The sequence below is a fragment of the Schistocerca americana genome, chromosome 11 (genome assembly GCF_021461395.2).
Source record: "Schistocerca americana isolate TAMUIC-IGC-003095 chromosome 11, iqSchAmer2.1, whole genome shotgun sequence".
NCBI classification, from domain to species: domain Eukaryota; kingdom Metazoa; phylum Arthropoda; class Insecta; order Orthoptera; family Acrididae; genus Schistocerca; species Schistocerca americana.
Genome location: NC_060129.1, coordinates 37,786,952 through 37,931,130, shown reverse-complemented (window position 1 = coordinate 37,931,130; position 144,179 = coordinate 37,786,952). Strand labels below are relative to the sequence as shown.

The following is a 144,179-nucleotide window of genomic DNA, read 5'->3' as shown; positions in this document are numbered from 1 at the left end:
AGATCTGTCACCATAAGAGTTGTTAGCCTAATATGAAGGTGCAACATAGTGCCTTTCTCGGTTTTCTTCACCTCGCCCTAAAGCATTCGTTCCATTCATATTTAAAAGCTGGCTGGTTTTAGCATCAAAAATTTGTATTTCTCATAATAATGAAGCAGTCTTCAATTGTAACTTGTAATATAGTTACTGTTTCATCCACTGACATCAGAGATCTCAATATTTTTGTGTAACAAACTGTACCAACAATGAGACAGTTTGGTGAGATCTGTAAAGTGGAGCATCAGTTAAATTGGATTTTATTGCAGGACACAAACACAACATGAATTATAGCACATAGCACTTTAGCTAGCACGTAAATCAAATTTGCACCCAATTGGTCAGGTTCTCACCACCGTACACAGCAGTGAACAGAGGGTGTCATGCTAACTGAAAGTAAGAAGATTGCCCGGAAAATAATGTACCACATTTTTTCTCAATCAGCAAAAATTGTATGAATGTGAGAGTTAAGATATACATTATTTGAAGTTTCCAAATTGCACACACAAATTTCCCATTTATTCTCACAGGTAGCATACCTGTAGCAATGTTTTGAAATGGTGTCTCTATATGATGTAAGCTACAAGCAGCGTGTCGTCATTGAACTTCTCACAGTAAACAATAGAACCTTCGAGAATATTCCCAATTGTTTGCATCCTGTTTATGGAGCATCTGCAATAGACAGAAGTTCTGTTAGTCACTGGGCAAAGAGAGTGAGGCCATTACGAGACACTGGTTCGGCAGAGCTCCAAGATTTGCTTCATTCAGGGAGGCCATTCGTGGCTTTCAAACTTGACCAGGCACAGCTTGCTGATGTGCTCATTCACAAAGACCAATGCAGAACAACTTGGCACTTGGCAATGAAGTTGTCACTCAGGAAGGATGCTGATGTGCTCATTCACAAAGACCAATGCAGAACAACTTGGCACTTGGCAATGAAGTTGTCACTCAGGAAGGAAAGTGTGGATGCAATTGTCCATAGTCTTAATTACTCAGAAGTTTGTGCACAATGGATTACGCACTATCTCATGAGGAAACTAAATCTTCTCACTCTTTGATGTGACGCCAAAACACAGTACCAATATTTCTGAAGCAGATGTGAACACATTAACCAAACCCAAAAAGGGCTTCCAATGATTTTGTCACCATAATAACCCAGATGATTGACTGATTCTATATGATAACACAAGTTTGAGGACTTCAGAACCATCATTAAACAGGGTTGGACAGTATTATCTCATCCATCCTACAGCCCTGACCTAGCGCACCTCCAACTTCCATTTGCTTGTCTCATTAAAGCATCACATTTGTAGATGACATGTTGAGGATGACAAAGTTGTGATTCTTACAGTGGAGAAATGGCTTCAATACCAGAAAAAGGTGTGGCACTGACAGGGTACACACACCCTTGTGTCTCGATGGAGGAAGGGCATAGAACAGGGCAGCAATTGTGTGGAAGTATAGGGAATGTAGAATAAACAACATTCTTCCTTTTGTGTATTTATCATTGTGTTCAATAAATAATTACTGAAGGAAAAAAAATGTAGTGCCTCACTTTTTGGGTAACCCTCACATTTATTTTAATAGTTATTCCATATTATTTTTACTACTTTGTGAATGAAGCTTGTGGCCCAAGCACAAATTGTTGGTAGTGAAATTTAACAGTGAAAAAGAGAGGGATGGCTGTACTGAGCTGAGAAGACACATTACATTTCAATGATCTGTCGCCCTGATGCTACTCATAAACATTTACCTCAAGTCAGTTACCTTCTTCAGCGACCTTCAGATTATGAACCCGAGCGCTTACCGCTGCGCCACGATGCTGTAGAAAATTACTAATCGTCGAGAGTATTTCACCGCAACGGTTTCTTTTAATTGTCGATTTTCTCAACAACGGCTGAGAAATGCATCTTGGTGCTTTGCCACATTACACCTCTGGCCATGAGCTTTTATTATGCGCAGTATGAATCGAATCTAAATTTCACAATTGGCGGCCTCCCCTTGTAAGATAGGCTATACAACTCACAAAGGAGGTGCAACAATTCGTCTAACCATCCACCGGGATAAAGCCCACTTGATGCGCGTTTGTTGCCAAAGTGTGCTGCACTCGTTGCAAATGACAAAAAGTTACACGGCTCCTTAGTGTTTGGCACCAGCATGTGCTTGTTTTAGAAAAATCAGACAAGGGGAGAGAAAACTGTCCATCTCTACAGCATTGGTCAGCTAACCAAGTAGGTCAACGAGGTGCTCGAAGGAATGTGAATACACGAAATGTAAATGGGAGCAGTTCTGCCACTGCTCCTTGCTCCCCTTCTGCAAAGCCAGTCCGGTAAGATAGGAACTGCTCAAGTGATAAACGTAAGTTTGCAAGATAAATGAACAGCAGAACTTCTACCTTCCTCATCAATACAGGCATGCAAATAAATGTTTTGTTTGTTAGATATACTCACTGTCAACTGTACCCCATTCTAGCTGACTTTGCAACTTCATCTGAAGAAAAGAAACAACTTCTGTCAAACTTCTTAATGTACCACAAGATTCCTACATATGATACCAAGCCAATAGTCTGGAAACCATATTGCATATCCTATCACTTGCAGCCTGCAGTAGACAAAAATGCCTCAGATTTACTATAAGCTGGAGTAATTAAACCTTCTTTCAGTTCCTGGTTGTCACATACAGGGTGTACATAAAGTCCGGGAATACTTTCAATCATTATTTATTGCAAAAGAACTAAACATTGTACAGGTGTCATACATATTGCACTTTGAAGAGAGACTGTGAAAGTTTTTGTTTTTTACAAACATTTGATATGCGAACCATGAGAGACCCAGCACATGTCAGTATGGTAACTGATACCTTGCCGTACCCATCCTAGCATGGCATCGTCGACTGTGGCAGTTGCTTCCCGTATTCTCTCCCGGACCTCTGCTGTATCACGTGGTAGAGGTGGTACATACACCAGATCTTTAATGTCTCCCGACAGAAAAGACTAACATGGAGTGAGGTCTGGTGATCAGGAAGGCTATTTCCTGAAACAGCTGTCCCCTTTTGTAGCACGGCCAATCCACCAATGCAGCAGCTCCGTGTTCAGGTACCCACAAACTTCAAGATGGAAATGGGGTGGAGCCCCATTCTGCTGAAACATGTCCAAGTAGGAATACCCAGTGACAGTGCTTTCGACAAAGAAGAATGGCCTTGTCACAAAAAATATTTACCTTTGGGGAATCACACTCAAATTCAATGAATTTGTGTGGATGCTTTGTATCCCATATTCGACATTTATGCCTGCTCACTTTCCCATTTGTCAAACTACAACATACCTCAACTCACCATGCTTGTGACTAGCACCGACTATCGGCAAATTACCAAAATACGCTGTGGCAGTTGTAATGCTATTGTAAATATAATACTGACATTAATCTGTATATTTAAAATTTTTTGTTCCGTGATAATTTTGAAAAATTAAGCAAATACTATAACGAGAGTAAGCTTTTGTTAAGTGTAGTTTATCTGTTAAAAATAACCTCTTTGATGTAGGTGCAATAAATGTATTAAAACATATTTTGTAAATAATTATGTAATATTTCAAGTACAACTGTAATTAATTATGTCAATTTTGTATGTATGTGCTGTCATGCAATTGTAGATGGTTCATACTTAGGGTTTTTGTAAGCAGAAGTGTAAAATGAAAATGTGTAGGGATCATAGGTAGAACGGAACTCCGTTCTGTGGTGGAATGGGAAAGGTGGTGGGGCATGCGAGTGAGAATTGGTGCGCAAGTGACACACACAGTCGGTAGCTGCCCTGCAAGTGGTGAACGTGCTCAGACGTGTTCTACATGATTGGCGCAGTACAGCAATAAATTAATAGCTCAGAAATTTGCCATTTTATCGTCGCCAACAAGAGGAAGATAGAGCTATGTACATCAAGAGCCGTACCTGTGCAATGTTACTACGCAGCACCGCCTCACGCCACCTTCGACATCAGTAACAGGCAAAGTACTTTACTTAGAAGTGTATCACAGTATGAACCATCCTTCTTCAATCAGTGGAATATAAGTGTTAAATGTACCTTTGTGTTTAACCATAATTTTCCAGTTTCATTTACCTCAGTGGGGTCCTTACCTAAATGAATTTATTCCGAGTATTCTGATGTTTATTGAAGCTTGAATAATAGTAAATTACTGGCAATAGTATTGTTTTGGTAGTATATTCTGAAAATCATTGTTAAATACTAAAGTTTGCACATATCGGTTTAAGAACCACCGCTTTGCGTGACCATGAGGATAAGTTCTCAATAGCATTTTTGAAAGTAAGATAACATAATTGTTTAACTGCAACAATCTTAACAGTATTTGTTCGTGTTGCTTCTCCATGTCAGAGAAAGCCAGACAAATATTGGTGTTAGTTAAATGTTAACAAATAAAAGTCCTAAAGAAATGAAATTTAGTCGTGTTAAATAATAGTTTTGGTCATATGAACAATAGCTATAAGTTTAATATTTTTTTATATCCTTGTTGAAACATGTGTGTGTCTTCTTTAAATAATTACTGAAGTATAGTGATAAATTCCATAAGTAACAGAAAGTGGGATTAATAGTACTTACTGCCAAGTTACCCAAGTAAATGGAAATTAAGTGGTTGTGTTTCAGTTACATAGTAAGTGAAAGTAGTTATTTATTCAGTGTCGAAAATTGACTTCATCTTTTTGTGTGGACACTGTGCCCGATTTGGGCTGGCGGCCGTTTTATTAAGCGAGACAGTTTATTGTTATAACAGGATTTGTCTGATAAAAGGTTTCCAAAAGTAATTATTCTCACTCCTTTTCCCACAAACTGTATGATTCGCAGAAAAGTAGTTCGATAATTTACCATTAGGTTGAACACGGTTAAAATCACTCTCCGAGAGTCGATGGTTTGGAGTGTGCCTGTCACTACTTACTACACAGTTCTGACATTCCTAATCACGGATCTTCCATCTTTACAGTGGTAGAACTTAAACGTTCTGGTACCGTATTGACGAGAACGCGAAAGAACCGTTGCACGGTACACATGAAAAAAGAACTTTCAGGGTTTCTCTTCAAAATGACACACATATGATATCTGTACAATGTTTTGTTCTTGTGCAATAAATGACTGAAAGTGTTCCTGCACTTTTATCAGGGTGTATACGCGGACAAGGAAAAAAATTCCCAGATTTTTCATGGATAAAAATACACTTTCTCCCAGGTGAAAACAAGCTTTCTCCGTGTTAAGTGACAGTATATTTTCCCTTATCAACCCTTTGAATGGTTATGGTTTTATACATGGGCATAGAATATCCTGGCACTTAGAAAACGAAACTCAGGGAAAAAGACAAGATTTAAAAATATCTTTCATGTGTAGCAACACGCATGCTGCGTATTTTCGTATTACAAAAGTATACATTGGAATTCCACCAAACACCACATGTTACTTTCCAAATCATTGAAATCGAGATTGCGATGCGCTTTTGTAAGCCAGTCATAGCTCATGTCACGTGATCTCGCCAGCCGATGACAGCCGATATTCAGAGCATAGGACACGTGATGTAGTGAGCCAGCAGCAACATCACTGTTAAGTAGCACAAACACACAAACAAGGAAAGTTAATAGTTTAAAGTAATATATATGGTGTTGCTACAAGAAAAGCAAAGCTGTCACATATAATATTGGTCTCTAAGGTTAATATGCTGCAAGAGAAGCTATGCTTTCGCATATAATTTTGATCTTTTTTGTGTGTGTTGCACTTCGAGATACATCACACAAATGTGCCAGTAAAATTTTCAATAATGAGATAAATGTCTGATCTTCAGGGTACAAAATTCTTCTAAATGACTCATCATCAAAGAGTTGATTTTAAATGAGTCAAACACTCTTTAATTTAATAAATTCATGGCACAGTCTTGCACATAGTTCAACTTACGTAGAAGGACATTTACTTTGAAAGTAATGCTTTTCAAACCACTAGTCACAATATTTTCCCGCGACCTGTCAGAAATAGGTTTGTTTCAGCAGTTGCCAGACAGCGCAAATAACAGGCGACACAGCTATCGTAACATAGGAAGCCCGTATGTGCGTACATGTTAAACACTGAAAGATCATACATTATGTCATAAAAGATACAAGACATTAGAAGATACTCCATGAGCATCGGAATTTCGTGAACCATATTAAAATATGCACATTTAAAGTTCACACTCTTATGTCCAGATTCCCAATGAAGTAGACCTCAACTTGATATTAAGCTTTTCAGTGTGGTTTTCGCGATGTAAATTTTCTTGGAGCACCAGTATTGTATTATATCATATTTGGTTCTTGATTATGGCATAATGCCATATGTGCTAGGGGGAAAAAAAAAGCCATGCATGTGAAATGCAGTGAACAGTTGAAACTGGCCAGCAATGTGGAATTAAACATTTCGTTTCAAATACATTGACTGCCACTGCAGAAAAGGTTAATAAAAGCCACATTTCTTTAGCAAAAAGACAAAAATAACTTCATTGTTCCACAAGGCAATTAATGCTTGACTGTCATAAAGGTAGAAATAAAATAAAATCTGAAGCTAACGCCATATTTTAGCCTTCCATAATTATGTGAATGTATTTTAATTCACTTGATAGCTCCCGGCCACAGACATCCATTTTGTTTTGATTTGACGTGAGATTACATGAAGGGGAAACAGCAAAATCACTAAATGTAGACACGGATCACGTGGAGACTACCCACTACAACTCTACTCTGACTGCTCTGCGCATCAGCCCCAGATCTACGACATATGCGGACCGGATCAATACTAAAAAAAATCAAATTTTCAAAAATATGTTCATCTTGTAGCACACATCTTTCTGAAAAGTCTGAAACATAAAACGTGTGTTTGAGGAAATGTAAGACATATTATTTGGTCTTAAGTACGCCAAAGTGCAGTGCCACGCCTCTTGATAAATCATTCTTCTAATGCATATTACTGTATTTCGCTCTGTGGAATTGAAACGTGTATATTTTGTAATGGATGCCATGAAACTATATTCAGGACAGTGGAAATTGAAATGTCCTGTGGGGCCTCGCCTGTTCCCAGTCAACCAGTTTGACAGCCTGCCCCTTTTCAAAAAACAAATTCTCACAATTAATAGCAGATGGGATTTTTTGTAATCAGAACAAGAACTCTTCAGAAAATCTGAACTCTTTATTGCCTATTGGCTAATAACTTGCCATTTTGTGTGACATAAAATTAAATATAGGATACATAAAATCAATAAAGACAAGAGATAATCAAGAAATTATGCATTTCTTCAATCCTTAGCTCCTAGCATTTTTTTTCTCTCTAATCTCACTACAGCTTTACATGGTGTGCTTTCCTTTCTGGGAAAGGATCTATGGTATTACCTCATCAAAGTTCGTGAAACGTTTTGCTACATGAAAAATAAAAATGTCATTATCTAATACTGAAAAACCTGTTAACAGAAATAATACCCAAGACTGGCATGGTTTCTCGATCTGATTACATCTATTTTGTCCCTGTCTGCTAGATAAAACAAAATAGGCCTTTCTAATATGTCAGCAGTTTTGTAACACACACCAAATAAACAAGACTGTTTTGGCACCAATGGCCATTTTTATAACACTACAGAATATAATTCATGAAGTACCAATATCAAATGCCTATTAGGCCTACCACAAACAAAAAAACTTAATGTTAGGAAATAGTTTCACTTTCATTCATATGCACCAGTTTCTCAAGCATGAGACCAAAAAGTAGTATTACGAATTTTTTATATAAATTTGGATCGTTTTATTCTCCCATAATTTGTCCCCGTTTCTTCTCCTTCCTCGTTCCACAAACAATCTTGCCACCACCAATTCTGTAGCTATTCGTGCCATTGTCAAAATTTGTTCGCTGATTAACTTCACTAACCCTGCCAGAATCACAGGTTAGGTTATCCTGCAATTATTTTACGGTTAGGCATTTTACGTTTTTGTGCAACACGTTTTCCATGTTACTTCCAGAATAGAACTTAAGCGGCTGCTAGACGAGAACTGTACTACTGGTCCTTACTAGTGTAGCGATATGGCCCAAAATTTTCTGTCAAAATTTCATTTCCTTGGATACACAGAGAAGATAATACATAATCTTTCTCACCTGTTATTCCTGACAGTTGTTTATTTGCACTCTGGTAGTCTGAATCTATGGATTTCGCTAGTAATTATAACAACACTGATCATTCACAAACCCAATCAACCACATAATCAGACAGCAATTGGCATTCATCCATTTGGCTTTAGTCCACTCAGCTCGTATAGCCCTGTCCCATCCACGGGAAGTTTATTTCTAGATGTGATGAGACATCACATACAATATGCATTCATTCAAAAATCAACTTATGATTCAGTCAGAAATCAACTTAAAATGTGTACAAAAATGTTCAAAATCCAATAGGGATGCATTTCAAAATCATATGAATAATCAATAGACAAACATGCGCTGCATGCTAGGCACTTTGTGATACAAGTTTTTTTCCTCAAGAATATGAATTTGGCGCCCCCTTTTCCCAGTAACATCTAGCTGCTTGATGCGACTGCTTGCACAGCCAATCCACATTCCTGTAGCCAGAATCAGGAGAATCTACTACTCAAAAGCAACTCAACTGCGCATACGCATGAGCCGGCTCGTAACTGCTAAAATGAATCTAATGTAAACAGTTGTGACTTCACGCTCATCGGAGGCAATTTGTTGCTATGAAGCATTGCATAGTCTTCCTAAAGCCTTTGACACATTTTGCATTTGGCAGACACTTGCACGAGCACTGTGTGTTGTCGTCGTATATGGCGCATTTCCTTTGCAATTTAAGTAATTTTCGTTCTTTTTCTCTCGTTTATCTTTTATTGTTGAAGTATTATTCTGCAGTAGTGGGGTACAGTAATATCTTTTGTTAGAGTATCGGTTCTTACCAGTCAAAATTACAAAAAATTAACTGAAAACAATGAAAAATACCTGGAATTCTAAAAAAACCCGGTTGTCCCGCGTTGTATACACCTTGTTTATGTACACTCGTTACAGTGGTAGTCCCCAACAAAACCAGTTACAGAGGAAAAGCTTGCAGCATTTTTTGCAAGGATTGATGGTATTTTCAATCATCTTGTCAAATGGAAATTCTTCACCATGCTCCAGCTCCTATCAGATTCATGTAGCTATTAAAGATGGAGAAAAAGACAGCTTTAGTTGTACCCTGTGGGCATTATGAATATCAAAGAAAGCCCTTCCCCCCCCCCCCCCCCCCAAACACCCGCCTCTCCCCCTCCACAACATTTTAACATTTTGCTGATTTACTTTTAGGAGGTTTAACGCCAACCATGTGACTAGTATACCTGGATAACACAGTTGTCTTTTCAAATTCAGTGAGAGAACATGCAAAGTAACTATAAAACATACTAACCAATGTTAGTGATGCTAATCTAAATTTGAAATTAAAAAACTGCGATTTTGCACTATCATGATTGCACTATCAGGGCCATATAATTTTAGCAGATGGTTAAGACCAGAACCACAATTAAAAAATGCAGTGAATGATTTTCCAGCATCGAGGAACATTAAAGAATTGCAACTGATTTCTCAGGTTAATAAACCACTATCGCCGTTTTGTGGAGAACTATCCGGTCACCACAAAATGGCTTGCAAAATTACTAACGAAGGGAGTTGCTCCTGTCTGGACAATGTTAAAACTGAAAGACATTCTTAACAAGTGCACCTGTCTTGGGTTATTGGCATTTTGCTCTACCTTTAATCTTGTTGTGTGATGCTAGCAATGTCTCAGCTGGTCGTATTTTGAGTCAGATACAAAATGGTGAAGAAAAACCAATTGGTTATACTTCACGTCAGCTGTAGCAGCTGTGCAAAATTACACCACCACACAAAATGAACTTCTGATTCTTGTTTTTGGCACCCATTACTGTCAGTGTTACCTATAGGCATGACAGTTCACAGTAATTGCAGATCGTGTTGCTTTACAGTGTCTTATGAGTTTAAAGGATCCCAGCAGTGGACTTGTTAGATTGGCCTTAAAACTCTGTGAATATGACTACATAACCAGACTTAAGCCTGGAAAGTTAAGTCAGAATCCAGGTGCCTTGAGTACAAAAATTAAGATCCTGCAAGTAGATGATGTGCTTACTGAGGAATTAAAGAAGGCACAAGAATCCCGAGACTACTGGTAAGTATATACTGCGACAAAGTCATGAGTGTATACAGACACATCGTAATGGGGAAAGTGCCACGCAGGTACACAGGGCAGGCCATTATTGGTGGTCAAAATAAAACGAAAATAAATAAATAAATAAATTAGGATATTAAGTTCAAAATTGTCTTTTTGCAGAGAGTGCAAGAACAAAAACCAAATGTACCTCTTCAAACTATATTTGAGGTAGCTGGACCTTTCAAAGTCTTAGCACTCTATATTGCAGGACCATTTGCCTTAACAGTAAAAACATAAATTTTATCTGACGGTGACCATTTCTCTCACCATCTTATTGTGTGACCCACTGGAGACATGGCCGCTGAGATGGTTGTGAGAGCACTGGTAATTTATTTTGCACTACAATCTAGAAGTCCAGAGGCCATTATAGCAGACTGAGGGACAAACGTTATGGCCAATCTTATCATACAGTTATCTTGACTATTTAAAATAAAGAAGTACAGATCTACATCATTTCATTCTAAGAGTAATGGTAGGGTTGAACACATTCATAAAACAGTACCTAGAATCTTATCTTATAACATGATTAGCTTCCCCTCAGACTGGCATTGTCTATTACCATATGTGATTTCGTCATACAACACCAGAATACGTGAAACCACAGTGTCGATTCCCTTTGAGGTTGTTTATCACCACAAAATCCATTCATGTTTCAAGACTTATAAGCTGTTACCTGAAATGAATTTCAGCAAAGTGAAGTACCTGGCTAAAAGATTAACATTTATTTTGAAGAGAATTCAGCAGAACAATGCAGCTGAACATGGAGACAGCTCCATAGTTGAAAGGATGCTAGGATGCTGATATACCCATTAGGAGATCATGGGATGTTATGACAAACTGCCATGAAATTGGGCAGAACTAAGAAATTTACATGACCTTGCACTAGACCATTACAGATATTGTATTTTACATTGCCTGTCAACATTGAATTACAGATCAGAAAATTATAGCTCAGTTTGATCGGTTGACCAAGTATAAAGATATATAGCATCTACTGTAGTGGATCCAGAAAATCTCAGAAATGTTTAGAACAGATTTTGTTATAATTTACTTTCTGTTACCCCATCAATTTACAGTCTAGGGATTAAAAACAATTTTTATCTTAAGTGGGAGACTGATGATTCTGCTCTGTGTTTTCGCCTCGTGGCCTCTTCAGCCCCGTTTCACTCTTATTTATTCTTCTATATTTCATTACCTGCATCTGCAACTAAATGGTTTTGTCACATGTTTGCATTATTTCACTACAAAGAAACATTGTCACTACATAATTGTCTAGGTTGTCTGGTGTGGCAAAGTTACATTAAAATTTATGAAATTAGGAAATCTGCATTACCACACAAGTGCAGATTGTAAAAGCCAGTATCATGGATAAGACTAACGTGTTGTTAGGAAAGGTCTGCAGAAATAACATCCCCCCTCTGTGAACCAAAACACCTATTGTTAAACCACAGCCCAAGAAGCACAATCCAGCACTGCTCCACACACCTGGCCTCCAAGTAGACATTGATGATACAGTGTAGTTTTACACTTGAGTGGCACAATTCAGCACCTTATGTAGATTCCATTTCTTCTTGGAACATACTGAAGACAGTTTGTCTCTTACACAACAAACTTGAATGGTCCCAGATTGATAGTTGAATTAACCAAACGTTGGTTCCACTTCATAAGAATCAACTAGATATATGCCAACCCCTATGTCGTTTTGGTTTCACTTGTGTTTTCTAATCGGAATTTCACTCTCCACAAGTACCAAGTAACACTGAATAGTAGTAGACTTCTATTCAAAGCATCCTGTTTCAATACTCTGGGACATGAATTTCTGTTCTCAGCACAAATGAAAGAAATTTGAAATGTCGCTATCGAACCATTCCTGTCATCCATTCCAAAAATTAGCTTATCTCTCAGTACACATCCTGTCTCATCACTTTTTCCAGATACTAGCAACAATGAACTGTTCTAGTCCTTAAAATAGTTGACGACACAGGAGCAGCAACAAGTCACTAGATAGAGCTGCCACATGTATTATGGATTCCAACAGCCCAATATTTTATTTAACATAACAGGCCCAGTAGTGACTTCCACACTGCTTGCTATTGTGATACTCAGCATGACCTTATACTGCTGTTTCACACCCGAAGTTATGTAGCAGAACACACACAGCCACTCCAGCTTATCATGTTTCATGGCAATTTCCAACACATTGTGTGAGGCTGAGTGGAAAAGTTGAGATATAACACATCATTTTAGGGAAAATGATGAGTTACACTCTCTGTCCTAATATATGAAATATGATTGAGATATTTCATTTAAAAAAATACTTAAGTTTCACACAGTGAATTGTGGGAGAAGTGGTTTATTAATATTTGCAGGTAATACGGGGTATATGGGTGCAGCATATCTGCAAGATGGGATGACAAGCTCAGTGTCTCCACCTGGTGTGGGCCATTAGTTCTTAGAAGTCAAACTTTGAGATGCGTTGCAACCATTAAAGAATGGTGCTCACAATAACCATAGAGACAATATATGAGCAAAAACAAATGTGTGTTTAAACTGTCATTCTGATATTATTTCTCAATCTGACATTTTGCTTTGTCAAAATGTATTTTTGTTGTGCAGTCTAATGAGACAAGACATCTATAACTCAAACAATTGTAATATGATTGTGTTAAATATATCTTAGGGGAGCTATCTTCAATGTATAAAGGAGCTTTAATTTTCTTGGTCACAGATTCCATCTCTCTCTCACCTTCTAGCACTTAAGACACTGCAAAGGAAATGAAGTCCACTAAGAAGGGCAGAAGCACATTTATTCGGATCTGATCAGCAGGTCCAAATTACAATTACTTCACATCATAGGCGACCATAAAAACAATAATATCTACCATTTACTGATCAAGTCAATATGTGGATAAACAATACCTCAAAGTTAATAAGATTTATTTTTCTGCTGCCACAAACTGTCATCTTGTAATTTCAAAATTGCTCTGAGCACTATGGGATTTAACTTCTGAGGTCATCAGTCCCCTAGAATTTAGAACTACTTAAACCTAACTAACCTAAGGACATCTCAAACATCCATGCCCAAGGCAGGATTTGAACCTGCGACCATAGCGGTCACGTAGTTCCAGACTGTAGCGCCTTGAACCGCTCGAGCAGCCATCTTGTAATTTCACCTAGGATTGTTTTCTTTAATTAAACTACATGGTGTACATAAAGCCTGCAAACACTTTCAATTATTTATAGCATTAGAACCAAACATTGTACAGATATCATACACATGTTACTTTGAAGAAAAACCCAGACTTCTTTTTTCTTTTTTTTTCCATGTATACGGCCACAGCATAGTTTGGTAATTTTGCTGATAGTCAGTGCTAGTCGCAAACATGGCCAGTTCAGGTGCAGAGCGAGCTTTCTGTCTGTCGGAGTTCGATGAAAACAGGTGGGCTACCGCTGTTCAAAGATCTTTAGAACCAAGTACAGTAAGAAGCTACCAACAAGGAAGGCTATTTACCACTGGCACAATAAATTCCACCCCATTTTCACCGTGAAGTTCATGGGTACCTGAGCGCGGAGCTGCCGCATCAATGGATTCGCTGTGCTACAGAAGAGGACAGCTATTTTATGAAATGGCCTCCCCAATCACCAGATCTCGGTCCGTGTGATATTTTTCTGTGAGTACACATCTGGTTTATGTACCGCCTCTACCATGTGATGTAGCAAAGCACCAGGAGAGAATACGAGAAGTGACTGCCACAGTCGACGATGTCATGCTGGGACAGGTATGGCAAGAATTTGATTACCATATTGACTTCTGCCGGGTCACTCATGGTTCACATATCAAATGTTTATAAAAGGAAAACTTTCAATTATGAAAGTGTTACCAGACTTTATGTACACCCTGTATTATTATTTGGTATCTGTCTTGTAAACTGTTTATTTGTGTTACTGTTTCAAACAACAGTCTTTTATTATTGTGCTTATTTGTTCATTTGATATTGTTTTAAGTTATTTTTAGAATTTGTTCATTAAATTTAACTGAACTTGATTACCTTGCTGTTGTTGTCATACAATCAGAGGGATCACCCTTTGTTGTTTATTGTAAATGATTTATTATTTGTGCATTAGGTCACAGAAGCATCAGGTTTCCCAGTTGTCTTTTTATACTTATGTTAGTTACGTCATTTTGCATTATGTTACTACAAAATCACAGATTTCATGTTATGTTTTTGTTTCATTGTTGACACGCAATTTTCCTGTCTCTATCAATACATAATTTTCAAACATTTATCAAACAATGGAAAATCCAGGATGGAATGTAACAATATCATGAAAAGGAACTTTGCTGCAGTCTCTGGCAACTGATTTTGAAAATTTTAGATTGTTTAATAAGTACTTTATTTTAAGATAATTTGCAATGAGTTTTTTCTAGTTAAATAATGTTATTGTTGAATCTGAAATTTCACTCTGCAGAGGCATGTAACAAGGATGAGGAACCACTACACATGTTTTGTATTTTTGTTTTTTTATTATTCATTACATTTCACAAATATTTTGCTTCAAAGTACAACAAAATGACAAATTTTAATTTTATGATTACACACGAGAAGAACTCTTTGTGCTTGCCAGCACCACTATGTTTTTATCCCCTAGGTACACAAAGACCTTAAGTTTAAATGTTCATACTTTTCACTAGAACGTGTTGCTCATTTTACAGTGTGTTCACTACTAAGTGATTACTGACCATCCTTGTAAAAGCTAGCATCCAGTCATATAAATTGTTTTACGGATAAGATAGATGACTCCATACCTATGTATGACATGTTAATCCAAATCTTGATTAAGAATGATGTATAAATTGGAATGGACAGTTACAGAAAGTAGTCAGCTCACAACCTGTGACTTCCATGTATTTTTCATAGTCCATAATAGCAATTATACAACCTCAAAATTAAGTAAAAATTGGTGCATGACTTTACACCACACCCATTAACAATTTGATAAACCTGCAATACGATGCACAAGGCAAATAAAAATCATGGATTAAGAAGATCCTTATATTTTCCTTTTACTGGGTTCAGTGGTCCATGAGCAAAGAGGCCAACACACACAATTTATGTTAAACTCTAATAAAATGTTAGAGTACTTGCTAATGACCTAATCAGATAGTCTAGAGACAGCATTTGATGCTAAGTGTATACTGATACAAATATTTGCTACAAGTTACTAAAGAGTGCAGACCTGAACCAGAATCATGTTTTGTAAACAGTGCATTTCCAATTCAGGCATTTGTTGGAAATGAATGGATAGGTCTTTGTAGTAAGCTGACATTTTGAATCAATCCTAAGGCCCTACTTATATGGTACAATTGGAGAAGATCTGTCCATACCAGACAGGTACCTGGAATGAACTCCTAGTCCAGACCAATGTTTTCACTTGTTTGAGAAAAGTTTCATGTTACCCTTTTAATTATAAACTGCACACCTAAATCAGATCTTGCAATGTAGTTCACTATGCACCAAGGATGAATAATACCGCCAAACTTTACAAGGATTAACAACTACATCATTGTTCAATACCATATGCACAAATGTCCTAGCAGTACTTGTAGAATGTTGAAAATAATTCACAAATAAAGAAGGTGTAGTAGCAAAATATGTAACAACCTTCTCTTCTGAGCAATGCTACTGACATTAATGTCTGGCCACTATGCAGAAATACAGAAATTATTTTTTCTAAATCACAAAATAAAGCTATATACAAAAGCACTTACCTCGTTGGCAGTATTTAAATACTCAAGCCACATAGTTTCACCAAACTTCTTTACAGAACTGTGTAATTCAGAAGAACCATGCAGACCTCTTGAGTCATTGTATAAAATACTGTTACATAACACTTTCGTATAAACTTGCAGCATAGCTATAGTTACTGCATTTAGACTGTTGTGAAGAAAGTGATGTTGATGGGGAAGCAGATGCTACAGAAGACTTGAGTCTTGCATTGTAGTGTGTATCTTGTTGGCTAACCTTCAAGTTTTCCTTAGTGGAAACCATTCTGGCTTTTTCAAGGTGGCAATCGTTCATCAGGATAAGGTACTGAAATGAATGAATAAGCATACAGTGCATTGTGTGATACAAGAGTTACTTCTAATTACACAGCCAGTATTAAATAAATTGTAATAAATTACATACCAGCATTCCTTTCTAATGCTGAAAATATAATTAATCACAAAACAATGCCCTGAGCAAGAGTGAAGTTTACATGTTTTACTGGCCCATTTTCATTAATGTTTTACACGGGATCCCGGGTTTGATTCCCGGTCGGGTAGGGGATTTTTCTCTTCCCGGGGACTGGGTGTTTGTGGTATCGATATCATCATCATCATCATCATCATCATTTGTGTCAGTGGCTACAATGGACTGTGTAAAAAACTGGACTGTGTAAAAATTGGGACTTTGTACGGGCACTGATGACCGCGCAGTTGAACGCCCAACAAACCAAACATCATCATCATTAATCTTTTACAGAATCAAAGTAGTACTCAATTTGTTAACATGCATTCTCTTGCAGTGCACAATTCTCAGAACATCGGAGTAGAATTTATCTCAAAAGAAAAAACCACAAAAAGTGAAAATTTCAATAAAGGTTTTAAGAATTGTCTACTAGAAAAATAGGGATAATTCAGAACAACTGATATGAATAATAAACTAATTTTATGGATACATAGAAAATGTACTAAACAAGATTTGGAGCCTTAAGAATCATTACTTAATTAAAGAACTGTTGCGCACAAATCATCTGCACTAACAATTGTGAAAATGCAACCCCAAAAAAGTCACATGTGCTTGCATTTTCTACCACCATTTATGTACGCTACTATACACAAATGATTACAATCACAGCACCGATTATTATCTCTGGCTTTGAGGATTGTGAAGACCCTGCACACTGAAATCAGAAAATACAAGTGCTGCGGAACACAATCAAGGAGACACTGGACATGTTGTGCCGACTCCCTCTCCACACAGTTTCTATGAGAGTCTACAAATAGTCTACAGTGTTCAATCAAGTATCCATAACAAACAAGTTGCTAACCAAAACATATCCAGGACACATTTTCCGGTTAACGTGTCATGTGAAAGTGCAGTCAAGTACACTGTGTACATGACATTACTCAAAGAGGTTTTCTGCATTCCTTGTCACACGTGGCTGGGCATAATCCTACTGAAGTACGCTGGGCGGTGTTGTCAGGAGGAAAAGATGTATGTGGGACTCAAAAATATATTGATGCAGGAGTTGCTGTTCACATTTTCAAAACATTTACAATATAAGCCAATATGTCATGCTGTATTGAAGGACCGTCAAATCATTGAACTCTTAGTCTGCTACATCACTCCACAACAAAATCAGCTGGACATGGATGGTTCAGTATGAAAGATTTCTCAGAGATGTATAAATAACCCACGCAAATTCAATTCCACATCTAGATAGACGGGATGTTCAAATCTATTAAATGCTACTCGTAGATGAAGGTAAATGTGCCATGGCACTCTGACATTCAGTTTCAAGACAGAAGCATAGACGGGTACATGGGCAGCAACTGAAGTCTGAAGTACACGAACACTTTTATGTTTAACACTAACATTCCCAGCTACAATTTGTAGTGTATCAGAATGATTTAGCAAGTATCCTGGTCGACTATGAAGAATCAGCTGAGCAAAAGATGATCACAATAGATGAAATAGGCACAAATAATGTGTAATGCAAAATTACAGACTCTCTGCACTGCTCTGTTTTGGCACAGACATTGGCAGTGAACACACAGCACCTATCAGCTGGGCACACATGTTATGATGCCTCCAGTTGAAGTTGTCACAGACTACCTGGAACACATGCCTTACCGAAAACACAAGTTTCATCAGTATGCCAAATGAATTAGTTTTTACTGTACCACTGATTGTCTGTACAGCCTTTTTAAGTCTGCAGTGTTCTAATGACTGATGTCTGTTAGCACATAGCCTATTTGAGCGGCTGTTAATAAGAAGTAATGCACTTTAAACTATAGAAGAGTTGAAATGAGAGTTCATTTTAAGTCATTTTGTGGCTCAGAGCAGAGATTGCTATCTTCCACTTAGTGTTCCCTGCAAGATGGAACAAAGTCTAAAAGAATTGGATGTTTGAGCATGGCCATGGCCTGAAGGATCCAGACCGCTAGAATGAGTTAGCAATACAATAATTCATCAAGAAGAGACGTATGAGGTAACAGACAACAATCTAAAATGGTGTTCAAGGAATACTCAAGCTATGTAATGCGTACCCACAGCTTTTACCACAGCCATTTCTCAGATTTTACACTTTACTTGGTAACCATGAGGGGAGATGAAACTGTTATGCTGGAAATATTCCAATTTTCGCAAGAAAGTATACCAATTTTCAAGAAATATTGAGAAGATAACATTTGTTGCCTGTGGCAACTGAGAATTAACAAAGTTACATTACTTGACGCATTACACTGGCTAAATATTTTGACAATTAATGAAGGATACTGAGGAAATATTATTGAAAAGTTCACAATAACATCATTCGTGAACAAAATACTTCAATAGAGGGTAGAAAACTAGCAGCCACGAATAACAACAGCACGGATGCATTACAGATATGCAACACAGATATAACACAACTATGATTTAGAAGAAAATTTGGTGAGTGTGACAGAGAAGACAGCCTGACTTATTTACTGCTGATGGACAAAACATCTACCATCTCAGCACATCCGTCGACTATGAGACTACATGTCGAACATGCCCAGTGCAATATTCATTGCACCGGTAGCCACCGAGCAGATGTTGGCACTATGGTTGCTAGTTATCGTCAACACATCTGACACAACATAACTTCTCACCTTAATCCTGTGAGAAGTGACCAATTACTTCTCCTATTTGTTGTGTTGCACATGATTACACATCTGTGACTGAGGTAACAGGAGGAATGTCATAAATTACAGGAGTAATAATAAAAAAGAATAAGTACAAAATTTCAAAAAGTTACTAGATGATAACAGTGAAGTATTAGAAGACAAGATCCTTAAAAACTGGGAGACAAAATTAAATCTAACTTTGTGTCTAAATTGTCAAAACAAAATAACAGAATGATTACTTAGAATATAAAGTTAATGTACTAGAGGAGAACTTGCCATCATGAGTGCACAATATTGCTTGTAATGAGTTTTGTCATTATTTCACAGATGGAAATACACATTTTCATACAGTACAAACTGATATTTCAAATATGAAAGAGCACGTAGAGTCTTGCAACATGAAAGAGTCGAGTCCTCAGTTTACCTTAACCAGCTTAGAGGAAAGATTGCAAATGTTTGTTGAATGTGAGGTGTAATCCACTAGAGCAAAACCACTTTTGTGGAAAGCAGTACTGATCACAAAAATGAATCTGAAAAGATTTGGGATGTGTTAGAGGAAACTAAATGAGCTCTAGAAATTAGATAATTTCTAGAAAGTCTGGCAGTACTGAAAGAATTTTTTGAAGATTTACAGCTAGGAAATAGTATGAATTTGTGGAAACATATTTCCCAAATTTAAACCGCAAACTGGGGGCGATGGTCGGAGGAGGGGGCTTTGTTCAACTAATGTATTTCTTAGGTGTATTCTGATGTTCACCACCTAATAAGGGGAATGACTCGAAAAAGGTAGACTTCACACTAGATAACTTAGTTGGAAATTCAGCAGAAGGGGTAACACCCATTCAGAGGACTAAGTCATGGAATGATTTTCAGGAGAGTATTAAATCTAAGTACTGGTCTCCAAGCACTCAAGAGAAATTGATACTAAAATTATTAGACCCAAAACAATACAATAATTCTTGGGGCATGAACAAAAAGGTTTACTGAATGGCACCTTACGGGGTCATTCTATACCAAGCGGTCTAGGAAAAAAATAACTGGTTGCTCGAACATCTCAAAAATTTGATATTTACTGTGTGAGTTCCCTAATGTTCAGTCGGCTCAAAAAAAATTTAATTTCTTTTTATTTTTTATCAATTGGAAACTGTGGCCATTTTTTTTTCACACTGTAAGTGGCTTCTTGCATTAACATGCGTTATAGGATTTTTAAAATTATTTTGTAATGAGTTGCCCCAGACCTTTCAAACAAGAAGCATTTAATTAAACACACACTGGACTATAAATTAAAACTGTGATCACCTAGCATAATGTATTCCTTAATTTTTAATATCTCAAAGCTACTGGTCACAAATGAAAAACCTCAATTTTTTTAACAGTATTCCTCTAAACGAGGAATTTATCAGCATTAATATTTTTTTGCTATTACATTACACATTACTGTTACTTTTTATAGAGCATCAATGGTGAGAAGCTTACACACAAAACATACACTATTACAAAAAAGGATTTTGAATTTTTTCATTCTTTGGCCAGCAATATCTTTGTTACGGGACCAGATAAAAATCTGTAAATTACACACTTGATAGATCTTCATGATATCAAACTTCAGTACAAACTTCAACTTTGAGATTGAATGGAAACTTACAGAATGGGAAAAAAATTGAACATGAAGAGTCAAAAATATGTTTCTTAAGATCTGCAATATCAGAACTAATGGAAGAAAATAGATCAATTACATAATTTACACACAAGAATAACACATAAAATTAAAATAAATGATTACTTGTTGAATTAATCCTCTGCAGACAGTTTCACCCAATCCTCTGCAGACAGTTTCACCAGGCTAGGTGACAGCATCTGAAAGTCTGTACAAGCTCACAGATGAGCCTGTACAAGTCTGTGCATTGTCTTCCCCTTCGACCATCATCTGATTACTCAACTTAGTTAACAATGAGCTCTTGAAGTGTGGCATTTACCAGTGGAGTCTCAGTGTTCTATTGGTGTTCTTATTAATCAAGCTTGGCATAAAGGTGTGTATGGATTGTTTCCTAAAGACATTACATTAATTGAAGATTATAGTGATGAAGAAAAAGTGTTGCTTTACTTACGAATTGGCTCAGAGGTTAACTCAACCTGCAAGTACCATGAAATTAAATACTTACATAAATCACCTTTTTGACCACTCTTTCTTGGACCCTTTTAAGAATCATAACAAAAGGTCTGAGAGAAATAACATCTGATAATTATTTTTTTTTAAATCTGTTTTATCAATATAATACCAGGGAAGTCATTATGTCCAACATGTTATTCTAAGATATTTGTTATTAACAAAGAAAGGGATGGTGAAGGTCCAGATAAAGAATTTTGTGACTTATCAGAGACTACAAAAAAGGATCGAGATTGTGAAATCCTATACGTATTTCTTGCTAGTAAAATTAGAAAAAAGACCTTTCGTTTTGAATGCAAAAACTGAGAATGTGGCAATTACTGTCACAAAGAATTTGGAAGTTTGATTTCAAAAGAAAAGTTGCACTAAACCAGATTGAAGTTCTAAGAATTTTCTGATCAAATATGATGATTTGACAGAAAAGCTAAAAACTAAGAATTGTATTTCAGACAAAGAGGATATAGTTAAGATTATCAGTTCACTACAAAATTCTTGGAGTCGAGCAAAAGTTAGTAATGAATTTAATGTGTCAAAATAATTGGTTAAATTAACATGGCAGTTAATAAAAGAACACAGAATTTTACCTGCATTACAAAATAAAAATGTATCTAATTCCATAGATGAAAACACGACTGAAAACGCTATTACATTTTATGAATGAAGCAACAACAACTGTTTGATGGATGGCAAAAAAGGTTGTTTCTGTGAAAGAAAATGGTACTAAGGTTCAGATATAAAAAAAGGTTGATATTGTGTAATTTAAATTAACTATTCACTGAACTCAAAAAAGAACATCCTGAACTTAAAATTGGAAGGTCGAAATATTGAGTTGAGATTAAAATGATGTATTGTTCGAGGGGCATCTGGCACCCATTGTTGGGAACATTCATATTTTACTCTTTGATGTGTTATATGTATGGTAGTTTATGTTTTCTCCTTGATCTTAGTTATGTAAAATGTTGAATAAATGGTCTCTAAAAATGTGTGTTCCTGGCAATATGTTGTATTGCGTATTTGATTAAAACGTCAACTTTATAATCTCACAGAGGAATAATTAGAGTCAATATCTAATAGGTTATGGGCCTAGGAGAGATTAGTGAACTTTTCGTACCAAAGGAATAAACTGATAAATCAAGGTTGCTATCGTATTTTTTTGCTTAGAAACTTTCAAGATTTATTTGTTTAACTATCTGAATGTATTCAAGATGGCTTTGGGTGGACAATCACTGTTTAATTTTGAAAAGTTGACCAGTATGACAAACTACAACGACTGGAAATTCACGTTGGAAATATACCTGAAACATGAGGGATTATGGGAAACAATTGCTGGCACTGAGGATGATGAGAAGAATGTACAGAAAGTATTATCAAAATTATGTTTATCTGTAAATTCATCTGTGTATCCAAAACTTCGTGGAGCAACGACTGCTAAAGAAGCATGGCAAAATTTACAATTTGCATTTGAAAATAGGAGTTTATTTAGTTATATTGGGCTATTACAATGCTCAATGAATGTACGATTAGCTTCTGAGAAAAATATGGATGCGTATTTGTCGAAAATTATGTCACTTTCTCAACAAATTCGAAGCATTGATATTTGGTAAGAAAATGGACGATGATTTCGTAGCTGCAATTACGCTAAGTGGACTCCCAGCAGATTTCCAACCCTTGATTATGGCAATTGAGAATTCGGGTGTCAAGATTACTAGTGATTTAGTAAGTCAGCGATTAATTCAAGAATCGACGAAACGTGAAATTTCATCCACAAATGAGACCACAGATTCGGCGCTGGTAGCTAGTAAGCAGAACAGTAAACACCAGAAGACGAATATCGAACGTGATGTTCGAAATATCAAGCCTTTTAAGTGTTATTGTCAGAAACCTGGCCACAAGGCGAATGGGTGTAGAACAAAGAAGAAACCAAATAAATTTTCAAATTCTGCGAATGCAGTGAGTACTGAAAACGAAACTGTGTTAATGGCTCTAACTGCATCTTTGTATCATAGTAATGGCTGGTATGTGGATTCGGGTATTCACGACACATGATGGATCAAAGAAATTCGTTCAACACTTTCCAATCGATCACAGCTGCTAAAGTGACAGTAGCAGATAATAGCAATCTTCAGGCTATTGGAGAAGGCGATGTTCATTTTCGAGTTACTTGTGACGACAAGAATAAACAGAGGACTGTTAATGATGTTGCGTATGTTCCAAGCCTTGCATACAACCTACTGTCGGTTAGTCAGATGACAAGACGTGTATTGTGTGTATTGTTTGACAATGCACAGTGCGGTGTATACAATATAAATGATGTAATTGTTTCTCGAGCACCAGTAGCAACAGCAACTCAAATAAATGGTATGAAGTGCACCATTACGCAAATGTTGTAGAAATTGACAGTTATTTAGATACGTATATTCCCTGCATAAAAGGTAACAACCTTTTCCTAAAGCATCAGGTAGAAGAGTAAAAGATCTACTTGACATTGTGCATTCTGATGTTTGTGAACCAATGAGCATGGCATAGTGGGGAGGGGATCACGATATCTTCTCACTTTTACGGATGATCTGTCAAAACAATCTTTTGGTTATATGTTAAAATCAACAACAGTGACACATTCATCGAATTCAAAGCACGAGTAGAAAATGAAACTGGTCGAAAAATCAAAATACATCGAACAGACAATGAAAAAGAGTTTGTCAAGCGGCGCACGAAGTTATTTTTAAAGACGAATGGAATTCAACATGAAACAACAACTCCTTTCACGCCAGAACAGGGGCAATGGTGTTGCAGAACGCTTAAATCGGACAATAATTGAAAAAGCAAGATCAATGTTAACAGATGCCAGTCCAAGCAGACAATTTTGGGCTGAACCTGTAAACATAGCAATTTATTTGAAGAATCGATCTCCAACAAAAGCTGTTAAGAATGTCACTCCTGAGGAATTATGGAGTGTTGTCGTCGGATAAATTTGAGTCATTTACGAATCTTTGGACGTCGAGCATTTGTATATATACTAAAAGAAAAAAAGGACGAAATTAGAAGACAAATCTAAGGAACTTATCTCTGTCGGATATTGCAAAGATTCTAAAGCCTATCGTCTGACTGATCCAAATTCACCAAAGACAATTGTGAAAGACTGTGATGTGCAATTCATCGAAAACTCAAATTGCAGTTGTGGAAACAGTAATCCAAACAGTAACCCAATTGACGTTAATCGTACAGACAGTCATCAACTAGCGCCAGCAACTAACATCACTGAAGGGGCAACTGAACTGACACAATCGTTGACAGAAATGCAGTTTATCTTGAATTAACACAAAGTGACACTGAGAAAACAGTAAATAGCAAAGTACATAGTCGCACGGAAGTTGCATAGCCAGAAATGCAACCAGAAATTAGAAAATCATCACGTGAAAGAAAACCAAATACTAAATATTTTAATGATGATTTTGCTTGTCTTCCTTGTATTTCTGAACCAAATTCGTATGAAGAAGCAATAAATTGTGGTGACTGTGAAAAATGGAAGGAAGCCTTAGATAATGAATATAAATCTTTACTTGAAAATGAAACATGGACTTTGACTGATTTACCACCAGGCAGGAAGGAAATTAATTCGAAATGGGTGTTCAAGGTGAAATAAACTTCAAAAGGCGAATTTGAACGTTATAAGGCTCGTTTTGAAGCGAAAGGTTATTCCCAAATACAAGGAATAGACTTTGATGAAACGTTCTCGCCTGTTGTTCGTCATTCTTCACTTCGCATCCTGTTAGCTTTATCAGCTGAATTTGATCTTGACATTGAACATATGGATGCTCAAACTGCGTTCCCATATGGTGATCTCGATGAACAAGTTCACATTCGTCAACCTGAAGGCTACGTGAAGAACGGCGAGGAGATGAAGGTTTGCAAGCTGACGAAGGCAATTTATGGTCTAAAACAGGCGTCACGAGTTTGGAATATGAAATTAGATGTGACATTACATAAAATGAACCTAAAGAAGTCAGAATACAATTCTTGCATTTACTTCAGAATTGAGAAACAAAATATACTCATTATAGCTGTTTATGTGAACGACTTATCATTTTCTCCAATAGAAATAATAGGTGGAAGAAAGACCTGAAGAAAGGACTAATGAATCAGTTTAAGATGAGAGATCTTGGTGAACTTAGTTGGTGTCTTGGCATGAGAATAAAATGTAACAGGAAACACGGGACGATTAGTATTGATCAAAGCAAATACGCAGCAAATTTGGTATGGAACATTGTAATCCGGTTGCATATCCATTTGAACCTGGCTCAAAGCTGCAAAAATGTGAAACTAAATTGACAGATGAGGAAAACCTTGTGTTACATCGCATTCCTTATCAGCAAGCCATAGTATCACTACTGTATTTAGATCAAAGCACAAGACTGGACATTGCGTATGCTGTGGGGGTTCTAAGTAGATTCAATTCTAATTATCGGAAAATCCACTGGGAAGCGGTCAAACAAATTATGCGATACATTAAAGGCACAGTCAATGTAGGAATAGCTTTCCGAAAAAGTGGAACAACTGAAACTGAAGGTTTCTGTGATGCTGATTATGCATCAGACCTCCATCAGCGGCTATCAACGACTGGCTATATCTTCAAGTTAGCTGGGCCAGCAGTTTCCTGGACTTCAAAACGACAACAAACTGTCGCTCTATCAACTACAGAAGCTGAGTATATGGCTCTATCAGCAGCAGCGCAAGAATTGGTATACCTCCAAGGATTGCTTCGTGAATTGTGTGTTTCACATAGTGAAAAACCAGGTAAGTGTATGCTGTGACAATAGAGGTGCCATTGCACTGAGTCACAATGGTGTGCATCACGCGCGAACAAAACACATTGACGTGAGGCACCACTATATTCATCATTTAATTAAAACAGGAAAATTCAGTGTGAAACCTGTAAGTACCGATAAGCAGAAAGCTGATTTTTTGACAAAGGTAAATTTTCAGAGTTCATGAATTGACATCTCGAGAACTTGTGGGGGTGTTGGAAACAATCAATTTTACTCTTTGATGTGTTATATGTATGGTAGTTTATGTTTTCTCCTTGATCTTCGTTATGTACATCGTTGAATCAATGGTCTCTAAAAATGTGTGTTCCTGGCAATATGGTGTATTGTGTATTTGATTAAAAGGTCAACTTTATGATCTCACAGAGGACTAATTAGAGTCAATATCTAATACCCATAATGTTTGAATTTGTTTGTATCATCAGAATGCAAAGTTCATGATGGATGGCACAAATCTTAAGGAGTTGACTATAAAGACTTTTTGGAAGTTCTCGTTTGCAATATTAACTGTTACAATTGTATGATCATGGGAAAATGTCAAGACTGTCCAGGCAAACAAGCTTTCCTTGACGTGTTTGAAGCATCAGAAGATGATTTGATACCTGAAAATATACAATACAAACAATGGGTGATAAAGACAGAATGGAAATGGCGACAATTACAAAACTACACAAAGAGTTTTTTGGAGTGTTAACCAGCAAACCTTGAAAACCTGAATTACACTATTTTATTGCCAAAGTTCAGGACAAATTTCTGATAGACAAAAAGCAAACCGTGGCAGCTGAGTGGTTAGTTCTTGCCGACTTTTCAGAAAACAATTCCTTTATTGTTCAAGATGAAGTACAAGAGTACAACTGGATAAACAAAGAACCCACAATTCATCCATTTGTGTTCTATTATAAAGATCAACATAAAATCACAGTTTTTGTGTCATAAGTGACTACCCTGAGCACAATGCTACAGCAGTGCATGCTTTTCAACTGCAATTAACAAACTAGATAAAACAGGACAGAACTTCCATAAACAAACTGATCTACTTCTCTGATGGTGCTGAAGTCAATATAAAAACAAAACAAAAGAATTATTAACATCTCCTTTGCAGGAGAAGGACATGGATTTGATGCAGAATGGCACATTTTTGCATTATGCTTCAGGAAAAATGCATGTGATTGAGTCGGGGGTGCAACAAAACAAGCTGTCACAAAATCTAGTCTTCAGTAGACCTAAGAGAACCAAATCTTGACACCTCAAGAAATGTTTAAATTATGTAAAGCAGAGGTAAAAGATTTACCAATGTTTTTAAAATGTGAGGAAATACAAGAACTCTACACCAATATCTTGGAGGAAAGATTCAAAACTTGTCAGAAGATTAAAGGCACCTGATCTTTTCATTGTTTCATACTTCAGTCAAACAACTTGCTGAAGTGTAAGATCACATCAACATTCCCTGATAGTGAACTTCCCCAGTGTGGAAAAGATGTACCACTGACACTTAAAAATAAGGACATAGTGGCAAGGTTTTATGGTGAACAATGATGGATTGGTGAAGTTGTTAATACTGATTGTAAAAACCAATATGTGCATGTTTCATTTTACACCTACCAGGACAAAGGACTGACCGAACTTTTAACCTAATGCCAAAACTGAGTGAGGAAACTTATCTGTTGTTCAATGAACAATGTAGTAAAAAAAAATAAGGTGAGAACAAGATCAATGTAATTAGCTGGCTCATTTTTTTAAAAAAAAGTGATCATAGATATGCTTAAATTATGTAACTGATATACTTTATCTATTAGTCCAGATACTGCCGACAATAAGCAAAGTCTTTCCAAGTCATACCGGTAATGTTTTTTAGTAGCTTCCCATTGAGTCCCAAGGTTGAAATTTATACTGAAGTTCTAAATCATAAAGGTCTATTAAGTGGGTAATTTTCAGATTTTTAAATGGTCCCCCAACAAAGATACTGCTGGCCAGAGAATGAACAAATTCTTTTTTTTTTTTAGATAGTGAACTTTTTTAAGTGTAAGCTTCTCACAATTGACACTCCATTAAAAGTACACTATGTAGTATAGCATCAAAAATATTAAGACCAACAAATTACTCCTTCTTTGGAGAAATGCTGTTCAAAAATTTAGTTTTTTTTAAATTTGCAACCAATAAATCTGACCCATTAAAAATATATTAAGAAATACATTTAGTTAGATGACCATGGTTTTAATTCATAATCCAGTGTATGTTGAATTACATGCTTATTTGAAAGGTCTGGTGCAACTGCTTACTGTATAATTTTTTTAAAAACATGATGCTTCTAAATGCAAAAGAATGGTTGCAGCCCGAAACAAAATGAATGCTCTTTCTACATGATAACAAATTTAAAAAAAAAATTAGAGTCCACCAAAAATGAGAGAATTCACCAACTGAATATCAGTTTCTTCTGAGATGGTCAAGCTACCAACACTGGACCACTTGATATGGATTGACCCAAGAATTAATATCTTTAAGTACAGAGAAAGATTTTTTCCCAATACTACCATTAACTGGAGTATATATTATCAGAGAGAAAGGTATAAAGAGTAAATTAATTAAAAGGGAAACAAGAGCAACTATCAAAATTGGACCATTTACATTTCCATGAATTTTATTAGTGGACTTAATATAAATATTCAGGTGTTATATGGAGCAGATTGATTGAAGAAGTACAAAGCGAATTTAGATTTCCATGCATCATCAATGAAGTGCAATGTGGACAATCACCACGACGAAATACAATTTACATCACCACCTTAGCAAGTACTAAATATGTGAGGCTAAATCACATCCGTTTAGTAAATAATACAAAAGTAGTGGAGAAAGAAAATGTTAATCAGCTACAATAAACGTCACTTACATTCATAAAAATTGTATATGAGTCTGATTTATTAACTAATATGTAAAAGGAAGCATTGTACCATGTTTTATGTACCCATGAGAAAATGTTTCCAACAAACTAGGGGTCATAGGCAATCATACATGTAATTTTAAATTTAAGAATAAAGGACTATTTTTCTGCAAATCCTAACCAGTACTGATACATTTAAAACCTTAAGCACAAGAAGATATTAATAAGATGACAGATAATGATATAGAATGTAGCATAAGTGCCTTCAACAATCCTTTACTGATAGTACGAAAGGTTACAGACAGGGTTCACCTCATGCTACATGCATGTACTTTCCATAGACATATAGAGACTGAGGGAGATACATCAGTGTATATCAATGAACTGTTAGTACATTTTGAGGAAGTGAAGTACTTTAGTTTGGTGGATTTGGCAATTGGCAGATGAGATTAAATGACAATTCAAAACCATACTCAGCATTTTTATATGATGGAATAAACTTTCAGTTTAAAGTATTACCATTTGGGCTAAAGATATTTGTTTCAGTATTTATACAAGCCTTAGGTCAAGCTCTTAGCAGTCAGTTACTGGAAGAACTTTCAATCTACGTCGATCTTTCAGCCGGTCGGTGATGACATAATCGAGGCACATGCCCTGCAATGTTTTTAAATGATTTTACAGAAACTATTTGCTAAAAAAATCATTTTTGCTTTACTTGCAGCTTTATATGTCAGGTTCATTATGAGGTGCCCAACATTTCATTACTGGTCATAATTGTTGTGATATTTACTTGGAAGTAAGACACAGCACGAAATTCGAAAAAGTTTGCAATGAAAAATTGGTGTCACTATGACTTTGTGATCGGTGCATGTTACATAATACATTGCTGTGCATTGAAATTTAGCTAACATATTGAATTTTTCTTTAAACTTGGTGGAGGTCTGTAATTGTCACCAATCTCGAGAAAATTGATCTGATGTAGCATACTCATTTGTGGTCACACAGTGCCAGCAATAATGCTAAGGTGATATATCCAGAACATTCCTCATATTTCATAAATGGTTTGAGATACCAAAACGAGAGTTTGACAAACGACAGCACACAAACAGGAGAGTATTTTGCCATACGGTTATTATGTAATTCTTCATTATCTACCATATTGTTCCACTAACTACAGACATTTCCAGTGAAGGAATGTTATTTTTAAGAGCCATCAACAGCTGGTGAAGCAAGAAATGGTATGGGGTTTGGAACAACATAAATGAACTCATTACATGTTTATTTCATACTGAGGATGTGCTTTTTTCATAAAATGCTCACCTTAGTTTTCACCAGTTCCTCTCTTGATAAATTTAATGAACCACTGTGTACGGATTCTCTCACAACTGTGTCTGCACAACACGTTAGTGAGGTTAGACTGTGTAAACTCTGATGAGTTTTGGCAAAAGAAGCACATTTTAACATGGCAACAAGAAAATGTGTAGGTTTTCCTCAAAATTCCCCATTTATGACACTTCTCTGAAAGTTACAAATGGTTAACAAACAAGGAGAAAATTAATCGTTGTATTTTTGGTGGAATTCTTTTTGGATACTAACCACAGAAGAGGTGACAAATCTTTTTGAATAGGCACCATGCAAATGTGGGCATGAGGGGCGTCTCTTAATATTTACAAAACATGTGAGTGTAGGATTCAGTTTAGAATAGCACTTACCCTCCAGCACTCAGTATTTACCCTACAGTGCCTGCCCAGAGCCCCACCACCACTGATCTCCCCCATTGTCTGCGCATCTACCAGCTATGGTACTCTGCCTGCACCAGCCAAAACACAGTTCTTGGGTCACAACTGGCAGAATTTCAATAGTCCTATCTCCAGTCCTGGGTTTCTCATCTTTGAATGCCTGATACAGTTAATGCAGGTTTCCCAACACAAGTCATTTTTGTGTATGAACCCTGAAACCCTGCTCATTAACAGAAGCAAAATCCTTCTTCCCAGGCAAATAGTGGCTTGTTATGTCTGTTGTAGAATATGACACCATTCACAATTGTTCACTTAAGACACATGTAGGTCTTGGCTTGGGATTCTCTAAGATACCACATTTGTTTTGCTTTTCTCACTAAATAATTAGAGGATCCACATTCATTTTCAATCCTTCGAAAGCTCCAACTTTTCAGAAGAAGTGTCAGCATCTGCATCTTCTCACTGTCTGCGGTGCTGGTGCTGAATATCTCTTTCAATTGCTTTACCATTTCAGATTCAACATTTGTTTCATAATCTGCATTTTTTCCACACTAGGTATGTATTTACTTTGCAATAACTCAGAACTTGCTCAATGTTTTTCTGCACATATGTTTTCTTTTCCAGTCTGTTCTTTATCACTGGGGATTTGCCAAGAGATAACAAACTATCATTTAATGCATCTACAGCAACTTTTGGGGCTGCAGATGTGTGACTCATCTGAAGAGCAATACACGTTCGTGGTTTCCACGTGTTTCAATGTAGCTGAGTCGGCCACCCACCCTTGTCCCTGAGTTAATTTTTTTCTACATTTACCACATATTTTGTAATCTGTCATTATGCCACTAATCATCTGCATTTGCACTTTACATAGATTTTTCTTACATCTGCTGTGTCCATCTTTCCTGAATGGGTTACAGCAATACATGATGATCTCAAACTTCATCTCCAAGAGGATTTGTATAATTTCAACATACAAGACCTATTGCAGCAACTATCTGTGTACACGTTGCAGACACGCTACCATCCAATATTTGTTAGGTTGTTAACGCCCCGCCTACATCGTTACCTTCCAGTGCATTGTTAGACCACCACTTTTTTTTGACAATAAACATGTTTTTCAGTGCTTTGTGTCATATTGTCAGACTCTGAACACAATTTATTTTGCATGAACAACACATTCCTGTATGTATTAATTAATACCTCATAAACCCATTATCACCCCAACTTGACTTTTTACTGTTGTACAGTGTAACATGAAGAAGAAAATATATTATTTCATCAGTTTCATAGCTGGAATGTTTCTCAATATTCAAGGTCAAAGGTCAAGGTCACTGACGTTAATTGTGTACATTCTTCAACTATGGCAATCTCACATATCATTGAAAAGCTTGTTTCAAGAACTTTCCAAAATTACCTGATTCACTCTTGTGTCTTTATTAGAATGGAAATTTCAGCTGTTTTTGTCAGCAGTACTTGTCGAATTATCAGCACATTTTTAGAGCTTCAAGTAGCCATTACTCCTGTCTTACTTGTGCTAAAATTCTGTAATTTGTTATTTTTCATTCTCTTGTCATAAGCAATGAACACACCAAATTTCATGAATATTGAAATAGATCAGGTTGAAAATTGTACTTTTCTGTGTTTATCTGACATGGAATGACTCGTTTTTATCTTTTTTCCTTTTAATCCTTTCCTTTTCACCTTTTGTATGAAGCAGAAAACTATCACCATAATCATGATACTAAGACCTTATAATAGGAGAGCAGGTTATACAGGGTGTTACAAAAAGGTATGGCCAAACTTTCAGGAAACAATCCTCACACACACATAAAGAAAAGATGTTATGTGGACATGTGTCCGGAAACACTTAATTTCCATGTTAGAGCTCATTTTAGTTTCGTCAGTATGTACTGTACTTCCTCAATTCACCGCCATGATTTCATATGGGACACTCTACCTGTGCTGCTAGAACATGTGCCTTTACAAGTACGACACAACATGTGGTTCATGCACGATGGAGCTCCTGCACATTTCAGTCGAAGTGTTCGTATGCTTCTTAACAACAGATTCGGTGATCGATGCATTGGTAGAGGTGGACCAATTCCATGGCCTCCACGCTCTCCTGACCTCAACCCTCTTGACTCTCATTTATGTGGGCATTTGAAAGGTCTTGTCTACGCAACCCCGGTACCAAATGTAGAGACTCTTCGTGCTTGTATTGTGGATGGCTGTGATGGAATACGCCATTCTCCAGGGCTGCATCAGCGCATCAGGGATTCCATGTGACGGAGGATGGATGCATGTATCCTTGCTAATGGAGGACATTTTGAACATTTCCTGTAACAAAGTGTTTGAAATCATGCTGGTACGTTCTGTTGCTGTGTGTTTCCATTCCATGATTAATGTGATTTGAAGAGAAGTAATACAATGAGCTCTAACATGGAAATTAAGCGTTTCTGGACACATGTCCACATAACATATTTTCTTCCTTTGTGTGTGAGGAATATTTCCTGAAAGTTCGGCCGTACCTTTTTGTAACACCCTGTATAATAACCATTTTGATTTTTCCAGCATAATTATTCATAGTTTTCTTATCAGGTTGCCTACTAGACTGAAAAACCATCATGACAATGTATCTAATTGACTGCCATTTCATATGAGATGCTATTTCTCAATAATGACATGCCTCGCTACTTCATTTTCATCACTGGCACCACAGCACGCACACAATGCATTAGGAACAGCATTGATGTGCCTGGTACATATGTCACTCCATATTTTGATCTACATAATATTGCTATCTCCAAAAACAGTATCAATCAATAGCTCACAGAGTAAATTTTATACATGAGATATTTCATCTACCTTTTTTCAATTACTGTAGAAGTAACATGGGGTCAAATTTCTGACACTACTCTGTTTGTTTTAGTGTAACTCAAACCATGTACACAAAATATGAATCATTCTGTATAGAAAGTGAACATTTCAGAAGTAATTTTCTGTTAATCAGTAATGTAACAAAACAAATCTGTAAGCATGCAAAACTCTGAAACCCTTAACATGGGATTATAAAAGAAAGAAGTTATTTTGAAATAACAAATGAATGGAGAGGTGAAACAATTAGTAATAGGGTAAAAGGAACTATTACTATCAATAAGTAAGATATTATGTAACAGACTACTGCACACAATGAAGTAGAGGAGTATATATGTAAAATAAGTTACAAATGTAAGACAGGACACAAGATAAGATAAAAAATACAACATTATAGCAAGGTTTATGATACATTAATAAATAATATAGAGAAAATTTATAACTGGTAGAAAATAAACTTTTTCTCGCTTGCATTGAAATTTCAATACAAAACTTTCCAAGAAGAGACTTAACTCTGTCAAAATTTTAGGTCTGGTACTAATTTTATATTAACCACAACAGAGCAGAAAGTAAAAAAGAAGTCCATAAATGGAAAAAAAGTCGTTAAGATTTGAGCGTGATGCTATGTCATCACTAAAAGCATGCACAGTATAAGTGCTATCTTACGTCAATTTCGCCTCAACTTTCCAAAGTATCTAAAGAATCAAGAGTTGTACTCTTATACAGAATGGGTAATGCTGAATATATAAACTTGTACTTAGGAAACTTGGGCAATAGCCTCAGACCACAGGGCACATACAGCTACTTCTGCATTTGATCACTTGGGCCTTAGAAACACAAATGTCTCTACAACTTCTTAAACAGTGACAACAAACTGCAGAACTCTGGAATCATGATCTAGGTTAGTGGCGTTGCAAAAGGAGTTAATTAAGACCAAATAATATGTAGAAAGGTTATCAGAAGCGTTGAAAAAATCCAGACCAAATGGAATTAAAATCATGCCTATGTTTTATTACAGATGAAAAGAGTGGAAGTAAATACAAGTGTAGCCTTTGTAGCAAATAAGAAAATTAAAAATACTACAGGTATTAAAGGAAACACAAATATTATATTAAAACTGGTTTTAAAAATAAGAAAGAGATATACTGTGGCAATCACTTGAACCTATGGACCAACACTCAGATGCTGTTGAGGTATAACACCTCTACAAATATTTACAGTTATTTCAAGCAGAATGACCTCCTCCAAACCAACAAGCACGAATTCTGAAAACCTCCATCACACAACACCCCCTACACTTTTTTGTATTTATTTATTTGTTTTACTCCACATACCATCGTCAAAGACAAAGATTGAGGGAATAAGGTAGATGGAATATTTCCTGATTTATAAAAACAATTCGACTTAATACTGTACCAATGTTTATTATCAAAAGTATGGTGATATGGGTATCAGACAACATTTGTGGCTGGGTTGATGTTTTCTATGTAAACAGGGTACAGCATGTTTTATCTTAGATTGAGACTCTTCAACAAAAGTACTTTCTGGTGCACACAACACAACAGCAACACCAGAAATCCTGGAGCAGGTACATAAATACCACAGCCAACTGTTTTCCTATAGATCTTGCATGTCATTCTGACGGACAAAGACAAATTGAACCTGGAAAGAAGTATGGAAAAAGATGATGTCCATACCACCGTTAAGTCCAGCACAGCTGGAAAATCGCCAGGATACATGGGATTCCCATTTAATTCTACCATATGTACTGGGATATCATCAGGGACATCTTCACCAGTCATAAATGATGTGATTGGTGGTCAGAAAATACCAGAAGATTTCAAAAAGTAACACACTATCTTAATGCTGAAGAAAGCAGCATTGTGAAAAATGGAGGATTACAGACATATCACACTGACTACAATACAGCAGCACAATGCACGGCAGACAAATTAAAAGTGCTGATGAAGAAAATGATACACCCTCACCAGACATGTGCCATGCCCAGAAGGGCCACCTATGAGGCTTTAGCCGAATATAGAGAAGTCATAGGCATTACAGCAGTAAACAAATTCGACGCTGCGATTGTGCTGATGGACTTTGATAAGGCCTTCACTAGAGTGAACCACGGCTATCTTTACAAGATTCTAGAAAAACTATGCCTGGATACTCTTTCATCTGAATAATAACGAATATACTTAAGAGCACCACCTCCAGGCCATAAATAAACGGCCGTAACACAAAACTGATGGAAGTTCAGAGGTTGGTGAGACAAGGCTGCCCACTCTCAGTGGCATTATTTGCAATGGCCCTGGATCCCCTGCAGCGGAAAACCAACACCATCACTGGAATCAAGTTGCCCGGCACTACAGTGAAATGTAAAGCTTACACTGACAACATAGGATCCTTCATAAAGACAAGACAGACTTTCCAAGAATACAACAACCCACCAAAATGTTGAAAAAGTGGCAAGGCCCAAAATAAATCCACACAAAACTTCACTCGTATTTATCGGAAACCACAAACTTAACAAAGGGAGCACATGGTACTTGAGACACACAAATGCCAGTGAAAATGGCAGCCAAAAGCTGGCAATCAGCTCTACACAAAATAAGAGAAATTGCAAGATCTACATCTACATCTATACTCCGCGAGCCACCTTACGGTGTGTGGCGGAGGGTACTTATTGTACCACTATCTGATCCCCCCTTCCCTGTTCCAGTCACGAATTGTGCGTGGGAAGAACGACTGCTTGTAAGTCTCCGTATTTGCTCTAATTTCTCGGATCTTTTCGTTGTGATCATTATGCGAGATATATGTGGGCGGTAGTAATATGTTGCCCATCTCTTCCCGGAATGTGCTCTCTCGTAATTTAGATAATAAACCTCTCCGTATTGCGTAACGCCTTTCTTGAAGTGTCCGCCACTGGAGCTTGTTCAGCATCTCCGTAACGCTCTCGCGCTGACTAAATGTCCCCATGACGAATCGCGCTGCTTTTCGCTGGATCACGTCTATCTCTTCTATTAATCCAACCTGGTAGGGGTCCCATACTGATGAGCAATACTCAAGAATCGGACGAACAAGCGTTTTGTAAGCTACTTCTTTCGTCGATGAGTCACATTTTCTTAGAATTCTTCCTATGAATCTCAACCTGGCGCCTGCTTTTCCCACTATTTGTTTTATGTGATCATTCCACTTCATATCGCTCCGGATAGTAACTCCTAAGTATTTTACGGTCGTTACCGCTTCCAATGATTTACCACCTATGGCATAATCGTACTGGAATGGATTTCTGACCCTATGTATGCGCATTATATTACATTTATCTACGTTTAGGGAAAGCTGCCAGCTGTCGCACCATGCATTAATCCTCTGCAGGTCCTCCTGGAGTACGTACGAGTCTTCTGATGTTGCTACTTTCTTGTAGACAACCGTGTCATCTGCAAATAGCCTCACGGAGCTACCGATGTTGTCAACTAAGTCATTTATGTATATTGTAAACAATAAAGGTCCTATCACGCTTCCCTGCGGTACTCCCGAAATTACCTCTACATCTGCAGATTTTGAACCGTTAAGAATGACATGTTGTGTTCTTTCTTCTAGGAAATCCTGAATCCAATCACAAACCTGGTCCGATATTCCGTAAGCTCGTATTTTTTTCACTAAACGTAAGTGCGGAACCATATCAAATGCCTTCCTGAAGTCCAGGAATACGGCATCAATCTGATCGCCAGTGTCTACGGCACTGTGAATTTCTTGGGCAAATAGGGCGAGCTGAGTTTCACATGATCTGTGTTTGCGGAATCCATGTTGGTTATGATGAAGGAGATTTGTATTATCTAAGAACGTCATAATACGAGAACACAAAAGATGTTCCATTATTCTACAACAGATTGACGTAAGCGAAATAGGCCTATAATTATTCGCATCTGATTTATGACCCTTCTTGAAAATGGGAACGACCTGCGCTTTCTTCCAGTCGCTAGGTACTTTACGTTCTTCCAGCGATCTACGATAAATTGCTGATAGAAAGGGGGCAAGTTATTTAGCATAATTACTGTAGAATCTTAAGGGTATCTCGTCTGGTCCGGATGCTTTTCCGCTACTAAGTGATAGCAGTTGTTTTTCAATTCCGATATCGTTTATTTCAATATTTTCCATTTTGGCGTCCGTGCGACGGCTGAAGTCAGGGACCGTGTTACGATTTTCCGCAGTGAAACAGTTTTGGAACACTGAATTCAGTATTTCTGCCTTTCTTCGGTGGTCCTCTGTTTCGGTGCCATCGTGGTCAACGAGTGACTGAATAGGGGATTTCGATCCGCTTACCGATTTTACATATGACCAAAACTTTTTAGGGTTCTTGTTTAGATTGTTTGCCAATGTTTTATGTTCGAGTTCGTTGAATGCTTCTCTCATTGCTCTCTTTACGCTCTTTTTCGCTTCGTTCAGCTTTTCCTTATCAGCTATGATTTGACTACTCTTAAACCTATGATGAAGCTTTCTTTGTTTCCGTAGTACCTTTCGTACATGATTGTTATACCACGGTGGATCCTTCCCCTCGCTTTGGACCTTAGTCGGTACGAACTTATCTAAGGCGTACTGGACGATGTTCCTGAATTTTTTCCATTTTTGTTCCACATCATCTTCCTCAGAAATGAACGTTTGATGGTGGTCACTCAGATATTCTGCGATTTGTGCCCTATCACTCTTGTTAAGCAAATATATTTTCCTTCCTTTCTTGGCATTTCTTATTACACTTGTAGTCATTGATGCAACCACTGACTTATGATCACTGATACCCTCTTCTACATTCACGGAGTCGAAAAGTTCCGGTCTATTTGTTGCTATGAGGTCTAAAACGTTAGCTTCACGAGTTGGTTCTCTAACTATCTGCTCGAAGTAATTCTCGGACAAGGCAGTCAGGATAATGTGACAAGAGTCTCTGTCCCTGGCTCCAGTTCTGATTGTGTGACTATCCCATTCTATACCTGGTAGATTGAAGTCTCCCCCTATTACAATAGTATGATCACGAAACTTCTTCACGACGTTCTGCAGGTTCTCTCTGAGGCGCTCAACTACTACAGTTGCTGATGCAGGTGGTCTATAGAAGCATCCGACTATCATATCTGACCCAACTTTGATACTTAACTTAACCCAGATTATTTCACATTCGCATTCGCTAATAACTTCACTGGATATTATTGAATTCTTTACTGCTATAAATACTCCTCCACCAATGGCGTTTATCCTATCCTTGCGGTATATATTCCATTCTGTGTCTAGGATTTCGTTACTGTTCACTTCCGGTTTTAACCAACTTTCCGTTCCTAATACTATACGCGCACTATTTCCTTCAATAAGAGATACTAATTCAGGAACCTTGCCCTGGATACTCCTGCAGTTTACCAATATTACGTTGACTTTTCCTGTTTTTGGTCTCTGAGGACGGACGTTCTTTATCAACGATGATAATGTCCTCTCTGGTAAGCCGTCAGGTATTTTATCGTTTCGCCCAAGGGGGGGTCCCTCTAACCTAAAAAACCCCCGTGTGCATGCCACACGTACTCTGCTACCCTAGTAGCTGCTTCCGGTGTGTAGTGCACACCTGACCTGTCTAGGGGGGCCCTACAGTTCTCCACCCAATAACGGAGGTCGATGAATTTGCAACTATTATAGTCGCAGAGTCGTCTGAGCCTCTGGTTTAGACCCTCCACACGGCTCCAAACCAGAGGACCGCGATCGACTCTGGGCACTATGCTGCAGATATTAAGCACAGCTTGCACTCCGCGTGCGATGCTGGTTGTCTTCACCAAATCAGCCAGCCGCCGGAAGGAACCAAGGATGGCCTCAGAACCCAAGTGGCAGGCGTCATTCGTTCCGACATGTGCTACTATCTGCAGCCGGTCACACCCAGTGTGTTCAATAGCTGCCGGAAGGGCCTCCTCCACATTACGGATGAGACCCCCCGGCAAGCACACCGAGTGCACACTGGCATTCTTCCCCGACCTACCCGCTATTTTCCTAAGGGGCTCCATAACCCGCCTAACGTTGGAGCTCCCTATAACTAATAGGCCCACCCTCTGTGACTGTCGGGACCTTGCCGGAGAATCGGCCACTGGCCCAACAGGCGAGGCATCCTGTGCTGGCTCGGAAACGATGTCATCACCACTAGGAAGCACCCCGTACCTGTTGGAAAGGGGTAAGGCAGCTGCCACGCGGCCAGATCCCACCTTCGCCTTTCGGCCAGGCACGCGCGAGCCCACCACTGTCCGCCATTCACCCTGGAGTGATGGCTGACCGGTAAGATGCTCACTGCCGGAAGACGCAGCGACATCAGGGGTTCCATGTGATTCCAAGGCCACCGAAGTAGGCATAGGTCTCACCACAGTTGCCCCAACGCCACTACGAGCAGACGCCTGCGCCTCGAGCTCGATGAGCCTAACAGACAAAGCCTCCACCTGCCCCCGAAGAGTGGCCAATTCTCCTTGCGTCCGCTCACAACAACCACAGTCCCTACACATGACTATGTTTACCCTACTCTATACGGTGACAAATTCCCAAGATAATCTTCTGATGAGCTACTCTGATAATCAAGAAACACTCACTGAAATACGAGACGCGAAAACTACGCTAGGTTTTCCCAGAAAAACTATTTAAAAGCTAAGCGCAGCAAATAAGTACAAAAACGCTTTATACAAACAGTACTCGCTGCTGCTGGTGCTCTCGCTCTGGCTGTCACAAGACAACTGCTGATTCAAGTGACTAGTGGCTAACGGCCGCGAAACAAACAAAAGACGGTTTTAGGGCGCTTTCTGTTCTAAACGATCAAGAAAACACTAAGAAATCTAACACGAAAACTACGTAAAGTTTTATCAAGAACTGTTAGTTACTATGCAGAGCAGATAAACACAAATAGAATCCCTTCCTTAGTGGAAGGTCGTAAACAAAATGCAAAATAAACGCTTTATACAAACAGTACTCGCTGCTGCTGGTGCTCTCGCTCTGGCTGTCAAACGGAAACAGACTGATGAACGTATTCCTGAACACAAGTCTCATCAGCGAACAACTACTCTCAAAAGTGTGGTTTCTGGCTGTCAAACTTCCTACTGCTACCGATTGGCACTTCCAAGATCAGCAAAACTGTAATGTCCTTCTTCTATGCCAAGGCAGAATTCTTCACTACGTGAAAGCGAGGCGACACAGAACTGTCTGATATAGCAGTCAATATTTGTTGATAATGTCCGCTCTTGGCACTTATGTGCGTCTGTATTTGGGGTTACAAAATTAAGTCACTTTAGCAAGCAAGCTTAGATTCAAATTATTACTATCAGCTAGTTGCATTGTTCAGTGGTTGCCACCAAAGTCGCTCATTAACAGATACTAGGTGGTCAATTCACATTTCAAAATGAATTGATATCATTGATTGGCATAGCACATGTACAATGAATTAATTAATTCCTTCGAATGACACAGGCTTCAGTTAACGCAGCATGATGTTTTGTCTGTTGAAAATTATTTCCTTTAATATTAATGTGGAATACTACATCATTATCATCATCTTTATTGTTATTCTTATTGTCCAGGGATAAGCCATACTTGGTTCACTTCTTGTGATGCTCGGTTCGAAAACGTAGGACACTACAGTTTTTCCTTAACTTGGTTTTTATTAACACAGTTTTTTTTAATATGATTCACTACTATGAATGGACACATTTGTTTTTGGGCATGATGCAGTATGAAACTGACCAACTGAGCTATATACAAAATGACAATTTCAGGGCCTACCCTCCAAATAAATTTCTTGGCCAGCCACTGTCTCATCTGTCCTTAGTCCTTTAACTGTTGTTGTTGAGTGCTGTCTTCATGTTCTGCCGGTCACCAGGTACTTTTGACGAGTTTAAGCACAGCTTGTGGGTTTTCCTTGAGCGCTATTGATGAGTTAACTTATGCCATCCTGCTGCCCCCTGACCACTAATGACGAGTATAAATGTGCAACTTCGCAGGCAGCTGTGTACTGTTCATGTATTTAAGTGCACAATAGAGCTTTGAACCTATTTTTTAGCAGTTTCTCACAGTTCTGGCTACTAAGTTGGTAGTAGTACTGTGTCTACTACGATATTATTTCGCTGCATTCAATTTTACTTCATCTTACTGTTCATCAAGATTAGAATAAAAATGTTTGGGATTACGGAAATGTCCGATTCCACCCGTATGCTTTGACCAATGACGTCACCAATATGGCGCCTATGAGGTCATTATGTAAACACGATTACAAAATCCATAAATATAATCAAACTAACGGGACCAGCGCGGGAAATTGGGGTTTTTTTGGGTGGGGACAATCTAAACACACACACACAAATAAAAATTTCCCCAATTCCACTACATTCACAATATTCACAGGAATCTGCCACTTCCCTTCATCTACATAGCTCAACCACAATTGCCGATACCACTAAAGAACAATTGACATCTAGAAAAATTCGAACACTGCGACTACACATACCATCAAAAATGGGAATCGGACCTATATAGGTCAACAGCAGCTCACAATACCAAAACACGTAGCTACGATGAGTCATTGGAATCGGACACTTCCCTTGACCTATGTAACTCAAATACAACTGACAATACCAAAAAAATTGAAATAAAGTACTTCCCCTAAGATACATAAATCAACCACAAGTGCTGATAACAAAACACCAACCACCAACACATGCAGTAAATAACACTGACCCAACAACACACAAATACCCCACCAATCATCATAACATGCAAACAATAGATCCAAAAAAATGGCTACTTACCACAAAAAAGTTCCAGCGCTACATACTAGGTCAGCAACCCCAATCCCCCCACCTCCGCCAAACAAACAAACAAAAACACATCCAAAACAAACCAGCCCCCCCCTCTCCCTCAACCTTGACCCAATTAAACTTGGAAAACATATCCATACCAAACAAAAGAAGCCACAAATTAAATTAAATGACTTACCACTCGACAAACAGCAAATGACACCACAATAACATAAACACAACACAAACTTAATTCTTAACTCACTGAAACCAATTTCTGTTCTTCTATAACAGTCATGACCAATAAATGCACACTTCAAGTAGTGATAACCAAATGAACCCACTACACCACATAATACGCGGACCATACACACGCCACTTGAGGACACCTCCAACTGCAACAAGACGACAGCTACAAACACAACACACTCATAAACTAAACTCCGCACCGTCATGACGTCACACACCACAACATCCTTACGTCACAGATCAAGGCCGACGGGTGGGATCGGACGCCTCTGTTGCTCCAAATGTTTTTATCTTCAGCCCTTCTATTGAATATGTTGTTGTTGTTGTTGTTCCATTCCATTGCGGAAGACATTATGAAGATATGAAGCATGACAGTGGGGATGAATTAGTCGATGTTGATACAAGTGGTAGCTCCTCCACAGATTCTGACCATGACAGTCTTGAAGTCATGTACCTCAACAAGTGTAACATGTAGTCTTGTGTCTACAAGATGTAATTGATAGTCTGTCTGAGGAAGAAAGGGTGGTGACAAATTTGACTAGAAAAAAAATCATTTTAGTCAACTTAATCATGCATTTGAAGACTTGTCCTGAGGACACAGCAATCAGCCAGGGAATGATCCAAGCTCTCTGTCATTCTTCATGTTATTTTTCAGGAAGATACTGTACTGACTAATACACAAACAGGAGGTTTGGAGTCCCTTGATGTCTGTTTCACACGTGTGAAGTGCACAGGAGTGAAAGTACCGCATACACTGCATCAGACAGACAAAAATTATAAATGATCCTCTGTTTATGGTATTGAAATATTCATAAATCAATAAAGATATTTCATACACTTGGATTTACATTTCTTTGAAGATTTTATTGCACAATTGGGCATAAAACAGATCATTTTCTTTCATTTCATGAACTGATGGTTTTAAAGTTTCCTTGAGGTGTATGAGTCTCAGCTTTATCTTTAATAATGATAGAAGCTGAAGAAATTAATTAAAATTTGTATCACAGCCATGACTTGAACCTTTTTTCAACTTTATTCAAGTGACTGTATACATACAAATAGAGCACATTAATAAGAAATGACACATTATATTTAGTTTCAGATTTTCTTTTTAAAAATTTATCCTTTATTACATTTTTGTTGACTATCTTTTCAGTGTTGGGAGTTCATTTTGGTTTTACATTTAGGATATTTTTCCATGTGTGTGCTTTCAGTCTTTTTATGAAGTTTTTGAGTTAGGTTTGTTGACTTCTTTCCTCATTGATGATTAATGGCAGCAAATAAACAGTTTTATGTTACTAGTGTAGGTCGGCTCAGTGACAGAGAGCTGTGACATCTCTCCCCCGCCCCCTCCCCGCACATCTAGTACAGCAAAGGCTGCCCCAGGCACCCCATCCCCACCGCACCTCAAGGTGGCACTCTGGAGCCAGTTGACTGTCGCCAACAAACCTTTCAGCTGCATTTGGACTGTGGCTAACTCCTCCTGCATCCGCACACAACAGACACAGTCCCTATCCATCTAGCTAATATGTGATTTACTATAAGAAACTTAAGGAAACCTACTGCCACACGAGGTTAACAACTACACTCTAGGTGGCAGAAAGGACACTCAACAATGAAAAACAATAAAAATTTATGGTAGAAGCTAGATGTGGTGCTTATTTTGGTGCTAGGGGCTATCGGGTGGATACTACAGGAAAAAACAGTGCCCTACAGTATACTGCTAGAGGCTATATTGTGAATGTTAGTTATAAATGTTAAACAGTAACCAGCGGTAAACTACACCTACTGGTTATCCCTCGCATTTACAGTGTAATCAAACGTTTACGTACACGCGAAAATGACCTAATAAAACTGTAAAAACGGCTACATTAAATACTACGGCTACATTAAATACTGAGTATTGTACACTGACAGATGCAGGTACAAAACAAAACCTTTAGCTAACAATAAGAGTTCAGAATGAAAAGCACAAATACGAGCTCTACTTTATAGGAACCCATAGGCTCACAGTACACGATCACTAATGCCCACAACAAACTAAGGAAAATAAGCAGACGGCGAGGAGAGTATTAGCTTTCTGCTAACTAAACCGTATGTAAGAAGGGCTCAGAAGTTTTAGTGTAACATTGATTTACTCAGACATTTTAGTGTAACACTAATTTACCACGTATTTTACGTCTACTTAACCGTTAACGCTCGCAGGTTGCGCTAGTCAAACGTATGCAAGTGGCGTTAGAGTTCACCGTCAGTATCACTTTTCCTAATAAAACGTATAAAAACTGCTACCTTCAATGTAACGAGCCTAAATGACACTAATATGCGTGAATACTGAGCATCCAACACTAACTTAAACTGATTAACCCTCGTATTTAGAATGTAAACAAACGTTCACGTACACGCGAAAAATGACCTAATAAAATGTATAAAAACTGCTATCTTCAACGTATCGAGTCTAAATGACACTAATAAACGTAAATACTGAGTATTGTGCACTACTTAATTGATGATCCCGCGCATTTAACAATGTAATTTAAGAATGTAAACAAACGTTTGCGTACACGCGAAGCTGTCCTTCGCTTTTCCTATTCAAACGCAAATAAAAACTGAAACCTTCAATTTATCAAGTCTATTTCACACTAATACACGCAAATACTATAGAAAATACAGAAAAAACTGTTAATTACATATCTCGTAACACTCACTGAAAAAGACGTAAAATTTTGCTGTTGGCCACACGAGCGACAAGATTCACACTGGTTTTGAATGCATCTGCTGGTTCTGCGATACTGTCACCCTTCGTGTACTGTGTTGTCAGCAGTAACCTCGTGGTGTCGTGGAAATTTGTGTGTGACATTCTCCAGGTAATTTATAAGCGTTTATAAACTGCAAACAAGAATAAGTGAAGAAATGTGTTTCGGAAGTAAATTAACATGGTACTTAATTTCTATCACAGTAACAGTTGAGTTTGATGAGCGTAATAGTTCGCGAATATCTTGTGATGACTCTGCTGTTTGAGGCTGCTGTCTTTTTTATGTTTTAATTTTTAATGGGTACATAAGGATGAGATTTTATTCTGTATTTAATTGTGATCACATCACCTATAGTGTCCTTGGTGACGGTGTGTGAACGTTGTAATTTTTCAGGTTATGTTCATAACAACTAAATACCTGAGTTGTTTGTGCTTGTTTTTGGCCTGACCGGTAAAATCGCTACGTGTATCTAAGTAAAAGAAACGGCTGAGTGTGTGACGTGCTGTCAGGAGCAGTTTGTCTACGAAGTAATCTCCTCATATACTTCGTGGCTAACGAGAAAAGGCCGACAGTGAAATTCAAAGGTTGTCCATGTTAGTACGGTTATTTTGACTTACTTAGCAGTAATAATGATTGTGATGATAATTTTCTGTGATGTGATGTAGACATATAGCGGCTCCAGATTTTAGGGCTAACGTAAGCATTTTTTAAAGTGCCCACAGTCACTACATCATTTCATGGTTTGAGGATGTTCGCATGAAAGGAAATGCTGCAATTCTGTTGCATTTTGTTAGTTTTCACTGTGCTTTGATTATTCGTGTCGTTAGTATTCGTGTAATCATATGTAAATACCAGTTTGTTGTAGTGTGTGGGTTTTAATGGAGTTCTGTGTAAGAGTACTGTAACATCATTTACGAACTGGCGAGATACAAGGTACAGATTAACTATAATCTGTCTAACATAAAGCATTACATGTCATCAGCACTCAATAGATCATTCATCATGTTTACAGTTAGTATGAAGTCGTTTAAGTAAATCAGTTTCGTTAGAAAATGCTAACCAATGTTTAATCTTGATGGTAATCAAGAATGAGAACTTCCGCATTGCAATGTGCAGTCTACAGTGCAGGTATTGGTTTCCTTTACTAGCAGGTAAAGATTCTAAAATGATGACGCTTCCTCTAAATTGAGCATACATCCGTGAATGAATACAGATGAAGTAAGTTTCAAGGTAATGCCTATGTTGAAAATGCATATTCACTGATAAACAATCCGTATGTCCGAATTTTCTTCATGTCCCTATCATACTGAAATTAACACAATGAACCAAGTATAGAATGAAATATTTGATGTTATTAAGTAATATCGCTGCAATCAATTGCCTGCTGTGATTGTTTGTAATGCTGAAGTTAATGCATGCACACAAAATTACACATCTTCTGTAATTGTCACAACAGGATGGTATCCATGAGCCAGTGTTACAAAGAAGCAGTAGCAACTTTAAATGCTCAGTTTCCATTGCATGTTATTTTATGATTGTTCTCACTCTTCATGACCTGCAAAATGTGAATGAGTTTATATCACTGAACACACTTTTCCTCAGCCACTTTGAATTTGTTTCCTGTGTAATCACCAGTTTACTGCACGCAATATATGAGTGAAAATACTGCTTTTGAGCTATACCTCATGGTAAAAACGGAAACTGAGTGGGCCAAAAACTTTTCTTATCTGATTGCTTTTTCTTTTCAGACTGTAGAACTGAAGCGATGGACCAGGAGCCAACTAAGTGGATAAAAAAAGATGAAACTCATGAAGTACAAACTGAGTTACACTTCATAGTAAGTGGCTTACTTGTATTTCTTAACAGGGTTTCATTAATTTCTGTGTGCAGTGTGATGCGTGAATACATACAATTGATGTCATATAGCTGGAAACATGAATAATTCGGTTTACTAAACTGATGAACTTACTGTCTTAAACATGACATTTTGCACAGTGCGTTGAAATAAGCCTTGTATTAAACCTCACATAGAATTGGGCAAGAGTTTCAATTTAATGTTTAGTAAACATGGAAAACTTTTTTAATGCACAACCCAATTATACTGATAAACTGGTTGCCATAAAGTGGGTGTATTCTGCTCTGATACACCTCTTTTGAATGACAAAATTTTGAAGTGACATTCGGATGGTCATTGATCTGAGAAGTACATTTTATTTACTTTGAATATGTGAACCCTATGTAAGTAGAACTCTCAGCAGTAAAGTTAAATTTCTGACAAATATCACATGGAAGCATAAATTGTTACACAGCAGAATGAATTTGTATGTTGGCAGCAAAGTTTTGATGAAGCCATGGGGCTACACATCAAATATTGACAGGTTTGTTCATAACCACTTTCTGAATTTGCTGCACATTGTTATGCATATTGTTTGTGAAACTGCCACAATGTTACAGTTACTGATGTAAATAATCTTACATATACATGTCACTTGAAATCTGATGTAGTGCAACCGGTTGTAGGGTATTCACCTATCAGCAGCAAACAAATTCACTTGGTGCCACTAGTATTTTTATCCTGCAAATGAGAATCGAGCACACTGACACAATCACGCAAACTACTTGTGAACTATCTGTGCTGAAAAAATCTGTTTCAACATCCATCTTGAGTGCAACTGCAGAAGTACTGGGATAGCATTAATGCAGCATTTGCATTTGAATATATGTGAGTACTTCATTATAGATTATACAGACTATGTGAACAGCTTGCAATTCATTTGACAAGCATTATCACAACAGTAATCCTAAACAATCACTGTAAGGAAATGATAGGAAAATATATATACTAAATTTTATTAAATACAGTAAAAGAGCGGTTAGACCCGACACAGTTCAGGCTTTGGCTTTGACCCCTGATGTAATGATGGTTTGGCATTCAGGATGATATGTATGCACAACACACATCATGTAAATGAAAAGCAGTTTGAAGATCCATTGACTTTGGACCTAAACTGGAGAACTATTCAAAGGCTACAAGGTTAAAATGTGGTTCTAGACCCACTCCCCCCCCCCCCCTTGTAACATTAGTTGTAGTGGCAGTCTGATTCATAGTGCATCTCAAGGCTTAGCCTATGTTCAAAAGTGGCAGTGTGGCTGTGAGCTGACAAAGTCTAGAAATGTGAAAGCCAAGTAAAGGATATGGCAACAAATTGATCAGTAGCACAGCCTAATGTTAACCAAAACATCCAAATGGTGCCCATAACGTAACTTTTTACGTACAAGAAGTCTTCTCATACTCTGTGTGCTGTGTTAGTTGATGAACTGAACTTCCCTATGACCTTAACATTTTATCAGTTGAAAGCCACCTTCTTTGCCAAATTAATTAAATGTTAATTTTTAATTGGTGTATATTTTGGGCATGAGCACATGCTGGAAACTAATGACACAAAATTTCTATTCGGAAATTATTGAAGCATTTTAACTAAAACAAAATTAATATTTAACATATTTATTCTTCGTGTTTGTATATTTATTTCAAACATAGTCACCGTGGCACTGAACACCTTTCTCCCAGTGAGACACCAGGTTGTTGGTGTCGTCACTGTAGAATGCTTGATTTCGTTGGCAGACCCACAGCCTCACCTACGCTCGCACTAATTCATCACTATCAAAGTTGAGTACCTGAAAGTGTTCTTTAAGTTTTGCAAACAGTTGAAAATTCATTGGCTCAAACCTGGTCAGTATTGAGGCTGATCAATAATAATGAATCAAAGGCATCAGACTGTTGCCGGTGCAAAAAAAAAGTTGTGTATGGTCTGGCATTGTCATGCTGAAGGAGAGGGTGTTCCACATGTGGATGAACTATTTGAATTGATGCTCTGTTGTCTGACGGTTTTCTCACGTGCTGACACAGTTAAATCTCTCTCTCTCTCTCTCTCTCTCTCTCTCTCTCTCTCTCACACACACACACACACACACACACACACACACACACACACACACACACACACATCCCCTGCAGTTCAGAACTGTTCATCAGGAGGGTGCTGCATACTGTGTCAGCAAAGTGGTAACATCAACAGTGTCATATGCATGACAACTGATATTAAGAACAGAATCAAAATTTTGGAGGCATTATTTTCTGGCACACTCTTGTAATAAATTGATGCATTTTACAATTGCCTCAAATGTTGCAGAATGGTTCCCTTGGCATTGCCCAGCATCCACTTGGAAGTCATAATACTAAATCCATATACACAGCAGCCAAAGCATTATGATCACTGATCTACTATCACTATAAACTCATCCAGGCAATAGCATCTCACCTTGTCTTCTCGTCAGACACACACACGTTGCATGGAGTATCAGTGAGCATCTTGTCTTGTTGTAAAATAGGAAATGCGCACAATCTGAGTTTGACCAAGAGCAGATTTTGATGGCCTGAAGGCTTGGTATGAGCGTTTTGGAAGCTGCACAGCTTGCCAGGTGTTGAAGTAGTACTGTGGCAGTTGTCTTCAACACATGGTAAAACAAAGGTGAGACCATGGCCAGACATTATGGGGTTGGGCAAGTACTCCTCATCACAGACGGTAGACATCATAGGCTGGGCAGACTGGTAAAACAAGACAGGCAACAAACTGTGGTGTAACTAACATCAGACATTAATGCTGGGCAGAGTACAGTTGTGTCTGAATGCACAATGCTCCAAACACTCCTAATGATGAGTCTGTGCCGCTGATGACCCACGCCATGAATTCGACAACAACTGAAATAGGTATGTAACTATTGGCGCTGGATGTTGGCACAATGGCCGAGCACTGCATGGTCTGATGAATCCTGATACCTTCATCGTGCCTTTGGGAGGGTTCATTTCCATCACCCACAAGGGGAACAGCCTCTTGACTCCTGTACTGTTGGGGCCTCCATTATACTCTGGGAAACAACCACGTGGGCACCCATGGGTCCAGTGGAGCTCGTGTGAGGCACCGTGTCACAAAAGAAGTATTGTAAACTGGTTGCAAAGCACATCCACTCCTTCTGTTGTTGTTGTGCTCTTCAGTGGGAAGACTGGATTGATGCAGCTCTCCATGCTACTCTATCCTGTGCAAGCTTCTTCATCCCCGAGTAACTACTGCAACCCACATCCTCCTGAATCTGTTTAGTGTATTCATGTCTTGTTCTCCCTCTGATTTTCACCCTCCACCCTTCCCTCCAATACTAAATCGATGATCCCTTGATGGCTCAGAACCTGTCCTACCAACCAGTCCCTTCTTCTATAGGGTGGCACACAAAATGTGCTACCATTTGGTTTTTGAATATAAACTTTATTGTCAATACAATCTGAAAGGAACATACACTATAATGAAGAGCCGTCCATGGAGATTTGTTCTAACTCAGTACATGCTCAATATGCCCATCATTTCGTTTCCTAACTTTCTTCAAAGGAACGCTGAAGTTAGTGAGTACCCTACAGCACATGTCTTCCCTAATTTCACTGAAAGCTTAAAGAATAAGTCTTCTGAGCTCCAGTAAATCACGTGGACATTTCAGGAAATTTTTTTCCTTTAGGTACCTCCAAAGAAAAGAGTCACATGGATTGAGGTCTGGACTATTGGGGGGCCAATTTTGTCCATCATTGAAGCAACCTGGAAACCTGAGTGAAATGATCCGCATGTCGAAATGCTCGTGCAGTATGTGGCCTTGCTCCATCTTGCATGAATCACTGTGTGTTGAAGGGAAGGCAGTAGCAAGAAGCTGTGGAATGAATCTATTGCGAAGCATGCTCAAATAATGTTCGCTGTTCAGTTTCTTCAAAGAAAAAGGGTCCAGTAAGTCCGTGACTGGAAATTGCTGCCCACGCTGTAATCCTCGGAGCATATTGTCGTTCATGAAGCACTTGTGGGTTATCAGTGGCCCAAAAGTGTACATTTTGTTTGTTAACCGCACCATCTAAATGAAAATGTGCCTCATCTGAAAAGCGAACGTTGTTGAGTGATTCTTCTCTATCCTCCACCCACTGAGCAAACAGTAGTCTCTGCTGCTTGTGTTCTTCAGTGAGCTTCTGTGCACAGGTCATCTTGTATGGGTGCATGTGGAGGCCACTTTTAAGAATGCATTGAATGGAGCGACTGGATATTCCCAGTTGCACTGCTGCCTTTCTACACAATTTCCCGGGACTTCTCTGTACAGCAACTCGTACTGCTTAAATATTTTCCGGCGAACAAACAGGCTTAGGCCGAGGTCGCTTCGGATCCAATACTGTTCCTTCCTGTACAAATTTATCGTACAACCTGTGAATGGTCTTCTTGCAAGGGACCCATCGTGTGTTAAACTGTTGTCGAAAACACCTCTGAGTCACAACAAGGCTTTTCGTTTCATGAAAAAGTAACACAATTGCCGATCGTCGCTGTGTTGTCAGTCTTCCATTGTCAGCCATTGCTGGATACTAGTCTCCTAGTGACAGTATCGTGAATTACATGTCATTTTGTAACTCATTTGTTTTTCCAAGCTCTGCTGGTACTGCTGTAGAGATCCCACCGGAGTATCTAATGTGTGGTGTAAATTGTAAAAGAAACAATTGGTAACACATTTTGTACGCCACCCTATAGTTAAGTTGTGCCACAAATTCCTCTTCTCCCCAATTGTATTCAGTATCTTCTCATTAGTCACACAATCTACCCATCTAATCTTCAGCATTCTTCTGTAGCACCAAATTTCGAAAGCTTCTGTTCTCTTCTTATCTAAACTATTTATCGTCCATGTTTCACTTCCGTACATGGATACACTCAATGCAAATACTTTCTGAAAAGACTTCCTGACACTTAAATGTATGCTCAATGTGAACAAATTTCTCTTCTTCCGAAATGCTGTCCTTGGCACTGCCAGACTACATTTTATATTCTCTCTACTTCAACCTTCCTCAATTATTTTGCTCCCCAAATAGCAAAACTTATCTATTACCTTAATTGTCTTATTTCATAATGTAATTCTGTCATCACCCAATTTAATTCGACTACATTCCATTATCCTCGTTTTGCTTTTGTTGATGTTCGTCTTGTATCCCTCTTTGAATGCGCTGTCCATTCTGTTCAACTGATCTTCCAGGCCCTTTACTGTCTCTGACAGAATTACAATGTCATTGGCTAACCTCAAAGTTTTTATTTCTCCTCCCTGGATTTTAACTCCTACTCAAAATTTTTCATTTGTTCCCTATATTGCTTGCTCAATATGCAGACTGAGCGACACCAGGGATAGGCTAAAACCCTGTCTCACTCCCTTCCCAACCACTGCTTCCCTTTCGCTCCTCCATTTTTATAACTGCCATCTGGTTTCTGTACAAATTGCAAATAGCCTTTCACTCTCTGCATTTGACGACTGCCACCTTCAGAATCGAAAGAGAGTATGCCAGTCAACATTGTCGAAAGCGTCTTTAAGTTTACAAATACTAGAAATGTAGGTTTGCCTTTCCTTCATCAATCATCTAAGATAAATCATAAGGTCGGTATTGCCTCACGTGGTCCAACGTTTCTACGGAATCGAAACTAATCTTCCCTGAGGTCAGCACCTACCAGTTTCTCCATTCGACTGTAAAGAATTCATGTTAGTATTCTACAGCCATGACTTATTAAACTGATAGATCGGTAATTTTCACGCCTGTCAACATTTGCTTTCTTTGGGATTGCAATTATTATATTCTTCTTGAAGTCTGGGGGTATTTTGCCTGTCTCATACATTTTTCTGACCAGATGGCAGAGTTTTTTCAAGGCTGGCTGTCCCAAGGCTATCAGTAGTTTTAATGGATGTTGTCTCCTCCCAGGGCCTTGTTTCAACTTATGTCTTTCAGCACTGTCAAATTCTTCACGCAGTATCGTATCTCCCATTTCATCCTCATCTACGTTCTCTTCCATTTTCAAAATATTGCCCGCAAGTGCATTGCTCTTGTATAGACCCTCATAGGTCTCTTCAGTATTCCAGTAGGCAGTGTCTGTCTTACCCCTGGTCATATATGCCTCTACATCCTTAAATTTGCCCTGTTACCATCCCTGCTGAGCCATTTTGCACTTCCTGTCGATCTCATTTTTGAGACGTTTGTATTCCTTTCAGCCTGCTTCATTTACTGCATTTTTATATTTTCACCATTCATCTATTAAATTCAGTATCTCCTCTGTTACCCAAGGATATCTACTAGCCTTGTCTTTTTACCTACTTGATCCTCTGCTACTTTCACTAGTAATCTCTCAAAGCTACCCTTCCTCTTCTGCTGTATCTCTTACCCATGTCCTTCGCAATGGTTCCCTAGTGCTTTCTGAAATACTCTACAATCTCTGACCCTTTCACTTTATCCAGATCCCATCTCTTACAATTCCTACCTTTTTGCAGTTCTTTCAGGTCTGGATAGATATCTGCCTATTACACATTACAACCTTCTCCAAATGTCGGCGGTATCTTTCAGTCAGCAGACAAGATTGGCCTGTATGCTTTTGTGCTGCATATGTCCCTTCATGCTTCCACTTCACTATCTCATCAGAAACAGTGGACGAAGGAATGTTCAGGAGTGTGGAAAGCTTGCATACAGACATGTGACACCAATGAAACCCTCTCACCTGACCACATTCAAAGTCAATGAGCTCCGCGGAGCGCCCCATTTTGCTCTCTCATGATGTATAATGACTACTGAGGTCTCTGATATGGAGTAGGTGGCAGCACAATGCACCAAATATGAAAACGTAAGTTTTTGGGGGTGGCCTGATGCTTTTCAGCACATAGTGTATGATGAAGTTGTGCTCTGTGCAAACTTCTACCAGACGGCTTCCTCTTTCAGTCCTTACCCACATTCCATATTCACCTCCTACTTTTCCTTCTCTTCCTTTTCCTACTATTGAATTCCAATCCCCTATGTCTATTAAATTTTCATCTCCCTTCGTTATCTGAATAATTTCTTTTATCTCATCATACATTTCTTTAATCTCTTCATCATCTGGGGACCTAGTTGGCATATGAACTTGTACTACTGTGGTAAGTGTGGGCTTTGTGTCTATCTTGGCTACAATACTGCATTCACTATGCTGTTCATAGTAGCTTACCTGCAATCCTGTTTTTTATTCATTTTTAAACCTACTCCTCCATTACCCCTATATGATTTATAATCCTGTATTCATCTGACCAGAAGTCTTATTCCTCATGCCATCAAACTTAACCAATTCCCACCATATTTATCTTTACCCTATCCGTTTCCCTTTTTAAATTTTCTAACCTGCCTGCCTGATTAAAGGGTCTGACATTCCATGTTCCAATTTGTAGAACATAATTTTTCTGACTCCTGATAACGATGTCATCCTGGAGATCTGAATGGGGACTATTTGACTTCCGGAATATTTTACCCAAGAGGACACCATCATCATTTAATGAACAGTAAAGTTGCATCCCCTCGTGAAAAATTACAGCTATAGTTTTTTCTTGCTTTCATTCGTTTACAGTACCAGTACAGGAAGGCTGTTTCGGTTAATGTTACAAGACCAGATCGTCATTCATCCTGACTGTCGCCCCTGAAACTACTGAAAAGACTGCTGCCCCTCTTAAGGGACCACATGTTTGTCTGGCCCCATAACAGATACCCCTCCGTTGGGGTTGCACCTACAGAACGACTATCTGTACCGCTGAGGCACGCAAGCCTCGCTACCAGTGCCACGGTCCATGGTTCATGTTAGGTCCACTCCTTCGTGACGATCATGTTTCCCATTGAGTATACATTTAAGTGTCAGGAAGTCTTTTCTGAAAGTATTTGCATTGAGTGTGGCATTTTTCATGAAAACAATGCACCATTTCACAAGGCCATGAGTGTGATCGAGTGGTTTCAGGAACACAGTGGTGAGTTCCAATTGATGTGTTGGCAACCCAACTCGCCAGCCCTGAACCTGGTTGAACAGATCTGGGATGTGATTTAACATAACATCAGAGATCATCCCCCCTTCCAGAATTTACGGCAATGAGGTGGCCTGATTGTATAAATATGGTTCCAACTTCCTCCAGTGATCTATGAAGGCCTCATTGCTTCCGTGCCACTATGTCTCCCTACTGTTGTCTGTGCCAGAGGTGTACATACCAGCTTTTAGATGAGTGATGATAATCTTGGGCTGATCAGCCTATGGCAGTTACCATTATTGAAAGAAGATTGTTTTATTGTAATGATTGTGATGGTATAATGATACTGCCACATAAAGTTCGGCTAAACAGTACATGCTGCCCACGAGCCCTGCATGGTTCACCCTCCAGTCCAGCTTCAAGACACCGACTGCCCGTGAGATCCACTGCTGTTCCTCTACACCCATTGTTGCTCCACAATGCCCACTGGTGCCACGAGCTCTGAGCTGTGAGAAGTGACATCTGCCAGGCACATGGGGCTCGAATTCGAAGAGGGAGCCCACCGTGGTTCAGCCTCCTCCACCAAACCAAAATCCCCCTTCCCCACCATTAAGGAGCCCTTTACATATGCCTCTCCTTGATATGAATAATGTGCATGTGTGAGGCTTTACTCATCTATAAATTCAGAACCAGGAGGTTTGCTGAGCTGACCACCCTGACAATCTAACAGGGTCCCAACAACTGAGGAGCTATCTTGCTATCGAACCCTGACCACCCCTTTTCAGCAATATTAGGGTTTCGGACTAACACTGTGTCCCCAGCCTTTCCAATGTTCTTGAAGCAAATCATTGATTGCCTACAGGTTGACAAGAGGAAAATTGACTGGATGTGCTAACATAAGGGATACTGGAGCAGCCTCCAGGGACTTGGGTTGTGCAGTGTTAAAGATAAAATTGAGCCACATTGTCTGAGCCTTGTTGTGAAAGGTAAGCACAGCCTTCAACTTGCAGTTCACTTGGTCAGCAAAGTATGCTGGTAAAAGGATTTGTGGTCACATCTTTAATTCCATTGTCAAAGCAGAACCTCACAAATAGCTGGGAAACAGAAGCTATCAAGCATCCTCGGTGGCCTGGAAACAGAAAAAATTCATAACAAATGCTGGCCAGCTGCCAGGATGGTCATTTCTCTGCTCGGAATGTGTCAAAAAACGAGAAAAGTCATCCATGATAACTAGTAGGTGCCTAACACACACACACTTGATGAAGTGGACCTATATAATCCATACAAAGTTAATCCATCAGGCATTCCTAACAGGTAGACTCTAAAAGCCACTTGAGGGAATTCAAGTTGGGATCAGCTCCCTTATGGCTCTCACACTCCTCCACCAACCTCTGGACAGCCTTATTCAGGGAGGACCAGGTGACATGTTGAGTGATGTTGACCCCACCAACCTCCAGGCTTGCTTATACAGGGAGTACCAGGTGATGTGTCATCTGATCTTGACAACAGTTTTATAAATGCCTAAGAGGGTAGTATGGAAATAATGAGCCAAAACCTAACTAAGAGCTTGATTGTCAGTCTCTAAACAAAATTCCTTGTGTTCAAAATAAAATCTGAATTTCTTAAGGGCAAGCAGAACCGCCAAGGCTTCCCATTCATACATAGAATATTTCATCTCCACAGGTGAAAGTTCCCAAGGTGCATTGCTATAGGACATCAACATGCAACGCCTCCCCTGCCATTCTGTTCCTCCAGAAGAATTAGGTGTCCATCTGCAAGAAGAACACGAGCTCAAAATTGGGTATGGCTAATACTAGTGGGTTACTAAGTACCACCCTAATGGCTTCAGAAGATTCTGGATGACTTTCATCCCATATGAAATTTCTTAAATCGTTAAGGCACCCCACTAATTTAATAAAATTCGGCACAGACTTTCGAAAAAAAATTGTCATGCCTATGAACTGCGCCACAGCTTTCTTATTTCTAGGAGCTGGAAATTTTCGCAAATCACTAGTATGCTCCTGGTCAATTTCAATCCAATCAGTGAAACTAAGATGTCCTAAGGATGAAACCTATGTGCCAGTGTCATTTTAGATGGTTTTACAGTAAGTCCCACCTCCCTCTGGTAAACCAGAACTGCCTCAAGATGTTGCAGGTTTTCAGACAGACTAGAACTGTAAACAATCATGCCATCTAGGTAATTAGAGACACACTTGAATGTGAAATCACCAAAAACACAATCTAGAAGGCAAGACATAATGGTAACTCCCGTTGAAAAACCAAAGGACACCCTGTTAAAATTGTGGAGGTTCCAATCTGTACAGCAGGCAGTAATATACTTGGAATCCTCTTTTAACATGATCTGATAATATGCGAGATTGAGATCCAGGACAGCAAAATACTGAGCCTGACTGAACCAAGTAAAAGAAATATGCAGATTGGGAAGTGGCACAGATTCCAAAACTATGTTCTCATTAACTGCACAATTACCCACAACAGGATGAAACACCCCACTGCTGCCCATAGATACTGAGAATATGGTAGAAGCATAGGCTGAAGTTGAGGGCCTGATGACGGCATTGAACAACACATTATTAATCAAAGTACATATACATATCATCCTTGATGGAGAAAACCTCTCTGGAATGTCATTTGTAAGGCAAATCTTGTACTGGATTTTATCGGTGATGTCCAATCTGTTAGTTAAGATCTGTGGTAACCGATCAAAAACTTCCAGTACCAGCATCACCTCTACTGGATGAAGGTGACTGAGCTGAAATGGCAAACATTGCGGTAACACACTATGAATTCCTGTGGCAACCTGACAGGAGCACAATGTGAATGTTTCAGCTGGGTTAAATTTAAAATAAACAACCCTGCATTGACAAACTAGCACAAACCCACTACCACTTACAAAAACACACTGCAAAATTAAGTTCACTGAAAGATTTTTAGTTACTATCCACTTCACAGACCAAGAAAATTTTCCAATACTCAGTCTTGCCAACCAGAGGCAACATGTGCCCAGTGAGAGCTCAACATTGGAAGGACGGATGCAAACAAGGCAGTTCACAGGTATGGTGGAACGTCAAATGCCACAGATAATCTAAATGAGAAACTTAACTACCAGAGTTGAGGAGGGCACACATTCGTTCCTGGTTAAGTTGTACCCAAAAATAAGGCAGGGGTTCCCATACCTCGGACTTGGCACAGATCCAGCCCTTAGGCAGTAGAACACTACCGTGCCTCTTCCATTCTGTGTGATGTCGGCTGTTTGATTCTCCTTCCATGTCACCAGACATCGCCATACAAAATGCCACTCTTTGTTACACTGGAAACACATCCTACACTTTTTCCTTATGGGTGGTCCCCTTTTAAATTGCTTGGAATCTCAATCCCCATCCTGATAATGACACTTAAACCCCCATCACTGCTGGTCTGTGAAACTCGGACTTCAATAGCGGACACCAAAGCCTCTAATTCAGTAAAAGATGTGCATTTATTAGTGAAGGTAATCCAAGAACAGTCCTGTGGCTGCATTTTCTGTAATATATTATTGAGTATTTGTATCTCTGTGACATGCAATTCCAGGGATGGAATGGTCATATGCATTCATCTATGAACCTAGGAAAAAGTTCATGACGAAACTGCAATAGCCAAAAATGTTTATGCCTGAGTAGCCTCTTAATACGAGGTGACAATTTCAGGCCAATAATTAATAACTCCCTTGATGTTGCACTTTCATGTAAAATTTGATTGAAAACATGGCTTAACACAGGGGGTACAGCGTCTGAATGACAACATTGTCAGTGATGACCAAAGTGTCAGCATGAAACATAAATTTGACCATGATCCATATGATGGATTTTACCTGTCTTTAAATTCTACATTGAAAGTTCCATTATAGCTTGCAGCAGTAACATTATTTGGTATGGTAATTTCCCAAATGAATTCTCCTGAGGTCCTTAAAGGTGTACGTAGCATTCCTACTACTTCCAGCAGTTATATGTCAGTGGGAGAATCTTGTTCACCACCTATTGCTCCTAATTTGTCTAAATAAAGGCAGCTGTCCCTGTAACTGCAGAGCTAATGTACTCTGCTCAGAATAGAGATTACATTGTGCAATACCCCACAAGTGATTATCCCAATGGATCAATTGTGCCTGAATTATATGTATTTGCTTATGATGGGGCTGACTACTTTCTAAACACACTACATTCTGACACAAGATTGTCATGGCCAGAGCTCAGGCAGCTAGTGCAACATATACCTCCACGGTGCAGTTGGTACTAATCACCAAGGGGTCGTCCACAAGTTGGGCACACCGCCCTTACATGGAAGCTGACAAACTTTTAATTCATAGATAAACTGTTGATTTTTCAATGAGGACAAACTGGGACAGTTGTGAGACCCCATGTTCCACAGTGGATACCTGCAAACACACACCTCGTGGTGAGTGACAGTATGACACCTTTCCCCGTTACTTCCAGAAAAATAACCATACTCTGTTACCAACCAAACGTCCAGCAGGAAAAGGGGAAATTAAGTGGAAGGACTGGATGGATTGGGGCTCACATGGGTCTCCATTGTTTATTAAAATGTTTTTATTTAAGAAAAATAACTAAAGTCAGATACATTAGCAGGATTACAAACACCACTCTGAACTTTCAAATTTAAGACATTACACACCTTAGTTTAGTGACAATTTAAATAAGGCAATAGTTAATGACTAAAGCTGTGTCTGACACCAGGTCTTAGATTTTAGATTCAAAATTTCCATCTTCACAAACCGCAAATGAGAAAATGCTTCAACAAATGAACAAATAATTATCTGGAAACAGATGGCACTTTAAGACAACACAGAAGCATAACTCATCTCACAGATTAAAACTGAATAGCTATACTGGAAGACAGAGCAATTTATAGCTGCCTCGGGACCCCTAGAAAAAGGAAATTCTTAAAATGCACCTCCAAGTGCATCTAGATAATTTAATAAAGTAAACAGGTGCACTGATTTCTAGAGCTACCTTCAGGCAGGCAGACAGAGCAAGTCTCTTGAAATCTTGCACCAGTGAGCAGTTAAGTAATTAACAAGAGAATGAGTGTGCACAGATCAATATAACTGGCTTCAGACACAGTGAAAATACTATTAAGGCATACTGAAGAAAATCCGTAAGTGATTCAGTATGTGAATGTGCATGCATAGCAGCTCAAGAACACCCTTTAAAAAGGAAAACGAGTAATTAGTAGTCAGAACCTACTTGTAGCAGTAAATAAATAACAGGTGAGAAAAGCTCACTTCGTGACAACTTTAAAATAACAAACACTTGAAGAATTAAATCTGGTAAGCAGTAACTCGCCCTGAGACGGAATAAATTTCTTTCACTCTCCACCTCACAAATGGCCATTGAACGAACACTAAAAACATTCAGAGCTCAGTAACAGGCTATGTTTTCACAAGTCTGGATGACATCTGAATGTGACGTGTGATTCACATAGAGATGATCAGCATGTGACCATTCTAACAGTGCTTGACAGTATGTACAGCAAAGGCACTCGACCCAACAAACCCCCAAAAATCAAAATGTACAAAATTTTAGTACAATTTTCGAATAGTGATTTACATAACTTGAGTGAAGGCAGCCTATCGGTAGCTGGCAGTGGTGAATTCCCTGAGGCTGATATACAGAGGCAATGTTAACAGCCACAGCATGATAAGCATGCCCTGAGTCCAAGTCCAAAACAATCAAAGTGTGCCACAACAGTAGAAAACTGGAGCAGACTAAGGAGCATCTAAATTCCACTGTCATTCTCACTTAATACAACTGCACGGCCACGATAGTTGGATAGATCAATGGACTCGTCAGATGATTCTCATCAAAAACTCGGTCTAAGGCTAAACATGGTCACACTTAAAACAGTATTCAGGATTACCAAATCATCGAATACACTGCTGAACATGGGGAATTGAATAACAATAACAAGCTTGTCTAGTTACTAGACACTACCCTAACCCCTTCCAAGGCAATGCCACAAGGTATTAAGTCATGCAACACAACTGAAATCGGGCAGTTTTTCAGATGAGAAAGCTTGTTGCATAATGTGACTTCCACAGAGAAGATCAAATAGCAAATACAGATAGCCAAGACCACACCAATGTACTGTCTTTCATTAACACCTGTACCTGCAATTATTAACCTGACAGAATTTTTGAAGGGCTATTAGTCACTCCATCCTGTCAATTGTGGCTGAATGGCAAATACTGTCGATGTACCCTGCATGGTTCTTATCGTGCCCCATGGCACCCCGAGCTCCAAGCCAAAGAAGTGACATCACCAGGTGCAGGATGGGAATTCAAAGAGGTAGCCCATCATGCCTCAGATAGTAATAATAATAAAATCATAATGATCATTATTTGTACTAGTATATTAGTATTATTGTAGGCAGTTAATTAATGCAAAGATCAATTAATAAGATGTTGCTGTATTCTTTCTATCTTTTGCCCAGCATCTCTCTTCAAGGCATCTTCTTTGCGTACACCATTTTGCTTCATTATTTTGTCGATATACTCTTTCTGAAAGTTAAGTGGTCTACTTTGTTTCTATCTGTACGATGATTTCCAATAAAAAATTATTTTTTGGCTGCTAATTATCCAACATCCTCAACAGATCCAATATCAGTTTAATGATTTTCTTCCTATGCTATCACTGTTTCATTTGTTCTCATTCCAGCACTTCCTTTGACATTATGGGTTTTTCAGTCTTGATATGCTGGTGCTGTTCCATAAATAATCTTTCCAGAACTTTGTCTTCTTTTGAGATCAGCAAGTAAAACCCATAGTTCAGATCCACAGAATAGGACTGGTGTAGCCTTTAGCCTGCTCTCTCTTTTTGTTCTGTTGGAAACGTGCTTGTCCCACCAAAAGGAATTCATGAAGTTAGAATAGTATTAAGTAGTGTGCCAACGTAGGGTGTGTGTGCGTTTAATAATTTTATCATAAATAAGCATTCAGTGCAACAAGGTTTTGATGTAACTGTTCTAGACATTTTATTATTCTGATAATAAAAGTAGTATGAGTGATGTGGCACTTGACAGTCCAGTTTCTGCTCCCCCACACAGTTGGTGTAAACTGTATTGTAATTTGATATGAACAATATTGATTTTATGAACAACATTGAAGTCATTGTTTCAGGTAGTAACTGTGTTATATTACTTCATTACACTACCATTATATGCATATGTAGATAATGAAGCTAGAAAATATGATTGAAAACAATAGCATAGGGAGAAGGCTGAAATGAAAGATCACAATGAATTTTCAAAGGCGTTGTCATTAATCAGTCTTACAATTTTTTGCTGCCTCCCATTGAAGTATACCATAGTGAAATCTTCACTCAGAATTTTGAACTCAAAAGAGAACACTTAACAGTAACTACTATTTAGTTATAAAGTAGTGTGATGGTTGAGGTTTATTTGTGTGATACATTTTATATAATATGGGAGGACTGTGACTGCTTAAAAGTACTTATTACAGTTTGTTATTTTTGCCACAGGCCCAAGATTATGCATGCAGCATGAATGTAAAAGAAGAGTTGGAGGAGGGTGTGAATAAAGAGGTAATTTTAGAATTTATATGACTACATGGAAGTAATCTTGTTGAGCTGTGGTGAAAATAGTGAGATGGTAATCAATTGTGTGTGTATTCACTTTAGCAGTCCTGTTTTTACTTTTGGGTAAAGATAACAAGGGTTACAGTATTACAGTATGCTCCAGGTTGGAAACGAGGAAACCGGTAAAATAGAATATTTTGTTACACTTTACCCATATGGATTTAAACATTATCTTTGAGCAGGTGAAGTAGTTTAGCTTGTGAGTTTGTAGAATTGCTTCTTTACATTATAAGTACAAATAAAAATTAAATGAGATAGCATTGATGGAGTTATATGAAAATTGGTACCAAGTCCCAAGACTCAAGCTATGATTTCCTGTTTTAATGAGTAGTTCCCTTAATGGTTCCGTGTATGTGAACTCCAGCATAGGATGTTTTTATTCGCCATGTGATACTGCTGTGACAGTTACAGAATCATTCAAGAAAAATCTACACTAAGTAGTGCAGAAAAAGTAGGTGATCCTAACCTACTGAGTAGAGACTAAGATGTCTGTGCATACATTGCAAGTGGTATGGACAGGCAGTCTTGTGAAGTACTTTAGAACAGTTTTCTGAAAGCTGTCGTAAGCTGCTAGTTTAACAGCCCGCACAAAATTGAAATAGTTGAAATGCTGCAACTATAAACAGGCTTGTCCTTACAGATGGTATTAGTACAGAGAGGGGCTAGTGATCATGATGCCAGCACAGCAACAGTGGTAAATGAAACTTCCTGGCAGATTAAAACTGGGTGCCGGACTGAGACTTGAACTCGGGACCTTTGCCTTTCACGGGAAAGTACTCTACCATCTGAGCTACCCAAGCACGACTCACGCCCCATCCTCGCAGCTTTACTTCTGCAAGGTTCGCAGGAGAGCTTCAGTAAAGCTTGGAAGGTAGGAGATGAAGTACTGGCAGAAGTAAAGCTGTGAGGACAGGGCGTGAGTGGTGCTTGGGTAGTTCAGATAGTAGAGCACTTGCCCGCAAAAGGCAAAGGTCCTGAGTTCGAGTCTCGGTCCGGCACACAGTTTTAATTTGCCAGGAAGTTTTATATCAGTGCACACTCCGCTGCAGAGTGAAAATCTCTTTCTGGATGGTAAATGAAGTTAACGAATCCTTTAAGAGGGCTAGGTGAATAGATTTGCTAGAAAGAGCGGGTAAGTAGTTGTTAACATCTAATTTAAACAATGAGAATGTCATTTACTTCCAATATGGTATACATAGAGGAAGATGGACAAACACTAAATGGACTGTAAATCACGTGCTGAATAAGTATGTGGTGAGTAACTGGGTTACAGACAGGAAAGACCCACTGTGGTTTAATGTCAGAATTCGGTAAACACTGAGGAAGCAGACTGTTGTACACTCAGTTCAAAAAAGTATGCACACTGGTGACAGCCAAGTGCTAATGGAAATTCTTCTGTCTGTAAAAAGATCTATGCGTGAAGCATACAACTACCACCATCATACATGAGCAACAGATTTTACAGAGAACGTGAGACATTTCTGGTCAAAGACTTCTATCCAGGCAGTCATTGACCAGTCTGGTGTGACTTTGGAGGAAAGCAGAAGGTGGTCACTAACCCCTCTCTGTATTTAGTTATCAAGTTCGTGCAGGAGGATCATACCAGCATATTGTTGTTTCACTGTCACACAGACTCCTGTATTAGGAACATGGTAATAGGATCCCTGGAATAGAGAAGCAACTGGAAGAGTTGAAAACATAATAGTTGCCATGTCCAAACAGAATCACAAATCATTTGTCCAGAGAGTACTCTACAGCATTTTCCTCATACTTAGCTTGCATTTATTGCAAATCTCTCACCTAGTGCAAAGACTCGGGCAGCTGGGAAAAAGTTCAGGTGGCTTCTGTATATGAGTGGTAAAAGAATGTACCTGCAAAATTACAGAACAATATCATAATGATTATTTGCTCCAGAGTTCCTGAACATATCCTCAGTTCAAATATAATTAATTTCTTTAAGACAGAAAAGTTTTTATCCACAAATCAGCATTGATTTTGTGCAATACTCATCTTGGTCTTCTATCAAATTATGTACTGTGAACCATGGATGATGGGCAACATGCTAGATTCCACATTCCTATATTTCCAGAAAGCATTTGAACAGTGCACCACTACATACTGTAAATAGAGGTATGAGCATATGGAATAGGTTCCCTGATATATGAATGGTGCAAAGACCTCTCAAGTAACAGAGGCCAGTACTTTGATCTCAACAGCAACTGTTTTTTCAGAGACAAGAGTATCATCAATAGTGCCACAGAGAATGGTGCCATATTTATATATGAAATGATCTGATGAGCAGCATTCTGTGCCTGTTTGCTAATGGCATTGTGTGTGCGGAAGGATCATCACTAAGTGACTACGAGGATACAAAATGACTTGGACAAACTTTTTATGTGGTGTGATGAATGGCAGATGCAGAAATATTCAAGTAACTGCAGATCAGTAGGAAAAACAATCCCATAATGTTGTATACAACGTCAGTACTCTACAGATTGACAGTCTGGTCAATTAAATGTTTAGGTATAACATTGCAGGGGCCGGCCGGAATGGCTGAGCGGTTCTAGGCGCTACAGTCTGGAACCGTGCGACCACTACAGTTGCAGGTTCGAATCCTGCCTTGGGCATGGATGTGTGCGATGTCCTTGGGTTAGTTAGGTTTAAGTAGTTCTAAGTTCTAGGGGACTGATGACCTCAGAAGTTAAGTCCCATAGTGCTCAGAGCCATTTGAACCATAACATTGCAAAGTGATATGAAGTGGAACAAGCACATAAGGATGGTAGTAGGATGGGGAATGATCAACTTTTTTTGTATTTGGAAAACTGTGGTTCATTTGTAAGGGACACTACATATAGAACACCATAGAAGTGCCTAGTAGTAGTAATTGTTGTTGCTGTGGTAATAGATGCCATTCACGATGCACCGTTTGGTGGCTTGCACAGTTTTAATGCAAATGTACATGCACAGCAGCCAGAAAGAAGATAATCAAGCTGCAGATTCCATGTGAAATGCATTCTCAAGCTTTATAAGTTTGGAAAGCCCGTTTGTAAGGCTAATAAGTTGTTAACTGGCGTATGTGACAGAGCCAAGGATCAGTCATTTGCTTGTGTCATGAAGAGAATACATGACAGAAAGGTAAACATAAATATAAACTAGAGTTAAAGTTGTCATCAGCCTGGAGGTTTTAAACACCAGAGTTCTCTACTACACACAGTCCTACTGACTACCATGTGCTGTTACCCGCTTTCCACATCTGAACTGATTTACCCAACTAGTTACAAAGTTTTGTGGCGGTGTTCGTAGAGACAAACAATTCGCTGTAGAAACGGCTTACGAAGTCACTGCCACACTTTTAATAGCGGGCCGACCGGTCCGCTGGAACAGTGAACAGAAAGATGAAAACCCAAACACTCTGATTAAATAAAAATCGGTACTTATCTTTATTGATGAAGATACAGAAACACAATAGTGAACTCCGTGTCTACAGAGATCTGTCTAGTTCGAGTCGGAGCGGCTAGGTCAGCGTCGGCTGACGACAAACAACAACTCTACTGCGATGAACACACAACTGACTAGCAAGTACACAATTCGGTGGCGAGTATACAACTGAGTGGCGAATACAGAACTCCTAGCGCTCGCGACTCCAGCGCTTAAGAAGCCAGAAGCCAGCGGTGGCGCGCGCAGACTTGCGGCGATTTCCTGTCTCGCTGGCGCTGCTTATGCGGACGGCGTCCGGACTTTGATGCTGCCAACCTTTTGGCAGTGGGCTCGGGTGGCATTACTGGCTAGGATATAACACAAAGTACCTGCTGTTCAATGATCAAGGACCTTTGGATTTGTAGTGTCACAATTACCCATTGAGCCACCAAGTACTAGAAAAAGGCAGAAGCATTTAGCAGTAAATTCCAGAGCTATAATCCTTATAATTCCATATGGAATGCACTCCAAAAGTAGATGATGAACACACCAGTGGTCACATGACCATAAAGTGTAGTTAGCAGATTCAGTTACACAAAAAAACGGTGCTGAACTGACACCTTTCTGCCATCTGAATTGTTCATTTATGGAACAGTGGTTTGCACATGTATAGAAACAGACAAAGGTCATTCCAGTTTGTAAGAAAAGTCACAGGAAATACATGCAAAACTACAGACATACCTAGTTGGTGCAAAAATCTTCTTGAATGATTTTGTGATCCTGTATGATGGCTCTTGAAAAAAAATCAATTCATCTGCAAGAATGGAAATGGATCCCATAATTACTGGTCATGTGAAACTGTTTAGTCTGCTTCTCCACAGTGCTGCCACAATGTAGTCAGCCTGTAAAATGAGACCATAGTTCTGAAGCAGTATCTGTGGGAAAGCTAGCTAAGTTGATGTGCCTTTCAATGACTTAGTACTTCTGCTATGCAGTTAGTCATTACTTTATGCCTTAAATTATGTGAAAACAGTAAGATACATTAGAACTGAATGGTACAAATGGATAGGTGTGATGTACCTGTCATTACCACATTGTAAACTATACAAGTACCTTCTCTTGTGATGGTGTCCAACAGTCATAGCTAATCCACAAAACATATGGAATGAAAATGAATGTTTGCATAACTGCCTACTTATTTGTGACAAAAAGTATTTTAAGTATAGTTATACATGTTGGCAATATAAGAATATTATTGAGTCTGAGAATCCTACTTTCACTACTGTTTGGGGGTTACCACCAATAGCATGCGCTTTCATTTATTGCAGAAGTTTCACCCATATTCATTCTTGCCCTTTGTCTCCCCTCCACTCTTCTGATGCTACCATCCCACAGGTGTGTCATCTGTCTCTTCAGTGTACATTCCATGGCTTGCTAAATATTTCAAGGGTTTCTGCTCAATGTTTCAGCCAGCTTTGGTCCAAGCGTATTTTGAACATGACAACTTTCTTGGAGGGCATTACATTCAGGAACTACAAATACATCAAGAATTTACTGTTAACATGTTGATGGTAGTATGGTCTTTACTTTGTATGCAGTCTGACTAGCGTGCATTCATCAGAGGACCTCAAACAACTGCCTAGCCTAAAAAACGCTTGCTTTGTGTAGTGCACCACTGACCCATCAAGTATTTCTACAATTCTCCACCTCATAATGCATTTCCGGCAGTCTGCAGTTTGGGCAGTCAGAGAATCAATGAAGCCTTTGGTTGAGACCCGCCACTCATGCCAAACCAAAGGACTTGAATCAATTCTGGGAATGCTGATACAAACTGTGTGTGCTGCATGCAATCATGTGTGACACAGGGGCTCTTCGCCATTTGTACTACCTCTGAATATAAACTGAAGGTAGCCTCAGAACCCAAACGATGGGTATCATTGGCACCAACATCAGCCACAACTTGTAGACAGCCACACCCTGTGTGTTTCTTAGCCACAGGCAGGATATTTTCCACATCTCAGATGAGGCTCCATGGCAGACATATTCAGTACACATAGGATTCATTTCCAGTCCTGGATGCCATTTCCCTAAGGAGCTCCATAATGCGTTTGACGTTGGAAGTCCTGGTTAACTAGAAAACTTCTCTCCACTTGGGCCTGTCTGGACCCTGTTGAATGAACACCTGCCAGTCCACTCACAGGGTCAATGGGTGAGGCAGCCTCCACATCACTCTCTGCCTCAAACAGTGCTAATTGTTACGACCCATCCCTCACCATTTGGTGAGCGCAACTCAGCCACATTGGGTACACCACAAGGTGTCTTGACAACAGAGCCAGTGGGCAAAATAGGTGGCACCTTAGGCATCCTATGTGATGAGCCAGATTCTCGGCCCCCACTACTACAATAGGCAGCAGCCTGAATGCTGCTGAATATGGCAAAATGCATCTTCAGCTGTTGGTGAACTGAGACCAGCTCCTCCATCTGCACACAGTGTGCACACATTATATCCATTCCAGTACTACTATTCAAGAATTAACAGTAAAACACGCAGAGAAAGCCATATATGTAGCTTGCTATTGTTCTGATGTTTCACCAGTGGAGGCTAATGCATTATTGAACTGTGTAGCTTTTCATTCAAAAGAATTAAGATCTGTACAACAGACCATGAATACACTTTAAAGTTACTAAAATATAGGATTGCACCTCTTTACTTCAAAAGCATGGAAGGAATGTAATCGTAAAACGAGAGAGAGATCGAGAGAGAGAGAGAGAGAGAGAGAGAGAGAGAGAGAGAGAGAGAGAGAGAGAGAGCGAGAGCGAGAGCGAGAGCGAGATACATATGAAGGGCTTATTTCAATAGTGGTACAAGTCCATTACCTCCACTTTTCTGCCTATAATGCTTCTGAAATTAATGATCCAAACTAAGAGAAAGAAAGGTTCGTGTCTAGCAAGAAGTCATATGCTTGAATATATTTGTGGTATCTCAACTGCAGATTTTTCAGCACTCATTTAACTTTAGGACTCTGTATCTCAAGATGAACAAAAATGGACTTGTACCACTATTGAAATAAGCCTTTCATGTGTAACTTGATTCTGAAACAACCCTGATTAAATCAGGGTATTGTTAGCAGTCAAATAATGTACGGGCTTCACCTTTGTTTCAAGTAACGGTAACCTAATGCATACATGCTAATTGATTTTGAGTGCTATGGGTGTTATTTCAGGCAGAATTTGGCTGCTCAATAAAGCTACATTCAAGGAGCAGGGATTGTTGACTAAAGAAGGTCATGTAAGTTAGCCCGAGGTAAAGTTACATATTTTTGGTTAAACATAAATGGAAGGAATCACTATCACTGCAAAATAAATTTTTATTCATATCTAATCTCAACATGTCAAATATGCTTGTGTTGTCTGTTCTTTTGGACGTGTCCAAGGGGACAGACAGCATTTTGATCCTGCAGCCACAATGACTCAGGGACAAAGGAAGTAGAGACATTAGTTGTCTGTGGGCATTAATTTACATCAATGAGGTTGGTTGAAAATTTGTGCTGGACCAGGAATTGAACCCAAGTCTCATGTGGACTGGGCAGTTGCAGTGACGACTATGCCATCTGGACACAGTGGTCATCACATCTGCATGGTCTACTCTAGCATGCTTCCTGTCAGACCCAAATTCTGAACTTACTCACCACTGATGCAGTGCTGATGCTCATGATCCTCGTTACACATGGTGTCTCACTGGTTCCTGTAAGAGGTAGTGTGTTGTGCATCTACACTGAAAGGATCATTGGCTGACATCACCTTAATTATATATGTGGTGTCCATTCTTTCGGATATGTTGATGTATCGTCACATCCTGTTCGAACAATCTGAACATGTTTTCCTTACTGCAATCATTTGTCCAGCGTTGTGGACATGAATGTGTGATATCAGCATTCCATGTTTGTGATCATTTCTTGGTAAAAACAATTGTCACAATATGGTATAATTTTGCTTGCTGGGATCAACCCACAACAATGGGGACAAACATTCAGCCAGTGTGATATTCCTCCTCTCACTGTGCCATTATGGTCAACACTCACTCATTGTGCAGCTTCATCAATGCATCTGAAAGGGGCAACAGTGCATACTGGGAGCATTAAGTGATTGACTACCGATACCTTGTATTTCCTACTGGTTTGAATGAAATATGCTTACCTTTCAGTAGGTAATTATGCATCCCCTACTGTGCTCTGCTGGTGTCACATACTGCAGTTTGAGCCTCTGAGACAAGCAGTTGCTGGCCATTCAAAACAAACAAAAGACAACTCTGTAATAGACTGCACGAATCCATGCATTACAGTTTTGTAAATGTGAGATTACATCTCTGAAACTTACTCATTGTTGATACATAGGGACCCTACCATTTTCCAGAGAAAATGTAGTGGAGGTCACGAAACTAATGAAAGGTCTGATCTGAGTCTTATACTCTGCTCAAAATTAGGTGATAGTAGTTCATCCGCAGCTTGACTCTATAAATTAAAAGATGTTCTCTTGCCTCACTTACAAATGTTCATTGCTTCTTCAGCCAACAGCCAAAAAGTGAGCCTAGGATGCCCTCTGAGCCCAACCAACAGATTTTGTTGTTGCACGCGAGCCTCAGTTCACAGCTGGCCAATAGAACTTACACCATATCTCATACGAGACAGTGGCAGATGCAGAAAAACCTCAAGGAGGGCTCACTAAAAATATCTTGAGCTACCTTTACTTTTACTGTAATAAAAGCTAATCAAGTCATATGGAAAGTGTAAGAAAATTTTATTTAAACTGATTATACACATATACATGATATAAAAAAGTTAGAGTTGTGGTTCTGTACTTTAAATGATGAATTCTATGCACCTACTCTTCCTGACAAATTGGTTAATTACATTGTCAGCACGACAAGCAATGTCAGGGTGAGTGTCCAACAGAGCTAAGCCATTAAGTCGATCCTCCTTCACTGTTGACCTCAGCCATGTCTTTGTACACTGCAGTGTTGAGAAACTTCTTTCTACTGCAGCAATAGATTCAGGTAGACAAATATTTTGTACAGCATGTGCAAAGTAGGATGGTCAGATATAGGATAGAGAGACAATGCTTGCATAACAAAAACACAATCATTAAGGGCATTTATGATCATTGCTTGTATTGAAGAGACTGTCCCATTAGTCTCTTTTTAATCACAAAGTGTGAGTCGTCTTCAAAATACAGTAGTTCGGTTAAGCACTGATTTAGTTTGTGTGCAAGATCATTAGCATCATGTTCCAGTAATTGTGATGGGAAAAGGATGTTGAATTTAAAATGATAAATATTTTCTTCAGCAAAACGCTCTCTCATGCCAGTCGTAACATGGTCCAGTGTTGGAATAAAAAGTTACTTTCTAATATGTCATAGCATCATTATTATGATCGCATTATGATGAACGTCGAATCTAATTTTGCTTTTGCCATTGCCCAATGCCCAAGATACGGTCTTGTAAGATTTTGCTGACTGGATATGTTATGCGCATGTCACTTAGTGTAAATAGATTGATAAGGTACTCCCCTTTTCTCCCCCTTCTCTCCCCCCCACCCTCTCTCCCCCCCACCCTCTCTCCCCCCCACCCTCTCTCCCCCCACCCTCTCTCCCCCCCACCCTCTCTCCCTGCCCCTGCCCCCGCGCCCTGTCTCCCTGCCCCTGCCCCCGCGCCCTGTCTCCCTGCCCCTGCCCCCGCGCCCTGTCTCCCTGCCCCTGCCCCCGCGCCCTGTCTCCCTGCCCTGCTCCGTCTCCCTGCCCCGCCCCCCCGCCCCATCTCCCTGCCCCGCCCCCATGCCCCGTCTCCCCGGCCCCGCCCCCGCCCCCACCACCCTGTCTCGCCCCCCTCTCTCCCCCTGTATGACAGTGCCATGTAGGAACAAGAGACAGATGCCCTGATACGTCACTTTCTTGGTTTTTCAGTTTCTTGAAGACCCATTAAAGGCTGGCGACCCTAGTGTTTGCATAAAGCAAGACCCCGAACTGAAACACCATGCTGCTGGATCTGAGCATAATGTAAGTTTTCACACAAGCACTGTATTGTGCAGGAAGTGTAGTAAGAAACTCTAGTTATATGTGTTATTTGTAGGGTATTACCAATAGTACTTTAACAGCACTTGTAATAAGCATATCTTTATGAACCATTACTGTTGCATTAATTTTTTATTGTGATTCTATGTAATGAATGCCTTAAGTACATATTTGGTGTAAACGGAGCAAGGAAGACTTCCTCTTGGAAGTAATTGTTAATCTTGTTACATCTCTGTGTCACAGTGCTGTAACATATGTGGAACTATGACATGTGATGGGTGTATATTCTAGAGTTCCCAGTCACTATTCACTGTAGTATTTACATCATTACTGAAATCTTGCTGTGGAATTCCTTATGATTTTCCTCCAGTACACATGACATAAATTTGCATTGTTCCCTAAAGAGCAGGCACTGAAATTACATGGTGATATGGCAAGAAGCTGTGTAAATAACATTAAATTTGGGTAATTTTGATGATAATGTGTGGAATGCCACATTCATTTGATTAATGACCAAAAATTCCTCTTGTTTATGGGTTTACTGTTGGAAGATTATTTGCATCTTTATATTATCTGAGTTTAATTTTGAAATGTTGCCACACATGTATATCAGATTTGTATATGGGAGTACAACCATCCAATAGAGTAGGCCATAGTGCCTCTGAAATCAGAGTGGATTATGTGACAGGAATAGAAAGTGAAAGTATGCCAAATAAGTACTACACAATGGCTGATAGCAAAATCAGGGGCAATAGAATTGATTTGGATGCATTCTGACACACTCTCTTCCCAATTGATAAGAATCTCTGCAAAGTTGGATGATACTAATGAGAAAAGAATATTGAGAGCTGTCATATACGCACAGAAGATTGCAAGCAGTTATAATTCACAGATTGTGTTCTTCTTTCAGTCGGTTGAAGATCCATTGGGAATATCTTTGTCCACTGATTTTATCAAGGAGGATCCTGAATTAAATATAACTGAGAATACTGTAAGTATTTACATCTCTGATGTATTGCATGTATTCAAGTAGTAAGTCTTTTGTTAAGTGTGTAGAGTAAAAGATGCATTGCAGTGGAATTGTCACAGATTGTCAGTTCTCTGGAATTTGTTGCTGTTCGTAATTTTAGAGTATTCTTGTACTCCTGCACTTGACTTTCATATCACCTCTTACATTCTGACTGTTTTAAATAGAAGTGGAAGGGGATTAGTGGCTGGTATAATCCTGTTCTCAGTAGCCCTTGTTGTTATCAACTACATTGTATAATGGTTGTCTGTGATGATCGCGAAATTCACATTTAGATGAAGTGTAAGTTCTAATAGTGTAGGTGATTTGAGAAATATTCCTACTTTCAACAACTTCTGATAAATAGAATTCAAAAGAACACTGGCTGTTCTTATCTTTTGTGTGAATCATAGTTATTCTTGAGTATGCCCTAAAATTTTTTTGGGATTTGAAAAACAGAGATGAAATTTGTGGGTTCTAGATCAGTCCCGATATGTTGGCCACAACCTGTACATATTGTGGCAGCTTCTGTGGTACCTGTTGTATTACTTATAAAATTTTCATTAATAGAAAAACTCTTATAGCTTTTAGTGAATGATTGTGCATAGCTGAAGCCATGTATGGCCTCACCATTCGAGTCCTGGCAGATCTGAAGAAGAAAGATTGTTTTTTAAATATGCTTTATGACCTTGCTAAGGGAAGGAGAAGCTCACATTGATAAACACGTCACAAGAATGAAATTAGACAAATATTGGGGAACATTCAACACACATTTGCGAAGGTTAGGTACTGGCTCACTCTTGATCTGATTGTTCATAAACAAACTTTCTGAAGTTATAAAGGATTTTTCAGGCACTGAAATGTTAGCTTCTTCAGACACTGGAATGTGTGGTGATTATACAAGCATACAGGTCTAGGATCCAAACTATCATGCTAGGAACAGCTCAGAGAGTATATAAAGGAGTGTAGCTGATTCACAGCTAACAGGCCAAGACTTAAATGTCACAGGGACTCATGTTATGCCGTTTTAAACAAATGAAAGGGATGCATTGGCATCACAAGTAGACAGGACAGTAAGTGAAACAGTAGTAGTGTTGTTCCACAAGAAGGGTTTTACAGAAATGAGAATGCTGCACATAGTAGTCAGGGATGTTCATATGAGGAGTTTGGCTAAAACAGTGATCTGTAGGGTGTCCTAGGGCATAGCTGTAGTTGTCAAAGTGGCTGGATTGTAGTTGGTGACCACTTACCATGAAAATAGAAAAGGCCATACTGCCCTTCATATGCAACCCAAGAGATCACAGGTCAAACAAGATGTCTCCATGGCACCAGGGCCAGAGGTTCAGGGATAGTGTCCACTGCATGGAGTGCTGCTCCCATAGCAAGTGTGAAGAACAGTGTGTTGCTGATTGTGTGGTCTGGAATACCATGTCATGTGGTTGGCACTGAAATCACTGATGTTGTACCCCACTTGTTACTTTGAAAATACGTAACTTAAACAGTGGTAGACACCTGAGAGTTCTACGAATATGATGTGTGACCATAACAGTGATGCTGAGTAGTACATGCAGCTGTACAGTAAATATCTTAGCTGTGTCAGCTAGAGTGGACATGCAACCTTTGTGGTCTTAGGAGCATAAAATGCTAGAGCTTAATAATGATGCAGAAAAATAGGGCTGACCATTTTGATACTGGCACATGGCCAGCAAGATTCTGTAGTAATTGTGGAATTGGGAATTTTATTAGGTAATTGCATGAGAAGCTAGAGCAAGTTAGCAAGATAGCAAATTAATACTTTGTTGGAGAAGCAGTTCAGTGCCAGGCTGCTACATCTGTTACTGGTAGGTTCAAACAACACACAAGTGTAACGGAGATCCTTCAGAAACTCAAATGAGAATTCCCAGAGGGAAGGTGATGTTCTTTCTAGAAACACTATTGAGAAAATTTAGAGAACTGCCATTTGAAGCTGACTGGTGAACGATTTTGTTGTTTCCAACATACACAGCACATAAGGACTATGAAGGTGAAATTTGAGAACTCAGGGCTGATTGAGAGACACATATACAGTCATTTTCACTCATATTTGTGAGTGTAATGAGAACGGAAATCACCAGCAGGGTTATGGGGTACCCTTTGCGATGTGCCATTAAGTGGATAGCGGAGTATAGATGTATGTGGATATTCTAGGTAAAATAAGTAGCTGACCAATGTAGTAGGAGCAACAATGATATTTTTCATAGTAGTAAATTTACATATACATACATACAAAATAATCTATTACTGGTTCCCTTAATTAGCCGTGCAAGTAGATTAGCACTAGTCACAAACAGCTGGTTGTCCCTACACTTCACAGAGATAAATCCCTGTGGGAGCTTCTGCCTTAAGATATGCAGTGTGGCTCACCCCACATGCATCAACGTCTTCATTTATGGAATGCAATGTGTAAATTAAAGAATGAATAAATGAATAACATTCACACCATATCTCTAGCCAGGGCAGAGATTACAGTGTTGAAAGCAAATTTAATTTTCTGAAAAACATTGTGAAACATTCAATAATAGGTGCAACCCATCAAGACAAATTAAGACCATCATATTTCACTGAAAGAAGTTATACCTGTATAAGCAATTCCTCAAGGATGTTTAAAATCATCAGATTTCACAAGACTATAACTTTATTTATTACAAAGGTACAGAATTGGCGTCAGATTTTTATTTCTATATGTGCCTGCAAAGCCTTTATTTCCAAAGGAACCATATGATTTTCATGTTGCTCACATTTTGTGTGTGTGTGCACATAAAACATTAAGGTACTTTTCACAGCTATGTTTAGGACCAAATTCGTCATTTACTGATCACAAATATCAAAATCCTTTTCTACACATTTAAGCATCCAGACAATAGACTTGATCCATGCATTTTCAAGCATGTCAGTTTAGGAAACTCAATGCTGTTCCCACGTAGCATCATAGTTCATCCAGTGTTATTGGTACACATAGGTGGAGCCTCTCACAAACACCCGCCAATAAAAAAGATACCATACTGTGAGATGAAGCAAATTTCACGGTCAGGTCTGCAGACCCTTTAGCTGGTCAATGCTGGTTCCAATGCAGTGGTATACCATCCGTATGAACAATTGTATTTCTGGTAATTTCCCATCTCTTCGGTTTTTTGACCATCTATGTGTTTTCTAATATTGTCAACTTTCTTCAATTTATTAAAGAATTTGCTCCTCTTCAGATTCAGTTCAGTGCTAATCTCATCAAACTGTTCATCACATTACTTACGTTTAGTAATAACCCCTGATCACTACCAACAAACTTCCTGCCCCATATTGCACAGCACTTTACCCTTATTAATGTTGCAGCTACCAGTTCAAGTCATCCCTTGAAGACTCATTTTATAAGATGGAAAAGCAATTAGAAATGGCCTGCTACTAGAAGAAGTAGACACTACTGGTCACACACTAAATGAGACCTACTACATCCAATTCCTTGGTGTCTGCTTGGGTTTCAATTGAAATGGGGTCCACAAATTGGTAAAATTGTCAAGTTGATCCCCTCAGCATTACTCACCTAAAGGCAATTTCAATGGCATCTTTTGGAGTTTTCACTTGTTTTTGGAATTATCTTCTGGGAAAGCCAAATAGAAATAAATGAAATATTAATGTTATTTGTGAAAGGCAATAGGGAGTTCCATAGTGACATGTAGATGCAAAGTGTTCACATCACATTCCTACTACAAGCTTGTATAGGATAAATATTAATTTGTTCATTGCTGCCATGTCCTATAAGATTATCCTATAGGCTAGGACTGAGAGAAAGCGTGCTGGGAAGCATTTCTGCATGTAGACACTCTGGATGAACATTTATTAATTGCAGGGCAGAGAGAGATGAGTTTTTTGGTTATCTCATTCTCATGCTGGTGCCTCCTTAATTTATTATTGATCTGAATGCCTAAGAACTTAACTCTTGGAACCTCATCCAGTGTCTGTCATTGATATCTACTTGTATCAGTAAGTCATTTGAATTTGTTTGGAGTTGCATGATGTATGTTCTTGTAAGTATAAAGGTTGAATTTTTGTGCTGTTGCCTGTAAACCAGTTGCAAGCATGTTCCATTATTCTCCTGGTTGTTTCTAGTATGAATGTGTTTGGCCATTATCAGTGTACTAATTATCGGCAAGCATTGCAGATTTTGAAGGCATCTCCAATGGCTTTAGCACAACATTTATGTAGGTCAGTCCTGTGGGACATCATATGTATTTTTCCCCATTCTGTATTCAATTTTCCTCCCAAGGTATCATTTATCACTATGACCCAGTTTATTGTGCTAAGCTAAGATTCAGTTCTTGTAAGTGTAATTCATTTAACATGACAACACTTGTAGTTTCCCCGAGTAAAGGAAGATTAAGGTTTTAATGTGATGCCAATAAGTTTTCTCCACTTCTATGTGACTTGTACAGTTACAGAATGAAAAAGTCATCCCAGCATTGGGGGACTGCTGTAAATAATGAAGGAGTACATTTTGTTGATTATTTAAGACTCTTCTTTGTATCTGTTGTATATTACAATTAGGTAAATATGCCGTAAACCATATACCAACCAAATAATTGCTGGAAATGGGTACATATGCCTTACCTTTTTTTCATTTTATTGGTAAACTGTGTTTCCTTTCATCACTGTCTAACCAGTATGTATAATGTTCAAAACAAAACATGGTCTGTTAAGCCCAGTGTCTGAATACAAATGTTGCAAACACAGATTTGTATTATACATATCTTTTGCAACACAGTTAACTCAATGGATGTGTGCTAAGTCTTCAATGATTAATCATATTGTCTTTAGTTGTCAAGTTTATAAAGAATTTAATATTTTCTCAAAACAATTCTGATCTGCAAGTAAGGTTATGGCTGAGTAAATGTCAGAACATTCTTAATTTCTTGTCGTAAAATGATGTGGCTCTGTTGAGAGGTTAATGTAATCTGTCCACTATTGATTCTCATAATATTTGGGGAGTAGTGTTTGGGTCAGCTGTGTTGTGACAGTTAACCAACATAAAAGCTAATTACTCTTGTTGTGAAGTATCGGTTAAAGTAATTTTAATGAACAACCCATAGGGTACATTGAAATATTTTGCAGGTTATCAACTAAATTTGTTTACTTCACTGTAGAAATGACTGAACTACTAAATATCCACCAATTGGTGTTGGAAATAATTTGATTTTGTTGTATGATCAGTAGGCCTGGTAGTTGCAGTGGATAGAGATACAATTATTTCTTAATGGAATACAACAGTATAGTTACTCATTAAATGTTAGTTGAATCGAAAGTACAATTCAGCTGAGGAAAGAGTGATTCCAAGTTTTCTGTTCGGCAATCACATGTTTGAAAAGTGAGTTTCATTCATTGTTATAGTAACAGTTCCTTTTCTAAATGATTGATAATGGGTTCACACAATTGGCCGTGTGGAATTAAACATAGCTTCTGAAGGAATTTCTTAAAATTATGTTTAAATCAGAAATTATTTGAATTGCACCCTTCCTTTAAAATCCAAATACATAAGGAATATGTTAAATTAGGCATGCAATAATTGAATCTAAAACTTGAAATCTTGAAGATAAAAGTCAAAAACTAATTGCATTTGGGACACTATAGATTCTATACATAGCTCACACAAATAGCATTAGTCATAATGCAATTTTTGATACTCAAAAAAACTAAAACTATACATAAATCATATGATTTAAATACACGACTCTTTCGGTTTTTCATTATATTACATTTTTTTCTTAAAAAAAAATTCATCTTGCAACACAGTCATAGGTCCCAATTCTAAAGACATAAGTAATATCTGATGCATTTTAAATGATCATTGGTTAATTTATTAATGTTCAAATTTGTTCAGTTCTAACAAAAAGTGCTGCCACTTTTGTATTTTGTGAAACAATTGTAGCCTTTGGAATGGGTTTCAAAAACATTACCATAGGTTCTGCATTTTCAGAGATGCTATAGAAATTGTTTTATACCTCTCTCATTTAAAATTTCTACAATGACAAACAGTCCAGGATTTATCAGATCAATATGCGTATTCTTGACAGCATCTGTTGCTATTGTGTCTTCGTCTGCAGTATTTGATCCCCACAAGAATCATTTTCCACCTCTGAATACCAAGCACATCTTTGGTGGGTTGCATCCTTAGTTACGAAAAGATGTTTGGTTTTTTCAAGCTTCAGGGTTGTTGTGACAACAATATTATGATAGCTTAAGGTAAAAAATAATAATAGTTTTGAATATGAGCAAAAACGTTTGACCTGAATGTGAGTTACACTCACTCAGTTGTCAAGAAACCATCTTCCAGTACCATAAAATATGGTTTTTACTTGAATCTGAGTTTGTGCCATTTATAAAAATCTGTAGCTCAGCCAGCATACCATTTTCTGTGTTTCATCTGGTTCCACACTCCTCTCCTCATTGTCCCACAAATAGTATCCATGCCGACTTTACCATGTCACGCAGCAAAGAATAACAGTCCATTTCCACATTAAATACTTTTGAACACAAACTGGATAATGTGTACTTTTTTTTTTTCAAATATAGAAGAAGTACAGCCATCTCAACGAATTGTCAAATGTTTTTAGATGTGAGATCTTCTTATTTACATCAGGTATTATTTATATGAGAACACAGCAACAGAAACTGTTTCATGTGTTAGATCTCATTAGTGATGATGGCATGATAAAATGTTCCTGCAGCATCCAGGCACAACCTGCAAAGCCTGTACTTATTCGTGTTATGAATGAACACTTTGACTTTGGTCTTCGTTAATCATAGACACACTATCTACAAAGTCAGTCTGTAGATCTCCAGATTTGAGAAATCCAGTTTGCACATATCCCCAATTCAGCAGATTGTGAGTTTTCTATGAAGCAGTGAAATATTAAATATAAAATTTCCTTATAAATTTGTGGCACTACGTCAGTGATGCTACCATTAACTTCTGCATATTTTTGTTGCCTGTCAACATCAATCCATTTTTTTCCATTTTACTTGTTTGTCAATCAACTTCATTCTTTAATGTGGAGTGAAGTTTAGGAGTTACAGTTTTTACACTTTATACATGAGTTCGTAGTACACATGAATTATCGATAGACTGCATGTTCCAGTAACTCCTTACCTCATAAAAAAATGCTCTTTTCAGTGCATTCACCAGATAATAAGAGTTGGCATGATACCTTCATACATATATTGAGGTGTATTCAAAACAAACAAAATGTGTAATAAATGAAAGTATTTTTTATTTGTCCTATTTCTGTATCTGCCTAAAATTGCTTATAAGCTCCCTGAGCTGAAAATACCATGTAGTGTTTTTTTGCAAAACTCTGTGCATCATTGTCTTCTGATCTTTCAATAATCTGTCAGGTGCTTGACAGATTGTCATCTCTGTTGTAAAAAAATTAAACTGTTTGCTTCTTTTTTTTCTGAAACCTTGTTATCCAGTTTGTGTTGTTAATGTGTGCTTAAACATTATGGAAGTTGTTCCACTGGAACAATTAATTTGTTTGTTACTGCATATTTCCATGTTGGGCTCTCTGGATGTAGTTATTTCAATCTTTTCACTGCTTTTCCTAAAGTTTATGGGGATTAGTATGAACGTAAATAGGGTTCTGATGGTTACACTCCGGTGACATGAGTGGTTGTGCATTTACATTACTTATACATACTCTTCACAACTCTTTTTCCTCTTTACCTTTATTTTAAATCTAGACATTTTCGAAGTTGTTCTCTTCCCTTTCTTCTGGAGTCTTGTGATATTTGCTTGTCTTCTTCTCTACACTGAACCAATTGTAATTGATTTGCTTACAGTTTTGCAAAATCTCTCTCTCTCTCTCTCTCTCTCTCTCTCTCTCTCTCTCTCTCTCTCTCTCTCTCAAATTTACTATCCATTATCTTTAACAGAAAGCTAGTAATAATAATGTGTAACAATGCACCAGCCTTCATATACAGATGTATTTCTATGTAAATTATTCAGTAAATGAAACTTTTATTGTTTCATCCACAAAATAATTCTGCCATAAATTCTTTGCTTTACAGCACATCTTTTTTAAATTGTTTAGGTTAAAGTTACCTAACAAAAAATTTAAACATTCTTCCTGACCTACCTTCTGTGTAGTAAGAATCCTTGATGTTAAATTCTTCTTTGGATATCACAACTTAATCAGTATTTTTAGTTCCATATCTGGCAGCAAACATGAAGAATTTAAACTTAAAATGCCTCTAACACTGTAGCCAAACAAAATGTATTTTGTTACATGGTCTACGCAGTTCAAATCAGCACACAGGAAGTGTCATACTGATCAGTACATCAGGTATGTAATGTGAAGACAAAGATTCTTCATATCATTGTAACCTCTACTTTTAACTTTCAAAAAATAGATGTGGGGAAATTATTTACATTTTTGCTCTTCAGACAGGAAAATAGATACTACAGATAAACCTTGATGCAAAAACACAGATAAGGTTCAGAAAATTATATTTTACTCTCGTTTTCACATTTTGGATTGGCTCAAAACAACAAATTTGTCAGACAAAATGGCTGGTCTTCACTTACCTTCAGGAGTTGAAATAGCTAGTACTGACAATACATGCACTCAAAGGTACAAGGAACTTCCCTAGCATTTGGAATTATTATTTCCTTCATCTGGAAAGAGTTAGTAACAGATACAGGACGGCTAGGAAAGAAGGTCAGGTCACTGAGACCTAAAGTGTGTCACTCACAAGGAAACATCACCAATTTGACTTTATATTTTATACAGAACAAAACCATACAATGTTTTATGGACAATGACACACTTTTTTCTTAAAAAAAATTCTTACATCATTCAGGTGTGTCTTATACTCAAAATTAATTTTAAAATGTCCAGTGTTTGCTTTAAAATTCCTGCCAGGCTTAAAGAAGGCCATATATTCAATGCTGTGGGAAACCTATAACTATCTGGCAACACGATTCAACTGGCAGCAGCAGTGCACCGATGCAATGAACATGAGCTGTAGAGCTTAACAAGCTTGTTAACACTGTCCCCCTCCTGCCCCGGCATCACAAGCCTAGAACACTGTCAAGCCTATGGTGTATCACAGCAGTCTACAGTGCCAGTGAACTTGAACTGAAAGTGATTTGTATTATTGATAACAGAAGAGAATTTTCTTTAGTAGTTTATTAATGAAAAAAATAGGGGTTTCATATGATGTGGGCTATAAATTGAAGATAATAGCATATGCAGACCAATATGGAAACAGAGCAGCTGAGTGGCATTTTGGTCCTCCTCCAACAGAAAGAGCCATTCGTGATTGGCTTGCCAGTAAGGAAGAACTGAAAAAAAATGAGTAACACTACATGTGCCAATTGAGGACTGAATGCAAAATGGCCTAAACTAATCTTATATCCAGAATTAAAGCAACAAACTACTACTTCCCCATCTTGTGTTTCATTCACAATACGATCCTACAATCTGTAACCAGATGTCTGTATGATTGTGTTCTTCATGGAAGATGGCATTCCGGTGAACTGACAACTTTGCTAATGATGTCAGGGGACATATGAAACGAGGTAGTGTTTGTTGGGTAACCTCACATTCACAATCACCATGTACACAGCTACAGACAGTGCAGTTTGACACAGAGAAAATGCCTACTAGACTTGGCATTGGAGGGCCATAGAAAGAAAGGAATCAGGACAGTCAAAAATTGATGTGGCCTGATGGCTTAGTGTGAATTGTGCTGTTGTTTCTTGGATGTAACGACAGTTCATAGAGACTGAAACTGCATCCCAAAGTCCAGGGCAGGGTCGACCACATGTGGCCTCTGAAGAGAGGACTGTTATTTGGCTGTAAGGTCACAACAGACTGCCTTTGTACTGCATGGTAGCTGGCATATAAGCCTGCAGCATCTGCTGGATGCGTTGTATCAAGGTAAACTGTGTGCAGATGGCTTTGGCAGAGTGGCCTTTATTGTTGGAGACCTGCTGTATGTCTACCTCTGACACATCTTCACAGAAGGCAATGTCAAGAGTGAGCAGGCAGCTTGCTTGTGACTAAGGGCAGCCTGCCCTGTCTTGTGTTTGAATGGTGGACACCATGCTGCATTCCAGGATGTCACTGTGGGTGTCACAGGTGTGTGGTGTTGCCTGTGATAGTGGGACAAGTATCATACGAACTGCTTAGTACTTCTACACTTCAGATTATGTTTGTTTAGTGTTTAAGGCATGTATTGTAAATACTAATCTGGTGGCAAGTGATGAAAAACTTCCGTCTTTCCACTAGCATGTTGCAGCATTGGCTGTTGCTATACCATGCCCAGTTGGCTCTGCTTTGCAAAGCAAGTTGGCCATGTTTTGCTTTTCAATACATAACACCGTCACCCATGTGCAGCTGGCTGTTCTTCTGCTCTAGCATATTTTTTGACCAATTATGGTCAATACGCTACATTGACCTTTTTGTCAAGACTCTGTCTCTCGGATTGACCAAACTATACTACCCATTAAACCAGAGTTACTGGCGACAAGTATTTCCGGCCTTATTTCGCCACTTATGTATCGTTCTAACAATTAGTTACCTTAACCCTTTCACTGAATCTTATAAATTTCCATAGGGCCCCTTGCTCTGCACCTTGACTCAGACACCATGGTACTAATTTCATTACTGTGCTTCTTGCACAATTTTTTCCAACACTCTACGTCTCACTTAAAAGCGAAAATAAATCGATTATTCTTCATACTATATCACTGTGCATTCTGCTGCTTTTATGCTTGGGTTATCCAACGCAGTGGAACCTGAACTATGGCTGGGTCCGAACTCGGTCGTGTTCTTTGTCTTTTGTGTACCAGAAGAACACCAGGCTCAGCAGAACAAGTGCCGTTGCAGTGGTTGGTATGACAATGGTGAGTGTTGTCTCATTCTGGTGCTGATTTTCACAATATGAATTTACATGTTTCAATAACGTTTCCAGGGAGATTGGTCCCTCCTGCCGGTTCAGAAGTGTGTTTACAGATTACATTAGTTCTGGCCCTAGAGTTTGATTTAAGCTGGGTGGTTTGCGGCAGGTGGCACTTCCATGGGCTCTTCTGGCCAGTACAAATGTGGCTGGGAAATGCTCGGTGAGTTATCCCTGCAATCATGGCGGACAGGCAGAAAGTAGGCCCCATTAATTTGGACGCTGTTCCATTTAATAAGAAAGCATTCACCTTTCATTCTACCCCCGTTGCTGATGTACCCCTCCACTTCTTGTAACAACTAGCTGCTACTACCATCTTGCTCAAAGCCCATGTTCCTCGACATGCTGAAAGTACAATTCTGACTGGGCCACTTTTTAATAGTATTCTCTTTCCTACTTTCTCCCATTATCAATTTCACTGCACAGGAATCCTGCCCCGCTCATATTACCATATGCAGACAGACTATGATTTTCTCTCTGTGGCATTTTTGTAACTTTGCTTCCTCCATTTCTACATATCTTCCTTCATCTTTTGCAGTTAATGACAGTCGCTGAGTTTTTACTCTTACAAATTTCTTCAGTGTTCCCCTTGTGGCGAGCTATGCATGAATTATGTAGCACTCATGATGTTCTTATTTCCCTGCTACTGTTACAGAAATGGAAATAGAAACTTTTCTTCCATCAATTCTCAATGATGCTGTGGCTACTCCAAATTAAAGGGCAAGCCTTTGTGCTCAGGTTCTGAAACCAACCTCAACTTCGGCGATAGTTCCTTCTGTACTTTCCTTAGACCCTTTAAATACTTCCCTTCTTGCAACAAATTTACCCCTAGCTGGAACACTATCTTCTATGGACTGCAACCATTTTAATAACTACTTCCCTCTCTAAGACTTCTACTTGAATTTGTAGTTCTTCGATATTCTGAGTAATATGTAATACTGCTGGTTTTCTACTTCAGCTATCTGCATTCCCATGCTTCTTCTCAGTTTTATGAATAAGTTCAAAATCAAATTCGCTTAGCCTTGCTGCCCAATATGTCAACCTATTGGGAAGGATTCTTTAACCCCAACAACTATTTTAATGCTGTATGATCTGTCATTACTCTGAATGTTTTACTGTACAGATAAAATTTGAAGTATGAAAGTCCATAAATAAGGTTAACTTCCCATTCTCCATTGTGGAATAATTTCATTCTTCAGAATTCAGTTGCCTTGAGCATAAGCTACTGGATGTTCTACACATTCTACCTCTTCTGATGAGAGACAGGCTGGTGCATGAGTTTACGCATCACATAATAAAACAAATTCTGTATTAAAATCTGGAAATGCTACAGTTGGACTCAATGTTTAAGCTTCTGTTAGCTTCTCAAAAGCATGCTGGCACTGTTCTGACCACACAAATTTAGTACCCTTCTTCTAACAATTGTCAACCTTTTGGCAGTATCCACACATCCTTTTACGAACTGGTGGTAATAGTTCACAAGTCCAGAGTGACTGCAACTCTTTTACATATTGTGGTATGGGAAATTCCCATACAGCTCTAATCTTGGTCTGTGTTACATCCACCTTTTGATATGTCCTAGGTATGCTATCTATTCCATCAAAAAGTCACACTTTTTTGTACTCACTGTTAACTTCACTGCTTTTAACCTTAGGAATACTTCCCTTAAGCACTGCATATGCTGTCTGCTGTCACTTCCATAGACGATTATTCCATCAAGATACACAGCGTTTCCATGGTTTCAAACTTCTGAGAATTGTGTCCAACAACCTCTGAAATGTTATACAGGTGCATTTTTTAATGGGGATGGCATCCTTCTGATTTGGTAGTGTCCCCATGGTTCCAGAAATGCTGTTTTGTGTCAGTCCTGTGATACAGGCTCTATCTGGTGATACTCATTCTGCAAATTCATTGTTGAAAAATATTAGGATAGCTCTAAATGATCCATAGTTTCTGTGATGTTTGGGAAACAGTAGGCATCCATTATGATTTTCTCATGTAGGTGTCTGTAATCAAACCAAACCTATATTTTTGGCACAAATATTCCTGCCCACTGTCGACATCACATTCTTCAAGTATTCCATCTTTCAGCTATTGATCGATTTACAACTTCAAAATTGGGTGAAAGTTGGTAGTTCTTCTGTATGGTTTGTGGTAGACTGATGACTCATTTCATATTGGTATGCAGTGTTGTGTAATATGCGTACCTGATAATGGTCCTTTTGGAAAAAATAAACCATTGAATTCCAAAAGTAGTTTTGTCATCTGTTTGCTCTTGCTTCCCTCTAGATGCTTCACTTTTGCTCCTCATACAGTTTCAGTGATGTCTGGCAATTCTCTGTGGCTGACACCCCATATGTTCCATTCGTCTTCCTCCAAGATATTCATATTGGAGATTAACAACTGGTGTGTTAATCATGTGCCCTCTGTGCTGAAATGGTACGTAGAAACAGGTATGGGCATGATATGTCTGTTAAATAAACAACCCACCTGATCTAATACTTAATTCTCTTCTAATGGTTCCATCACACAAAATTCCTGCCGGCAAGCGGGACTCAACACTGACCCAAAGAAATTTCCCAGTACTCTTAGATACATAATCAGGCGAATCGACTCTTAGTATAGTTTTCATGGTTTAATTGGTTCATCTTTCGCAATAGACTCTTCTTGCCACCTCTCTACCATGACCTAACCTAACTGAAGCATTTTTCTGCCATGTTCCACCCTATGTAGCTGGAAGTTGAGTATGGCACAATGCTGATAAGGAAATCTAATCCAGAATCATGTTGTACCCCTCAATTGAATGTGACACAATCTCTAATCATTGTTTAAATTAAGCCATATTCAGGTGGATGCCTGTGTCCACAGTCCTAATGGTGTGATGATGTCTTTATTCCCACTCCATGCAGTCTGTACTGTGGTGGGTCCAATTGCGTACATTTCACCAGATAACTACTGGTGAATGAAACATTCTCCCCTGTGTCCAATGATATCATGGAATCATTTTTGTTCCTATTCTTCTTATCCCATACAGATTTTATGGCATCCACATCTGCATACAATTTTGTATCTAGTCTTACTGGGAAGACCATAGGTGGGCCAGGGGTCCCAGCTAGTGTTCAATACCTTATTTCTACCTGCTCCTCTACTTTTAAAACTGTTACTTCTTCTTTCTTTATTCACATCACCCTGAGGCTGGCAACACTTCGTCCTTACATGGCCTGTTTGTCCAAACTTGAAATGTTTTATATTAGCTGCAAACAGTGTCCATTTGCCCTGTATTCCAGTAGACAAACTGATCTCCTCACACACTGTAGTTACCGCACTGCTGTGTGCAAATCTGTCAGATACCCTGTCCACACACATTCTGACATTTCTGCATGCAGCCCTCTTAAAAAAGCTTTGAAGACCCTCTCCTATGCTTCTTGCAAAATAATGTCATTAACTTCAACATTCTGCCCCGATGCACAGGTATGTCCATTGATTTTCCTTATCCTATCTGCAAATTCTTCCACAGTTTCTTTATTTCTCTTAGTTATCACTGCGAATTCTTCCCTATAGTGGCTGGCACTATTTTGATCCATATATCTTAGAATTAACCCTTCTTTAAATTCTTCGAATATTGTGGCTCCCTTCACAGCTCCTGTATACCCTAAATATGTTTTTACTTCCTTTGTTAGTATCAGTTTTGTAACAGTCAATAATACTTCATTAGACCAACCGTGCATCTGAGCCAGATATTGAAGGTGAAGACATGCTCATTGTCGGTTGCTTTACCAGGACAAGGACCAATTAAACTTTTGTCTGACAAATCTACACTGTGTTGAATGATCGTGATCCTGTCAACCCACAAAGTTCCTTATTTTCTGCTGGTAATTCTGTTACCCTCTCGAACAATATGCATACTACTTCTGATTGTGGTACACCTTGTGTCTCTGGTTATATTCAAGCTTTGTCCTTGACAACACTCACTTCGATAACTAACATTCACAAGACAAGAAGACAAAATACATTAACTTAATTCTTACATGTAATTATGAACCATATTGTCTCCCAGCACTGCCTAGCCGTATGGCCCAAATGATTACATGTGTAACTTTTCCTAGAAGTGATTTCATAAATTGCACTTACGACCCTTGAGGTTACACCGTGCACATCTAACAGTCACTAACTAGTCATACCTTCCATTACCTCTAAGAGTAGAAAAATCCACTGGTTCTCTATTCGCAATAAAATCTACGTTATAAAATTCACGACTGTCAGATGGCTTTTCTATGACCAAAATATAAGGATTTTCTTTTTCTTTAATTCACTGTAACATAGGGTGTAGGTTCAAACATTGCTCTAAGAAGTGATGGCAAAGTTCTGACATCAATGTTGCATGACTCTTGGATTGTCACATGTGGAGGGTGAAATGAGGTGTCAGGGCGACTGTAGATATGTTTAATTACTTTCTGTTTTCCAGCCCTCAGCTGTAGTAAATCAGGAACAGCTCGGTAGAGGCTTCCAGTTGCCTCTTAAGTGAAATAGTAGACATCTGTCATTGCTGACAGGTCAAGGAGCAAGGCTGAATATGGGGTCACTCAGTGTTGCTGTCAGCAGTCACTCTGGCTGCGACAGCGATGCAGCTGATGATGGCCGTAAACTTCCTCCAGTGAGCAGCCAGCTCCCTCATGCCTCATAGCAGGCTACCCTGTGTAGTGCTCAAACAGCTGACCCCATACTGCATTCTAGGATGTCGCTCTGGGTGTCACAGGCTTGTGGGTGTTGTTCACTCTGATATTGAGACAAGAATCATTTAGTACACAAATAGCTGAATGTTTATTCGTTCCAGACTATGTTCATTTAGGGCTTCAGGCAAATATTTTAAACACGACTGGTGGCAGGTGAGGAAAGGCTCCCGACCTTCTGTTAATGCACTCCAGCGTTGGCTGTTGCTATATCATGCCCAACTGACTCAGCTTCACAACACCAGTTGGTTGTGTATTGCTTTGCAGCATGTAATACTCCCACCCACCTGCAGCTGGCACTAATACTCCCACCCACCTGCAGCTCGCACTGTTGCAGCTCACTTCTGCTCTGGCGTATTTTCTGACCAAATTCAGTTGACATGCTACAGATGAAACCCAACAAGGACTTACACCAGAGAGAGCATTGAAAGGACCTACAATCACACCAGTGTGTCACTGGAAAAAAGTTGTTGTCTACTGTAAGAGAAGACATTTTGGTCAAATCTTTCAAGAAGTACTGCATAGGTAATGCTCTGGTGGGCAGTGAAGACCATCTCTTATATGAAGAAGACAGTCGTTATGAAGGAGAAGTTCAATTTTGATATTCAGGGGACTTTAGGTCAGCTGGGTTCTGTACACAGAATTGTTGTTAGCCTGGCTTTGCAATCTAATATTGCAAATTGTAAAAATGTTCCTTTTTAAAAAGTGCTTAAGTATGAATGTGTACCCTATAGCCTGCAGCATCTTATAGTCTGTAAAATATACTGAGGACCCTCACTGATCGTAATTATCCTCCCAGCCTTGTACAAAAATAAATATATCATGCTTTGTCTTTCCAGTCTCACATTGTATGGCCACAGAGGATCATTCCCCATGTAACTCAGTACCACCCAGGACTGGAGCAACTGAATTACATTCTCCACCAGGTTTTTGACTACCTCTCGTCTTGCCCTGACGTGAGAAATGTTCTGCCCACTATCCTTCCGACACCTCCCCACAGTGGTATTCCACCATCCACCAAACCTACACAATCTACTCACCCACCCCTACACAACCCCTGCTTCCAACCCCGTACCTCATGGCTCATACCCCTGTAATAGATGTAGATGCATGACCTGTCCCATACATATTCCCACCACCATCACAAACATCACCTATCCCATCAAAGAAAGACAGGGCTATCTGTGAAACTAGTCATGTGATCTACAAGCTAAGCTGCAACCACTGTGCTGCATTCTATGTGGGCATGACACCCGACAAGCCATCTGTCTGCATGAATGGCCAGCGAAAAAAGTGGACCACCTGGTTGCTAAGAATGCTGCTATTCATGACATCCTTTGTTTCAGTGACTGCTTCAAAGTCTGTGCCATATGGATCCTTCACACCAATACCAGCTTTTCTGAATTGTGCAGGGAGAACTTCCCCTACATTCACGTAACCCTCTTGGCCTAAACCTTCATTAGTCATTGTCCTCACCCATTCAGCCTCTTGTTCCATTCCAGCACCATGCAGCCCTCATCATTCCACCATTGCACCCAGTCATTTTACTTCTCTCCTTTGCTGGTGCCCCCCTTCCCACCTCTCCTCTGCCCACTTTCTAATTGCCTGACAGCACGTAGCTGCCCTACCCTCATTTCACCTCATCCTTGCATGCTCCCCAGCAGCACTGCACTGTAAGTCACCCCTACCCAACTATCCCTCCCCACTCCAGCCTCCTCGTTACCCCTGCCCAGTCACCACTCTCATCATGCAGTGGTGCTGCTGCTCACAGTGTGGCTAAAGTTGCCGAGACTGCAGTCATGTGTGTGTATGTCATCTATTTTTGACAAAAGGCTTATGGGCCAAAAGTTTTATTTGTCACACTCTTTTTGCTGTTCCTATCTGCAACTTAACATTTCTGCAATATGACAAATGTCAACTTTGCTTCCCCCTGCAGGTCTGGGGGTTAGAATAGGCTTAAGGTATCCCTGCCTGTCGTAAGACGTGACTAAAAGGAGTCTCTCACTCTTCAAGCCTATAACTTCAGGTCCCATTTTATGGTTTGACCTGCCACTTTCCAAATTCTACAGAAGTGCGGGCCATATGGGGAAGGATGCCTTACGTGGTGCATGAGTTATCCATAGTTCCCCTAGATTGGATGTCCTGAGCCTATTGTCGTGGCTTTGCGTCTCCACCTGCAATTCAACTATTTGGATGAGCACACTTTGCGGGGTACGTCATCTTCTTCCATTTTCTCCTGTACTCTTTCACCCTCATGGCAGTTTGGATTTCTCTGCGCCCAATATCCAGCACGGTAGCCAGTACATTGTGGTGGGGCAATCATGCACCCATTTGGTGGTAGTCCCCTGACAACACAGGGATCGCACTGCTGATGCCTGAGCTGTAAACTCCCCATGTATGCCAAGGAGTAGATGCCTGTCTTCCTGGGGCATCAGGACTCCTGGCAATGGCCAGCATGCCATGTGGCCTTTGCTGTCGCTGGGTGGCACCCATGGGGAGAGCCCATGATCGGAATGGGTGGCATCAGGGCAGATGACCCACAATGAATGAAGTCATCCCTTGCTGGTGACTGTAAGACACCAGCTGTCTCCAAGAAGGCAAGATCGAGTACAAAGCTGACAGATATGATCCTAAATCTTTTCCCTCCCTTGCTACACCATGGGAGAAACATAGGGCTACAGAAAGATGATAGCCATATTCGCCTCGGTATTTAGTCTGTAGCAGAATGGACAGAGACTCTTTCTACCCATGAAGCCTCAGTTTTTTAATATCTTGAGGATAAGTTTAAGGAAGTGGCAGCACTGTCCAAGATGAGAAGCAGTGCAGTCTCGATTCAGACAGCATCTCCAGCCCAATCCCAGGCATTACTCACTTGTGACCATCTGGGCGATAATCCTGTTTCTGTCACTTCCCATAAAATCCTCAACACGTCCAGGGGATTATTTTGAATTGCGATCTCCTCTTGCAGTCTGACAAGCTCTGTGCCAATGTAAAATGGTGGGGTGTTTTTTTCATCTGGCACATTTACAGGGGACCCAAAGACAACAGGTTCACTACTGGTGCTTTCATCTTGGCCTTGGGGATGATTCATTGCCTGAGAAGGTCAACGTGATGATTTACCACTGTGATGTTAAACCAAATGTTCCTCCCCATATGCGGTGCTCTATGTGGTGGAAATTAGGGCACATGTCTTCTCGCTGCACTTCCAATGCCACATGTCGAGACTGCGGATGTCCACTGCATCCAGATACTCCCTGTGTGCCCCTTCTCACTTGTATCAGCTATGGAAAGCAGCACTCCCCCGGCTCGCCAGACTGCACAGTACTCCAAAAGGAGCAGAAAATCATGAAGTACAAGACCCTGGACAGATTGACTTACCAAGAGGCTGAATGTAAATCTGAACGATTACAACCCATATGGTTGACGTCGACATTTGCTGCAGCTACATTACCATCGCCATCACAAGTACCTAGTTTAGGAGCAAGCCCCCCCCCCCCCCCCCACTCCTCCCCAAATGCAGGGGACATCAGTCCCCACCCACCAGCCAGAGAAGCAACAGCCTCCTCTGGCTCATCTCGTGTGGAAGCGGTCGCTTGGGACTCTCTCTCCCAAGGTCTCCACTAAGGTTACAGCAGACACTCGCCAGTGGCTAAAGAGCGAAAAGCTGCTGGTCAAAGAGAACTGCACGGTCTTCCTCCATGCCTGAAGCTACTTCAGAGAAGTCCTCCCAGCAAGCCCCTAAAGAGAAGTGAGAGGGCAAACAAAAAAAAAAAGAAGTCTGCTAAGAAAAAGAACCCTCAGGTGGCCTCAACACGACTACTAGCTACCAGTTCTATACCTGTGGATGAGGTGGAGATCTCAGCATCTACTGAGGACCTGGATCTCACTTGATGCCTCATCCACAATAGGAACGGATACAAATACTCAATTGGTGGCAGCAGGTGACGCTGAAGTGTAACCTGCCTCCTTGCATGCTTCATGCCTTCCCAGCCTCCATCCTCCAGAGGAACAGCAGCGGCTTTTTCCACCACCCAGCTGAGCTACAGCAACTGTTTAGGTTTACACCTGCTTTCTGCATTGCCCTCCAGGAAATCTGGTTCCTGGCAATGCGGACCCCTGCTCTTCAAGGCTATAGGGGGTATTACAAGAACTGTAGCAACTATAATAGTGCGTCAGGTGGAGTTCTTGTCTATGGCCTGAACTCAGTATTCAGTTAACCTGTGCCCCTTCAAACCACTCTTGAAACTGTGGCTGTCAGGATAAGGACAAAGCAGGAAATAGCTGCCTGCAACATACATCATCATCTGGATGGTGCAGTACCCCTGAAAGCATTGGCTACACTGATTCATCAACTCCCTAAACCATTCCTACTTATGGGAGATTTTATCGTCCATAACTCCTTGTGGGGTGGCACTATGCTTACTGGTCAAGTGAGAGATGTTGAAACTCGACATCTGCCTCTTAAATACTAGGGGCCCCCACACGTTTCAGTGTGGTTCATGGCACTTACTCGGCCATTGCTTTATCCCTCTGCATCCCAGGACTTCTCCCATCTGTCCACTGGAGATCCCATGATGCCTTGTGTGGTAGTGGCCACTTCCCCGTCTTCCTGTCACTCCCCCAGCACCATTCCCCCCCAGATGTCTACCAAGATGGTCTTTAAACAATACAGACTGGAAGCTTTCACCTCTGATGTCACCATTGAAACTCCATCACATGGTACCATCAATGTGGTAGTTGATCAGGTCACTAGAACGATCGTTTCTGTGACAGAATTAACGATCCCTTGTTCTTTATAGTGCTCCAGCGAAAACCTTGGTGGTCGCCAGAAATCGTTGAGGCCATTAAAGAGCATCGACAAGCTCTACAGTGACGTAAGTGACACTCTTCCCTAGCATAGTTAATAGCTTTGGAAGGGCTCATGCTCGCATTCTCCAGCTTATAAAAAGACGGAAACAGGCATGTTGGGAGAGGTATGTCTCGACCATTGGTGCCATACGTCACCTTCCTAAGTCTGGAAGAAGATCGGACATGTATGAGCGTACCAGACTACGACAAGTGCTACTGGCACTAACATCAGTTGTGTGTTATCTACCGACACAAAGGCAATTGCTGAGCACTACTGTTGAGCCTCTGCACCCTCAAATGGCAGATGGAAAGGAAAGCACTCTAGTTCACTGAATGTCACATTGAACCCTATAATGCTCCGTTTACAGAGTGGGAGTTCCTCAGTGCCCTTGCACATTGCCCTGACACAGCTCCTGGACCAGATCAGATCCACAGTCAGATGATCAAACATCTATTGTTTGACTAAAAGCACCATCTCGTTGTCATCTTTAACTGGATCTGGTGTGATGGCGTCTTTCCATCGCAATGGTGGGAGAGCACCATTATTCCAGTGCTCAAACCCGGTAAAAACCCACTTGATGTGGATAGCTATTGGCCCATCAGCCTCACCAACGTTCTTTTTAAGCTGTGAGAATGTATGGTAAGCCGACAGTTGTGTTGGGTCCTGGAGTCATGTAGCCTACTGGCTCCATGCCAGGGCACTTTCTGCCAGGGTCACTCTACCATTGATAATCTAGTTTCCCTTGAGTCTGCCATCTGAACAGCCTTTTCCAGACGCTAACACCTGGTTGCCGTCTTTTTTGATTTATGAAAAGCTTAAGACATGACCTGGCGAAATCATATCATTGCCACATTATATGAGTGGGGTCTCCAGAGCCCATGCCAGATTTTTATGCAAAATCTCCTATCGCTCTGTACTGTCCGTGTCCAAGTTGGTGCCTCCCATAGTTTGCCCCACATTCAGGAGAATGGGGTCCTGCAGGGCTCTGTATTGAGTGTATCTCTATTTTTAGTGGCCATTAACTGCCTTGCAGCAACTGTCAGGCCATCGGTCTCGCCTTCTCTGTACGCAGATGACATGCATTTCATGCAGCTTCTCCAGTACTGGTGTTGCTGAGCAGTGCCTACAGGGAACCATTCACAAGGTGCAGTCATGGGGTCTAGCCCACAGGTTCTCGTTTTCAGCTGCGAAGTTGTGTGTCACGCCCTTCTGTCGGTGTCGTACCATTCATCTGGAGCCAGAACTTTACCTTAAGGATGATCCACTCACTGTAATGGAGACATATCAATTCTTACGACTGGATTTCAACATGTGGTTGACGTGGCTTTCTCATCTTGGTCAGCTGAAGTGGAACTGCTGGCAGCACTTCAATGCCCTCTGGTGCCTGAGCAACACCAACTGGGGTGCAGATCGCACTAAGCTGCCGCAGCTCTATAGAGCCCTTGTTCAATCTCGTCTTGACTATGAGAAACTGGTTTATTGTTTGGTGGCGCCCTCAGCGATATGTTTACTCTACCCAGTTGACCGGTAACAGGAGGTTTCAGGACGAGTCCAGTGACCAGGTCGGAGTCCCTCCATTGAAGGTTAGACATGCACAACTGCTCGCCAGGTATTTTGCACACATTCATAGTTCTCCGGAGCATCCACATTACCATCTCCTTATCCCATACACGGTATTTCATCTCCTGCATCGGAGGCCCAGGTCAGGGCTTATGACTGCAGTTCGCAACTGATCTTGTCTGTCTGAGGTGGAGTTCTTGCTTTTACCACCTATGCTCAAGGTCCATTCATGTACATCTCCATGGTGTACACCAAAGCTGAAGCTTTGCCTGGACCATTCACAGGGTGCTAATGGATGAGTTAACTCTGCAGCTCTCGGCTGTCACTTCCTCTCGATTCTTGACAAGTACTGGGACCGTGAAGTGGTTTACTCGGACTGCTCCATGGGTGATGGTCACATTGTCTTTGCATATGTTCATGGAGAACATGCTGAACAGCACTCCTTGTCAGACGGCTGCAGTGTTTGGACTGCAAGGCTGGCAGCCATTTCTCGTGCTCTTGAGCACATCCAATGTGCGGTAGCAAGTCGTTTCTTCTCTATGCTGACTCCTTGAGCAGCCTACAAGCTATCGACCAGTGCTACCGGCACCATCGTTTTGTAGCGACCATCCAAGAATCCATCTATGCCCTGGAGCGGTCCAGTCATTCCGTGTTGTTTGTGTGGACCCCAGGCCACTGTTGTTTGTTTGGACCCCAGGCCACATTGGAACCCCAGGAAGTGAACTTTCTGACAGGCTGGCCAAATGGGCTAAACGGAAACCAGTTATGGAGGTCGGCATCCCTGTAACTGACCTGTGATCATTATTACACCACAAGGTTTTTCAGGTTTGGGAGACCGAATGGCATAATCTCAGTATGCACAACAAACTCTGTGCCCTTAAGGGGACTACAGATGTGTAAAAGACTCCATGCAAGCCTGTCGCAGGGACTCTGTGGTTCTCTGCTGGCTCTGCATTGGCCATATATGCCCTAAATCGCTCCAGGCAAATGCCAGGATGGTTCCTTTGAAAGGGCATGGCCAACTTCCTTCCCTAATCCTATGAGACTGATGACCTTGCTGTCTGGTCTCCTCCTCCAAAACAAACCAAACCAAACAAATGCCGGCCATACATGGCTAACACATGGCTACTTCCTCTGTCGTGAGGACCCACGTCGGTGTCACTGTGGCTCACATATGACTGTCATCCACATCTTGCTGGACTGCTGACTTTTAACCACTCTACGGCAGATTTTTAACCTTCCTAGAACCCCACCTTCGGTGTTGGGTAACAATGTTTCAAACCACAGATTCAATTTTAGGTTTTATTTGTGAGGGGGTTTCGTCATACAATCCAAGGGTGGGCATTTAGCCTTCTCTCTGAGGTCGCCACCCTCCCTCCATTGTAATTCTGTCACACTTTCTTTACATTTGTTTGTCTTCGTTGTCATCTTTTCCCTACTTGTGCTCTTCTCGCCTTGTCTCTTTGATGTGGACGTTTTAATATGTTGCAGAGTGGCTGGCTCATCCTCATTTATTATTGTGATCAGCCAGCCCAGACTATATGCTCTATGGTTTTAATACCTTCTTCTGCTTTTCTTTGTGGCATATGTTTTCCCCTTTTTTTGTTCATTCCATTCATTTTCTTTTTAGGTGTGCTGCTGAATGTTTTTGTACCTTGAGCCTTGCTTCCGTCAGGAAAAAGAGAGTCTGATGACCCTGTAGTCTGGTCCCTTTATACTCAAAACCAACCACCCGATCAAGTTTGCTCTTTATAATATTGTTACATTCCTTCCCGGATTTTCCATTACTTGTTGTTGATCCAACATTGAAATTTGTCCCATAATTCTAAGACCATGAATAAAACTAACTGCAGTTCTGTCTTTATCAGTGATGAAAAAGTAGAAAACAAACTGCTATATTATTGAAAGGGAATGTGGAGTATGATAATTCACTTGGATATTGGGTAGTAGTAGTGACAGCATGATTCAGGACTATGTGTGCAACACAGAAGTTTGTTCAAAAGAAGGATTCTAGGACATAAATATGTAAATTAAGTTAAGGCTGTACAGAGAATACCATGCCTTGATGCACAATGAAAAGGCAATTTACTCGATAAACTCTACGTAAATAGGTGTGCCAGGCAGACGAAAGGAAGGTAAGACAGACAGTACTTCATTGAAACAGGCTGCTTTCAAGTATGAAGTCCAGTCAAGAGAAGTGTGTCAAAAAACATTGCTTCACATATTTTGCATCACCCAGCAATTTAAACTCTCTCTCTTCAATGTAAACTGGAAAGTGGAGTGACCACTTCTGAAGATGGTTGAGGAAAATATTTGTGTAGGCCACATGTCATATGAAATGATGATAGGTCCCCGATTCAAGAACTCAGTTTGAGTTTCTCGAAGTAAGAATAAATCTTTGAAAGAATGTCTATACCACAATCTCAATCTGTGCAGAAATTAATGATTCTTTATGATCACAGCTTCAGATGAGATACAAATGCACAACATAGAACTTAGTCAGTTGTTATGCAAAAGCAGGCTGAGCATACAAACTGCTAAAAAACAACACAGAAATGGCTACAAAGGAACAATATATATGTTACATGCGTGGACGTACAACACGTTCTACTTTGTCATAAATTGGCACATTCCATGGTATTCTGCCAGAGACAGTTGCCGTCATATAATATCATGGTTCATGACTTTGGTACTTAACTAACACGGTAAATTTAGGGGATGGATCTGGTGCAAGGTGTGGTTCAGCCAAAATAGCTTCCTGTCTGATTAAATTTGTGATGCTTGAAAAAGGTATGGGACACAAACTAATTATATGGTCTGACCACCATGTTGGGCAGAACGATAACTGGAGAATTTTAGCACTTTATTTCTATCTGGTCAACTGCAAGTACTGTGTGGAAATACATAAAAAGTTTTTATGTTAGAGTGATAGTTTCCTGCCTTGTGACAGGAACTTTGCAGTGATTGAGGAAAGAAAGTGTCAAAAGTTATGGCTCCTATAGAATGGAAGCATGTCATTGTTTAGGCCACTGTAGTACCTTCGAAGTTCACCATACAGGAGATGATGGAAGACAAGGGCATCGGATCTGTTGAGCTGGTTCTGAAAATGCCACCTACTTTGAAAATTACTGCTGTGCTTTGGTCGAAGCTATGCAGTGATGATCCTCAAGGCATAAGCAGTTTCATCCATGTGAAAGACATTGTATTCTGAAACATGTTTTTGAACATGAAGTAAAAGAAATTCTGTTGCGTTTTGGTTTTTGGTTGCTCTACAATGGGGTACTGAAACTTGTAAGGAGAAGAAAGGCAATCTATTGGATGTGACGAAATACGGGGAATCAAAATCCAGGCATTTTATGAAAACATTCAGTGTGCCAGCTGAGTGTAATGTGCCAGCTTTGGGCTCAACTTCATAACAAACTCATGTTCTATTACTTATTTAAGACCAAAGCAATCAGTTTACTATAAATATTAGTTTGTATCTTGTTCTAATTTTTTTTATTTAATACTTTGAGACTCTAGGCAACCTTATAGTTCTAGTAGAGTGTGATATACAGCAATGCTGTATATCAGTTGCTATACACTGTTTTTTCATTTTAATAGTTACGTATTTTCTAAAACCTGTCCTTAGTGCAATTTTAAAAAGCACAACCAACTATTTTCAACAGTCTGCATCTGCAAACAATAAACGTCTGCTATTACATTTTTATTAACGGTTTTTGTCGATTTCCTAAAAACTTGGAAATATACCATACAGCGTTATTCATGCTCATGCTTCATTTTGCTATGATTATGTGCATCTATCAGGTGACACTAATTGAGAATATGATTGATTGGTACCTTCTTCCAGCCACTAGGAAACTTCCATGGGCTCAGAGATGTTTGATATGCTGCTGTTAGAGAAGGAACAAGTTTAGTGTAATATGAGTGGTATTGTACAGCCATCTCATATTGCCCAGGTGCCTTTTCTCTATTAAGTGAGTACACAGTATAAAATCAACATAAATTGATCATCTCAGAATCTGTCATTATGATGTTTATGCCGGTACTGAAAGGAGGAACTCCATTATGATATTCCACAATGAAATAGATTTGAAAGAGAAAATTGAATATTTAGCCTTGTCTGTTATCTTCAGTTTGTGTGCCAATAGGGCAACTGATAGTGATTTCAGTCCAGCTACTGACACTGTGTGCTGATTGCTTACTGTGAAAATTCAATCAAGATGTGTAATGTTAATGCTTTGAAATTGGTCCTATGATGTACTGAGTTTCAGGGTAGTGAACAGAGCTGATTTCAGAATGTCTCTCTACAGTCCCATGCATGGGTCAAGGCCATCTACCACTGAGTATCTACCCTGTTAAAACCACCAGCTGCCTGTCAGTCAAGCAACATCTAAAAGTATGAAGTTAGGCATATATTGTAATAGTTAATGTATACTTAAACAAGTTGTTTAAACGAATTTAAATGCAGTGACAACTAAATAAGGAAATGTAAACACAGTGACAAAGTTAAGTTGGATGGTGTACTGTCAATGTAAGACACAAAAATAGGAATGGCCATCCTTAAAATCATTAAATTGAATTATATAGGATCACATAGCAAGGGTGAACACTTCAGATTGAAGATAATGCAGTTCAATTATGTGAATAATTGTGAATATTTGACAGATTCCCCAGTTACATAAGCTAATGTGAAATCGGAACTAAGTCCAGCTGGGTGTTAATCATCAGTGATGCTGTGTCACTGTCAATCAAAGTTCAGTACAAAACAGAACTATCAGTTGCGCAAAGTGAAAGTTCGTTAGTCACAAAAACATACAACAATTTAATGTAATGAGAAAATGCCAAAATCCTCATGTATTGCTCAAAATCTTATCATCCATATAATTTTAGAGAGCTGAAATGACACAACTGGTTGGCTGCCCAGAGACTTCGGTTCAACTACTGTCAAAACCTATGCAGACTTAACAGTACCAGTTCACCGGCCCAGACTATGTGAGAAACACACATACATTACCAAAGACTATGAGGCACAGCAGCACTGTTTATTTAAAACCTAAAGAAACCATACCATGCTAGTCATTTTCAAAACATCTTACAAAACTTAATTAAAATAAGTGATTGAAAGTACATTGTTCTTATTGAAACTAATCAACTTGAAATAAACACCTTCCCATACTGGTCACTTTGGAAGCTTACCAAAAATTCTAAGATAAATATTAACATTAAATATCAGTGAAAACATGATAAACAGCCACCATATGCAACTGTTAAAATAAGTCAATACAAGGAAATATTACTATAGAAACAAGTTTGTCATATGAGATGAGATCATAATTTCCTGCTCATTTACATAGTGCTTAAGGTACTATGTAGCACATACCAAATTCGAAGTACAACCAGTTGAACTGGACCCATCTTGATCACACTGCATAATAGTTAATTTGTCAAAAATACCTGAACACAAATTCACTAAGGATGATGGATTTAATTTGATTTTGGCAGAGAAGCTAAGACAGCTTTGGTCTAACCTGGCACCGAAGCAGTTTATTGTGCAGTATTGCTCGCTGTATATCTAGTAAAGCCAACCAATGCCCTTAGATAGTGCAAGGAGTCTCTCTACCCATTATTTGTTAGACACAATTTCTTCACTTCTAGTTGCACTGAAAATTCTGTCTCTTTGCTCTCCAATGTCATGCATTGGAAGATTAGGTGTGATGCAGTTTCTTCACTCTCATCACAGATTCTACATTTAGGGTCTTCTTCCATTATACCCATTGTATGTAGGTGTTTTTTTTTTAAAATTCACATGACTGGTCATCAGTCCAAACATGAGGTTAATCTCTGTCCTCTTCGGGCCCAGGGTTACAGAGCATCTTTTAAAGCACAACTTTGGCATCGTTACCTTACCATGTTTTTGCTTGGTCTAGTATTCTAAGCCAGTTCCATAGTTCGTTTGATCATAGCCTTGGTGATTATCAGAACAGGTACCGGTCCACTGAATGTAGTCTTTGCCGCCATCTTGGCCAATCTGTCAGCTTCTTTATTGCCACTGATCCCTGAGTGACCAAGGACCCATATTAAGTTTCCGCTATTGAATCCCCTAACTCCACCAAAGCCCTGTGACATTCTGCAATAATAATATATTGTGCTGCAGGAGCTCGCAATAATTTCAGGACTACCTTGCTGTCTGAATAGATGTAGATGCTATGGTCCTTGTAGCACCTATATATATTCTCCTCCACACACGCCTTGATTGCAGTAATTTCAGCTTGGAATACCAAGGCCAGTTTTCCTAGAGAGATGATGCCCTCCAGTTTTGGCTGAACCCTGTACACCCCGCCCCCAGTGCCTTGGTCTGATTTTGACCCATCAGTGAACCAGACAGTGTCCTCTGCATGGTGTCAAACTGTTTTCCCACTGCTCTCTGCTTCCAATTATTGTATTGTAAGGCTTGTTGAAGCAGTTGGGAGTTGTTATATAGTCAGGCGGCATTTCTCAAGCCATTCCTATGTTTGCCTCACTATTTTAGTGTGTAAGTCTGGATATCCCAATGTGATCCAGTTTTTACCAGTTTTGAGTGTGTATGCACCAGCTGCTGCCTTCATCTTAACCCAAAGATGTAGTGGAGGAATGTCCAGCATGACTTACATCCCAGTGGTTGGTGTGCTACTAATTCTGCCTGTTGTGGCAAAGCAGGCCAGTTTGTGCACCTTAGCAAGCTCCTTAGCTGCAGCCTGCTGTTGTACATTCTTCCACGACACTACGGCCCCATAGGAGATCCTATGTCTAACCATTGTTGTGTGTGTCCAGTGCATAAATCAGGATCTTAGGCCCCAGGTTTTGCCACAAGGCCTTCTGGTACTCACTAGAGTACAATTCGCCTTGGAGCAAATGCTCTTAATGTGAAGGGTCCATATTAGTTTCTCATCTAAGATTATCTCTAGATATTTCACTATCCCCTTCACAGATAGAGTTTCATCGAAAAGCTTTAGATGTGCTTCTTCGTGATTAGTACCACAACAGTCTTGTTAGGATTAACGTTTAGGTCCTATGTAATGTATCAGTCTTGCACAATGTCCAGTGCTCCTTGTGCCATATTCCTAACTGTGTCTGCAAATTTGCCGGGTATTACTATGACAAGGTCATCTGCGTATCCGTGGCAATAGCATTGTCTGTAATTTAGTTCCCCAATGAGTTCGTTCTCCAGTAGATTCCACAATAAAGTGGCCAACACTCCTTGTGGACAACCTCTAGTAGTGTTAATTACTACTTTTTCATTCATCATGTGGCCTCTACCCTCCTTCCACTAAGCATGGCCCTAGTCCACCTACATATAGTGGTCACTAGGTCATGCACCTCTGTTGACCTAGCCATGGAATCAAAGGTTGTGTTACTAAAAGCCCCCTTGACACCCAGGAAGATGCAGAGGGCTGTTTCTTGAAAGGAAAGTGCTTTCTCCACCCTCCCAACAAATAGTTGGAGAGCTGTCTCACTTGATTTACCTGGTTATGTGTGTTAGTTTGAATGTAGAGGAGCCCTAGTTAGCCTCCTCTCCCCAGCATGTACATTAACTCGACTGATTGGTCTCATATCCTTGGCCTTCGGATGATCAGTTCTCCATGGCTTTGGAATAAAGAGAACCTTCATTGCCCTCCAGGCATTGGGAATGACTCCCACTGCTAAGCTAACCCTGAATAACATGCAGAGGACTCTTATAAGATTGTCTCCTATTTGTTTTAAGAGAGCTGGAAAGATTCCATCTAGACCAGGTGACTTGACTGATTAGAATGTTGCCACCGCCCATTGGATTTTACTGAAATTGACACACTCCTTGGCTGATTCCCAGTCCTCTCTTTGAGTGCCTGAGAACCATTGTCTTTCAGGGGTCGCATTCTGCTCTATGTTATCCGCCAGAGCATATTGAGGAAAATGAGTTTTGAGGAGCAGTTCCAGTGTCTCATGTGCTGTCTGTATTTTCCCCATCATCCTTCCTCTATTAACCTCCTGGATTAGTTGGTACTCTGGTGAGGATTTTGTGAAGCCTGGCTTGAGATAAGCACTTTCCCATGCTGGTCACTTTAGAACCTTACGAAACATTCTGAGATAAATATTACATTAATTATCAGTGAAAACATGATAAATTGCCATCGTATGCAACTCTTACAGTAATTAAATACAAGGAAATATTTCTATACAAACAAACGTGTCATATCAGGTGAGATTGTAATTTCCTGCTCATTTACATGGTGCTTTAGTTTACTGCGTAGCACTTACCAAGTTTGAATTACAACCAATTGAACTTGACACATCTTGATCACACTGCATAATAGTTAATTTGTCAAAAACGTTTCTAATACACATTTGATAAGGATAAGGGTGTAGTGTAAAATACGCTGTCTTTTGGTGTATGGAATTGTGGAGTACATTTAGCTCTGGTCAAATTAATTGAGTAGTTCTAATCTAATTGTAGATACCCTGGAGCCAGTTGAGTTCCAGTCAAACTATGTATTCACTGTACAGTTTGATGTATTGTTTATGCTTGTGGCGGTTTTGGCTTACATGTAGTACTATTTAGCATTATTGTAATCAGTGTTTATAAAATTAATTAATGAAAAACTATACAGGGCTCTATTTAACTCCTGAAGTTGGGCTGCACAGTTTGAAATAGTAATGTTGAATTCAATTTTAGTGTTTTTCTATATAATATTTGAGAATAATATTTTATAGCTGGAAAGTGACAAATTAGCAATTGGCTATGCATCTGATTTTTTGAGAGATCAGTCAGCAGAGTTAGAATATTTGATTTGTTGCATCCTTTGTTTATTGCTGTCCCTCACTAATTTTGCCCGCATTCATCTTTTGTTTGTCAATGAGTTTATGATTATGTTTAAATGTGACAAAAATTCTACTTGCCATCATAGCACTGACCTTGGAAAAGTCCTAAAATTGCTTAAAGATTCAAGTGCAAAAGTTACATGAATGTGAATTTAAATACTGCCTCACAGTTGTCGGCCTTTTCTCACAGGAAAGTAACCCCAATGGATAGTAGGTTATGGGCATTTCTCTTGACTTAGAAGGAACATAGTTCACCAGAGCAAAATATTAAATGTATAGATTTTCATGTTTCAATGTTAAATGGGAAATGTTCAGTGTCAATCAATCCTGTGCATTTGATGGTAGATTCACATTACTATCTCACATATAATATTTGAAAGTTTGAATGCATGACAGATTTTCAGTTACCTTCATTACTTGTTCAAATTAATTTCCAGTGGTGCTTACAAAGACTTGATACCATATATTGCAGTTGATAAAATTCATTTGTTTCTTCAAAAAATTGCCTCCACAATTGAGGTGTGTTATACTCAAATTTAATATAACAAGTCCAGTGTTCCAGTCAAAATTCCCGGTTGCCTTAAAATGGCCATATATTTAATGCTGCAGGAAATCTATTTCTATCTAGTAACATTGGATTCAATTGGCAGAAGAAATGCACCAGTGCAATGAACATGTTACAGGGGTTCACAAGCTTTGTTGAGATGTTTCTCTTGGAACACCAGCTGATTGCGTACAAATCATTCTGTCCTTCCTCCTCTCTCTTCAGGGATGACCTGACCTTGGCTTATTGGTTACTGTTGTTTCATGATTTTGCTATTGACTGTGCACACTTGTTTGTGGTTGTGATATGCCATAGTCCCTAGAAGTACTCCCAATCTTGAAGACATGCAAAACAGCTTGTCTCACATCAAGCGAGTGTTCTGTTTTGCTATACTTCTAGTTCTCTGCAAGTAAACAATCACTGAGTGAATACCTCAGTCATAGTAGTTACTGGATACTATACCATCAAGGCAAGTTACAAACTTTCGAGCTAAAGGAATACATACGTACATTGTTGTTGTATGATCTCCTTTGTTCACTAGATATGTAACCACAGCTGTGTGCAGCTCTTGATGGAGTGACACCTGAATGAATTGCTCTTTTGTGACTGCATGCAAGCAGTACTGACAGCATAACAACACCACTGCAAAATGTTTCTGATCACTGCTGTAGCCTAACAAAACACTCCAAATACTGTTATCTGCATATTTGCAGAGACTCTTTGAGCTGCTTGCTTCAACTTGCTTGCAGTACATATACGATCGCTGTGCTTTACTGAGAAGGTACTACAAATATGGAACAATTTTTTTTCCTGATCAATCTAAGGTTTTACATTTATTTATGCTACTCCTTCTTCTGTACACATTTTTCTTTCCACGCACCTGACGTTCAGTTTCTATCTTGTCTTTTTGTAACTGTTATGCTGTGGAGAATTTACCAACCCAATCCTGTTTCTGTATTTGGTTTGGTTTTAAATATCTTGCTAATTTATACAAGTTTCTTGTAGGTCTTTGTGCACTCGTGTAAGGCATTGAGATTTTTTAATGGTTTTAGTACTGCTACACAGTTTTTCTTCTCAGTATGCTAAGACTCATTAACCTTGTGTGCCAAATTTTGTCTCCAGTTATTTTCCTACATATTTATCTATACTTCTGTATTGTTTCTGAATTTAAATGTTTGTGATGGTATTCTGTTTCCTAATATCTTTTCTTTTTCGTAATTTTCACTATCTTTTGTTGATTCTAAAATTAGTATTTGTGATACAGATGCGTATTCTGTGTGATACAGATGTGTATTTTGGCCAGATGACTACCTTGCAAGTTGGAGGTTCTGCAATTTTGGAGAATGAATTTTTACTATAAACATCTTCTTTTAACTGAAATGCAGAGTCCATGTTTTATAGTCTTCCTCTTGTGGTTCCATTTTCCTCACCATTTGGCTACATGACTTCTCATAGATCCTTAAATCTGTCTTCCACTGACCCTCCCACACTTCGTATTTGATAGGGATGTTGCAGTCCTGTAGTTACCCATTACTGCTTCACTGCTGCTTATCAGAGGAGATGAGTAGTCATGCTTTTCCTACTGTTTTTCTTTCTCTCTGTTCTGTGGTTTATCTACATTGTCAGCATTTTAAATTATCTACAAAAGTTGAACAAACAATTTTGAAATTATCAATTTTCTAACCAAGTAGTATTCAACTTCTGGTAGTAGATTCTGACAACTGCTCCATCTGTTCACTATTCACTTTTCTAGTATAGTCTGAAAGAAGAATGGAGTTAGTACATTGCCTTGGCTAAAGTCTGTTCTTATCTCAAATGAGGCTGTAGTTCTTTTAAGAAGACCCGTGTTGTCTTCTGTATTTCAGATTCTTTAAGAATTTTGTTATAAAGCAGTCTTGTTTGATAGTTTAAGCTTTCTAAAATGTTACAGATGTATTCCAATGGTATTTTGCTCCTTTAGTCCTCTATCAATTTGGCCTGCACAGGACCATCCTGTCCTAAGCCATCTCTGATATATCTTGTATTTTAGAATTCTGCTGTTGTCTCCTTGAACTTTTCATGGAATTTCATTGAATCTTATGTGAACATGGTTATCAGTTATTCTAGGCCAGGAATCTTACTTTTATTATTCAGTGGTAATGGTCAATTTCAACAGATATCTGGTCATTGGTCTAATCGGATTAGGAAAGGATGGGGAAGGAAGTTGGCCATGCCTTTTCAAAGGAACCATCCCGGCATTTGCCTGGAGTGATTTAGGAAAACCATGGAAAACCTAAATCCAGATGGTCGGGTGTGGGATTGAACCGTTGTCCTCCCAAAAAATTTGGTGTCGTTTGCAACATAATTGCCATTTATGAATGCAGAGCCTAGTTCTGTAGTAGTTTCACGAATTTCTTCCCTGTGTTCTCTGTGAAGAATCTACAGTTCTCTGATTGTGGTATTTCTTCATCTGTGAATGTGATATTTTGTAATGCCAATTTTAACTTGTCAATTTACAATGTGTGAAACTATTTGGAGGTTGCCAATATTTATTAATGTTTGTATATTTAATGGTCCAAGCCTGTATGTAGTTCTGTGGGTGAACTTAAGGTTGGGTTAAGGAGTCACCCCTCACCTCTGCAAGTTGGTCTGGGCTGCCCAGAGCACAAAGGTCCAAATGTGTCACTTACGATGATGGATTCATCTGTCATTGCATGGCAGTTTTCATAACGGAAAAAAAGTGAAAGAAAATTTTACACAAAGTGTAAGTGCATAACAGATTAAAGATGTTATTGGTCACTTTCCTTTGTGAAGTGTCTAGTAGGAAGTATGGCTACAACCAAATTACTGGCTTGTGTAGTTATTTACAGTACTGAAGACAGTGAGAAAATGGAGAATGAATTCTTACTAACATTCTGTTTCATTAACTGCAACAGTTTATCATGTCCTCTTTAATGATATTTTCAAGCCTAACTTACAGCATTTTGTGGACCAATCACATGTTGGTGGGCATTAATAGAATTCTATGTATTTACTGTCTCATCACTTGTAAATCACTGGCCATTTCTTCAAATATTTCAGGTGGAAACCTCAACAAGATGTGCATCTGATAGTGCAAGGTAAGTTTTCATAATTCACTGCAGAACTTTTTCAGAAATATAAATTTTTGTTTATTAATTGTGAGAGTACTTCAGTTATAAAATGCACTACTGTAATGATTCATTAATACTATTCCTTGCAACAACCATTATGTGACTATTCCTAGATAAATAAGGCAAATGTCTGATATCCATACAGGAAAATAAAAGTTCAGGTGGCATATCAGCAGCTGTATTGTGTTTAATGCAAAATGACACACGAAATCACTTAAATTCAACAGATTCATCTTGATGGGCACAAGCTAATATCATACTGCAGTAGAACAAGTTAGAAGAAAGGGTGAATGGCTATATATCCAAAAATTGGAGCTGATTCCCAGCCTTTCAGATTAATGAATATAGTGTTGAACACCTCTTTCAATGCGGTGCCACAGTGGTGCTTAGGTAATGCACAAGCTTGTAGTGGTTTACAGGCCACCATCAAGAAGAAATATAAGTAGCCGGTGCCACTTTCAGTAAGGCTGTGAAGACTTAACTGGTGAATCCTAATTCTCTTTGTTTCTCCTTCGTCCTGATGTTTTCCTGAAGGCTGTCCCATTCGTTAGACACATTACAGGTGACAAGGTAATGCTTAATTGGCAGCTCCAGGTCAACGGGTAGGGTTCTCATGTACCCTCTGATACAGGTCAGGCCCAGAAGGGTGAGTGCCTGAGCTGTCCCAAATGCCAATTGGTCCCTCTGTCAGGAGTTTGGGGGGTGTGACCTGAGGTGCGAACAATCATTTATGGTGGCTGAATCCGTCTCTGAGGGGTTTCCCAGTTGGAAAGAGCATGCCATTGGAGATGTTGGCAATCATGGGGGATTCTTTTGCAATGTATCATCACCATCTTAGCGTGTGTCTACTAAACATAAACATAAACAAAATGAGGCTATAGATTTGAAGGCCCTTCCAAATGCACCTTGGTTCCTCACGGTGTCACATACTGAAGTGGGTCATTTCTTTGCTACAGTTAATGCATGCCTTATTCTGGAAGGTGTTGCAGTTGGAGACTGAAATTTTTCTCATTTACGAAAAAGATGGATGCAAACTTAATGCCCACATGCACTCAAAAAAAAGGTTCAAATGTCTCTGAGCACTATGGGACTTAACATCTATGGTCATCAGTCCCCTAGAACTTAGAACTACTTAACCCTAACTAACCTAAGGACAGCAGACAACACCCAGCGATCACGAGGCAGAGAAAATCCCTGACCCCGCCGGGAATCGAACCCGGGCGCGGGAAGCGAGAACGCTACTGCACGACCATGAGCTGTGGACCCACATGCACTCATTTTCTACCATTTGCTCGAGTAGTTTTTGCCTCAAAGATTAAGGGAGGCTGTGAAGTAATCACAGTCCAACCATACATTCCAAACTAGATGCGTTTGTACAAGTGCCAACATTATAATAAAACGTGTATCCAGTCAAAACGTGGCCAAGTGTGTTACTTTTGGCAGAGATGCTCACGAGGGCAGCTGTTCGCCTCCTCTCTACTGTATCAATTGTAATCTCGTGAATGTCCCAAGTGTCTTAATGAGCAAGCATCCAGGAGATCTGATTGAAGGCCACCAAACCCCATCCTGTCACTTGCAATTGTTAGTCAAAATCCGTGCATTTTACCATCTGGCATTTGCAGTACCATTTTTGCTATGCCGTACGTAATGGAGGATATGCCCACCAAGCCTTCCAACTTCAAGTCAGTGTTGCAGTAGTGAAATCACACAGGTCACAATAGCATCCCTGTCTCCTACTACAGCTACGCAACAAGCAATCAGATCTTTACATTTGGTGGCGAAATCACGTGCTACACTACTGTCAGGCTGAAAGGACGAAAAGATACTCCTGCAAAGACTTTCTACAGCAAAAACCTACTCTTCATCTGTCAACTAGAAAGTTATAGGAACTATAACAAAAACTAATGGTCTTCTCCTTCCCTGACTTGGGGATCCACTTCAGTGGTGTTGGCATATGTACCCTTACCTGGCTGACCATTTTGCTGGTGCCCACTGCCTACCGATTTTCTGCCGTGGAATTCAGACTGACCCAGGGAGAGTGCCAATATGTTTGTGGATCTCATGGAACATGATTTTTCCAGCCTCTTCCCCCTGTAACAGTGGATTTTTGAAGGCTGGCACTGAGAAGCCACCAAGGTGACTAATCTTCATTTGTTCCCTCTTCCACAATCCCCATTATGACTTCTCCAATGGAAAATTCATGGCATTAGATCCCAGGAGGGATTACAGCTGCTCTTGGAATTGCAGTGTCCGCTTGTTTTCTGCTTCCCAGAAAAAAAATTATCCTCACAACCCATTTGACCTTTCATGTTTCTTTCTGGTCCTCTGTGACCTTTACCTCCAAGGACAGCATTCCACCTCATGTGGGAGCCATGCTGGCCATCCATCTCATTTAACATGCGACTGCTAGCTGTTGCAGTCAGCTTTGCCCTTCCTCATTTCACCTTTTCTCTTTGCAACATCTACACCTCTCCATCATTTGCTGTTACCAAGTCGGACTTACTCTAGCTCATTGGTCAGCTCCCTCACTCCTTTTTGCTGCTTGGCAACTTCACTGCCTACCATCTGCTTCGGGGCTCTTAGAGAACCTGTCCAAGAGGTTCCCTCTTAGCTGACCTTCTGAATCATCTCTTACCACTAGAGCACCCACGTTCCTTTCAGATTCCATGCACATTTCTTACCATTTGGACTTCTCGTTCTGCGCTGTCCGGCTCGCCTGTCATCTTTGGAATGTGTGTTCTTATAGGACAACTATCCAAGGATTTCCACCCAATAATCCCCAAACAGCTTTTGGAGTTTAGCCAAGAGACAAAATCCAATAATAAGTTAACTTGGCAATACAACTTAAGAACATTTACAAAAACCTTTAAGAATGATGACAGTTGGCACCATAAAATCGGAAAACATTAAGAGCAGCAATAAACTAAAAAACATTAATAATAATGGCAACTTGGCACCATAAAATAAGAGAAATTTATTCTGCAAGAACAAATTACAATGGTGCTTTAAAAGATTTTACACCACAGACCAAGATCGAATAGTAAGTTAACTTGGCATTACAATTTAAAATCATTTATATAAAAGAACTTTGAGAAAGATAATGGCACTTGGCACCATAAAATAAAAGAAGCACAACACACAACCGATAAATATAATAAAAAAAAATTAATTTGATACAACCAAAGGGCAAGGGCAACTCCAAACACAATCACAGACGATTGAGCTCTCACACTTCAGAGCCTTCCCACTAGAAATGGTCCCCGAAATAAATGCTGAGAGCTCCCTGACATGCCTTCCACAACTGCCCATCACTTACGCACCTTGGTTATGTTATGTAACACACACAGATAATATCAACACAAGATAAAATTCAAAAATGAAATAACAATATAACATCCCGACAGCACATGATAACCACAGCGCCGTTAACTCAGGCGCTCTTAACAGGTGCCTGAAGCCAACACACACAAATCTTAATAAACAAAACAATAAATGCCAAGCGCACATGAATAGTCAAACCACAGCCTTAGAAGTGCCATAACAACACCAAACGCGACTATTCCACCAAGTTAATAATAACACAGTGAGATAAAAATACGGAACATACCACTAAATACTGTGACACAAAGCAAATTGACGGGATTATGTTGTTCAGGTCCCAGAAGACCATATATACTAAGCAGAAGTAATTCGCTATGCGTATACTGTCCAAAACCGCCTTCCTTAGGCAGACTTTACCTAACATGTCAAATGCCAAATATACCATACATGATCGCAACTCCGGGCAGGTAACAGGATCCACCTACATGAATTCCTTCAAAAAGGAACATACAGGCACCACCAAAGGTTACGCTGAGCAGACCAGGTGGGTAACAACCCACTCAGCGGTATAAACAAAAGATACTCCAGTTGAGCAAATAAATTAGTACCAATGAATATCGTAATGTGACACACACACACACACACACACACACACACACACACACACACACACACACACACACACACACAGCATAAACTTCCAATAACACCATCCCACATCAGAATGAAGTTTAGAAACCGCAGCTGGAGCTTCCAGCTAACCTGGCAGACGACTCCAAAATTTAGCAACTAGTTGTCTCCGGGTCAGAGTATCACAGGACCCCACTGGACCTCCACATCGGACAGGCAGGCAGAACAAGTACACCGACGCCAATTAATCACCACTGCATGGGCAGCACAGCGGCGAGTTGATCCGCCCCAGACCACTCTGCTCATATTGCGAGGTACAACCACCTTAGTGCTAGTCACCAGCAGGTCAGGCAGAGCGAACTTCACGTTCTGTGCAATATCCAGAAACTGACTACCCTCTCACTTTCCACCAGCCACCACGAACACACGCCAGCAACGTAATAGCAAATCACCACAGGAGCACCCCCCCGCACTAGAACAGCGAACTATAATCGATTATAGCACGCGCTCTAAACAAGATCACATGATAGCGGCGCGCGCCGTATCAACCTGGAATGACCCACTCTCTCTGACACATACTCAAGTGATCACTTCCTGTGTGCTATCCATGTGCCGACTCCTACCCCACCTGAGTGCAAATCTAATTGGCAAATTTCTACATCTACACTATACTCCGCAAGCCACCCAACGGTGTGTGGCAGTGGGCACTTTACGTGCCAATGTCATTACCTCCCTTTCCTGTTCCAGTTGCATATGGTTCACAGGAAGGACTGCCGGAAAGCCTCCATGCGCACTCGAATATCTCTAATTTTACATTCGTGATCTCCTAGGGAGGTATAAGTAGGGGGAAGCAATAATATATTCTATACCTCATCCAGAAACACACCCTCTCGAAACCTGGACAGCAAGCTACACTGTGATGCAGAGCACCTCTCTTGCAGAGTCTGCCACTTGATTTTGCTGAACATCTCCGTAACGCTATCATGCTTTCCAAATAACCCTGTGATGAAACGCGCCACTCTTCTTTGGATGTTCTCTATCTCCTCTGTCAACCTGACCTGGTACGGATCCTACACTGATGAGCAATACTCGAGTATAGGTCGAACGAGCGTTTTGTAAGCCACCTCCATTGTTGATGGACTACATTTTCTAAGGACTCTCCCAATGAATCTCAACCTGGCACCCACCTTACCAACAATTAATTTTATATGATCATTCCACTTCAAATCATTCCGTACACATACTCCCAGACATTGTACAGAAGTAACTGCTACCAGTGTTTTCCACTGCCAAAACCTTTTGTATGAATATTTGGCTGCGTAATGAGTTTCTTACACCATCTTTACATCTTGCACCTTTCGTTCTTCCATTCATTGAAACTAGAAAATTCCTGTTGCTAATATCTGATAGGAAACTTACTTGGTCCTCCCATGTATTCTTACCTGGCTGTACATGGTACCCAGTTCCTCAGTGTCCTACATCTCCTAAGTGGTACTTCCAGGGGAGTGGATCAGACCACCCTCCTCCATTTTTTTTTAAATACCATGTCCATTCATAACTAGACTGTGGGCGTTTAGTTCATTCCTCTGCACTTCTGTTCATCATTTGCTGTCTTAACACACTCCACCATCATGGAATATGTTTCACCACTGGTGGCTTTTATGCGAGCCTGGTTGAGAGTCTATGCAGAAGATGCTGAACAACTTGTCGTACTGGCATGATGTCCTCCTCAGTGGATAGGCATGCCGTTTCTCTTTCACACCTGACCACTCATCTTATTCCCTCTTATTCCATGACTCCCTTGCCTTCTAGTATGGGTCATGCCATTCATCTCAGTTACCTCGTGGAGTTCACTTTTGGCTTCTGCTTTGCAGCTTAACTTCACAGTACCTGCCACATTCCTGATGGTTGTGAACCCTTCGCCACCTTGGCTTCATGTAGCAGCCCATATTCATTGTGGACGTCATTTTCTTCACTTTTATAAGCAAGGCTCACTATAGGAAAAAATGCATAAATAATATGGAGTAATCTGTCGTCGAGGTACAAAATTCATTACAATATTACACTCTACATGAATTGTACTGACTGGCAGTTGGTTCACCAGTTGATAACTCAAAAATTTTATCAGTATTATGTACCATCACTTGTCCCTCTGAGAAACCTAGTAGCCATCCTATTAAATATTTGTGACTGAAGTCCGCAATGTGTTTTGTTTCTACCTTTGATTTAAACATATTAACGTTTGCCTTCACCTCATACCTCAAATTCCTTAACAAAACGTTTCAAGTATACATATGAATTGTCAGTGTTGCAAGTGCCAAGAGGTATTGACACAATTTCCCAATTCTCTAGATGCAATTTATTATTAATTCAGTGACGTTAGCTATGCTTTCGTATGTTTCCAGCCAGTCAATGCTGTACATCGCTACTCCCTGCACATATATTGGAGGAAAATAGTTTGCGTTCAATTTAAACCAATTAGGATTCGAGTGAGCATAATTACATCACAGATTCAAATGACGTGGAGACTTGCATACTGCTTGTTTTTATGCAATTTTCAGGAAAAATATCTTGCAGAAATATCCTCAGAGGTATGAACTGAAGTCATGGTAGCGTCGAACATTGTACATCAGCTGGTTCCTATTGGTGAAGTGACAACACAGTTCTTCAGGTGGCCTTAAATCACCAAGAGCTCCATACCCCAAACAACATCGAAATTGGCAGTTCCATGTTTCTTGGATTTCCACATTGTCTTAGGCAATGTATCCTTTATAAACACGCTGTAAAATCTCGTGATTTTAAGTTTGCTGACGAGTTTAACCAGATCTGTGTTATTAATCCTTTTTTCCAGTATCATTGCTGTGGGCCTTTATGTACAACCAAAGCCATTTAAATATAGGCCTTTACCTATAGCAATGGTCTCCGTGGTCATATTATGCCTTTCAGCTGCTTGTAATTACTTTTCGCTTTTTCGGGCGTTCTGTACTGCTTGAATTATATCAGCTCTCCTAGCTAATGAAACCAGTAGCTGACAGCCCAGCAAATGCAGGTATCAGAAACAGAATTATTCCACCAGCTGTCTTTGATATTTGTAGGAATGTGGGCGTTTCACCACATCATTTCCTTCCTTCTTTCTGCCTAAAGGCATCTTTTGCACCTGTCACCAATTTTTTAAATATCCCATAAGCTTTTTTTCTTCTTTAGTATACAGTGAACTGAATTCAGTAATGCTTGAAAGTTAATCCAGTACCCAATTTAAGTTCGAGCAAACATTGCCTTATTAACCACATATTCAGAAATAGCGTGTGCTGCATGAATATCTGTTCCTTGACATACCTGTGTAGCCTTATCAATGAATATTTGCTCTGCAATACGGTGATCTTTGTCTGTAGTATAGGCAATGATGTGCACTTTGTATTCATTGTCCAATGCATTAAAGCCCTTTTCACCATAAGCTAGGTGCTATTTTAGTTTTGTTCCAGCTCCACAGAAATTGTATCCAGAGATATACACTTCTGATGGCAGATTCTCGAGAATACCACCCCCAACTTTGTTGATACGTTTCGTAGCACTCATGTCACACTACTGCATGGTTTCAGCTTTGCTTTTCGAATTACATAGCAAATTGTGGGTGTTCACTCGGCTGTTGAGCTTTGATGAGAAACTAAGCCATTTTATCAATGCTCTGTTTCTTTGACATCATATGACCCGCTCTATGAGGAACATAATGGGTTCAAAGCTTTCCTGTAATTCCTCTGTGACTTCAATAGGTTTGCTCTTAATTCTGTGGTGAATAATGCGATTATACTCGTCAATGATTTTTGGCTGTATGTTCAGCCATTTCCACATACATTGAAGATTAAATTGCTTCCACATTCCATTTCTGATGGTCCAGTTCAACCATTTGGCAATACTAGTTTCCAAATATGAGAATGTTGAGTAGTGGTTTATCCCATTTAATTCGAATTCTGCTTTGAAATGTCTATCGTAAAATTCACTTCCATCATATGTCTTCAAGGTTGATGGACAGTCGATTTAGTCCTGTCTGCAACAACTGTTCAGAAACCTCTCAAACCTCCTTCTCTGTCTTTACATTCAAAGGTAAGGCCCAAGCGAAATTGGAATGAGTCTGTGGCTGCGAGAACATACTTGACGCCATTATTTGATTGTAAGTAGTTTTGCATATCCAAGAGATCAGCCTGCCATGCATAATCCATTCCTCGTATTATTAGATATATTCTGCATGCAGGTCTGTAAAGCTCATGAACAACTCTCTCCACACTTACTCGACGATGCATAATTTTCGTAGCCCAGGTAAGATCGATAATATTTTGTTCATGTGATCTGCAATCTCTTCACCAGCTAAAGCTGTAAACAGTCGTAATCGATCTATGATTCCATTTAGTTACCATAATTTATATATTCTAGATGTAGATTGTTTAGTGTTTCAGGCTGAACTTCGACTATTTTACCTGCACTAGGTGGAGCTGCTAATGCTGGTTCAGTTAAAATCCTGTATTTGTCGCTCTATGAGACTTCCATTTATCCTTTTGGCGTTTTACGTGCGTTGGTCGTATGTGATATTGGACCACATGTTTTTATAGTTTAAGGGTATATTTTTAACAGTGACATTTTCAAAATTATTAACTGTAACAGCCTAGGCAATCTTTCAAATTCCTTGTTCTCAATTCTTATTGCCTTCTTGGTTAAACATTATTGAGTGCTTACCTAACAAATACGGTTTTGCCCTGATGACCCCATATGTTCTTTCTTATCTCAGCACTCCTTCTCCTCCTCCTCCTGTTTCTGGTTTCATCCATAGTCCATGACAGCTCTTTCAGCCTGTCAGTTACTGGCTTAAATGTTGCTGAGGGACACTGATCTCGTTGCAGTTGACCTAACTTTCACGAAAGTAACTTCTGTCAAATTGTCTTCCACACCCCAGTTTTTAACATTACACTTCTTTGACAACATGCTGCTGCATACTAATCTATTTTTGAGACAGTTTACAACTTACGTATATTCTGAGACAGTAGGTGGTGATGGGCGTGAAGTGCCTTAGCTATTACATTCTTGTTCCACATATGCGTTAGTTTTACATTGACTCCTTTAATTTTCTCGTTGACACACAGGTCATATTGCTGAATTTGAGCAATCAACACCTCACCATTCATAGCACCTTCCTTGACAAGACATTCAGTTCCATTACTTTAGTGTTGATTACCTCCATTTTTTTGTCAAACGCACGTGCTTTTCATCCTCCGAATGAATTTGCAACACGTGTAAATTTGTACATGTGTACAATATACTGACAGGTGCGTTTTGGTGCATTGCCTTTTTGAAGAATCATTTTGAAGTTTTGACTCTCATTCAATTTAGTACTTTCATCTGTAACCCGCAAGCTATACTGAGAGCTACTCCAGCAATCCTCACATATAACGAATTCATTGAGTGTCATGTCAGTTCCTACATGTACTTGGAAAATATGCTTTAAATTCAGATTGTCCTGTTCGATTGTTATAAGGTTGGTGTATCCCAGACCAACAGCTTTGGTATGCTTAAGTATGTCTCACTCAAATAAATTATATTCACTTGCATGTGGCGAGCTAAGCAGAAATGTCGGCGGATATCCTGATTTTCCACAGAGATGTTGCTGTTTGGTTTTACGTTTTCGGGAGGTGGAATATCACTGCATTTGCTGGCAGTTTAGTATGTTAGTACCTTAACTCCATGCAAAATCTCCTGCAGTAGCTGATATTTTGATTGAAACAGAATTTTTGAAAAAATATATACATGCTCTAAGTGGACTCCCACAGGATATGTCAACAGTGTAAAAAGTAATTATTTTCCGCAGCATGAAACCCCAATAACCAAATCACCTCTAATATCAGGAAGTAATGGTCCATTCGTCTCATTCTTCAGGTTTCTACCTTCATCACTGCAGGACCAGTCATTTAAAAACCCTTGCGGTGAGACTGTTTCGTCCACTTGGTTATGGTGGTAACTGTTTATTTACATTGAAATGGAGGGTTTTTATAAACTCTTGCTTACAGATGGGTATATAAACAAAATTAAATTAGATCGTAATTCAGTGCCCACATCTGGTAATGATGATTCATACATTTCCACTTCCATCAATGCACAGAATGCATCATGGAGTCGAGCTATGGTAGTTTCCAATGAGTGGAGATTTTGGCAAGCTATCGACAGTAGAATATGTGACTGCCATCTTTGCCAACACTCTAGCTCATCCTGTACCGCATTTCATTAAAATGTTAAAAATCAGCCCCTGTAGATCTGTGCTCCCTCTGTTGTTAAATATTTTAACTGTACCAACTCTATCCCCTACAGAGATGGTATGATCACCTGGTAACATCAGGGGAGAACAAACTTTTCTGTGGAACAAGCCTGACATCTGCTTTGAGACATTGCATTGTCAGTGTCATTGATGCGAAGCGAAATTACTTTTTCATCACTAAATCGATGGTTTTCAAGAAATTCTACATACTAGAACTCCCTATTCGATATTACACTGACAGTAACATGCTTACACCCACTGGTATTCAAACATTAGGTTTGATTGAACAGCATTATGTTGACACCAGATGCCTGCTGCTGCAACGACTTCACCTTTGCTGCAAGGAAAGCATATAGTGTTTGTTAGAAGCTTATTTGCTCATTTTCTCTGTTCGTCAGCATTAATACTTAAATTGGCTCACAATGGGGACTTTTGATGCATGACTTGACGTCCTTATCCTTTGATGTTTGTCACAAGTGAGCGAATTATTTATCAATTGCTGTCAGTATATTTTCGTGACATCTACTACTATTATAGTTGTAATGGTATTAATATTGTTATTTAGCTTCAAATCCCGTATTTTGTGCACATGTGTGTATTTATCAGGCACATTTATAAGCTTTATAAACTGTGTGGTCCATAGAACCACTGGCTGAATTGCATCACTCCTTTGTTTTGTGTTACTTGCAGCGCTTAGATCGCTCAATCCAGTGGAAGCTCTCATAGTAGCAGCAGTAGTACATCAGAGTACTGAGAGCTGACATGTTTTCATAAGAAGCGACTTATTTTAAATATTGTCTGTGTTCCTTACCTTCAACTCCTATACTTCATATATGTCTGTTTATTTACCATGCCAACTCTGGTATGGACAGATAAAGTAATTTCTGTGTTCAGATGTGAATGAAGTTGGTGATTCTTCGCTCACAGCTCCAGATAGTGTTGTCCACCAATTGGTCCACTGCTGCAGTCACCTTGGGTACTGCCTATACTGAGATTGACCTCTCACTTGGTCCGCAGCTCGTGGTCGTGCGGTAGCGTTCTCGCTTCCCGCGCCCGGATTCCCGGGTTTGATTCCCGGCGGGGTCAGGGATTTTCTCTGCCTCGTGATGACTGGGTGTTGTGTGCTGTCCTTAGGTTAGTTAGGTTTAAGTAGTTCTAAGTTCTAGGGGACTGATGACCATACATGTTAAGTCCCATAGTGCTCAGAGCCATTTGAACCTCTCATTTGTGGTCGAGTGGGAAGTCATTCCAGTGTGTGGGTGGCAGTGAAAGAATTTCCATGTTGCTGATCGGAGAGCCTGCTCAGTTCGTCAGATGAAAAATGGTTCAAATGGCTCTGAGCACTATGGGACTTAACATCTATGGTCATCAGTCCCCTAGAACGTAGAACTACTTAAACCTAACTAACCTAAGGACAGCACACAACACCCAGCCATCACGAGGCAGAGAAAATCCCTGATCCCGCCGGGAATCGAACCCTGGCGTGGGAAGCGAGACGCTACCGCACGACCGCGAGATGCGGGCATCGTCAGATGAACAATTTGATTTCTGTCTATGGCTGATGAAATCCATGAGCCAGATGAAGTCGCTTGCCATGTTCCAGAGAAAGCCTCTCAGTGTGCAAGACAGGACGGGGGGTAGTATTACTGGTGATTGGAAGCTCCGGTGTTAGGTGTGTAATGGCACCATTTAGAGAAACGACTGTATAGGAGGGGAAGGAATCCAATGTGCATACTGGGAGGAGTCTTTACAGATAAGAAATGGGTGCTTCTGGATGCCATGAAAGACATGGAATAGCCAGCAGTAGGTGGTGGCTCACGTTGGTGCTAACAATATGTGCCACATTGGATTCGAAGAGGTTCTGTCAGGTTTCAGGTGACTGGCTAGTAAAGACTGCCAGTTTGTGTGCGAGATGAAGGCAGAGCTCACCATCTGAAGCATCATGGGCAGAACTGAAGGTGGTTCTTTTATACAGAGTGGAGTGAAGTCTGAATCAGAGTCCCAGACAGTTTTCAGCTGTGTGGGTTGCAGATTCCCCAACTAGCGTCAGAAGGTGGTGGATTTACGGATTCAGCTAAATGGCTCAGGAGTCAACTACACAAAGGAAGCAGTTCCACGAGTATGCGGATGTGTAAAGGGGACTGGGCTTTTTATTTAAATTAGAGGGTCTCAGGTAAGTGCAGAAAGTGCTTCAGTTTCAAAGGCTGCAAGTAGAATACCGTAAGAGGGTAGATACAACACAGTAAGTATCGTAGCTGTAAATTGTTGTAGTTGCATTAGAAAAGAACGAGGGCTCAAAGTGCTAACAGAAAGCACTGAATCTCAAATCGTTATAGGTATTTAAATAAGTTCAGCTGAAATGCTGGCCGGAGTGGCCGAGCGGTTAAAGGCGCTACAGTCTGGAACCGCACGACCGCTACAGTCGCAGGTTTGAATCCTGCCTCGGGCATGGATGTGTGTGATGTCCTTAGGTTAGTTAGGTTTAAGTAGTTCTAAGTTCTAGGGGACTTATGACCACAGCAGTTGAGTCCCATAGTGCTCAGAGCCATTTGAACCATCAGCTGAAATTTTTGAAGAGACCTAAGCATGTTCACAAAGAATAGATGAAATACATTTGGTGGTGTAGTGTTCATTGCTGTTCGAAGTAGTTTACCTTGTAGTAAAATTTAAGTAGATAGCTCCTGTGAGGTAGTAAGGGTAGCGATCAATTAAAAGTTCTGATCTCAGATGTCATGGTCTATCCGTAAAACTACCTCTTCCTGACGTTTCGTTGCCTACTGCAGCCAACATCTTCCGAGGTGAGTAAACGATGGCTGCCAGGCCATGGATTTCCCGTTTATCTAGTGTGCATAGAGGGCACCAACATATGTCACGTGGGGCAGACTATAAGTCTATCTCTGACTAACATTCTTGAATGAATGTAATCGATCGTCACATCATTGAAACAAAGTCGACCACAATATCCTCTCTAACTTTAAGCCATCCCCTTTTGTGTTGAAACCATTGTGATGTTCCAGAATTTCTATAGCTTTCCTATACATACGTGCATAATAATCGATGTTCTGGCTAACACGCTTGTCTCACTAAATTTTATTTCATGACCACCTTCCTTAAAAACATGTTTTGGTACAGCTGATTTGTCAGTACATCCCAGTCTACAGTTCCTTTTGTGTTCGGTTGGCCAAAACTTTCCCAATACAGTCCGTAATATTGTGAATAAATGGAAGAAAAACTTTTCCAGCTGACAGTTGTTGCTGCATGTTGTCACATACTTTTCTTCTGGGATGAAGTGCTCGCTCGATGTCGTTGTAGGCGTATCCATTTTTCTTAACAGCCATTCGTAAATGATTTAGATCAACTTGAAAATAAACTTACTAGCTCTGTCCACCAATGTTTTAATGACACCTCTCTTCTTCCTGGGATGATGGTTCGAATGCTTATGGAGGTAATAGTCGATGTGTGTTTCTTTTGTATACACCTTATGCCCTAGAATCCCATTGCCTGTTTAATTGCTGATACGTCCAAAAAATTTAGTTGCTATTTCTGTGTTTCTCCATAGTAAATTGTATCTTTGGCTTAATACTATTCAGATATACCAAGAAACCGTTCAGTTCCTCTCTACTGTGATTTCATATTACAAAAGTCCCATCCACGTACCGACACCACTTTCAAGGACTTTTTCTGCCCAACTGCAGTGCTTACTGTTCAAAAAATTCCATGAAAAGATTAGCAACAGGTGGACTCAGAGAGCTGCCCATGGCCACGCCTTCTGTTTGTTTGTGAAACTCATTATCATACTGGAAATATGTCATGGACGGCCGCCGGTGGCCGAGCGGTTCTAGGCGCTTCAGTCTGGAACCGCGCGACCGCTACGGTCGCAGGTTCGAATCCTGCCTCGGGCATGGATGTTTGTGATGTCCTTAGGTTAGTTAGGTTTAACTAGTTCTAAGTTCTAGGGGACTAATGACCTCAGCAGTTGAGTCCCATAGTGCTCAGAGCCATTTGAACCATTTTTGAATAAGTTCCCTTCACCAATGCTCTGAATTGGATGAAACATACTGAACAGTTCAGAGAAAACTTGTCATTTGAAATAGGTATGCCACTCGTAGAATTAGAGTTGGTGGGGACTTTCGTCTACCCTCGATATATTGGCGAAAATACTATGTCAGTGGTTGGCATAAAACGTCGCCAAAAACCAAACTGAATGGTGTGTCTGAAAATTATTTTGCACAGTGGCGCACTGAAAGTGTAAATGGTTGAGAAAACATCTTTGACATCTTAATAACCATGGCCAAACAGGGAGCGTAACAGGTACAGGGATTAGTGACCACAATGTTGTTGAGCCATGAAAAGTTCACAAGAGTGAATACTGTAACATCAAAACACACCAAAATAAACGCATAATACATGCCCTTGAAAAAGCAGATAAAAATTCACTTGACACATCCCAAAGAGAGAGTTTCCACCCCTTCAGATAAGTCTTTCTAAGCATAGTCCAGATGTGGTTTAAAGTAAAATAAGTAACAACTGAGAGATACATATCAAATAAATTAATAAGTGGTACTGACACACAACAGGTCAGACCAGTGTTTCACAAGCAATGAAATACACGTGCCAAATTTAAAAGAATGCAAAATCCACAGGATTGGCGAAGTTTTGCAGAAGCTCGCAATTTAGTGCAAACTTCAATGAGAGAGGCTTTTAATAGTTTCCAGAACGACACTCTGTGTCGAAATCTGGCAGAAAACCCAAAGAAATTCTGGTGTATGTAAAGTATACAATTGACAAGGTGCATTAATACCTTCACTGCGCGATAACAGTGGTAAAGTTATTGACGGCAGTGCTACTAAAGCGAGTTACTGAAGACGGATTTTATCAATTCCTTCACAGGAAAAGCAAAGTATTACAGAATTCTAATTAAGAATAACTGCCTATATGAGTAACTTAGAAGTGGGTATCCTAAATGTGTTGGAGTAGCTTAACACTTAAGAAAGGCAATGCCTCTGGGGCAGACTGTACACCACCCAGGTTCCTTTCAGAATATGCTGATACAATAGCTCCATTCTTAGCAATCATATGCAACTCTTTAACTGCAGAAAGATGAGTACCCAAAGGCAGGAAAGTAGCACAAATTAGACCGGAACCCAAGAAAGGAAATGTGAGTAATCCGATGAAATGCACACCCATACCACTAACGTCACTTTGCAGTAGGATTTTGGAAAATATGATCTGTTTGAACATTGTGAATGACCTTCAAGATATCATTTATGGACAAATATCCAACATATATTCAGAGAACATAATTCTTGTGAAACACAACAAGCTCTTCATTCTCGCAAAGTAATGACTGATTTGGGCAGATGACATTACATTGATTCCATATATTTTGTTTTACAGAAAGCTTTTGACTCTGTTCCTCACAAGTGATTTTCGATTACGTTGTGTGCCCCTGGAGTATCATCCTAGCTGTTCGCACTTATTCGTGATTTTGTACCAGGAAGGTAACAGTTCGTAATATCTGACAGAAAGTCATCGAAGTAATATCTGACGTTTCCCAAGCAAGTGCTATAGGCCCTCTCTTGTACCTGATCTATGTACACAATTTAAGAGACAATCTGAGAAGCTCTCTTTGATTGTTTGCAGATTATGCTGTCATTTACTTTATTGTAAAGTCATCAGATGATCAAAACGAATTGTGAAGTGATAAAGATGTCTTTAAGATGTGAAAAATGACATTTGACTGTAAATAATGGAAAGTATGAAGTAAACCACATGAGTATTGAAATGAATGTGCTAAATTTCGTTACCACGATACATCATACAAACCTAAAAGCTGTGAACGCAACTAAATACATAGGGATTACACTTATGAGTAAATTAAATCATGACATTCATATAGATAATGCTCTGGAGGAAGCAAACCAAAGATTGGTTTTTTGGCAGACAACTTGGAAAATGTAACAAGTCTACTAAAGAAACTGCTTCCACCGTGCTTGTCTGTCCTCTTGTGGAGTATTGCAGTGTGGTGTGGGACATCAAAGAAATTTAAAGGATAGCAGCTGTTTTTGTATTATCACGAAATCAGGGATGGAGTGCTATGGATACGATACATGAACTGGGATGGTGGTAATTAGAACAAAGGCGTTTGCGCTAGAGCCAGAGATTTTCGTGAAATTTCAAACACGAATTTTGTCGTCAGAGTTTGATAATATTTTGTTGGCGCCCATCTATGTAGGGAGAAATTATCATCATAGTAAAGTACGAGAAATCAGAGCTCACATGGAAATATGTAACCCTGCACGCAATGAGAGTGGAATGGTAGAGAAGTAAATTAAAAATTATGGTTCGATGCCCATATGCCAGGCCCTTAATCGTGAATTGCAGAGTTATCATGTAGATATAGATCATCAGGCATCATCGTCATTTGAGGGCTTAGGACGTTTAGGTGGTGTGACTGATAATTGTCTCAGAGCCACTTGCTCTTCACATATTTACTGACACTGTTCTCATTACATTTTCTGGAATACTTTAGCAGCAACAGCAAATTTCGTCAATATCTTCATCATCAGCACTCCCGTTACAGTGTACCATGGACAAAAAGTTAATTAACTGAATATAGAAAATCGAATGCTTAGCAGTGAGATTTCTTTTTTGTTTTTAATATGTACAGTCGATGTCTTAATCAGTCAGTGTCAAGATGCAAATCCTGAGAGAGTACTGTGCATAGATGTTTCAAAAAGAAAGTAGAACCTCCTACTGATACAATAGTAACAAAACATAATGAGAATTACAGGTAGACCAGTTTCTAAACATTTCTTGCGTGGACAGGCATTTTAAACAATTCGAACATATGCAACACTTCATACATGTTAATAGCAGTAACGTCATACGACATAATGGGCGCAGAGGTGTGAGGTGCACGGGGCAAAGTGTGCTGCATGATAGTTGATGGAGCACTGGCCATGGGAGTGGAGGTGTTCATGGCTGGATGCTTATGCTCATAACAGTGATTATGCATTTGAACTGTACTGAAATCTTGGTCCTGTGCATGCAGAGCTGAGGGCACTTCGAACAGGAGCTGCTACATCTACAAGTAGCAGAAGCACAGGGAGGAGACACAAGGGTCCTCTCATCCCTCTCCTTCTCCCCTCCCCTCCCATATCTCCTTTCCATCCTGTGCACCTCAGGCACTAGTTCCTTTCCTGTTTTCTCTTTAACTCTCCCACCCTCCTTTCCTCTCTCTGTCTCCCATGTATCTCCCCAGCCCGTATCTCCAGGTAGGTTGAGATTCCTAAACTGCCAGAAAGTTCTATACAGGCTTATAAATCCATAACCATTCAATGTATTGATAAGGTTTACAGCTCGTATGAAAACAATACCGTCTTTTAACATGGAAAAATGTACTTCCACCCAATAAAAAGTTTTTCACCTTAGGAAGCGCGTTTCTAGCTGGGAAATCTGGAAATTTTTTCTTGTTTTTATATACACCCAGTTAAGAAGGTATCTCTTTCATATGAAATGAAGTGCCTATTGAGAAGAAATGCCGTGCACAGGTGGTACAGCTGTTTTACTGCATTGCAGGAATATCATTGAAATAAATGGCTGTGAAGAGGCCCCATGTCAATAAATGTGTTGAAGAATACAATCAAGGAATTTGAAGAAATAAGTGAATTGGGTGGTGCAGCAGATTGCCATAGCGGTTGTTGAAGTTGCTTTTAGCTACACCTAATCATGCAGCAGATGCCTCAAATTCTGCAGTAAATGCTAGCGTTCTCACAGGATATCTCTCTCTCTCTCTCTCTCTCTCTCTCTCTCTCTCTCTCTCTCTCTCTCTCTCCCCCTCCCTCCCTCCCTCTCCCCCCCTCCCCCCTCCCTCCCTACCTCCTTCCCTACCTCCCTCCTTCCCTACCTCCCTCCCCCCTCCCTCCCCCACCCTCCCCTCTCCCCCACCACACACATGCTACCTCTGACTGCCTCCCCCCCCCCCCCCCAGTCAACAGTTAAACAGATTTGGTGACACATTTTACTCTAGTATCTCTAGAAGGCTCTTAATGTGCTGCTAAAGAAGTCCCAAGATAGGCTACAACACTTTCATTTTGCGTTTATTTTTGGCACACATGGAAATGAGCGACTTTTGGCTGGGGAATATTCTTTGGATGGACAAGGCATATTTTACTCTGCATGTGGCTGTGAATGCACAGAACTGTCACATATGGGGGTTTTCCTCCCAAATCTTGTGCAGGAACATCCACTGCTCCCAGCTTATGTGATAGTGTGGTGTGATTTCACAAGCCCCCTTCATTTTCAGTCAGTGTTCCTAGAAGATAATGACAAGTTATGCACCTCTTAGGAGTACAGTGACATCTGAACTTTATAAGGACCTTGTTATGCAGCGTGATTCCGGCATTTCATGAAAACACATGTACCATTATTTTGATGGTATGTCATTTGTCGAGTGAACCATTGGTTGCATGTAAACTTCAGTATCATCTGTATCATATCTAGACAGTTTCAAGATATGTGGCCTTCGAGATCCTCTGATATAAATTCATATGACATGTGGATGTTGGGATATGTGAAAGATTTATTGGGGATGTATCCAGATACCCCTGATCAGTAAGTTATCATATGATGACAGTCAGTCTGATTACACTGTATATGATGTAGACAACTATTAACTATGTCATGTCAAGGATACATCAAGTTGCAGAGACAGTAGACCATTTTGAATATGTAACTTCTGATCATATGCTAACAAAGGTACCAGAACCACCATTATCATTGGTCTGATCGTTCTTCTCTTTTCCTGCCTGATACCTCATTCTCACTGCTTATAGCACCATATTTTCACCTGGTGGCAGAAAGTGAAAAATTACTTTTCAGCATGCTCGTTGAGGACACCAGTTAATATACATCCTACAATGTTACAGCATCCTGCAAAGTATAGAGCCCACACTGCAGCACCCAGAACACTCTCAGTTTAATTAAAATCAGTTAAAACGCCTCGGATCGATTTCTTGTTATGAAAACAGGGTGCTTTTCAGACAATTTTACGCTCAGTAAATTCCTAATAAAGTTGCTATGACTTCTAGCAGATACCACACTCGTTCTATGATTGCCACTCAGCAGGGGTTTTTATCAACAGCTTGTGTTTATTGTTATTACAGTATAATAATTATGGTGACCTCTGTCAGTGTCTCTTACAATATGCAGTGTGCCCCATGTCTCCCTAACCATTCAAACCAGTCGGATCAGACTTCTTATTCTCCATGAGTTCTGTCCACAGCTCGTGATCTAGTAGCTAACATTGCTGCTTCTGGATCATGGGATCCTGGATTCGATTCCTGGCTGAGTTGGGGACCTTCTCTGCCTAATGACTGGGTGTTTGCATTGTCCTCATCATTTGATCATCATCATTCGTGACAGTGGCTACATTGGACTGTGTAAAAAATACTGTAAAAATTGGGACTGATGACTGTGCAGTTGAGTGACCCACAAACCAATCATCATCATACATGACTTCTGAGAGTAAGAGAACTGTACTTCAACGTATATTTCGGTAAATGATTTATGAAGTTGTGGATGACACTAATATTCATCAAGATTAAATGATGGAAATTGGTGATACAAATTCAGAAAATGGCTTGTTGGTGGTGGTGGTGGTAGTAGTAGTTGTTGTGAAAATAACAGAGGACATACTCATATCACCATGACTCCTTCTTTTATTGTAGGGGAAACTCAAATGGAGACATGCACAATCCAAGCAATGTTTATTCTAGACAATATAACAGTGCTTTGCAGATTCCTGCCCTGTGACTTAGTGGTAATGCGTTGGGCAGGAATCGAGTCATTGAACTAGAAATCAGGTGTACTTTTCCCTGAAGATATTTTAGATATTCAACAGTGATGAAACAAAATCTTGATAATATAAAAATGTTCAAAAGAACATACCTTCTTTGCGTGATATTAATGTTTCCGAGATAAGATTTAATAGGCTTGCTTGTATTCACAACAGTCTCCAACCAAGTGCACTGACTATCTTTCCTTAGTAGGTGGAACCAGATATAATAGTTTCACGGTGATATAAGAAACGACCCACCAGGGTAGCCGAGAGCACTAACACACTGCTTCCTGGACTCCTGTAGGCGTGCTGACTCCGGATCGAATCCATCTGGCAGATTAACGACGGAGGGCCAGTGTGCCGGCCAGCCTGGATGTGGCTTTTAGGTGGTTTTCTACACCCTGCTAGGTGAATGGCAGGCTGGTCCCCACATTCCACTTCAGTTACACAGCTTGCAGACATTCGCATTTTCCCATGGATTACACTGGATGGAAACAGTTGGGGTACACTAATTCACTAATTATGTCCCGGAATGGGGGGAGGGACAATGAGAATGGCGACCCCATCGTAATACTAGCCTGTATAATATGTAATGGCACTTTGCAACCAGCCTCGGCCAAAAGACTGAGTAAAGGTTGCGAAGTCCCATTGATCCCCCAACCCAACTAGTTGTTGGGTAGAGGAGTACTGGCGTAGATAAATCGAATGTAAGAAACTGTTTTTGTTCATAATGACAGCCCTTTGGTTGGAAAATTGAGAGAACAAAGGAAGGAATAAAATAGAGGTAACAGCTATCATGCCAAAATTTTTAACAAATGTGGTGTAAACCATCAGCAGTGTTGCAGTCCAGGCTGTGGTATGTGTGTTGATAAAATACATGTGCACTTCCATCATCACTGCAACCATAAAAAAGAAACGCAAAGTATATCTATTTAAAAAAGCTGATAAGAATGCTCTTAACGCCCTCTTAAGAGACAGTCTTCACTCCTTCCGATCTGATCATGTAAGTGTAGAAAAGTTGTGGTATGTTTTCAAAGAGATAATAGCGACAGCAATTGAGAGATAAGTACCACATAAATTAATAAGTGATGGCACTCATCCCCCATGGTACACTAGGTGGGTCAGATCGTTGTTGCAGAAGCAACGAAAAAAGCATGCCAAATTTAAAAGAGCACAAAATCCTCAAGATTGGCAAAGTTTTACAGAAGTTCGAAATATGGCGCGTACTTAAATGCGAGATGCTTTCGATAATTTCCACAACGAAATTCTGTCTTGAAATCTGGCAGAAAACCAAAAGAGATTCTGGTCATACAAAAGGCACACCAGTGGCAACACACAATACCTTCACTGTGCGATACCAACGGTGAAGTCACTGAAGATAGTGCCACTAAAGCAGATTTATTAAACACGGTTTTCTGGAACTCCTTCACCAAAGAAGACGAAGTAAAAATTCCTGAATTCCAAACAAGAACAACTGCCAAGATGAGAAACATAGAAGTAGATATCCTCGGAGTAACAAAGCAGCTTAAATCACTTAATAATGGCAAAGCCTCCGATACAGACTGTATACCAGTCAGGTTCCTCTCAGAGTATGCTGATAAAATAGCTCCATATTTAGCAATAATGCACGACAACTCGCTCACCGAAAGATCCGTACCTAAAGACTGGAAAATTTCTCAAGTCACACAAATACCCAAAAAGGGAAGTAGGAGTAATTCGCTAAATTACAGGCCTATATCACTAACGTCAATTTGCAGTAGGGTTTTGGAACATACACTGTATTCAAACATTATGAAGTACCTCGAAGAAAACGATTTATTGACACAGTCAGCATGGTTTCAGAAAATTTCGTTCTTGTGAGAGACAACTGACTCTTTATACTCTGAAGTAATAAGTGTTATCGACAAGGAATGTCAAATTAATTCCACATTTTTAGATTTACAGAAGGCTTTCGACACTGTTCCTCACAGGCGTCTTCTAACCAAACTGTGTGCCTATGGAGTATCGCCTCGGTTGTGCGACTGGATTCGTGATTTCATGTCATAAATGTCACAGTTCGTACTAATTGACGGAAAGTCATCGAGTAAAACAAGTAATATCCGGCGTTCCCCGCTATTGTTCCTGATCTATATTAACAACATAGGAGACAATCTGGGTAGCCGTCTTAAATTGTTTGCAGATGATTCTGTCATTTACCGTCTTGTAAAGTCATCACCTGATAAAAACGACTTACAAAGTGATTTACATAAGATATCTGTATGGTGCAAAAAGTGGCAACTGACCCTGAATAAGGGAAAGTATGAAGTTATTCCCATGAGTCCTAAAAGAAGTGTGCTAAATTACAATTACACGATAAGTCACACAAAACTGAAGGCTGTAAATTCAACTAAATACTTAGGGATTACAAATAACCTAAAGTCAAACGATCACATAGATAATATTGTGGGTAGAGAAAAAGGGAGAGAAGGAAACATAGTAGGTGAATATGGATAGGGGGTAAGAAATGAAAGAGGAAGCCGTCTGGTAGAATTTTACACAGAGCATAACTTAATCATAGCTAACACTTAGTAAAAGAATCATAAAAGAAGGTTGTACACTTGGAAGAATCCTGGAGATACTAAAAGGGATCAGATAGATTATATAATGGTAAGACAGAGACTTATGAACCAGGTTTTAAATTGTAAGACATTTCCAGGGGCAGATGTGGACTCTGACCACAATCTATTGGTTATTAACTGTATATTAAAACTGAAGAAACTGCAATGTGAATTTAAGGAGATGGGACATGGATAAACAGACTACATCAGAGGTCGTACAGAGTTTCAGGGAGAGGATAATGGAACAATTGTCACGAATGGGGGAAAGAAATACAGTAGAAGAAGAATATGTAGCTTTGAGGAATGAAATAGTGAAGGCAGCTGAGGAACAAGTAGGTAAAAAGACGAGGGCTAGTAGAAATCCTTGGGTAACAGAAGTAATATTGTATTTAATTGATGAAAGGAGAAAATATTAAAATGCAGTACATGAAGCAGGCAAAAAGGAATACAAACGTCTCAAAAATGAGATTGACAGGAAGTGCAAAATGGCTAATCAGGGACAAATGTAAGGCTGTAAAGGGTTATCTCACGAGGGGTAAGATAGATACTGCCTACAGGAAAATTAAAGAGACCTTTGGAGAAAAGAGAGCCACTTGTATGAATATCAAGAGCTCAGATGGAAACCCAGTTCTAAGCAAAGAGGGGAAAGCAGAAAGGTGGAAGGAGTATACAGGGTGTTACAAAAAGGTACAGCCAAACTTTCAGGAAACATTCCACACCCAAAGAAAGAAAATATGTTATGTGGACATATGTCCAGAAACGCTTACTTTCCATGTTAGAGCTCATTTTATTACTTCTCTTCAAATCACTTTAATCATGGAATGGAAACACACAGCAACATAACATACCAGCGTGACTTCAAACACTTTGTTACAGGAAATGTTCAAAATGTCCTCCGTTAGTGAGGATACATGCATCCACCCTCCGTCACATGAAATCCCTTATGCGCTGATGCATCCCTGGAGAATGGCATATTGTATCACAGCCGTCCACAATACGAGCATGAAGAGTCTCTACATTTGGAACTGGGGTTGCGTAGACAAGAGCTTTCAAATGCCCCCATAAATGAGAGTCAAGAGGGTTGATGTCAGGAGAGGGTGGAAGCCATGGAATTGGTCTGCCTCTACCCATCCATCGCTCACCGAATCTGTTGTTGAGAAGTGTACAAACACTTCGACTGAAATGTGCAAGTGCTCCATCGTACATGAACCACATGTTGTGTCATACTTGTAAAGGCACATGCTCTAGCAGCACAGGTAGAGTATCCCGTATCAAATCATGATAACGTGCTCCATTGAGCGTTGGTGGAAGAACATGGGGCCCAATCAAGACATCACCAGCAATGCCTGCTCAAATGTTCACAGAAAATCTGTGTTGATGAAGTGATTTCACAATTGCGTGCAGATTCTCGTCAGCCCACACATGTTGATTGTGAAAATTTGCTCACGTTGAAATGAAGCCTCATCCGTAAAGAGAACATTTGCACTGAAATGAGGATTGACACATTGTTGGATGAACCATTCACAGAAGTGTACCCGTGGAGGCCAATCAGCTGCTGATAGTGCCTGCACATGCTGTATGTGGTACGGAAACAACTAGTTCTACCTTAGCGCTCTCCATTCAGTGACGTGGTCAACGTTACCTTGTACAGCAGCAACGTCTCTGTCGCTGACATTAAAGTTATCGTCAACTGCACAAAGAATTGCCTCATCCATTCTCCTTGTCGTTCTCGGTCTTCCCCAGTCGCGAGTCATAGGCTGGAATGTTTCGTGCTCCCTAAGACGCCGATCCATTGCTTCGAACGTCTTCTGTCGGGACACCTTTGTTCTGGAAATCTGTCTCGATACAAACGTACCACGCCACGGCTATTGCCCCATGCTAATCCATACATCAAATGGGCATCTGCGAACTCCACATTTGTAAACATTGCACTGACTGCAAAACCACGTTCGTGATGAACACTAACCTGTTCATGCTACGTACTGATGTGCTTGATGCTAGTACTGTAGAGCAATGAGTCGCATGTCAACACAAGCAACGAAGTCAGCATTACCTTCCTTCAATTGGGCCAACTGGCAGTGAATCGAGGAAGTACAGTACATACTGACGAAACTAAAATGAGCTCTAACATGGAAATTAAGCATTTCCGGACACATGTCCACATAACACCTTTCCTTTATTTGTGTGAGAGGAATGTTTCCTGAAAGTTTGGCCATACCTTTTTGTAACACCTTGTATAGATGGTCTATACAAGGGTGATGTGCTTGAAGACAATATAATGGAAATGGAAGAGGATTTAGATGAAGATGAAATGGGAGATACTATACTGCATAAAGAGTTTGACAGAGCACTGAAAGACCTGAGTCGAAACAAGGCCCCGGGAGTGGACAACATTCCATTAGAACTACTGATGGCCTTGGAAGAGCCAGTCCTGACAAAACTCTACCATCTGGTGAGCAAGATGTATGAGACAGGCGAAGTACCCTCAGACTTCAAGAATAATATAATAATTCCAAGCCCAAAGAAAGCAAGTGTTGACAGATGAGAAAATTACCGAACTATCAGTTTAACAAGTCACAACTGCAAAATACTAACGCGAATTCTTTATAGATGAATGGAAAAACTGGTACAGTTCGGCCTCTGAGAAGATCAGTTTGGATTCCATAGAAATATTGGAACTCGTGAGGAATACTGACTCTGCGACTTATCTTAGAAGAAAGATTAAGAAAAGGCAAACCTATGTTTCTAGCATTTGTAGACTTAGAGAAATATTTTGACAATGTTGACTGGAATACTCTTTCAAATTCTAAAGGTGGCAGGGGTAAAATACAGGGAGTTCAAGGCTATTTACATTTTCTACAGAAATCAGATAGCAATTAAGAGTAGAGGGGCATGAAAGGTAAGAAGTGATTGGAAAGGGAGTGAGACAGGGTTGTAGCCTCTCCCCGATGTTATTTAATCTGTATATTGAGCGATCAGTAAAGGAAGCAAAAGAAAAATTCGGAGTAGGTATTAAAATCCATGGAGAAGAAAGAAAAACTTTCAGGCTCACCGATGATATTGTAATTCTGTTGGAGACAGCAACAGACTGGGAAGAGCAGCTGAACAGAATGGACAGTGTCTTGAAAGGAGGATATAAGATGAACATCAACAAAAGTAAAACTAGGATAATGGAATGTAGTCGGGTGGTGCTGAGGGAATTAGATTAGCTAATGAGCCACTTAAAGTAGTAGGTGATTTTTGCTATTTGGGGGGAAAAATAACTGACGATGGACGAAGTAGATAGGATATAAAATGTAGACTGGCAATGGCAAGGAAAGCGTTTCTGGAGAAGAGAGATTTGTTAACATCGAGTATAGATTTAAGTGTCAGGAAGTCGTTTCTGAAAGTATTTTACGGAGTGTAGCCGTGTATGGAAGTGAAATATGGAGGATAAATAGTTTGGAGAAAAAGAGAATAGAAGCTTTCGAAATGTGGTGCTACAGAAGAATTATGAAGATTAGATGGGTAGATCACATAACTAATGAGGAGGTATTGACTAGAATTGGGGAGAAGAGAAGTTTGTGGCACAACTTGACAAGAAGGAGGACCGGTTGGTAGGACATGTTCTGAGGCATCAAGGGATCACAAATTTATCATTGGAGGGCTGCGTGGAGGGTAAAAATCGTAGAGGGAGACCAAGAGATGAATACACTAGCAGATTCAGAAGGATGTAGGTTGCAGTAGGTACTGGGAGACGAAGAAGCTTGCACAGGATAGAGTAGCATGGAGAGCTGCATCAAACCAGTCTCAGAACTGAAGAAAACAACAACAACAAACCAAAGACTGCAATTCATTGCCAGAACACTTAGAAGGTGCAACAGGTCTGCTAAAGAGACTGCTTACACCACGCTTGTCCACCCTTTTCTGGAGTGCTGCTGTGTGCTGTGGGATCTGCGTCAGGTGGGACTGACGGATGACACTGAAAAAGTACAAAAAACGGCAGCTCGTTTTGTATTATCCCGAAATAGGGGACATAGTGTCAGAGACATGGTATGTGAATTGGAGTGGCAATCATGAAAACAAAGGCGTTTTTCGTTGCGACAGGATCTTCTCATGAAATTTCAATCACCAGTTTTCTCCTCCGATTGGGAAAACATTCTGTTGGCACCCACTTACATAGGGAGAAATGATCATCACGATAAAATAAGAGAAATCAGGGCTCGCACAGAAAAATTTAAGTGCTCGTTTTTCCTGCGCGCCATTCGACAGTGGAATGGTAGAGAGTGAGCTTAAAAGTGCTTCATTGAACCATCTGCGAGGCACTTTATTGTGAATAGCAGAGTAATCGTGTAGACGTAGATGAATACTTTATCAGTGTACCTGCCACACGAAATGCTGTGCAGTAAAGATTAGGGATATGACAGAAGCACCCAGTATCTACACAATGCTTTCATGGTGGTCTCTAAAACAAGTGATAAATAAAAACCTCAAAATTTATTTATTGCTAAAGCTTTCCAGAAATTCTTTTTCTTATTCTGGTTGGTTTATGGTTGACTGGCATATTGTAAAATTTTAATTGTAAGTTTTATTTCTAGTACTTTGACAAACAGAAAGGTAATTGTTTGAAATCTTATTTGCATATTTTTCTGATGTGTTTTATCATTATTAGTGTTCAGTTACTTCACTTACATGTGTATGAAAATACAAGTTGTAAATTATTGAATTATATAAGTTACAAAATTTAGTGATTCAGTTGTCAACTTCTAGAATCTGACACACCATGATACCAGTTACATTTTAAAAAATCGTGTGATCCAATTAATTGTTCAAAAACACTCGAAATTTACCAGATACCATGCCAAACTTAACTATGTACTCAACACAATGCAAAAAAGTGAAAAGGTACCGTCAGAACAAAAGAAAACTCTGGAGCCTGCACACCTTCAGTAGTTTGTAATCTTTCATATCTCCCTATGTACATACTGGGGACCTGAAAAGCATTACAGTTCTTTTCTGTGGGAAAGGGTTTAACTGCAGGTTTAATAATGAAACCCAGATACTACAGGTGTAGCTCATGCATCAGCTGTTATCACTGCCACTCAGTGTGTAGTGTTACCCTTCAGTATTTAATGGGTGATGATGTGACCATTTGTGTTTGTGTCCTTCAGTCAATGGTGTTCTGCAATGGCAGGAGACCAGATGTTGGGAAGATGTAAAAATTTTCAACAAGGCTCACTCCAGGTGTACTGGAAAATTTACAAGCATTTCCATCTGTTTAGACAATATTTCCATTTGTGGAAGGCTTCATATAAGTTGCAGTGCCTAAAACAGTTTTAGATTAAAACCATCTGCAAGTGTGTCATTCACATTCATTCATCAGTATGCAAATTTATTCCCGTGATTGATGTCACCTTGATTCTTGTTCATGAACAGTCATTGTCCAGCTGATCAACATCCATTGTAGATAACGAATGAAAATATTGATGCTTGCACTAGTAATTGATTTATTTGGAATCGAACAAAAAAAATCGTTTACCAGGTGAAATAAATTTACCATTCGTAGAGGTGAAAGTGTTGGCGAAACAAGGAGAATGCACTTACAGGGCTAACATAATCGAAGAGGAACATTTAGAAATTATTTCTCTTAAATAAATCTGAAATACCTTGAACTTAAAAATTTTGAATTAAAACATGTAACTGATTAATTTTTTGATACATTTCATAAATTGTTGTAGACTATTGACTTGTAGCACTGTATTTTAAAAAGATTGTAACATGTGAAAGTGAAGTATTTTAGTTCTAATCTAAAAATTTCAGATCAAATCAGCAGTGACTCAGAATAATCATTATTGAATTTCCTCTGGTTATTTTCGTTTTAAACCACTTTTACCTCATCAGTTCCTTACTTCTGGTGGAATATTATAATTTTAAATCAGTAACAGTTACTGAATATGTCAATTCTTATGCACTTTTATGACTTGTGACCTATAGTACTGGATTTATGGTCACTCAAATATTGTTTCTTTGTTGTATATCTCAATATTTAACGTTATCCTCCTCACTCTTCAGATTTACTCAGACTACTGGTGGGAGTTGCAGCATATCATGTGAAGAAACTTGTCACCATAGACTGGTCCAGGATGAGTTGATGATAGACATGGAGAAGTCAACACAAGGGTTCAGTACCAATACAGAAGATGTGACTATTGATAAGGAATGCTCAGTTGCCACCCAATATGACTGTAGTACGAGGGAAAAGGAATTACATGTATATAGCTGTAATTTCTGCCAACAGAGCTTTTCTTCAAAATACAGACTCATAATGCATGTGTTTATGCACATTGATGGAACGCAACCACCTTCGTATGTTTGTAAGTGGTGTGGTGAGGTATTTCACAGTAATGTTGGCTTGAAAAAGCATATGGCAATGAGTAAGAATTGTCAAGTTTTAACTGCTGACAGTCATGAAAAATATGCACATAGTGATGAGCATCAAACCACTACCTCGTTGGATAGCGAGGCAGAAGTTTCTGTCACAGAACACAATGACCAGTCTTCATGTAAGGAAACTTGGAAAGATTCAAAGAAGCCCTCTAATGACATATGTAACACACATATGACAAATGATAGAGAGAAAACAAGTAATTATGGAACTTTGTCTATAGCTGTTAATGTCAGCGCCCAGGCTGATCTACTTACTGCCAACAGAACTGACAGATGTGGTATTTGTGGCAAATTGTTTGCTAGGTCAGGTGATCTCGAGAGACATGTTTCCATTCATACTGGGAAAAGACTTCACAAATGTGATTTTTGTGAGAAATGGTTTGCCCAGTCACGTTATCTAAAGGCTCACACATTAATTCACACTGGAAAGAAACCTTACATGTGCGAGATTTGTGGGAAATCTTTTACTATGTTAGGTGGTCTTAAGAAACATTCATTACTTCACACTGGAAATAAACCTCACAAATGTGAGATTTGTGGGAAATCATTTACTATATTAGGCAATCTTAACAAACACATATTAATTCACACTGGCAAGAAACCTCACAAATGTGAGATGTGTGGGAAAGCTTTTGTGTTTTCAAGCTATCTGAAGGCACACTCATTAATTCACAATGGAAGGAAACTTCACAAATGTGAGATTTGTGGGAAATCTTTTACTATATTAGGTAATCTGAAGAAACATTTATTAATTCACACTGGAAATAAACCCCACAAATGTGAGATTTGTGGGAAATCTTTTGCTAGGGCAGATCATTGCAAGACACACACATTATTTCACATTGGAAATAAACGTCACAAATGTGAGATTTGTGGGAAATCTTTTACTATATTAGCCAATCTTAACAAACACTTATTAATTCACACTGGAAAGAAACCTCACAAATGTCAGATTTGTGGGAAATCTTTTGCTGCGTCAGGCTATCTCAAGAATCATGTTTTAATTCACAGTGGAAAGAAACCGCACAAATGTGAGATTTGTGGGAAATCTTTCACTATGTCAAGCCATCTCAAGAAACACGTATTAATTCACACTGGAAAGAAACCCTACATGTGCGAGATTTGTGGGAAATCTTTTACTATGTTAGGTGATCTCAACAAACATGTATTAATTCACACTGGAAAGAAACCTCACAAATGTGAGATTTGTGGGAAATCTTTTACTGTATTAGGCAATCTTAACAAACACGTATTAATTCACAATGGAGAGAAACCTCACAAGTGTGAGATTTGTGGCAAATCTTTTACTATGTTAGGTGATCTCAAGAAACACTCATTAATTCATACTGGAAATAAACCTCACAAATGTGAGATTTGTGGGAAATCTTTTGCTAGGGCAGATAATTGCAAGACACACTCACAATTTCACACTGGAAGTAAACGTCACAAATGTGAGATTTGTGGGAAATCTTTTACTATATTAGGCAATCTTAACAAACATTTATTAATTCACACTGGAAAGAAACCCCACAAATGTGAGATTTGTGGGAAATCTTTTACTATGTTAGGTGATCTCAAGAAACATGTATTAATTCACACTGGAAAGAAACCTCATAAATGTGAGATTTGTGGGAAATCTTTTACTATAGTAGGCAATCTTAACAAACACGTCTTAATTCACACTGGAGAGAAGCCTCACAAATGTGAGATATGTGGGAAAGCATTTGCGTTGTCATGCTATCTGAAGGAACACATATTAATTCACACTGGAAAGAAACCTTACATGTGCGAGATTTGTGGGAAATCTTTTACTATGTCAGGTAATCTCAAGAAACATTCATTAATTCACACTGGAAAGAAACCTCTCAAATGTGAGATCTGTGACAAAAGTTTCACTTACTTGGATACTCTCAAGACACATGCATTACTTCACGTCAGAAAGAAAATGTAATTATGTGTTAGTTTACACAAATAGGTTTTCGTGGTTGGTGCCCTGAAGGCCTATAAAATAATGTATGTACCAGGGGACAATAAATTGTACTTTCGGTGAAATAACTTTAAAATCTAGTAGAATTGTGAAAAAACTTGTAATGATGTGTACTATAGAGTGCTAACAGATAATGTGACAAAAAATTCATATATGTAGCTTCAGATGCCATGAAATCGTATTACCAAATACTCAAGAAACATGAATCAAATATGTTTTTGTCATTAGCACTGCTGCTTTTTCCTATTACCTTGTGACAAGAAGATTGTGAATTGTGATAAATCCTTACATTTGTCAGTAATCATAAGTATCTTGCAATATTCAGTATAAGGCCAAGGAAATGTGATGACTTGCTGCTTAATATTCCAAACAAAGTCATCATGTAGTACATGTAACTCTGTATTTTAGAAACAGTGACTGTAAAAAGCACTTGCTTCATTGAGGCTAGTAAACTCAATACTGGAGAAACATGATTATAACAATTATTTTACTCAGATATGTTTTCGCAAGAGACTTGGTGTGTCATTAATAGTGTGTACATTTGTGTTCTGTTGGTAGTAATCCTGCATTAGTAAACGTAACAACAAATATAAGAACCTGCTTAATAGCATATTTGGCCACCTTTGGAATGCAGTAGTTTGAAAATTCTAAATGATATGGACTTGACACATCATTTACATGTTTCTGGGTGTATGTTGCACCAGTTGTATTCCACACGTTTAGATTAGCTAAATGGTATGGTCAAGACATCAGTGTTAGTTACCATGCTACTCAGACCATGCACATGTGACATGGACAATTATCCTGCTGAAAGATGCCTCCACTATGGGAGACCACACCAGGAATGAAGGAATCCATGCAGTTGCAATAAATGTCACGTAGTCTGCAACTGTCATGATGCCTTCTGTTGCTAACAGGTGTCCCACAGGAGCCAAAGTGACTGCCCATAGCATAATGGGCCCTCTATTTGGTGCCATTCATTTAGATGATAGCATATCTGGATGTGCAACTGACCTGGTGTAACAGGAAATGTCACCCATCCTGACAGTTAACATTTGAATTGACCCTCACTCCAGCCTCAATGATCCCTTGCCCACTGCAGTTGCAAGTGAACATTTTGGTGGAATCGGTATGGAAACATACAGTGACCATATGTTCCAGAGCCACACGTTCCACAATGTACATTGAACTGTGAGTTCCAAAACGTGTATGGCTGCCCCAGCGTTGTTTTCTGTCATTAGATATGTCACATGTTGCCACATACCCAGCTTTACAGAGCAGGCAAGCTTCTGACTTCCATACTTTGTGAAGAAGTATAGATGTATTACATCTTATCATAATGTTATGGACTTATTACCTTTCAGCCAATTTCCTCAGATGTTCACAACACTAGCATAGATCCATTGTACCAACTTTTGAGGTGCTAGTTCCCAACTGCAATGCCACTTTAACTTGCCCTTTGCTAAAGTCATTTACATCATTAAATTTACATGTTTGCAGCTCATCTTACTGATAGAACAAAAAGTGTAAATATCTGGTCTGCTTATATACTTGTAAACTGCTTATCGCATCATGTGCATACAACATGGTGTTCATTCTTCTCATGAACAGTGTTCATGACATTTTTGCCCATCAGTGCATCTTCATTTAAATGGGTCAGATGCGGAAATGTGTAATCTAAGAAATTCATCATGCTTGGTTGCCATTTACACTAGTGCACAATAGCTATATTTTTTTGTGAAATATTTTTGTTTCACAAAGCTCTGTACATAATTCAGAGATAATATAGGTAAGTGTTATCCACCAAAGCTCTTAATTACTTGTTCAGCATCTAATACTGCGTAAGTTCTACAAAAAAAAAAAAAAAAAAAAAAAAAAAAAGAAATAGGTAAACAAACATTAGGTGTTATGATTTGATTCCAATTTTTTTTATACACAAGAACAACACGTGAGAGAGCTCAGAACGTGAGCACTAAATATTTCTTGTATTATATTCAAAGATGATTCCATTGTGGATATTTTTCTTAATTTGTGGTAAATATACATGAGGTTTTTGGAAAATTGTACTTATGCTTCAGTTTCAATTTCAGAACGATTGTTTTTAATTTTGATTTCCTACCTATTTGTTATTGTCGAAAGTGGTTTAGTATGTTTCATCATATGTGTAACAATGGGAGATAGTTATAATTAAGTGATTGGCACTGTTCTGTGTTGCTACACTTCAGCTGTGACACTTTGTAGTGATATGATTACATTGTATTTCATCTTTCCCATGATAGTACATCCACAACTGCTGTATTGGTTATTCATAATAGACAACATCCACATTCATTTGTATTAAATATTATTTTCCAATAAAAGGAAAGAAAAACCGGGTTTCTGGACAATAGCCTTATATTCCAATGAATCTGAAAATGTACTACAAAGTGTGGCGACTATACATATTATGAATCTCTAAGAAACAGTAAAATTTGTAGTAACATGTTAAAAAAAGGTACACAATATGGACTGAATATCTGTAGGCGTCAGCTAAGGATGGGTCATATGGTGTTTCTCTGGTACACGAGATGTACTCAGAAAATAAACATATTCAGTGGTTGTGTGGAAAACCACCCAAAGAACTGAGTCTACATAAACACTGTACATACCAACAAATTAAAGAGTGTAACTGCACCTATTAAAATAATAACCTAAGCTAATCACTACAGAATAAACTGTTGTATAAGAATTGTCAAGGACAAGTCAGTTGTAGGTTGTGGATCCAGGAGTAAGGGTAATCAAGCATATTGTTTAAAAAAACAACAATGAGGAGTACTTTAAAACAACTAACTGGTATTTACATCAGAACTTTACTTCTTAGGCCACTAACAGACTGAGGGGCATAGTGCTGGAGAATGGGATAGAAGCACACCTCTGATCAGACTGAAAGCTAGTTGCCAATAGTGAGCCAAATTTATCCCGGCTATGCCCTATGGCCCCATGTGGCCATTAACAGCGGTATCATTGGTTGCTGGATGGTTTTCTAGGTTTTCCTCACTAAGAATGCTTCTCGGAAGTGTCTCCCCATCAGTATCCTCACTGTCAGAATTGTATGAATGTGAACAAGGTATATACAACGGTAACTGATACAGAACTAGCCCCTGACTAGCCACAGCTCTGAAGTGAAACGTATTTCATAAAGTGTTCCCCACTCGGTCTATCAATCTACCACACACACTTCACTCCCCCTCCATAGCAGCAGGCTAATTATTTCAAAATTACAAAAGTAGTAGTTTGATGTTTGAAAATGCTCCTTTGGACCGGTGGCTCTTGCTGAAGGATGCAACGTTATAATAGGGGAAACAAATAATTTCCAAAATGCAGTAAAAAAAGTGGACATGAATAGAAAACTAAAAGTATTTAAGAAGTGAGAAATAATACTACAATAATTTAGATTTCGAATTGGCCAATTTTGGCTATTGTAGAAATAATTTTGGCTATTGTAGAAATATACGCAGCCAACTAAAATGATGCACTGATACAGTGGTGTGGTGGTGCCGAGGCAACAGGTGTGCTGACTTTGTACTGAGCCAATAGGGACAGCATGAGGGCTGCCAAGATACATCAGCTGGGCAGTGGCTAAGCTGGTGCAATGGTGATGCCATTGGACAGTGATTGAGTATTGTGGTTCAGAATGACAGCATTGGGGCCAGCAAATGTTGTTACCAGTTGTGAAGGTATAGCCTCACAGATCATGAAAGGCTGCAACACTGCATCAAATGGGTGCATCATCGAAGGTTGGCTGGTTATTTCCATACAAAAGGAGGCCTAGCTCAATAATATTAAGAAGATTTATTACTTTTCCTATAATCTCTGCAGTTTGTAGTATAAAAGTTAAAATTACAAAGTTATTGAAGGATACATTACAAACTGATTATATATCCATAATAAACTAATCTCATTAAGACAACTGTAACACTTTCATTGTTTTATTAAATCTTATTTCATGTACTTAGGTTGACAGCCCTGTAGCCAGGCATATGTGCGTGTATGAAGCTCTCACTAAGTTAAGCGATTAATATTGAAATAAGAGCTAATTTAGTTAATATTACATTTTAGACTAGTGCATTTACTTCTCATCTAATCTATGTATTGAAGGTTTTGCTTTTCTAAACGTAATTACATCGAAAAGGAAATATTTTGTAAAGCCCGGCAGTTGCGTTGTTGTTTACAAATTTTGGCGTAAATTTCGTATGAGTGTAGATATTTGTTTTTGACTAGACTTAGCTCTTCAAAGTTAAATTAATTCGTGTCTCTCATCCAGAATTTGTGTAGTTGATTAAAAGTTTCTGAGCCAGGTTTATAACTTTGTTTACATTAGTGTTCAGTTGCATACTGGGACAGGTTAAAACCTATTGTGCTGTTGAAGTTATTTTCTGCTTTTGTGTCATGTTTTACTATCAAACCATGTATGACAAGTGTGGTGGTTGCTGTAGAAATTTGAAAGAGGGAGTGTTCTGTGTAGACTGTAGGTTGTGGTTTCAGTGGGGAGAGTGTAGCGGAGAGGAAACAAGGATAGAAAAATCGTGGAACTGGCGGCAAAGATTTGTGCCCTTAAGGCTGAATTAGAAATCGCGAATTCGGAATTATGTAAGCTAAGGGAGGAAAAGTACTCTGGGCGCTGGTAAAAGGGAGCAAGCAAAGGGCGGAAAAGGGAAACGGTTGATAAAACTTATAAAATTTAGTTAGGAAATCAGTTTGGCTTGCTATCTGAAGTAATGGAGGAAGGGCCTCATCCAGATTTAGTTGAATGTAGGTTGAAGCAGAATATTAGCTTAAAGAAAAAAGACAGGTCGGGATCAAACCAGAATAGGAAAAGAAAAATTCTGCTTATAGGTGGCAGTCATGGGAGGGGTGTGGGCCAACAGCTACAGGAGAAATTAGGGAAAG

The 144,179-nt window shown here is 39.4% G+C and overlaps 1 protein-coding gene across 5 annotated transcripts; it reads left to right on the top strand.

Annotated features, from left to right (window-relative positions):
- The first annotated feature begins 45,486 nt into the window (after positions 1 to 45,486).
- On the top strand, positions 45,487 to 140,190 carry LOC124554065 (zinc finger protein 708-like). 5 transcript variants are annotated; one of them, XM_047128108.1, is made up of 8 exons: positions 45,549 to 45,678; positions 45,889 to 46,079; positions 47,244 to 47,332; positions 62,907 to 62,969; positions 72,399 to 72,491; positions 73,417 to 73,497; positions 108,080 to 108,117; positions 136,889 to 140,190. In XM_047128108.1, exons 3-8 carry the CDS (start codon positions 47,261 to 47,263, stop codon positions 139,212 to 139,214), a joined length of 2,673 nt encoding a protein of 890 aa, XP_046984064.1. In that variant the 5' UTR covers positions 45,549 to 45,678; positions 45,889 to 46,079; positions 47,244 to 47,260; the 3' UTR covers positions 139,215 to 140,190. The 5 variants fall into 5 exon arrangements, with proteins under 5 accessions (XP_046984062.1, XP_046984065.1, XP_046984064.1 ...); XM_047128107.1 differs by having other exon boundaries at positions 45,889 to 46,088; XM_047128106.1 differs by lacking the exon at positions 45,889 to 46,079 and having other exon boundaries at positions 45,487 to 45,606.
- The last annotated feature ends 3,989 nt before the right edge of the window (positions 140,191 to 144,179 follow it).

What these genes read in the sequence shown, in the direction of transcription:
- LOC124554065 (XM_047128106.1), top strand. Translation starts at nt 47,261, where the DNA reads ATGGACCAGGAGCCAACTAAGTGGATAAAAAAAGATGAAACTCATGAA. An exon ending in CTGCTGGATCTGAGCATAAT is followed by an intron (nt 72,492 to 73,416) that starts GTAAGTTTTCAC and finishes TTCTTCTTTCAG; the next exon opens with TCGGTTGAAGATCCATTGGG. An exon ending in TAAATATAACTGAGAATACT is followed by an intron (nt 73,498 to 108,079) that starts GTAAGTATTTAC and finishes CAAATATTTCAG; the next exon opens with GTGGAAACCTCAACAAGATG.